We start from the raw sequence: 115,110 nt of genomic DNA, 5'->3' as shown, positions 1-115,110 counted from the left end.
TGATACTATACATGTACATGCAATCTTCATTAATATAGATCATAATTACAGTATTTAAGAAGTATGAACCCTTTAAATTCTAAGATAAAAGTCAGGGCAATATATGTATATATACGTAATACAACGTACATTTAGTGGTTAAAAGCAGGCAGCTAGAGTCGGTGGAATCTTTGAAAATCTAAAGGCTTTCACTTTTTCTTTGGAAACACGTGCATATGGTCCTCGTATTGCAGTCCTTTTTTATCACACTTAATGTTTTACTTTAAAAAAAAACAACAACGAAAACCCCAAAAACCCGCAGTACTGACATCTTTAGAAGACACGTGAATTCTACGGTGAACCGTACGCGCACAGCTTAAGCGCATGTGACAACTCATTGTGTTTTCCGTTGTTAACGCTGAGGGCAATAGGCCTAGAACGGATTATAAACTGCGTCTAAACCAATCAGATTCCAGTACGTAAAATGTAAGTTTAATGATATATATTATCATTATTACCCGAGTTCATTGAGTAAGCAGTTAAAGTGCGAGATTTACCAGATGTTGAACAGTTGAAATCGTTCTCTGCTAAGTCACTGTACGTTTATATATGAATTTTTAAGATGAACACGATATACTTTGCGTCAACTTTGAAATGACAGTGAAAACGCATGTGTTTTCTTCACTGATAAAAGTTACCTTTATTCTGTAAATTACAACGGTGGAGATTCCATCTCGTTTAAAAAGAAATGAAATTGAGTTGTTTATTTATCTGCAAGGAAAGTAATGCTTTTTAATAAATATTTATGAAGGAAGAGCCATTGCGTATGTCCGCGGGAAATCGGGTAACAGTTAAAAAAAATATTTTTTTGCCTTATTATTCTTATCGTCTCGATTTTTTTTGTACATGCTTAACAGTTGTTTTTGAAATTAGAATTAGAATTTTGAAATATACACACGAAGCTAGTATGAGTGTAAAGCTTTTATCATTCACGATACCCTTACTTTAGCATGTCTAGATAGGATAACACCCACGCGAGCTAAAAAAAATCGCCTTTAGGGAAAACACGTAGGCCTAGGTCATTGTTAAAGAGAAGTTGGCCTATATACACAATGTACATGCCCAAACGCTCGCAAAAGTGTTTTTTTTTCGCACTCCCATATTGGGCAAATTAACGCTCGACTGAAAAATTAACACCCTTTTCTTCCTGAAACTGTAACAATTATAAAGATGTTGACCTTTCTTCAATGTTTGTATGATAGTCTATAATTAGCCGTCGATATAACGTGATAGGTTGGCATTACTTCCCTGGCAGGAAATGTTTATTTTATTGTTGAAAAATTGATATCTTTGTAACGTAATCGAATTGAGCATTGTAATTAACAGTACAATGGAACCTTTTATAAGTAATCAAGCACATGCACTTTCCCCGTCATTCAAAATTACCGCAATTTATTGCGTGTATAGCTTAAAACATAACTCGTCTTCTTGTTGTTTGTAACATTGTAATTACTTCGACATTACAATTTAAATTTTCTTAGCGAAATGCATTATTTACACTAATAATCTCAGTTAACTTTTAATTAGAGATCATGATACAGCAATTGTTTTAGGAGCGTGTAAAGTTCTCTGAATATTATGAGGTGATAATTTCGGTCGGAGCGTGGTCAAATCTATCAAATCAGCAATTGTTATAATAGCGTGTAAAGTTAATCTAAGTTGGGGAGTTACATATCTTAATAGACTCCTTGTTCGATTTATTATATATCAACGATATCTTTATGAATTAATCAAATTAAAAATTACGTCAATTCATAAAGAACGACTCAGTGTTTGTATTTAGTCTGATATAATGCCATATCATTAAAACGTTTACAATGCACATTGAATAGCATAGATATATGTATTTTATATACTTTGTTATATGATACATTTCTATGATTTCAAACATTACAAAATTAAACTATATTAACATTTCCAACTATCTTTGTCTGTGATAACATTTCGAATCAATTTTGAGCCCTTAAACCTTATAACTTCATAAAACAGGAGTGACACAAAATGGGGGAGAAAGCTACTGGCTGCGCTTCGTAGTTATACATAGCATATGCTACCTAAAAAAGTGGTTTTAAATAATGTTGTTTTAAAGTGTACAAATTGGAAATAAAATAAAGTTATAAGGAATCATTCTCTGAATATTATGAGGTGATAATTTCGATCGGAGCGTGGCCAAATCTATCATACAGCCCTTCATGCTTTATTGGATTTGACCACGCCCCGACCGAAATTATCACCTCATAATACTCAAAGCCTCAAGTTTAGACATACTTTGTTATATGCTACATTTCTAAAGAATGATTTCAAACATTACAACATTAAACTATAATTATAGACATACATTTGACTACCACATTCACAGTGGTGTTTCCTGTGACTTCTTCAGTCGTGTTGTTCTCTCTCATCCTCAGACTTGTGGCTTCCACGACATACACCCCTGCTTGTTCTCTTCTTATGTTTTGGAGACTTAGCTTCAAATTCGTAGACAAGACCTTTGCACTTCCTTCTTTTCTCCAAGTAATTTTCACAGGTAATGGATTTGCATATAATATATCAGCATTAAGAGTAATATTGTCTCCTTCATTCGCTGATTTGTCTAATATATTGTAAAATTCCGGTCCGTCTATTAAAACAATTTAGATATTTTTTCATTAATATTGAATCATTTATAAATATATTTAAAGTCACGACAATATAAAATTGAATTCATAGATTTGAATTATTTCAAGAAATTTTTTAATGATACAAATAATTACAACATCTGATTAAACAAATTAAGATCAATATGTTAAGTCCCATTACTTTGACTTAAAGGGACCTGGACACGATTTCAAATGAAAATTTTATTTTTTATTTCTATGTATGAAATAGTTTACTTTTGTATTTTGAATGATTCGCCAAAATTTGAATGTTAAAAGTCGCGTTACAAGCGAGATACAGAGGTAAAAAGTTGTTGTTATGTAAACAAAGCTCGAGTCTTATAAGTTTGTTTACAAATACTGTATAGTAAAGAAATTGCCATTTCTCAATCAAAATAACTTGTGGAAACAAGATCGACTGATTCAATGGGTTCATAAATAATTTCATTACAAGAAACAGCAACATTAGATAGAAACTTATACCAATACAACAAATATGTGAACATTAACGGGACTCGAGCTTTGTTTACAAAACAAAGAATTCTGCGCCCTGTAACTCACTTGTAACTCGATACTTGACTTTTAAATTTTGTCAAAGCATTGAAAATATCTTTATTAACAATTCTAGACATATAAATTGAAAAAATAAAATTTGAAAATTTTGAGCTCAGATCGTGTCCAAGTCCCATTAATTGGTATATAAAGTATAGTTTTCAACGAATCAAGAAATGATGCATACACTGTACAACAAATCTGACACGAAGGTAGGTACTGTCCACCGAGTTTTGAGCTTTACAAATAAACATTTCAGATCCTAACCGTTTTGGAACGTTCGTAATTACTAATTGGTCAGTTCCTGAAATGAATTTAAAAAAGAATCATTATTATAAATGATATGAACTTTGAAAAGTTCATCAACACCGTTTATGAAATATTCCAATATAATATCTTGACATCCATGCAGTTGATTTCAATTTATTGCATTTAGTAAATACTTTTAAAAGGTCATTACTCATTGAGAAAACTTTATAAAAATCTTTTTTTAACCTGAACAATTTGCTTCAAACTTGCCGAAATGTGAAAGGAACAATGAATGATGAATAAATAAATAAGTTTTAGGTATATTGTACAAATTAATCCAGCTGATAACACCTGGAAAATGATTAATTTTGGTACAGACTGGTTTATGAAACTTTTTGTGTTCTAATGAGTGATTTATTTCCTTTCACCACTGTAATGAAAAAAAACCCCTGATGCTATAAAAAAAACCCCTGAGGAAACCCTGATGCAATGGCCCTGAGGTCAGGGTCCCTCAGGGCTTCCTCGACACCCTCAGTTCAAATCTCAGGGCCTTCAGGGTTTCCTCAGTGCCACTTAGGGTTTCTTCAGGGTTTTTTAGGAGTTGATTTTAATCAACTCACCTATACAGTTACTCTGGCAAACCGAAAGTGAAACAGTGTTTGGACCAAATCACAAATCATCACCGCTGACAAGACTTAGTTCTTGAAAATAATAGAAAAATTCGATGTAATGTAAGCTGAAGCATTGTTTTTCAAGAAAACTTATCTATAAACACTTGGAAAATACTCAGATTTTATATGATACCAAAAAATTAGATATTTTTGTAGTCTCATGTATTCCTACGCCAGAGTTTAATATAGTCTCGTTCAACCAAACGCTCGGCTGTCTCCGTAAATTTCCGACAAGCAGATAGTCTCTCTTGGTTTTCGGAGATTAACGTAGACAGCCGAGCGTCTGGTTGAACGAGACAAAAGTTCGATATCAATAGTGCTTGGACCCATACAATTTTTAGAATTGTTTCAATTACTAATACATAGTTTGAAATCTATCTTTAAATACTACACAACCTGATTCATATTTGGTTTCTCAAAATTCTTGTTTGAAAAGTCTAAAAATTCATATTATAAAAAAGTGCGCAATTCAAATGCAGACTAGAAACTAATTGCCACGCAAAATAAGTTGATTTTAAAATAAATGATAATCGATAAACTCAACTCCCCTCAGTACTTCAGTTCTTTGATTGATACTCTCAGGTTTTTTTTTCATTACAGTAGTGAATTTCTGATTAGATTGTTTCTCTTTTCGGAAAACGGCTTTACCCAGTATATGATTACATATTATCTGAAAACAACAAAATATATTTTTGTAAAAATGATTTGATGACTTTGAATAGAAAGCTCACAAACCAAGTTACTCCCCTAAACAACAACACGAGAAAGTCTGGTATAAGTACATAAATCCTTATTCACATTGTTCAAAATAAATTACATGTAATCAATTAAAATAACCACCATAAAATGTGTTTTTTATTTATTTATTTTTTAATTTAATAAATATTTTATCCCTATTTGTGTAACTTTCAGGGTATTTATACTATTTAATTGACGGAAAAGGCGATCATCTGAAGTTATGGTTTCCTCCCTAACGATTTTTTGTTTCTCAAAAGCGACACTTATTACAACAATTTAGCCTTACGTTGACCAAAAAAAAAAAGAGAATTAACGCATCTGTTTAGTGAGTTCAGAATAATTAACACTAATGACTCATGAAATAATGAAAAAAGAAAAGAAAATACAAAGAAGAATTATATACACAGTCAGTGAATGCTTTAATACTGAGTGAAGAAGTAAGAGTGTCTTTTTTCTCTGGGTAAACTGATTGGCAGTATGTAGTTTTAAACCTTTCTTTTAGTATTATCAAGCAGCGAGATCTTTTGTAACGTTGCAGTACCTCTTCTTTCCCACTCTGCACTGGTCATGGGACTGGCTGCCACCATCCTACAGGTCAGATTCAAAGTGGCCCCCTCATCAATATAACACCTCATTATGTTCTTATCTATGAGGTATAAGTTCTTTCCCTTGACTTCTAGCTCTGGAGCAACTGCATGTAAGGAAATTTTAGATATGTCCAACTGCTAATTACATGTATAAAATAGTGTTGATGACATCATAGACCTCTAATAAAATGATTTATCTCATACGTGTGGTGTATATTACCCGTGTGATAAACCTTTGCTATATCACACGGGTGATGCTTTATCAAATACTTCCGGTCGGAACTACTTTTGACACAGCCCCTCGCTTCAACGCTTTAGTAACCTTTTTTCGAAGATTTGCTAGTACTTTCAACATAACTATATGTACTACAAAAATGAATATAAAATTGATTTTGTCAAAGATTTGATTTACAAATATAAAGGAAAACACATAACTGCGTAGCACAGGCGTCGGAACCGGGGGGAGGGGGGGGGGGCTATTGTGAGGGGGGGGGGGGGGGGTTTGCAAAGTTATTCATAACCGTAACCAAAAGACCCTTTTTTCTTGTTTGTCAAGATTTTTGATAAATTTAGCCCACTTCAAACTTTCAATTTGCTTTGTGAAGTTTATAAAACTACAAATTACGTTAACTATCAAGGAATTCATCCTGACGACGCGATGAAAACAGAGCGCTCTGGTTGTGTTTATAGGCTATACAAGAACTTACCGAAATAATGTTTCATGAGACTTTGATTCCACCACCAGTAAGCATCCTTATTCACTATTTTCAATTTCGAATCATAAGGCTAGCCTAGTGTTTGTTTTATTAAACATCATGCATCAACAACTGTTCCTCGTTCGAGTCAATTCAAACTAACGAGCATTCGCAACTTTGTGTATGTCAACACACTTGATTGTTCAACTCTTCTAATCGGAATTTCCATTTAATCAAGTAAATAAGCTCTAAGAAAAATAATCTAGAGCTAAAAAATTATTTTAAGGTTTATTTCAGTGAAACTTTACATTAAAACAGTTAGATTTATCTCAGGAATGACGTACTAAATTGTATTGCGCAAGGTCACAATAGCCACATAACACAACGTTGCATCATCGTTTTTAATCTTTGGTAAAAAAAAAAACCAATTTGAGTCACACAAAGGACTGTCTCAAAAGCTTCATAATATAAATCAAATTTTATGAGATAAATAGAACATCTATAATTGTGTGATTTTATATTTGCTTTATCCAACTCGTTGAAATGGTTATATTCGCTCGGCAAGCCTCGCGAATATATACATCATTTCAACTCGTTGGATAAAGCAAATATAAAATCACACAATATAGATATCCTCTATTTACAAGATAACAGTTTATGCTTGTTTGGACAATATCTAGTATTTTAATAGACGTTGTATATTGGTAACTGAATTACTTCCTTCACACTACGAACCTGTGTATCAATTAAACAATAATAAAACAATGCAATGACGTTGTTGTTGATCGTTTATCGTAATGAATTTATTTTTCAATTAATTTTTAACAAGACATAACCATTTATTAATGCATCAAAGATGCGGTGGGTGATTTCACCGCTTGTATACATGTAGCTTAGTTTTGATCTTGGGAGTAAATGTCGCTGGCGTTCATTAACCAGAGAGACCAAACATTTTCAAACGCGTTTTGTTGTAATGATATTCCAAAATAATTTCAAGTGAACACTATCTCTTCATCTTAAGCATTTTACGTTTGTATACTAATTGACGCATCGATATATAATTTAATTTCATTTAAAGGAAAAGGTTGAGAAGACTTTGCTTCCACTTTAATTGGACGGTTAGTGTAAAAATATAAAATATAAAATTTCATTACAAGGAGAAGAGTATCTAAGTTTTAGAACTTGTGTCTTATCCATTTGATTTAATCAATAAAATATGTTCAATTAAAAAAAAAAAAGTGTAAACAACCTATAGAAAATCAATTTTATCTATTTCAGATTTTTAGAGGCCGCTTTGATCATGCAACATTTGCTCAAACTTTCAACTATTTTTAACAAGATCATTTAATACTTTAACCCACACCAATAAACTAAGCAAAATTGCTATTATTTATACAGAAGTACAGATAAATATCAGTATAAGTTAACTTTATAAATGTTACAGATGCAGACATGTAGTTATCTTTTGATTATCAAACAATTAAAATTATAATTGTACTTGTCGAATCATTCTACATGTACATGTATACAACTTGTTAATATCTTGAGTGTTTATTCATAACGTAACATAGTATGTTACGTTATGAATAAACACTCATATATGTTAAACATACAAACTTACAATTGACCTGTAACTGCTTAGATTTAGTGACTGTTTTATTCTTGTAGCCTGTGGCTACACAACTGACATTGGACCCAGAGTAATCTCGAGTGTAGGTGAACTTCCACTCTTGCTCGGTTTTAAAGTTACCCTGAAAATGATTACAGGACTTGAGTACAATAAATTTTTATAAAAACGATATAATTACTAAAAATTAATCATTACTCGGCAATTTGAAATTGATCACACCTGATAACAAGTAATGATTACGATTGCCGTGCCGATGTTACAGAATTACAATTTTAAAACATGCTTTTCATAAACATGTGTCGCATGGTTTTTATCAGGTGTTCGAATGGAATCAAGTCACGTGATCGAATTAAGCGATAAGTAAGACCATGCAGAAACGTCACACTTAATGGTAGCTCGCTCTTACGGAGATTGATACAGATTATGCTAATAAAACTCAATGTTTGATTTAATATTGCACAACATGCGTGTAATAAGGGAAATCAAACTGTGAATGACATTTTCAAAACTTTGAATTGAAATAACAATAAATAGAAACATTGAAATAAAAGTGTGTTTAATTATCGCTCTTAAAACCTTTAAGTAAGAATCCTTAAATTACACGAGTACTTAATTTCACGACTCAACCATTTCCCATATAATCGCGAGAATATAAAATTGCTAACGAGACATTTTTATCACAGTTCATCTGTCCGAAAAGAAAACTTAAAATTTTTAAAACCCGGAGATCTGCTTCTTTATTTTACGCGGATAATTAATCATTAATTATTAGGAATCAACAGTATTAGCTATAAGATTGATAATCTTACATCTGTACTGGTGACAACAGGTTTTGAGTCAGGAGTGAATTCCGTGGAGCCATTGTACCAAGTGAGGTTGACTGCAGGATTAGATTCGCTCACTGCACATTTCCATGAAACAGAGACTCCTTCGATTCCTGTCTCTTTGCCAGAGAGTTCCATTTTACTGTCGTCTGGGCCATCTAAATAAAAGAAAAATAGAAAAATTTACAGATTTTTAAAAATTTATCTCAAAGCAGTATTTCGTACATTAGAAATTGTTTCCTAGAGTGAAGTTTCTTAGACTTGTGAAACAGAAAATCCGTGACCTTGCTTTTGACTTTTTATGAAGAAGCACTTAAAGTGCGTTATAATCGAAATTCTATTTTTCACAGAAACCCAAACACATTAATTTAGCAGAAAAGCTTAATTTTTCTACATTCGTATATTCACTACGCAGATGTAATACAAAGCTACATCTTAAGTACATATACAAGGATACACCTAAAGCTTAATGGTGGTTTTAAATTATCAACAGTTAAGACTAATTATCACAATTATATATATTTTCAATGTCATGAATAGATTCTTAATAAATAGAGATAATTCAAAATAATTCATTCAAAATTTTGACGATTTCTATACTCTGTCCCGAAGTTTTGCTTCTACCACTTTTCGCTTGATATTTCGATAATAATAAACACCTTTGTGCTCAAACTACCGCTTCAGGTTTCAATACACATCCCAAAATAGAAAGTCTACGTAGATTTTGCATTGCATCAGCCATTAATAAGCCAGGATGATAACGTTGAAAAATTACGCGAGGCGTCCCGAGTACTTCCAAATGGAGAAAAGATGTAAACATTTCCCATTATAAATCTCCGTAAGAAATTTGTTTTCGTTCCTGTAAACTTTTATGAGTGAAAAAGGATAATTTGTTAATGAGGATATCTTGGATATTTTCCATTTCATCGATTTTAACTTTACTTCTTTCACAGGTATGTGTACTTTTATCAAAAATCATCAAAAAGTGATGAAAGCAATAACTTGGGACAGACTATACTTGTATTTTACAGACATTATAAGATCTTAATATTGATTTAGTTAGTTTGCAATTGACAATCATTCATTAAGTTGATGGTTAAAGTAACGTTTTTGAGAAACGAAACCAAGAATTTTGACTTACAATAAACCAATAATCGTTTCTGTTTGACGCTCCACAAAGAAGAGCAAAACAAATTTTTGTAATTGAATCGACGATCCATGTAGACGTTTAGCACTGTGAAAGTTGTTGTGTAGTTCTTTGTGTTGTTATTATATTCAATTACTGGATTCAAGGTTGAGTTGACGAAATATTTAGATACATCATCCGAATGAGGGTGGATCATGAAAAAAGAGCGAGTAGGTGTTGTTGTTCCAGTAAATGTACAGGTGAAGTTGACTGTGTCGCCTTCCGCTACCTCCCCAATATCAATAATTGTCACAATGAATTCTGCCTCAACTATATGATAATTCACAGACAAATCATCAGTCAAAATACATAACTTGACATTAATAAAAGTTCAACACTGTTATTGATATTTTAAGAACAAGCATTATATCTAATGCATTTCAAAATTTATTTTTAGTTTTTTTAGTAGCAGAAATAATTTATAAAAAATACTGAACGATAAAAATGGGCTAGCATTGATTGCAGTTGGTCATCTAAAACCAATAACATATCTTTAAAGGGGTTCGCATTTCGAAAAGGATTCTTCTCATTTTTTCAATTACTTTTGCTGAGGTAATGAGAGAAACAAGGGGTAATATAAATAGTTCACTTCGTGGTAGAAATCCAAACCTTTTATCTGCACAATTAACACCAACGTAATCACCACCCAGAATCCCATTTTGGAAGTTGGTTCCAAAGACCTGGTTTATACTTCCCTTACAAGAGCGGCGTGAATCTGCCTTGGTTTTGGACTTCAACTTAAACCTGAAAAAAAATTTAAAAAGATAAATTAATACATTTTAATATAAGATTAAGGTAGTGTACATATGCAACTACTATTATGTCAAACTCAACAATCTTATATATTTAACATGAGATATCACCGTCATGAATTATTAACTTATTTTCGTATTAAACTTGCCAGTAGTAAATAGAGCACACATGCAACTTTATATGCCTTGATTAATATGTCACATTTAAATCTGTTAAGCATGGCAGCTGTAACAGGTTTTTCATTTTTTTTCTTGCAATATGTATAAAAATTTGAATCTGACAAATCAAAACATTGATAAGAGAAGTTTATTTCATGAACTTCAAACTGAATATCTCATCTCTTAGTCGAGATTCATCACTTATTAGTGTTTATGCATTTTAAACAAAAGTATTTCCACTTTATATTAACATAGGGATGAGCGAAAGTCTTTGGAAATACATGTAAATAACGGTATCTGAAAAAATAATCCTCTACCTTTTTACTCTTTTCAAAGAAATAGGTACCATTTACCTTTGTTTTAAACAGCGTTGATCAATCCCTAAAGGTATTTGTTTATCCTAAGTTCTGCCAAATACAGTTACACGTACAACAGTTACATTTGCAATCTAACATACACAAATAGTTCAATATTATTAAATCAAAGGCGTTGCGGAACAAGACCGTTATGGGTTGATGAAATCTTTCTATTTTTATATATTCATATAGGAAAGGTTCTCCTGGATATGACTAGATCCTATATATTACACGGATCATATAGTTCCTTATTTCGATATATCCGTAGTTTAATACTTTCTAATCTTAAATATCTACCTGCATAATTATTACAGTACAAACTTGGTTTAAACATATTTTATTTTACATATTAAAATAATTTCAAAATCTTATGCCAGTATAATTATTATTGTTTGGAATGTTTGAAACAACACTTTCTGTATAACGATACGCATGTTAAAAGTGAAAAATACGGTGATAGTTTGTAATTGATGTACATACATGTAAAATTTATAACTAAAGTCACTAATTGATATGTGATGTTTTATTTAATACTCTTTCCGATCACGATTCACCGATAAAATCAACCCGACGTCTTGTAGAAGATATATTCATACAATGTGCGCAAAGTAACTGCTTTTCCTGAGATGTATAGTTGTTTTTATCTTATAAGTGTGGTGTATTCTATCAGTGTGATAAACTTTTGTCTTATCAAACGGGTAATACTTTATCAAATACATCCGGTCCAACTTATTTTTGACACGCCTTTTCGCGTCAACGCTTCAGTGACCTAGTTTCCAAAGATTTTTCCATATCTCTGTATTTACTACTTTAACTGATTTGAAATGGATTTGTCAAATATTTAAATAAAAAAAATAAGGGTGTGTAGTTATAAAACTGCAAACTAAAAAAGCTAACAAGGAGTGAATCCTAACGAAGCAATGAAAACAGAACGCGCTGTACAAGAAATTTACGCAATAATGCCTACCAAGACTTTTAAATACATCATTAATCAATATTCTTAACTTTAAAGCATTTGCATTTGTTTTATAGATTTTGTCTCAACTCGTTGAAATGGTTATAATTGCTCAGAAAACCTCGCAAATAGGTACATATTTCAACTTAATTGATACAGCAAATAAAAATTACACAACAAATGGTATCCTCTACACGCATTTTGCTTTATAACTACTTAGTTAACCTCCGTTTGATTGTTTTGTCAACATAAGCATATAATATGTAATTAATTTTAATCTTATTTGTTTTCTTTGAGCTCTTATAACATTTTGATCACTTTAATGTTGATATAAGTTAATATCGATAAAAAAAAATTAAATTTTTTAAAGTTTAAATTATTAATCAATAAATGAGACGTTGACATATTTGGATGTCTTTTTGGCATAAAGAGCAAATAAACATCCAGTTTATATCAATATAATAATGTTTTCATTTTATATGGGATATTTAAAAAAAACCATTGTTATCGTTGTTAGCAAATTAACATCGCTGGCGTGGAGGTGATCTTGGAATGTCTCATTAAAGGGACATAATCACTGTTTTGGTATTTTGTCAACAACACTTTATGTTAACAACTTTTTAATAATGCATTTTTAATGATTAATCAAAATTTTACTGTCGGTCCTAAAGTTTCTGTTTACATTGGTTCAATATACAAATAGACGTAAAAGGTCGTTTAAAAGCTGACGTTGTTCTTTCGTATTGAATTTAGCGTAAATAAACAGTTCTTAGCGTTTGTCACATTCATTTTAGGTCCAAAATGAACTTTTTTTTCAACCTTCAAAATATCAATAAAAAACAAAACCTGAATTTTGTTTACATCACAATGAATCGTGAAGTCTGTAACTCGCTTTTAAAGCAATATGAGCTGTATGTTTTAGAATTTTATTTTGCTTAAAAAGCTGCTAGTATGATAAGTCTGCATATAAATTGAACTTTTATGACTGATAAGGTTTGAAAAAAATCATTGATTTTTGTCAGAGAAAAGATTGATTTCTCTTCTAAGGAATAAGCAAATCAATTTTTTACAGGGCGACAATAATTCAGTTATGCTCCAATTAAGGCTTCTTTACGGCCTTTCAACACAAAACTATCGCTAAACGATATTTAAAAACCATGATATTTTTGTCAATTTAATAGAAAATAACATTTTCGTAAAAACAAATTTTAACATGAAAATTGCAGCTCATATTGCTTTAACTTATCGACCGACACTATAGTTTAGGTTGACTATACTTTCTAATGTGGAGCACATGACTCAGTGGTTATAGGCAACCGAAAGGTCGCTGGCTCAAACTCGGCTGCATATGGTCACTTGTTGTGTGTTGTTTCATTATATCTAAAATTCTATAGACGAGGAGACATATCTTTTACGGGACGTTGAAAATTGTACATCATGTTGTTATGTAGTATTCAAATCCAGTACTCTAAAACTAGTGAGTTATGAAAATGGTTCATTTCTTTCTTGAAAACCTGCCGCCACAAAATATACATGTAGTCCCTTACTAAACTCTGTAAAATTGTAATTTAAAAAAAAACCAATTTTATTAAAAAAAAAGTCTATTTGGCATTGTAAAATATAAATATACTACTAGAGTTAATATGTGTTGCAGAATTTTCAGTCTATAGGTAACCCAAAATGGCTACCCAAAACCTAAGGAGAGAGCCTCTTTAGAATATCTTTTTCGTGTATGAAAACTCTCAGTAACTTTCTCTCACAAGATGAAACATATACATTTATAATATGTCAAATTAATATGTTTAATTTGAACGCCTATATGGCTCATTGTATCCAGTACAAAGTTATGATGTTGGCTGTTTGCCAACAGATACGATTCCTCGGACAGTTCTCTGTTTCAAGATTTTCTCAATTGGGGGTAGGGGTGGGGGGGGACTATTACGGCTATCCTTGCTAAATTCACATTTTATGAATCGACAGATGTTAACCTGAAATTTAATTGACCTGATCATGTTATGAGCTTAGACATATTTGAGTTTATTGCGTGGACCCTGAGGTCCACGCAGAAAATATATAAGCGATGTTAAACCGGATGCTATGGGGAAAATTCAGTCTGCGCATGAGCTAGCCTGGTTCCTGTGCGTAATGGGTAGCTCAGAGAACCAGGCTAGCACACGTTTATCTGAATCGGGATCGGGATTCCGTGGCATATGCACACATAAGTTCAAAGGCGCTGTAATTGTAAAGTTGTCGGTAAACAGTACAGAAACAAAGTATACGTTTAAAGAAATGATTGGCATATGATATGAACTATCAGTATTATGAAATAAGTTAATGTTAAGCCGAAACTACAACATGCATCAACTAGCATAATTTGCAATGTTTTGTTGTTTTCCGAATACACATGTATAACTTAACTTTACTTTTACAGGTCGAGACCACTATATTTTGTGACGTCGGCATAAATTTGCATACTAAATTAGCCATCTGTTTACTTTTATCGACAAACCAATCAGGTGAATGAGTTGCAAGGCATTGTGGGCTACTACAAGTTTCAGTGTATACAAAGCGTATTGAAAATATATACCATTTTGAATTGTCCTTTGGAAACTCATTTTGAATGATTTTTCAGAATTTATGAAATTAATATGGACAATTATGTCTGAACTTTAATTTCTATGCTCACATTTAAAAAATATTGCATATGAGGACTTATATCAACCTATTTAAATACCCCATTTTCAATGTTCAAAAGAGAGGTACGTCCTATAGAATTAGAAGCAGCGAGTACCGTTTTTTCACGTGATATATCATATTTAAGACAACATTATTAGAATGCGCGTTGATATTTTCTTCAGGGACATTCATCAGAATGTTTAATTAACGGACAAAATACTAAATGCTGCACAGCTTGCGAATTGCGCTTCTGTGTTTGTATATTTGTGCATTTCTACTACCGTGGCTATTCACGTATGTTAAAAATGTACAGTTACCTGTATTTATTTCTAGTGCACAATGATAAAGTCACCAATACACAACTGTGCAGTTTTTTCATATCAAAACCTGTTTTACTTGTATGCGTATGTTTGTCAGTCGTTTGATACTGATCATTTTTGAAGCAACAATTGATCAACTAAAACAACAGTATTTTTCAATGTGAGCATGGAACAAAGTTAATGGTACGTAATCTTTCCTTTTTTACCTTCTAAAGTAAAAATCAAGATGTACAAACATTCCGGCAAGCAATTAAATATTGTGAATAAAACAGACAAAAACCACGTGCGTCTGTTGAATCGTAAACACGTTGTAGACCGTCATGCATTGCAACTCATTCACTGGATTGGAGAATCTGTTTGACGAAAATACTGTCACGTGTTAAATAATGCTATCCATATAAGGTAGTGTACCCGACCTGTTTTATAGTAGGCGAGGCTAGAGAACTTCCCGATTAAATTTTTTTAAGCATTTAAGTATGATTGAATAATTATGTCACTGTATAAAAGTTAGAATCTCAAGAAAAATGCATCAAAATATGAAATTTTTAATTTACACAAAGCTGTCACTGCATAATTAACAAAGTAGTGCGAATCGTAATGTGTGCGCAAATAGTAGAATTCACCGAATGCCTGATAATATACTTCATTCATAGATAGAGCATAATTATTTTAGAAGTATGAATCCTTTAAATTCTGAGATAAAAAGTCAGGGCAATACATACATACATGTTTACGTAATACAACGTACAAATTTAATGGTTAAAAGCAGAGGGCTAGAGTCGGTGGAATCTCTGATAATCTTAAGGTGTCACAGTATTAACTTTTACTATATATTCTTACCAATATTGCACAACTTTACATACAGATTAAAAATTCAAAACGAACTTCTGGAAAAAATCCTCTTGACATCTTTTTAAACAACGATTCACTTACAATTTTCTAGCAAAATACACACGTGCATCCAGCAAGGCGTGAGACTTTGTTTACCTCGAAGTTACACATGTGCTTGAAAATCAAGCCCGGGCCTTTTCATCACCTCCAGAAACAACACGCATCAACATTTCAAATGACCTCGCATTATTACAAAAATGGGATAGTTAGACCTCTTACACATTGTTTTTCATCTCATAAAAAATTCAGCTCCTGTCGCGTGCGGAAACGCCCCGAATTCAAAGGAAAATTCGGGAATTATTTTGGCTCAGCCATGTTTTGAAATACTGTTATGACATCTTAAGGCTTTCACGTTTCCGTTGGAAACACATGCAAATGGTCCACGTATTGTAGTCCTTTTTTAAAGGACAGCAACTTGTTGTAAAACAATAAAGGTATAAAAGTTGGGTCATAAAGAAAGTGGATAGGCCATGAAGTGGATGATTTCTAGATAGGCTTGAAATAGTAATGTCTTTGATTTGATTATAACCAAATAATTGTAAATCAACGTATACAACTGTTACTACTACTACTACTACTACTTCTTTTGGCTACTTTGTAAGTGTGCTAAAGCTTCTAGCACGTTTTATCAATATTAAGAGAAAAACGCGGTCTATAAAACTCTTGAAAAGACTATTATCATGTCAAATCCCTCTATGCCTGATTGTAATACTTCTCTCATACATGATGATATCATTACTTTTAAATATGATATCATGATGAAAAGACATAACAGTTTTAAAAAAATATCTAATTATATAATGTATACATAATTAAAACACAGAATACGGTTTCATAACTTTAATTCAACGCCATATAACAATTAAGCAACATTGAAGAGCATCGACCAATATATATTTTGTTTTGTTCAACAATTAATTAAATATTGTAATTATTTAAAAATACCACTTCTTACTTGTAGAACGAAATTCAAACGAAACAGCTTGTAAAGCTATAATTATGCATATCAAGTGCATATCAATGTTCTATTAATTTTGACACAATTAATTTTACAGAAAGTTGGTAAGAAACTATTATAATAGTAAGTTGTCAGAACTTGCGTTCGAATAATGTTGCATGTATATCATTATACGAGAAGTATTTTCAAACAAATATTATGATTGAACTCTGCAATACGCGAAACTAATTTAGTATACAGTATAAAGTGTCCATACATAAAAAGGAAATTCAGTTTGTTGCAGCGTTTCCTTCCTGATGCGTTCAGGGCTTCTAGATGTGTTTGTCTCTGCACCCTCGTCATGGGAATATTAGTCTTGCCAAGTTTTATTTACATTCTGTAACAGAAAATTTAAAAAAACTAACAAACAATAATCATTTTTTTTAGAAAGTTTATGCGTCTTGATTCATATAATTTTGTTTAAGAGTAAATATATGAACGTGGAGTGAAAAAGTTTGAATATAATGAATGCTGAAATTGAAAATACTAAGGTGCAAACTGTACCACGCTATGCAATGAACAGCAAAACGAATAATCCTGATCTAGAATAGTAATTCAAATACATAATTGAGTTTGAAAATTTTCATTAACATTTAGAAAATTAACTTTAAAATATATTGCTTTGGACGTAACACAATTTAAAGTATGAATATAAACGCTTATGAGAAACATTTGTGTATTTTTTTCCCATGCATATAAGGCCTAACAAAAAAAATGGTTTGTTTCCGCTTTCATGCTGAAAAAAGTAGGGTCGGTCGGTCGGAATTTTTTTTTTATTTTTTCAATTTTTTTTTCTCTTTAATATTGCAGTATCCATACATGCCGGTTAGATACTGACACTGCTGAATGGTATAATATGAGAAATACTTTTAACATCATTTCTGACTATTAAGCTGGTCTTAAGAAAACACAAAAATGATATTATATATCAGATACTTCCTCTGCCAACGATGAGAGCATTATTAAAATCTACAACACATGGAAACATACAGCTATTTTGAAACAAAACGTTTGAGTTACACTGAAATTATGCATCTTGGATATTTATCTTAGACCTTTTAGCGTTCTTTTGTTCCTCATAACAAAGATGACACATCACACTATACATATCCTCGCAACATAAGAAACGCTATCGCAGAACCCATAATGATTCCAGCTGGGCCATTCATCTTAGAGGAGGATGCGTTTGGAGGTAAGGTGGCAGCTACGGATGGGATAGGTCTTAGTGCTGTAGTTGATTCATCTATCAAAATTAATTTCTCTGAACGTTATGGTTACGTATACTTTTTTAATCATCTTATTAATAATTTTATGTATCGTTAATCTTGTGGGTGGGAGGGTTCGGTTGAATACTGCCAACAGAACAATCTTTAATACAGGACTTTAAACACTTTTAGAAATACAAAACATCCATCTGTTATGATACACACCATTAGATTTTAAAAAGTTTAACCTTTATAAAAAAAAAACCGAAAAAACTATTTCACTCATTCTATTTGATTTGTCATTTTCTAGAAATATTTTACTTGATGAGTTAGGAAAGAACAAGAAGAGTAAACTAGATCTCGTTACGAGTAACGAGTAGGTCTTCCGTCCGATTTTGTTTTCATATGATACGATGAAATATCGATATTCTCTGCCAAATCTGCGATCTTGGTGAATCTAGGTTTTTTGTCTCGAGACTATCTTCAATCGATTGTCTATCATTTATAAAAGTTTGTGTCTCAATCACTTACAGTGACTAAAATCTCGCTGGTATCAATTTTGTAAAAAAGGCTAAGTACCAAAGATATTTGAAATATTGCTTGTTTTCAAGTTATCTGTAATATAGTTTACGAGTGTCTTGGCTCCTCATTTAAGGGGCCAGCCCCTTTTTTCTTGAGTTCAATCGAAAGTTCTCACGAATACTAACATTTTTTGTTCTTACACCCATCTAAAATTGTTGTTCATTTTTGAGATACAAATGATTGAATATTTTAGGGGCCAGCCCTATAGATCCTTAATGGGGACAGACTTTGGAGTTTTGATTAGTGGAATTGATTAGAATAATCAATGCAAACATTTTCTTTTCTACATTGCCTAACAAAATATGTCTCCTTCTATAGATATATTGCATCAAAGTTTAAGTACTTTGGCCCCTTAAAATCCCTAATTACGTCATAAATGGGTGTGAAAATGATTTTACCTGATAAATATTGCTACAATCAACAACTTTGCTTCTATATTGCATTACAAAATTATGATCGTTTTTAAGTTATTTGCAATAGAGTTTACGAGTGTCTTGGCCCCTAATTTAAGGGGCCAGCCCCTTTTTCTTGATTTTGTTCGAAAGAACGTTTAATTATCTACTATTTTTGTTATATATGTCTTAACAAAATATCAACTGATAAAAAGATACAGATGAAAACGTATGAAGAATTTGAATGAAAATTCGTACCCAATTTTCGTGCCTAGGCGAGGTCCAAAAAATGGCGCCACTGGCGTAAAACAAAATAATAGTGCACAACTTCAGACTATAGACTACCTATCCTGAAAATTTCATAGTCATATCTCTGATACTTTCTGAGATCAGCTCTGCACAAAATAGGTCGTAAAAATGTACAAAATGGCCGATAAATCGGTACCGGAAGTGCCGACAGGAAAAATCTCAAAAACGTATGAAGTTTACATCAAGACTCATCTTCTCTGAAAAAATGGTCGAAATCGGTCGAATAGTTTTCGAGAAATCTCGTGCACAAAATTTGTGGAAAAAAATAATAATAATAATAATAAGAAATCGTACGAAAACTATAAGGTCTTCCGTTGGAAACGGAAGACCTTAATAACCTGAGCAAGAGGAATTCTTTAATACCCGAATGTAAGTCTTTGCAATTGATCCTCTGAAATTGTTTGCTTCAACAAGATATGTTCCAAACAGATGCCTATACATAACGGGAATGTGGTAATTTGTTTTGTAAAATACTTTTGTGTAAGTTCCGGGTCCCACCCGTCCTTCAAGGTGATGCACATATTTACGGGTATTTGGTAAAAGATACCAGGAAATAAAAGGTCCAGGAACAGACACAAATGATGCTGTCATATTCAGCTCAGCCCCCTCACAGGTTCTGTAGGTCTGATTCATCGGCGCATTGTTAGCTAGACGAGGTGTGCCTTCGGGAGAAAAAGGTTTCAGCGTACAAATTATTACAGGTATAGATACTTCTTGAAGATAATAGAACAAATAAACTGGTTATAACATATATGTTATGTAGCATGTATATTGTTGAATTAGTGTTCATGTACACTTTGTAGAGTCTGCATCATTTTAAGATTCGGGAATTTGCCCCCAGAAAATAAAGTTTAGTCTGTATTATTGATAAGATGTCATAATGTGCCAAAAGAAATCAAATATGAATTGTGATTTCAATGTATAGGATCTCAGCTTACCTTGAAAAACTGCCATCATTGATAAAAAAAGAACTTCATAAAGAAATGATACTATTAGACACTTTGCTTAGTGAAAGTTTTTTTCCATCAATATAATGCAATAATTTTGCAAAAGAAATCCAAATTATTTATGTTATAAATCAAACATCTTTGGCCTACCTTGCACAGTTTTAAATTTGCATTTTTAAGCTTTAAACTTCAATTTTAAAAAAATACAAACTTTGCTCGGTACATGAAATTTAATATTGGTTTAGAGGGTCAATGTACCTTTAGATGACTTAACTTACATGCGATGGTATTGCTGTAGTGGGTTGTTTTTATCGAGGAGTTTCCTTTCCTGTTCGTGGCATACACGGAATACTTGTTTCCTGTATCAGTACACAAGGGAGGGAACACAGTCAGAATGGCCGCGATTTCACAGTCATAAGTGCACGTCATGGTTTGGTTAGCACTGTATCTGGAGTCTTTGGTAAAATGAACAAAAATCAAGTCTTATTAATATTTTAACGCCTTACACGTTCATAATAACACTGACATCTTTTGATATCATATATCAAATTTGCATATACACGAAACTTATTTAACTTGTCTATTAGATTTTGCGAACTAAGGATCTGGATAGAATTTAGCCATTCCAGTTAAAATGTATAATCAAACCTAAGGGCAAAAACGAGTTCAAAGATTTTTCATGTGAGATGGCCCACGTGATTGTGGCATTTGGATATGTCCTTATGATACTGGTTACAGTGATGGGAAAACTTTCACTGTATGGGTTCCCAGTGTATCCATTTAAAGTCACTGACTTTATTTCTGGAGCATCTGTGAGAAAAAATTTCTAAGTTCAATGTTTTTACTTAATCTCATTCTTAAAAAAATAACAAAGATTTTTGCTATGATATGCAAGACACTATTACGTAAAAACAAATAATCAAGTATTCAATTGATTAAAGACAACTTTATTTTCTGCACTACCAATAATATGATGTAAATAAAATTAATAAAATGTTCTTCAAATAGCATCGTTTTACTAACATTTCACACGCAGCTCAAAGGTCACATTTCCTTCAAAATTATCTCCAATGACGTTGTTACTCGCTCTACACATGTAGATTCCGACATCGGAAGATGATGCATTGCCGAGGTTTAGGACGGCAGTGGACCCCCTGTATCTGTCTGTATTCGTCCTATAGTATTGATACCAAATGTATCTGCAGGCAGGTTCACATTGGGCGGAGCAAGTAATGAGCGGTAGAGGCTCTCCAGCGTCTACTTCGAACGTTGTTAAGTTTGGAGACAGCTTAACGGAGTCTCCAGGCCCATCTGTGTTACAAATAAATTTATCAACTGTACATATGAACACCCAGGTCAACTTAAGCTACAATGCACCTTAATCTATTCTATGCAGCACTATTCAAAATACGAAATTATTGGTCTCAGAGATTATAAGAATATAAAGTAAAAAATGAATTTTGTTGTCGTTATATAAGGAATAAAGTTATTTATTGCCTTGTTAAATTGATAAGAGACTAAAACACGGGGAAAAAAACACCAATGATTTGTACACATTCATACTACTATGGTGTCATTAAAATTCATGACCCAATTAAGGTTTGTAGTATTTGTGAATAAAGACGTTTATTTTTTCTACAGAAACTGTAAACCGACGCATCAATGAAATTGCATCCCCATTAATAAGCAAAAAGCCCACATTCCAAAAACATGCACCCCCTCTACGAAATTAAACGGTGCCACAGTACTTGAAACTAAAATGAAAAGTATGATTTCAAAAATTAAAACATTTAAACATGTTTAGCCATACATTTGACAACCACATTGACTGTGGTGTTTCCTGTGACTTCTGCAGTCGCGTTGTTCTCTCTCATCCTCAGACTTGTGCCTTCCACGACATACACCCCTGCTTGTTCTCTTCTTATGTTTTGGAGACTTAGCTTCAAATTCGTAGACAAGACCTTTGTACTACCCACTTTTCTCCACGATATTTTCACAGGGTGTGGATTTGCAGTAATATAGGCTTCAACAGTAAAATTCTTTCCTTCTTTTACCCACATTGTTGAGAAAGTAGAAAATTCTGGTCCATCTATTAAAACAGTTAAGCTGTTAAGCCATAATTGTTTTAATAAAAATTGAATCTTTAATTAGTACATTTCAAGTTACGACACTTGAATGTAATACTGAATTTCCAAATTTGAATTAATCTAAGAACTTTTCTTAGCGATACCAATACAAAAAAAAACAACAACATTTGACTGAAATGAAAAACTGTAGATTGATAAGTTACATGACTTTGACTATGTGTAAATATAAAACTATCCGCTTTTACTAAAATGAAATGTTAATTGTCTTCCAAATTGATATTGTACACACACACACACACACACACACACACACACACACACACACACACACACACACACACACACACACACACATATATATATATATATATATATATATATATATATATATATATATATATATATATATATATATATATATATAATCTTGAAATAATATAAATACAAACACTGTATTACAAGCTTGACTTGAATGGAACTTTTGGCAACGGAATTTTGAGCTTCACAAAAAAAGTCAGTAGAGCTTAAGTGTCTTGGCATGTTAGTTATTACTAATTGGTCACTTCCTGAAAAAAAAAAAAAAAATAAAGAATAATTAAAAACTAGACTTTGACCCGTGCGTGCACGGGTTGACATTGCATATGATATGATGCATTTACATAATTAAGCTTTCAGTCTAGAATAATGCTATTAATTTCACTACACTCTTCTAAGTTGAATAATCTAACTGAGTCTAAGGAAAGGCCTTCACAACAGTTAAAATGCCTCCCTGGTCCCATATACCCGTGATGTAGCAAAAAATGGCAGAATCGCTCCAAAATTTTGGAGAAAATTAATGAAGCTGCATTGAAAATATAGCAGTTAAATTATTCATAACAAACCAAGAATTCGAGTCTATTATTTTAATATAGAAGTATAGATGATTTGAACTAAGACAAGTTCATCAATTACTGTTTATGAAATACTCTACATAGTTGATATCTTTTTCATTCTAACTATGTTGTCAGTAGAGAGAGCACGATGAAGTCAAAAAGAAGTTTCACACACAAATTCATCCGATAACAAATGGTCTCAAAATAACTATTTCGGTGGATTTTGACATCAATACAAATTTCTGTATTGTATTGAACACCGAAAGCATAAATTAGAACACTTACTGTGGGTCATCAAACTTTTCCTGTTCTCATGAATAAATCATTCCTTTTTTTTTTTGGATAGGATTATTTTCACTTAATTTTCAAAACACACCCACACCCACCCACCTATATATATATATATATATATATATATATATATATATATATATATATATATATATATATATATATATATATATATATATATATAGCAGTGTTGATTTTATATCTTTAAATGAATAAGAAGAAAATGATAACAAGAAAACAAAACGGTTGGAAGTTTACCACAACAACGATAAAATCATGAAAAACAGCAGACATTTCGACACTAATGCTGATGTGAGCCTTTGGGTATGTTTATCCAAAATTATAAACTAGGGTCTCATTTTAAGAATTTTAGAATATATACAAATTGATAAAAATAATAATAATGATAGTTTAAAGGGACTTGGACACGATTTGACTTACAATTTCCAAATTTTATTTTTAAGTTTCAAAGTTTATAATTCTAAAGTCAAATATCAAGTTATAAGCAAGATAGAGAGTTCATAATTCTTTGTTTTGTAAACAAAGCTCGAATATTGTCATTTTTACATATGTGTTGTATTTGCGTAGGTTTCAATCAACTGTATCCTTCTATTGTTTATAATAGTATTTATGAAGATATTGAACAAGTTTAAAATGTTTTTTACATGTCATTTTGTCTAAGAAATTCTCTACATGACATTTTTTGTAAACAACTATAAGACTCGAGCTTTGTTTACATAACAATCAATTTTTACCTCTGTATCTCGCTTGTATCTTGACTTTAACAATCAATATTTTGGTCAATCATTTAAAATGCACCAGTAAACCATTTTATTTACAAAAAATAAAACTAAAATTTTTGATCTCATATCGTGTCCAAGTCCCTTTAAGCCAACAAGTTATTCCAGTTAATGTTTGTAAATCTCGCTATGTGTTTAAAACAATGAAAGTGTTCTTGTGTTCTTTAGACAAAATGATTTCTATCAATGTTTTTAAGCAGTGAGGGACTTTAAAAGTGATGGTACCTCTTCCAGACCAAACTGCACTGGCCATGGGACTGGCTGCCACCACTCCACATGTCAGATTCAAAGTGGCTCCCTTATCTACATAACACTTCATTGTGTCCTTATCTGTGACGTATAAGTACTTTCCCCTGACTTCTAGCTCTGGAGCAACTGAAACGAGATCTCAAATATATCTAATTGTTATTATAGCATATACACACAAATATACCTTGATTCGATGCCATCCTGCACATTAATTTTACCTGTATATTTATATGCTTGTTGAAATATCAATGCATTTTTTATATTGCTTGTATTGTATTTACTTAAAAATGATCCTGTACATCAATACACAATCATGCATTAAGGTAGTCCTATACTCGGCACTAAATGGGCTCAATCATTAAAACCTTAGCTTTAAATGATAAATATACATTTTAGCAATACATATACAAAAGAAAATATGTATGTTTACATGCTAGTTTGTTTGTTATCACCTCTCAGACGGGTGTACCCCCTTGCGAAAATTATTGACAATTATGAAATTTGGCAGACGTTCGTTTTTCCTAAAAATAATTACCAATTTTGGGAAAATTAGAACCGAACATACAAAATAGAGTATAAATATTTATTTAAGCCATATCGCATCAATAATTTTGCGCAAGTTTTTGTAAGTAAGTACGCTTTATGGACCTGATGTATCAAAAGGGAATACAAAAAACGCAATGCTAGTATCGCGTTTGGTAATTTTTTTTTACTATTTTATGGACTCAAACTTAAATTCATGGTGTTTATTCTATATATTGACATCTTAGAAAAAAGATTTGGTAAAATAAATCATATGTTGACGGATTACTTTTCACGCTATAAGCTCTAAACCAAGTAGACCCTGACGAAAAAATCCGTAAAAATCACATTTTGCTACAGTTTTCTGCCTAGATCTGTCAACAATGTCAGATATCATTTAAACATTAATTAGTTGACAATTGATTAAATTCGAAATAGCTTCTGTCTCTAAATTTAAACCGGTTTTAGTAAAAGAAAAATTCGGGAGGGGGGGGGGTCAAAACAAAGAAGATATAAGCATACCTGAGATCCTGGTTAATCCGAAACTTTTTTCATTTTACTTTAACAGAATCGAGTTTCTCAACATTAATCATTTCTATCTCTCATAGAATACATATATTACATGTACCTTTCTAATTGCTTATTATTGCCATTGTTTACAACAGCGATGTAGAGCATAATTAATACCGGGTATCTAAAACGCTTTGTAGAAGTCGAACCAATATTGTAAAATCCGTATTATGACGTAGTGCGATACTCGGACTACTTTAATTAAGAAACTGGTGGATAACTATCATTTGAAACAAATTTAACGCAGTTGTACCTGCTGAATTATTTAACATAACATATCCTGAGTTTTTATTCCTTACTCAGCATACAAACTTACAATTGACCTGTAACTGCTTAGATTTAGTGACTCTTTTATTCTTGTATCCTGTGGCTACACAACTGACATTAGACCCAGAGTAATCTCGAGTGTAGGTAAACTTCCACCATTGCTCGGTTTTGAAGTTACCCTAAAAAATCATGAAATACAATAGTAAACAAAAACATTAATAAAATAGTAAATCATTTTTTCACGTATAGTAAAGAAACATAACTAAAGACCCATTGACCATATCGCTCACCTGAGCAATGCTAGTCGTTAAAAATCAGCTTTATGGACTGAGTCATTTACACAATATCTGGACTATGTAGTGGAGAAGATCCTTTATAAAAAAAAAGATTTTAATATTTTTTTCTAGATATTCCTACTTAAATTATTGTAACAGTGAGATTTCATATTCATATCCTACACTGAGCATTGCAGTTCTCAAGAATATCTTAAACAACTGTTTAAATATATAATTATGTAAACATCCATCAAACTTTAAATCTTTTATTGGGTTCAAAAAATGTCTAATAATTCAGAATCAACAATATGTCAGAATACTTGCATAAACGTACATGCAATACCATATCTAATAACATTTTAATTTTTTCAGATTTTTTTTTTCACATGTAAAATTTCACCCTCAAATGTTGCCCCACCCTACTCCCGAAATATCATGACTTGAATCTACACTATTTTAGGTCGACTTCACACAAGTTACAACCTCTAGATCTCTGGCCGATTGGTTTTAAGGATGACGTTTACTCAGAATGAAAAAAAAAATCCACTGATGATAATGAAAAAACCATCAATTGTATGTTATAGACCTTTGATTGTAGTGTTATTTTTCACTTTAAAAATATAGGTCAATGACCTACTTTTCGAGTTAATGGTCATTGAATATTTTTTTTAAAAATCACGAAAAATCCCATAAAATAAAAACCATCAATTGTATGTTATAGACCTTTGATTGCAGTGTTATTTTTCACTTTTAAAAATATAAATCAATAACTGACTTATCGAGTTAATGGCCATTGAATATTTTTTGAAAAATCACGAAAAATCCCATGAAATTTTGCACTACGATTGGATTTTTCTTCATTGTAAAAATATTACAAATAATAAATAAAAACACTTTTAAAAATTAAATACAAATAATGAATGTTAGTGGCACTATATAGGTATAAAGCATTAAGATTTAAGCAACAATTTTAAAATATTCCAATCCGAATTTCCTCTACCAGTTTTCTAATCCCTACCCATTTTTGATCCAATTTTACAGAAATTTAATGATAATAATACATAAACATTTATAGTATTGAACTACGTATATTTACCTTATTCTGTTGGCATTAAGTTTATATGAGGTCAATGATCAAAATTTTGAGATATGGTGTCTTTTATTATTTTTAAGCATTTTTCAATATATTTGCAATTCGTGCCATACGATTATATTAATGAAAAAGTAAGGAAAAACCAACAGAAACTAGATGCTGTCATTAGACAGTAATACCCGCACCATGTGTTTGCCCCTAAATAACACTGTTTTATACCAGTTTAATTAAAAATGAAGGCTACATGCAAACTCCGGTAATACATTTAAAAATTATAATTTTCATAACTGAAGGATGAGATCCCTGCCCATATGATAATACACATCATGACATAAGCAGCACTTTATGTGCAATTTGGGGTAGAACTGTTTGCAGTGAATTTTCAGTTAATCAATAATCTTAACATTTTATGTCATAGGAAGTATAATGGTCTATATAATTATTACAAACAAAATTAAAAATTAAATTATGCCCCCTCCCTGTGGCGGTTGCCGGTTTTAGATTTGCTTCTGTGTGCCTACATAAACATCATCGTATGCACAGATTTAGAGAAGGGGTGGGAGTGAGGGGTCCAGACCCCCCCTCCCCATGAAAATTCGTAAATTACCAAAAATACACCTTGGACCCCAATGCTCTTACAGACATGTAAACGCTCTAACCCATTGCGCTTCAATGTTAGGTAACATTATTTGGGGGGGGGGGGGGTAAATATTTAATCAATAGTCAACATACTTTATTGTTTATCTCAATAGGAAGTATACATGTACATCACAATATGCAGGTGTCCTGCACCACCTTAAAGCTGTTATTTACCTAATAAAATAGTGCAAGTGGATTTGAAGAATAGGTCATAAAAATACATGCATGTTACAAATGACTGATCTTTGTCTGAAGTTACGTACACAACACAGGTTTGCATGTCTCATTAGCGGGTACTAGTTTTACCCAGCTCTTCGATTAGATGGGTTCACGTGTATACATACATGGGTGTTGCTAAAACGCGGAACGGAAAACGGAACGGAAGGAAAACGGAAAATCTTATCTAATGTTATTTACCTCATAGATTTGTTAAGTATGCTAAAACGATATACTTTATGTACCTTTTTAATTTTTTTTGAAAGATTAGCAATATTAGATTATTTATTCAAGAATATTTATTTCCTCAAAATTAACAGTACATGCATTGACCACTATATTCTGTCCCAAATATATTCTGTCCCAAAATATCCTCGATTCACTTTTTGCTGTATATTTATATATACCTCAGGGTTCAAGCGATTCTCTTTTAGAAGCATTAAACATTCTCATTATTCTTTCTTTAAAACGTCCTCTCTAGCTTATCAGCTGGTATAAATACACGGCTAAACTGAAATAAAGAAGTCTACGGGGTTTTGCATTTTAACAGACCCGGATGATGGTGTTGAAAAATTGTGCAAGGTCTTCTGAGTGACTTCCAAATGGAGAAAAGATGTCAACATTTTCCAATATAAATCGTCCAAATGTGCTGCATGAATATTTTGGGATCGACAGACTATAGTCCCAATATATAATCGGAAAATCAAACCAGGCAACGTCTAGAGCTCTCTATTCGGATCATATGCATATAGCTGCTGGAATAAACAACTGCATGCTTTGTAATGCAAACGTAAACAAAATTGCATTGCTAAAAATACTAGTTTCACAAATTACCGGGTACTAGTTTCACAAATTACCGGGTATTTTAATGTTTACTGTATTTTAATTTTTTAATGTCGTCAGTCATACAGTTTTTTTCTTCCATCTCAATGATACTGTATCGTCTGTATGATAAAAGATCGTCTAGAACACCGAAAATTCAATTTTGATGTAAGTATATACATGTACATCATATTTGAAAATAATATAAAAATACTCAAAACACGCATAAAACGCTTTCACTAACTGCGTACGTTACGCTAATATGCCAGCAATACCATATAAGAGAAATAAGTAAAAAGTTATAGCTAATTTGCTTGTTTAATTATGTTAATCTTTCACAATTCGTATACATTTGATTTTTCCGTTTCGTACACAACTAAAGCCGAATGAATACAATGCTATAATTGATAGACATTCATATGAATATTAATAAGATAGCAACATGTTGATAATCATTCATTAGATATAAATAAAAGATACAAAGTAAATCGTTTCTGGCCAGTCTATACCCTTTTTAAGGGATAAACGTGATGATATTTTCCATTCCGTTCCGTTTTCCGTTCCGCGTTTTAGCAACACCCATACATACATGTCTGTGTTTTCCGTATACAGAAAAGGATTACGGTAGTTAAGATCAGCTAAAGGAATTCATTATTGTGTTTTAATTGGATTATCATTATGATGTTGACCAATTTAGGTAAGCATAATACATGTAGTAGCAGTAGCACAATATAATAAGATGCCAGCATGGGATTCCTGCCAGCATACATACACATGTATATAAGTTCTACTTTCACTTTCTAAATGTAATCTCCCTTTGACAGCATACTGTATCATCATCTTTTAATATTTAAATAAGCTTATCATCGTTACCTATCCTATCGCATTTGTAAAATTTCTGTCATTTTAGTTGCAAAAGTTATTTTTTTCATTTGTCAGACTGCATGCACTGTTGAGTTGACCCCATATTGACCCTGTATAAACAATTTCTTATTAAATTTGTGTATTTCATATGTAAGTAAGTGTAGACACTTATATTTTTTATATGAGTAATAATAGGAAGGAAGGAGTATTTCTTTCTTAATGTATTATAATGCATCAAATACAATGTAGGTCATGACCTTATGGGACTGTTAATTCTGACCCCACGAAACAGGAAAATACAAAATATCTTCTAAAGTCATTATGATGCATCAACTGGTGTAAAGTACATTAATGACCCCCAGGTGTTGTCTTTAACCCCCCCCCCCCTTTATGAAATAGGAAATTATATGATACACTGTATATTTTGTTAACTTCTGAGATCTGAGATCCTCATCCCTAAACCGTTTAATTTATTTTTGCTCTTTGTGTCATTGCGCGTAAAATTGTATTGTAAGATTATGCCCCCTTGGAGACACCCTGACATTTTAGAACTAGAGATAATAATGTATTTTATCTTATTCATATGTTATACAGTAGTGTTTGATCCATGTGGGTAATTCCTAGCAAAATGATGTCACTGCTTTGTTTAGGAGACTTTACAATTGCCCCAAATAGGTGAATACACATGGCAGTGATGCATATAACATTTTGTTTATAAATCTTAAAAATTGAATTAAGCAATTTCCAAAATGTTAATGTGAATCACGAGAGAAAAAGCAATCAAGAAATGATATAAAATTTGCTACTGTACACATGTAAGAATGTATTAAGAAGACTGAATCTTTATAAGCAGGTTAGATTGGGGGGGGGGGATGAATGTGGAGTATAAACATTTATAATTTGAATCATTTATTGTTATTAATTAATTTTAACCTGTCAATGAATACTACTTATTGATCCCAAGGTAGAAATATGACCTCTGATCGTATCTCAATAGATCATTTGTCAATTATGCAAGGTGTAATGTAATTTTTTTTAAGAATAACATTTTTTACCAGTTTATAAAAGTTTTTAGACACCCAAATTATATTTTGATTTTAATAGATTATTCGACAAGGAAGGGGGGGGGGGGGGAGAGAGAGAACAGTTTATATTTGAGTTTGTTTGGGAGTGGGGGTTCCAAGTCATATATTTGACAATTTTTTAATGTAATTTAAAATAAGACTAAGCCATACTACAGTCATGAACATGAATAGTATAGAACAAAACACAAACTAATACATGTACATGTATATATACATAGGAAGTATTACAAAACAGATGATTGATCTATATCTGGGTTCTTAAATTGAATCATATATCATGTACATATTATATTATTGTTTCTTTGTTCAAGGCATTTAAGATGGTATGTAGGTCATGATCCCAAGTGCTCTTCCTGAAATTATCAAATATCATAAAAACCATTGAGATCCCCACCTTAATCCAAAGATATTATTCCTCCTTAGGTCATGCAGGCGCATCAGATCATTATGGCATGTAAGTCATGACCCTAAGGGGTCATCCTGACCCCCTTAGAATCAGAAATTGTCAATTATCTTTAAATTATTGATGTTTGATGATCCTATCTCTATTTAATCTTTATTAATTATTAAGTCTCCTGAATGAAGTTTGGAGACTTATTGTTTTTGTACGGTTCTTAATACATGTATATATTCTTCATCTTCTTTTTCTTCTTTCCCGCTCTGAACTTGTTTCTCAGAGATGGCTGAACATAATTGTACAAAACTCTAGGATATGATAGGCCTGCAAATCTAGTTGTGCACCCTGGTTTGATTTTTCTCATTTTGGGTTAGACAACCACTTTTCGGGGGAGGGGGGGGGGGAGGGGGGTGTCAAAAGGGTGTGGGGTCTAACATTGAACCTTGTAGAAAGAATCATAGACTCTATTGTAAATGGTAACTTGAAAACGGACAAAGATAATAATATAGGGTTTTCATAATCATATATTGGCTGTTACTGGCAATATATAGGGTTTATTAGATCTGACCCCTGGGGTCATCCCCACCCCCCAGGAATTTGAAATTACCATATATCTCAGAAACTGTTATAATCATGACCCCTAAACCATATATATTCATGTTTCTGGTGTCAAGGGGCATCAAATGTTATGTAGGTCTTGGGCCCTGTGGGTGGTCCTGACGCCCTCAAACAGCAAGTCCCTTAATATCTTCAAAACAGTTGAGATCCCCACCCTTAAACCATATATATTCTTGTACCTTGTGTCAAGGGGCATCAAACGGTATGTAGGTCATGGGCCCCGGGGGTTGTCAATGACCCCCCTTGAACAGGAAGTGCACGAATATCTCGAAAACGGTTGAGATCCCCACCCCTTAACCATATATATTCTTGATCCTTAAAGGGCATCAAAAGGTATGTACCGGTAGGTAATGGGCCTCAGGGTTAAATTAATTTTTCAAAACCGTAATGCACATCTATGGAACAGTTCCTTTCATATCCCAAGATATGATGTGTCTATCCATTAAATCATAAAAGGAGTTCTAGGATCTATGTTTTTTTTTAAGTGATAAACGTCAATTTTTCTGCTACATTTTGACTCCCTGGATGAAATTTAAATTTTGAAAACCTTACTGCACATCTATAGAACAGTCCCTATCATATCCCAAGATATAATTGTCTATCCATTAAATCATAAGAGGAGCTCTTGGATCAATGTTTGATTTTTTAGTGATAAACGTCAATTTTCTGCTACTATTTGACTCCCAGGATGAAATTTAAATTTTTAAAACCTTATTGCACATCTATAGGACAGCCCCAATTATATCCCAAGAGATGATGTAGCTACTCCAAAAGTTGTAAGAGGAGTTCTGGGAACCATATTTTTTTTGCCAAAAAACGTCATTTTTTGTTGCCCACTGATCCCCTTAATTAAAAAAAAAATTCTGGAACCTGATCATGCCTCAATATGACACCCCCAATCATATTCTAGAAGATCATTTGGCTACTGCTTAAAAAAAATGACGTTTTTTAAACCAGTTTTTTTGTAAAAAAACGTCATTTTTTAGCCATTAAATGACCCCCAGGACAAAATTGAAAATTCCGAAACCTTATTGCGCATCTATAGGATACCCTAAAACATATTCCAAAAGATGATTTGTCTACTTTTGAAAATGTAGGAGGAGTTCGAGGAAGAAGGTTTTTTGTGAAAAAACGTCATTTTTTACCAATTATTTGACCCCCAGGACTAACAGAGAATTTTTGAAACTTTTTTACAAAACAACATGATACCCCAAATCAAACTCCAAGAGTTCAGTTTGCTGGTTTATAAGATGTAAGAGCAGTTTGAGAAAGTAAAACGTGACAGACGGACGGACGGACGGACGGACGGACAGACGGACGGACGGACGGAACAGGGTAACAACAATATACCCGAACTTTCTTTAGAAAGTGCGGGTATAAATATACAAAATTATATAGACTAAATATAAAAATGTTTTAGCAGAAAACAAAATCTGCAAAATTTAGTCCGAAATCCCTCTGTTTGGTCAAAAGTCTATTTTCTGGGGATCATGCTTTGAAGAAAATTAAGTCTACACTATCTAAGAATGCTTCTACGCAAATTTCAGCTACTATGACAATTGATTTTTGAGAAGAAGATTTTTAAAGATACCAATAAATGTTCAATAACTCTCTAGTAAACGTGACCCTTTTATTTTAACAACCGTGAATCCCCTCTACCGAATGATGACATGTGTCAAGTTTTATAGAAATCGGCACAGTGGTTGTTTAGAAGAAGTCAAAAATTTAAAGGTTTACAGATAGACAGATAGACGGACAGACAGACAGACAGACAGACGGACAGACAGCCACACAAATGAGCGGATGCCAGACAAAAAGTGACCAGAAAAGATCACTTGAGCTCAACATGTAATTAATTTCAAATGTTGTTTATAATCATGTATTAATAGGTAAGCATGCGTGTGTATACATGTAAGACTTAGTATATATGAGTGGTCAAAATTGTGTGATCAAACAAACTTTGAGATAAGTGGTCAGAGTTAAGAATTAGTAAAACCCTGAAGTGGAGCGACACTCTTTGTTCGCTCACTGGAAATAAGTTTATTACGGATAAGACATACATGTAAAAAACCATCAAGCTCAAATGATGTATGTAAGTGTAAAATAATTTATGCGTAGAAGAAAACGAAACTCTAGCAATAACGTTTTAGTGGAAATAAATAGTTTTATTTGTTGTTTATACGATCAGCACATTTCTTGTTTGACACGTTCGTTCAAACGTAGTAGAACTGAACTATCAAGTAAGGCAAATCCAACTGAATGTTACATTCTTTATTTAAAGAATCTGGGGGAATAAGCCGAGGCAAAAAAACCAAATAGATTCATTAAAAAAAATAATATTTTATTTCTAGCAAATTTCACTTTCGTTACATTTATTAAACATATGTGATCATATACATTCAGTGCTGCCATAACCCACAAAAAGTAACTTCACATTTAATTGATATTAAGACAACAAAATAGTTATATGCTAATTTGGCAACAAAATGATATAGAAATCGGATGTTTAAATTATATTTTTTCATAGAGTTGGTCATCGTACCATTTTTTAAAGAACGAATATTATTAATACATATTAAAGTCTATCTTCTTCAATTTTCCAATAAATGGTAATTTTTAAGCTTTGTCTTTCAATGAGTAAGTCCAGTCGTTTGCGTAAAACTCATAACAATAGAATCACTATATTATAGCATCTAAACAAGCGAATCGGTGGTGTAGTGGGAAGCGAGGAGTTCTTTAAACAAATTTAACTGTAAAAGTGGGTGTTCGAATCGTAAGCGTTATGGTTTTTTGTGTTTATCTTTTTGATCTTTTTGTTTACATTGTTAGAATGTAATTTTCTTTTTTTACTTAATAATATACATTGTTAAAATGTAATTTTCCTTTTTTCATAATAATAAAAATTTGCTTATAATAACTTGAAATTATTTGATATGCGTTTTCTTCTACTTTTATAGAATATAAAATGTATTGTTATTCTCTTTGAGATTGCACGATTTCATATTGTAAACAAATGATTATTGTGCATGCAAGAAACAATTAAATGGCAAGATAAAACGTTCCATCTTTTAATCCTTGAGAGTCTTGTTAACACAAAAAGGACATACGCTGGACAAAAGCATGTAATTGTGCACAAAATGCAGAATACAAGCTAAGTCAAATGTACAGTATGCGCCTAAAGAAAATTCAACGATTAACTAGGCACGTATTTCACTTCCAATTGTATCGGCAGGAAAATCACATTACAAATGCGTGTTTTGTTGTGAAAGAAAAAGCAAAGTTCAACCAAAAGACACAAAGACCACTAGGACCAATGACCAACAGAAAGTTTGACCAGTGACTTATAACAAGCCCCCTTGTTATACGTTACTGGTTTGACTATCGCTGTCTTCCGTGTGGTATATATCCGGGGGGGGGGGGCTAAGGGGGATTTAGCCCCTCCCCCCACTTTTTTGCAAATTTATACATAGCAAAGACCTTTTTTTGCTTGTCAAGATTTTTTTAAGTCTAGCCTCCCCCCCCCCCCCCCACTTTCAATTTGCTTCCGACGCCACTGTATATTTCTTTTGGAAAATACTTGTTTTGAATACCTACAAAAGGAGTTAACTAATTTCTTTCTGTCTCTTTCTGTCTCCGAATATCGACTCCCCCATACTCTTTGTCGACTCCCCTGCGTTAGGGGTTGTATACGTCTATACGATGACTGAGGTAAATTAGTTAATAAAATATTGTTAGAAAGTAAGCAAAATTTTTGTATTTTAACTCTTTAAATGAGTATGTGATTGTCATTCTAAATTTGCCAGTTTAAAGTATATGTAAATACTACAAAACTTCAGCGCATTTACGCCTTACAAATGTCGATTGCCCCTTTCTCGCATTTTAGGACATTTTCATTTGGACAATACTGTCCACCGTTTAAATGCCCAGTTAACTCGTACGTTTATTACTTCTTATAAGACGTATGAGAGGGTCGTGGGCATTTGCAACGGCTTATTCTCCCAGATTCTTTTTATCTTCAATAAAAGAATATAGAAATAAAACAACTTTCTGTATACCGCATTTAAATATGTTGTTTTAAAAGTCAGGCTTACATTAGTACTGGTGACAACAGCTTTAGAGTCAGGAGTGAATTCAGTAGAGCCATTGTACCAAGTGAGGTTGACTGCAGGATAAGATTCGCTCACAGCACATTTCCAGTTGCCAGAAAACCCTTCCCGTCCAGTCTCACTGCCCCAGAGTGTCATTTTATTATCGTCTGGACCATCTAGATGAAAAAAAAAACTCAAATTGACCGACATATTGAGTTTCTTAGCTCGGCTGTCCCTATTTCATATTCAAAACGCTAATATAATACATGAACGCAACCATGACCGCTACATACAGTTCAGAGTTGTTGTTTTACAATGAAACGTACGACAAAGCCGTACATATTTTCAGTTGATGGGATTATCTTAAATATCCAATAAACGAAATTCAAATAAAACCACTGATACACAACATTTCTGATTTGTTCATAATTTCAATCTCATATAATAATCTTCAATGACTAACTTTTTTATGAAACTCTTCATTGACAATAATTCCAGTTTATTCAATTTTATTTTTAAAAGCATACTATTAGATTGTAATATTAATTTTTCTGCAATTAACAATTGTACACCAATTTAATCGTCAGCTGTAAGTTACAATTATTAAATAATGCATAGAATTGCGACTCACAAAGAACGGTCAATCTTTTCCCGGCGCCCACCAGACCACTGAAGCACGACAAAAACTGGTAATTGAATCGTCGATCAACGAGGACATTTGATACTTTGAAAATAGTCGTGTAATTCTGTGTACTGTTATCATACTCAATTACTGGATTCAAGGTAGAGTTCATGAAAGCACCAGATATGTCACGGTTAAAAAAGAAATAGAAATAGGTGAGCGAGGTGTTCGGTGTTGTTGATCCAATCCAAGTACAGGTAAAGTTGACCGTATCGCCCTCCTCTAACTCCCCAAAATCATTAATGGTCACAATGAATGATGCACCAACTATTGTAAAAAAAAAACAAAACAAAAACAAAAAAATGCATCTTACGTAGAAAGAATAACGTGTAAGGGTTACATCCTCAGTCAAAATGACATGAGTTGGCAACTGTCTAAACAATGTTTTTGGCATTTGGGGAACATACATTTAATTTTATTATATCAAATGAATTTCAAAATTTGTCTTTTAAGTGACAAGTTTATAAAAATTACAAAACGAAGGTTAATACAAACAACCAATATTGATAGCAATAGCTCACAGAAGTTCTTAAAAAGAACGGGGGATCTTAAAACCAGCCTCATCTCTGTGAGTTTAAATTCCGATAAGTATTTTTGTTCACTCTTAAGTCACTTTGCTGGAGTAGTCAGAAAAGCTATCTAGACCCAACATGCATGCTCATGTTTTAAGTCCAAACCTTTTATTTGCAAAGCTAACACCAAAGAAATCACCACCAAGAATCTCATTTTGGAATTTGGTTCCAAAGACCAGATTTATTCTTCTACTAAAGGTGCGAATCTTTCTTGGCTTTTGACTTTAGTTTAAACTGAAAAAAAAACTGTAAAAAAGAGGATTAATTTAAATGCAGGTTGTTTACATTTACAATACAAATTAATATGTCAAATTTTACTATAGAATACATGTTACAAACGCTTAACAATGAGAATTATCATCATTTATAATTAAATCAAGATGATTTGTCTCAAAAGGCGAATAGTTATATTTTCCAATTTATTTTCTATGGGATAACAGTCCAAATCGATTTTTATAATGTATAGTCCAATATATGTCATCAATGACAATTTTGATGTCAAATTGGATGTTATACTGATACTTATCTATACTACTTTGTTAAAATTATAGACTCGAATTTTTGGGCTTTAATACCGAGAAATCGGAAGAGTACCGTCTTTTGTTTTATATATTTTTAACATCATTGGTACTTGGAGATTACCAATTTGGTTTTGTTTTTCTCAATCAGGCTTCGCTAATTAATAATCAACGAAAATTCCTTTAAAAATCCGGAAATCGTCTGAATTTTTTCGGATTTTACAATCTTGCGCATGCGCATTACATTCACACTAAATCACGGGATGCTCTCTAGTTTGTTTCCACAATATCATATTTGCATGGATAAAATCAAAAACGATAATACAAAAACGTGTAAATTTTCATTAAGAAATTGCTATATATTCTGTTCATCAAAGGAAATACGGGAGATAATTTTAACTCAGTGCGTTTGATATCAAAAATTTCCAGAGTTCTGAATGTCAAAATGGTGTGCAAATTTGATGTATCTATTTCGTAATTAAAAATGCTCGACATAATATGCAATATCAACCTGTGCACGCACGGGTCAAAGTCTAGTACATAGATAAACCTAAGAGGGAATAATTCTTTGATTGTTATGATGAGATCAAATACGGTCAGGGGTGATCAACTCTATCATAAAGACATTCAAAGTGGTATCGGAATATGAATTTCTCTAGAACTAACTTCTGGAAGACATTGCCTATAAACGATAACCTGTATGTTAATTGTTTTGTCTCAACAACGTTCATTAATGTGTCAACTTTTAACGAATTAAGATGTACTGTCCCAGAGAACTTTATAACGTTGCTGTTTATTTATCATCTCTAAGAGTTTTTAAATATAGATTTGAACTTTTTGGAATGCACCTTACATGTAAATAGTGCAAAAGTGCCAACTTTTCCCCAGAATTTTTTTCATGTTCTAGCTGTTTTATAACCCTTTTATAAACCAAGAAAAAATTGAATGTTGCATATTGCAAATGAACACTGTTTTTTTTTTTATTTTGGGTTGGTTTTTTTTTGGGGGGGGGGTATTTAGTTTAAGAATGTGTATTCCAGTGTTCATTTGCAATATGCGGCGGCTATCAATTTACTCTTAGTTTATAAAAATTCTAATTCTTTTTAAAGTGATAAATATGATTTACCTTTGATTAAAACAGCGTTGATCAATTCCTAGGAGTATATATGTACATCCAAAATTTAAAAAAGAACAAAAAAGTATGAATGTTATATCCGCGTATTTAACATAAACAATCCATTACAGGTAGGCGAAGGCTAAGTGCATTACGGAACAAGATCGTTTAAGAGTCTGGGCACTGCATAAGATGTTCATGCACTCTCTCTGTATATACTCCTAGAAAAGATCCTTCCGGAAATGTCTTGATCCTATATAATACACGCATCAAATAGTTCCTTATTTCTACATATCCGTGGTTTTACACTCTGCTATCTTAAATATCTACCTGTATAATTAGTACAGCAAAGTGTTAGTTTGAAAATTATTTATTATATACTAATGTAAGTACTATGATTAGAAAATTAAGGAAAAAACGTGCTATATATATAATCTGATTTTTCTATCTGCCTTTTTTTTTAACATTTACATCAGTGCTAGCGTTTGTAACATTCATTTTAAGCCTGAAATAGGAATTTTCAAAATTTATACAGAAACATGAAATGAGATTTGGACATTTGGTTACATAACAAAGAACCGTAAGCTCTGTATCTCGCTTATAACTCGACGACTGACTCTCAAATGTTGGTTGACTATGAGTATATCTTTCGGAAGAATTGTACACATTATAAACGAAAAAAAAAATTCAACCAAAACTGTGACCATGCCCTTTCAACATGTTATTTAGTTCGCTTCGGGACTAAAAAAACTTTGTTGAAAAAAAACTTTTTTATTGACGAATAGATAATATATGATTTAATGATTATTTTCGATTAGATCATATCAGATTGGTTATGTAAATCTGAACGTTTCATTTAATCTTACAATAATAAATACGCTCAAAACGCGTGATGACGTTTATATTTGTGCTCATGGCGCATGAATTAGCAAAGGAAAATGAACGTCGCAGATTCCCAATGCAAATATATGGGGAAATATACACTGAATGTATTCATAGGCATTCAAAAGTTGGAGTTCTATTCGCTTTTCACTATAACTATTCGAATAGCGAATAGTTCTGATCAGTGCCATATTCATATATAATAACCTGAAGTGAAGATATTTTGTTTCGAAAGATTACACATACATGCACATCCTTGTGAATTCTGAATCTATCTCCTTACGAAATGAAGTCTCTTGATGCCCCAACCCCCCCCCCCCCCCCCCCAAAAAAAAAACAAAAAAAAACAAAAAAAAAAAACAAAAAAAAAACATAAAAAAACCCACACACACACAAAGTGGCATGCCTAGGCAAAAATATAGAAATTTAATCAAGAGTAATAATTATCCGACAACCCCTCCTCTCTGTGTCGGCGTAATTCTCTTTAACAATGTGACAAATGAAAAATGCGAACATACCTAAATATTCTTATAAAAAATGTTTTTCATAGTGTATGCACAATATAATACAAATACACAATAGCCACTGCATTTTAAGGTTCACATTCCTCAATATCTGTGATTGACAGTTGTTTTCCGTAAATAAAGGACAGGGAGATCTCGCTGACATTAGAGATGCGTCTGGTTGCTGCGGAATTCCGGCGGCTCCACCCACCATTAGAAAAAGGATTCTGACATGCCTCCTTAATAGACTTTTTCTGCAACAACATTTCGGCGTACACTTTGTCTTGTGGGTCCCGACTTTTTTTTACCATCTCTTCCAAGTAATGCCGGTCATAGTCAATGCTATACTCTGTGATTAATTAAAAAAACTCTATCAAGTATTCATTCTGTGAATGGTCTTTTGTAAACTTTGAATTTACCGGGTAGCAGAAAATACAAAATGTACAGCATGACTCTATACTAGACTAAGTATTTAATTCAGGGTAATCGTGTGTATGCATTGCGTTTCATTGTAAACTTTTAACTCCATAACCTTCGTTCTTTAGTGGACATCACAGACGTTTCTTTCAACATGTTCTTACCAATATACATGTACATAACTGTCATGTACTTTATCAAACAAAAGAGTATTTGAAAAATGAGATACACAAGATACACATAGTGGGGATGAAGAAATATATACATATAATGTTTTCTTCATGAATTCATAATGAAGTGTATACTAAATTGTATGTTCTTCAAAAATGTAGTAGGAATCGGATTTTTGAAAAGCAACTTGCAAACTTTTTTAGCATTATACTTACTAGTGCTCAGTTTATTTTTTATTGTATGCCTGATATAAACATTACTTGCATATCTCAGTGACACTTTTTATGCCGCATGAATTTTCAAGAAAGTAAAAACCACATGCATATATCACAGAAGTACGAACTGACCGAATTTTTGAAGTAGTTTGATTGCCTCAGCTTTGATGATGGAGTTAGTTTTGAAAATGGTTTTAAGGATGGTGAAGCCATGGTTGTCCCTGACGTTCGTTTTACAGCCATTCTTCAGCAGGAGCTCCATACAATTCAGACTGCTCTCCAACACTGCTATAAATAGAATTGTTCTTCCCTTAGCTCCGGACGCGTCGACGTCTGCACCTGATAATATATATACTAGTATATAGAAACAGGGCCATATACTTGTTAAATATGTATATATAAACATATAGACTAGGTCTAATTTACAACAGTTAATTCCTTATCCTTAGAATATATCTCGTTTTTAACAAAATTACTCATTTTTAAAGAATTGCTAGTAATTAATTGAAAAAAGAAATCTTCATGCATTTGTGTTCTCCCCAATTTTCTTACGATTTCTTCAGAGATTGCTATCTAATAACTTGCAGATCTGGGCAAAATAACGAATTTAAATAAATGATAAAACTTCGCTGTGACGAAACTTCAATTTCATTGTGAATATGCTTTTTGGAAAATGTTGTTCTTGTTTTTTTTTTTTTTTACCGCTGTGGGATTGTGGCTAAATCGTTTAGTTTTTTGTTTTACTTTCAAACGAGAGAGATAGATTTTGCTTCATTTTGAACTTACTCTGTATAAGTTAACGTTAACGTGGGGTTTCATAATAAACAATACATGTGTTTTTAACATGTCAATCTGTCAAATGTGAAGCAAATTCAGCATGATATTTAATTATTACTATATGAACCACTATGAACCACAAATTCCTTAGCATAATTAAAACTATAAAGGATTTAAAAATTAAAAGTTAATGTGGATGAGGGAACATGTACACTATATCCAAAATACATAAATTTTCAAAATTTGCTTAATACTTGACCAAAAATTGCATTTTGAAATTTGATAGAAATGTAAAAATTGATTATACATTTAATTCCCAGCTGGTTTCGAATTCATGACTCGTAGGTCAATATTTTACGACTTAAATTACTCTGTTATACATCATAGATATTGTGAAATATATAATTAATAAGACAGTTGCAGTCAATTTCATCGTCTATTAAAAAAAAAATACGGCTTACCATTGAGTTGTGACATAGTACATGAACTAAATTACATGTACCTGCAATGATAAGCGATTCTGCTATCTCCTCATAGTCATGGTAAACAGCAGTCATTAAAGGTGTGTATCCTTGCGGGTTTTTCAATTCCAATTTGCACAACCCTGGTTTTAAAATAAAGAAAAGTGACTTTAATGTGTCTGAATGAGATTTAACTCATCTGAAGTAAAGGCTGAAGTGGGGTTTTCTTTTCTGTTCGACCGGCGTCTGTCGTCGACGACGAAATCGTGGTTAACTGTTCACATTTTCGTGTCTGTCCAAACATGAACCACTGTGCCAACATCAACACAACTTAACAGAAAATATCCCTGGATTAAGGGATCTGAAGTAATGAAGTCTAGATCTGTTACATGTAAAATAAATGATCCGATCCCCTTTTAAAGTGAGATACATGAACATATTATTAGGAAATAATAAACCAGGAGAATTGTCTTTAAAATTGAAACCCAGAAAGCTGATGATCTCAAACCTTTTACATTAAAGCTTCTATATATATGGAAATTTCAAGTTTGTTTGTAGCATTTAATTATATACTTTTGGTCAGAGAGAGACAATACACATGTACATGTATATGTAAACCAATGGATGAGGTGGAGAGAGATAGAAAAAGAGAATGAAAGAAAGAGAAAAAGGGTACCTGTGTTCACGAGTTGTTTAACTATTTGTAAATAACCCCGTTCCACCGCCTCATGGAGAGGCGTGTTTCCATTTTTATCCGCGATATTCACATCCGGTTTCGGATCACATTCAAGCATTATTTGTACCAGTTCCGGATTTTCAAGATACACAGCAAGTCCCAACGGAGAGCGGAAGTTGCCTGTTCTTTTGCTGAGACTGGCATGTCCATTGGCTTTGATGAATTGTCGCAAACCCTCAGCATTGCCTGTAGAGACAATGGTCCATATACTGACTTCGTCCTTGTCTTTAGCCTTTGATCCCTTTGAGAAATCAGGGATCTGCAATGCCACACTTTTCCGACGAGTGTTCATGATAGATGAGAGAAAAATGCATAGATTTCATTTTGTTGTCCCTGATTTAAGTCTTTTTGGAATTGACATTTCTCCATAAATCTTCTATTCAAATATTGTTCATGAAAAATCGGAAAACTGTAATTAACATAAACGTTAAATTAATCAAATTGGTTGCGTTTCAAAGGAGAGAGAGAGAGAGAGAGAGAGAGAGAGAGAGAGAGAGAGAGAGAGAGAGAGAGAGAGAGAGAGAGAGAGAGAGTTACCTGAATGCTAGTAAAATATAATATCACATTTACATCAATTATACTAAATTATGCATTTTATATTATTTACTGCATGACCTCTGGTAAGTTCCAAATAACCACACGGAGTGGTTTCCAATTCATGTAAAAGGATTGGAATAAGAGGATTATTTAAAGCACCAGCAATTCATTGTTAAAACAACAACATGAATGACAAAGAAAGTGGGAATGCTACTAAATTTAAAAAGAAGAAAAAACAATTGGAATGAACAAGGTAACTATGTTTAATTGTTTTTGTTTTTTATACCAATTATAATTGAATTAAAATCTTAAAGTTTGAAAATTCTTATCATAATTATAAATTATTATGAAAATCACCTACAGCTCTATTACAACATAATTATACATATTCCGGATGTGTTCTAAAAACTGAATAATATTTATACCAATCGATGACCATGTACATGTAAGAAAAAGGAAAAAATGCAATTCTTGGATCCGCTCCAAAGCGAATATTTTGATGTACAAGTGCTCTAAACCCAATTTTTAAAAAAATCGTGTAGGCCGATCTCGATTTATTATTATTTTTCGCAGCTGAACAGAACCAGCCACATTGAACCAACTAAGACATTAAAGCCATAAAGGACGCCTCAGGGCCATACATTTTGGTAACTGTCAAAGAAAATAAGAAGACCATATATATGTTATTCACATGTTATTATATAATATATGAAGAGTACAAAAAACTTTTAGTCAGTACATGGTAATCGGAAGTTCAACATGTGGGGCGTACATGCTGCCACAGGAGTTTGAATTTTTATCAATAAAGCCAAAAAACTTACTTTATTGACTGACCCATGAGCTATGCGTATAGCTCATGGGTCAGTCAATAAAGTAAGTTTTTTGGCTTTGTTGATAAAAATTCAAACTCCTATGATGCTGCACATCAGCTGGTCTCTCCGGCGTGCCATATGGATTTTGGATTTAATTTTGAAATTTACTTAATATACATACTATACATGCTGCAGGAATTGTAGCCCACAGGCTCGGGAAATTCGAGTTGACGGACCGTATGCTAGATCTCTTAGCTTACAAAATTCTGAATTTTAGCAAATGTTATAACTACGCCTAATATTCTCAAGTAGTCTAATTAAAATTAGCCTTACGATTCATTATAACAAATGATAAAACGTATGGTCTATTTTACATGCATTTTGACTGTATTCTCAAGAAATCGTCTCTCAACAGGAGAAACGATCTGTAGAAATACTGGGCTGTTAGTAGAATAGACATAAAGTTCTTGTTTTTGTGAATATTGCAGGATAACCTCCTCGGTCTCGAAATGTTGTTTAAAATATAAAAGCTTCGGCTAACGCCTCGGCTTTTATATTTCAAAACAACATTTCTCAACCTCGGAGGTTATTCTGCAACATTCACGATAACTCGTACTTTATTTCTTAATTTAACAGCTGAAAGCAGTGTAACGGAATGAAAACCCGTGATTTCCGACGGTTGAAAGCAGTGTAACGGATCCATGGGTTCAGAAGACAGTATAAAAAGTTAAAAAATAAGGATCTCTTTTTTGCAGGTTCTAAAACATGCAGTTTGAAATAACGAAAACCTGGAATAGTAGAAACCTTGATCATCCACCTGTACAGCTCTCTTTCAAGGCAGACAAAGATGGACTTGAAATGAGAGTGAAAGCCCCCTTTTTCAACGACCCAGGAAATCCCGGAGGAGAGCCTGGTCAACCATTTCAAAATCTGTGGGACTATGAAGGTAAAACTTGTACATTTCATCGGTGAAGGAAACACCCTTTAAATTAGCAGTTTTAGAAAGAGTATGGAATTAGCCTTATGTGAAATCTGCTTTCAGAGAATGTTTTATTTAATTGTTTTAAATAGTATGATTCAATTGCTCGTTTACGGTTTCTTTGATATCGAGTTTTGAAGATTCATATAATTTCTTTAACTCATGCATATGAAGAATTCATAAGAAATATTTTTTTTTAATATTCAAACAGTTATGTAATCGTTAAATTCAAACATACGTTTCAGTGGTTGAGGCATTTTTTCTAAATGACGACAATCAGTATTTGGAGGTTGAGCTCTGTCCGTGAGTACTGTGTCCCATAAATACACATGTGATAAAACGTGTTTTATGTATCTGCATACATTTACATGTACACTGTTCAAGCCATTTTGATTCTTTACACTGCACTTTCATGATGCCAGGCACGTAGCAACAGGGGTGGGGGATGAGAGCGGGCAGGCCCCTCCGCTTTTCAAAAAAAAAGTACCAATACCCTTTTATAGACACATTTTTATGAAGAGAATCATAACGTATGTGTACAATTCAAATCATCCTCAACTTTGGCCACTCCACTTTCATAAAAACGATGCTACGTGCCCACATGTAGAGTTATGAGTTTATTATGATATATCAGATTCCATCATTTATTAGACATGGGCAGCACATTGTATTGCTATTGAAGGGCTACAGGCAACCCTTTGCTGTAAGTACACGTACACATATAAAATGAGAAATATCAGCTTGAATATTTTCAGTCTTATTAAGATTAGATACTAATTTAAAATATCCGCTCACACACGATCGTTACAATTGTTTAGCGTACATATCGTAGAAGAGCGGATTTACAAACATAATTTTTATTAGATTGCAATATTTTTGACATTTAACCAAAATATGTTCTCAATTGATATTTGCTTTTCTGACAACAGGACTTGCTGCCTTTGAAATATACCTCATCCATAGGCGGGGACACATGGGAAGGAACTGCTACGATTCCTTTGTCATATTTTCCGCCTAATGTTTCTAAGTTTAATGCTTACGCAATACATGGTTCAGGATCTTCAAGAACGTACGAGGCTCTATATCCAGCACCAGAAGGCAGCCACACCGATCCCGATTTGTAAGTCGCTGACATTTAACACAAGTACAAATCCTGTTTGTTAATTCACGTACATATATATACACGTATCTAATTATATAAGTTCTGTTGCAGGTTTCTATGTCCTTTTTTAAAACTATTTTCTGTTCAAACACACTTGACCTATATTTGATTAAACCATGGGCCGAAATCAAAACTGAAAACAAATAAGTTACTATCAAACTTATCGTCACCTCTTTACATGCACATTTTATATTTATATATATATATATATATATATATATATATATATATATATATATATATATATATATATATATATATATTTTGAAAATGATTCCAGATAATGATATCCATATTAATATACTTATTGGTGTTCGTAGAATTGTTATGATGTCGTTTGTAAACGACAATGTTACCGGGTGGCGGTAAATACAAAATATCATACAAATATACATCAAACAAACTTACTATTTATGTACTGCCATAAGTAAAGAAGATGGGTGGATAAACAATGTATATTTAACAGTAATGAATTTTTAACTCTTGAATATGTTCAGTGAATATAGTTAGAAAATGTGCTTTTGTTAACTTGTACACAGTATTATACCATTATCAAATAGAGTATTATATATTTTATTTAAATTATATTCATTTAAAAAAATCAAATTTGAAATTGTATTTTTCAAATAAATCAAATAGACATTTGCGCAATATCTCCCCCTTCCACCATCTTTTTCAGCAATCAACATATCGCAATATTGATGAAACTGCTGAAAATGGTTTTTATTTTATAGTCACAGACTAGAGTATTTCCAAAGGATTGACTTCCGGACTCTCCTTCCGCAAAACTGGGCACCGGATTACCAGTCTAAAGAATGGGAATCCGTCTTAAAATGAACTTTTCCGGATTTGTGCAATTTAGAATGTTCATTTAATGTTGATCTATTCTACATGTGAAATACAAACATCATTAGCTGTTGAAAAATACACGTATCATACGATCATTTAGTATTGATATTAAAGCTCATTAATGTATATTTAATGATATTTGAATTATCAAACTTTTCAATATTTAACATGTATATCATTTTGTTTTCTATTTATTTTTTTTTAAATTACCCTCACTTAGCAACACGTACATTGTTCTGATCTCAAAATCCAATTGAAATAAAAGTTAAATATCCATCAATCTTTGATATTAATTTATTAACATGCTGAACAAGCTGAAATACACAGATGATTGAAAAAAAATTGATTCGATCACAGTTTTTTGTAAGTCAAGGATCCGAATTTCACAAAATTTGAATTTTCACACTTCTGTTTCGGGAAACTTCAAGCTCATAGTAACATTTGATATATGGTTTTGGGAAAGATCCAGCAATTCCGATTCTTCTACATTATATAATACATGTACTGACTGTTCTCAATGATAAAGACCGTCCGCCTTTTTCCCTTCACACGTACATGTAGCATGTGAGTGCCACCAACCTTTTCTTTAAAATTTCCTCTTCTTGTAAAGTTTGCCAGACTTTCAATCGCCGACCACACTGCTGCTGTCGTTGGTGATAATATGAATGGAGATGATTTCTTCATTGATGTCATGCATAGTAGGTGATTCGTAGATCTCCTGTTCATTCTTATCTTTTTTGAGTCTCGAACATTTCCAGCCAATGAGACCTGCTAAAAATAAGACCAGCAGAAATCCTGCGTAAAACATATACAATCCAGAGCAACTCTCGTTCTCCTGCTGGGGCCATCTTGTTACAGTATCACCCTCTGCTGCAGGTAAAGGTGCACAGAGTGCTGTAGTAATAGTAGCTGCTATCTGAAAACACCGCTTTGCCATCTTTGCTGTCTATGAAGCTAACAACAAACGTCGTGACGTCACAGTGGATAATTGTGACGTCTTCGGTCTTTGATTCCTTCGTCACTTGGAATTGTGTTCTTAGTTGTTTTTTTAACATCGCCAGAACCATTATGATGTCATAACTGATTCGATTAATCTTTTTCCCGTTACAGGGAGATAGCTCACAGATTTTCATTATGACGCAACACCAACTTCTCATGATATCTTAGCTATGACGTCAAAATTTATATGACGGGTTTTTTATTATTTCGCGAGGTTTTGTAATTTCATTGAAAATATAACAGAACATAAGGGTAACCATTCTATCAATTTTCACAAAAAAGAAGTCTGCATAATATGGTTTTGAATAGTGTTTTAGACATTCCAAATTACACATATACTAAGGTACGTTTTCCTTGAAATCGGTGGACTTGGAAAGGTTTCAAGTAAGATGTTTTCTTTAACATAAAAGTAGTCCTAAATAAAGACTTTTGTTGCATTCTATTCTATTTTAAAATAAGGTATTAGAAATTAAAAACAAAGAATCTGATTTTTCATCGTGTTTACCAAAAGACTCAATACACCTTTTCAAACAAAGCTATTGTTGCAAAGCATTATTGAAAAAAATAGTGTATATCTAGAATTTCATAAACCAGTAGGCTCCTTTCATTTACTATTTATAGATCTTGACCTTAAAGTGTGTTTGTTTATTATAAAAAAGAATTCAGGACCCCAAAACAGATATGTCATTTACTACGTATGACCTTACGTTGTATTTTCTTACAATGTATTGTCATATTACTTAATAAGGATGAAAACATAATTATCTAAATCAGTTAAGAAAAGTATCACTTTTTGAACCTGCTTTCTTGAATTTTGCTCATTAAAACTTTGCTAGCTTTGAAAAAATAATAACCCCCCTGTGAGGTTTGTATTTACGGTGAAGCATACGACCATCCCTAAAAATCAATGTAACGTCATCTAAGCAGGCTGATTTGTTTTCGACGTAAGTTGATTTTAAGAGGATCATACAAACTAGGCCTCACGATATTTTTTAGCCAATGGAATTGCTTTACAAAAAATTAAAATTAAGATATATCGACGATAACGTCTGTCTCTGTGATGAATTCGCTGATCCCACGACCTAGTTAACCGAACATCTACTACGGTAACAAAGAGATAAGATCATCCAAATAAATATAGTAACTACATATAGTTATCTTTTTGCACTTACTAGTACAACAACTAAATTTTCTTTCATTATAGAATACTTGGATGTAGTAAAGTATAAGATCTGGTGTCAATTCAACAATTTTTGTGTCGTCTAGATAGAAAATAAAATTAAATTATAGTCTCGTGAAATAAATCAAATTTTGTACACTAGGTCTACAACAGTACATTTACATTTAAATATTTACAGACACATGTAGAATTTAATACGTATAGAATGTATATTTAAACAATAAAGTGCTTTTTGGTGATTCATTCGGGATATGAAGGTAGCGACATTGCAGAAAAAAAAACGTAACCCGCGTTAGCGGGTTTTGTAAATTTTTTCTGCAATGATCGTTACCTTCATAACCCGCATGAATCATCAAAGAAAGCATTTTATTGTTTATATTAAAGCTGAACACCGCTCGTAAATAGGCACTGTCCGCCATATTTCTCTTTAATCACTGCTGTCCCTACAACCCTTATATAAGGAACAGACCTCTAAACAGTTCAAAGTACTTCGCTGTAGAGGTCTCACGTGTGTGGACGTACATTTTGCCTCGCCGTGTTACCCGGTCGCGATGAAATTATCAAATTTTACGCACTTTTTGAAGCCAGGAGAATACTAACATCAAATAAATTGGTCAATGCATTATTTACGAACAGAAAATGAACATAAGATAAGAAAAAATGCATAAAATCTAAAGACCACGAAAAGAATACTACATGTCGGCCACGAGGTTCAGGTGTGCAATCGGGTGTAACGAAATCGAAGGGTTTATATACATATATAGGGTTTATATATATGTATATATTATGTACCAGGTATCTGTGTGACGGTGCCTATTTACGAGCGGTGTTCAGCTTTAACATCATAAACAATAAATTGAATTGATTATGAAAAGTTAGTAAAATTCACTAAATTACTGTTAACGTACATAAGTACTTTAGCTAAAAGAAACAGCCAAATCGTCTCCTGTGAGACATTGAGTCTGACATCATCATGATTATTTCGTGGTCCGTGATTTTTCTTTGGTCGCTGTAAGTTGCGACCAATCGATAAACAGGGCTTGTCAATTTCAGTCCTGTCAGTTTCAGCCGCTCTAGATTTCGACAAATCGATAAACGGGGCGTGTAGATTTCAGTCTAGCTGTTTCTATATAATTATATTTGATTTCTGCTCTTTATTTGTGCCATGTATAGTCAATGAAGAGAACGGTACCATATGTTCATAATGTATATTACAACACAAATTGAAAAAAAATCCAGGTAATCTTACTAGAACTAGTACCGACGAGGGTCTCGTACGATATTCTGATTAATTATCTTGTAAAAAATGACAATGATGTATCCTGTTGTTTTGAAAACAGTTTATGTGACATGAAGGAGTCATTACTAGGGGGAAAAGTATAATTCAACACCTTATCTAGTTTTGCTATATAAATTAAAACCGTGGTCATATCGGTAACGGAAATTAATGTGAACGTGAAACACAGGACATGTAAGTAAAATCTTTCAGTCATATCTCATAAAATTGGTCCACTGCTAATGCAGCTAAGATGAACTATAATAACCATCTATATAGTCTCCACATATAAAGTCCCTACGTCAATTAATCTTTCTGAATTGGTTTTGTATAAGTGTCCCACTGCTTGTCGGAAGATTGGCGATAAAACGAAAACAATGATGGCGACCTTTATATCAACAATGTTAAGCCTGGTATTGCTACGGATTAGCGATTCTGTAACGGCACGGACCACTCACATTCCAGGTATCCAACATTTTTTATTATACTTTCATGTTAAATACTGAAATCTGATTGGTTTAGACGCAGTTGATATTATATAAATAGTGCCTGTTTGGGAGGGTAACACTTGAAATAGTGCCTGTTTGGGAGGGTAACAGTTGAAATTGACACCCCGAGAAAACCATTGTCAACCGACGCGAAGTGGAGGTTGACAATGGTTTTCGAGGGGTGTCGATTTCAACTGTTATCCTCCCAAACAGGCACTATTTATTTTGTTATACTGAATGTCTTATTTTAAAAGAAAATTTTACTGCTTTTATATAGGAATAACGTGAATTCTACAGCGAACCGTACGTGCATAATTTTCGTGCATGTAACAATTTTTAATGTTACCCGTTGCTAAGTGTGTTGCTAACGCTGAGGGTAATAGAACGGATTATGAACTGCGTCTTAACCAATTAGATTTCAGTATTTAACATGAGAGTGTAACAATATATAAATAGTGCCTGTTTGGGAGGGTAACAGTTGAAATTGACATGCACCCCGAGAAAACCATTGTCAACCGACGCGAAGTGGAGGTTGACAATGGTTTTCGAGGGGTGTCAATTTCAACTGTTATCCTCCCAAACAGGCACTGTTTATTTTGTTATACTGAATGTCTTTTATATAGGAATAACGTGAATTCTACAGCGAACCGTACGCGCATAATTTTCGTGCAAGTAACATTTTTTAATGTTACCCGTTGCCAAGTGCGTTGCTAACGCTGAGGGTAATAGTAAATATTATTAACTGCGTCTTAACCAATCAGATTTCAGTATTTAACATGAAAGTATAACAATTATATATTATTACAAATGATGCTACCTCAACAAAAGCACTTTCGGTATGTTGTAAATGTAATGTACATACACTGTACATATATCTATAGTTCTTCTATCGCGACAAGTTAGTAAATACATCAAGTGTGAAACAATACGCATATGATTTTATGTTACTGAAACATTGCATATGACTAATTTATGTTAATAACTTGCATGTATTGAGATGACTCAAATCACATTTTTTTGCATTTCTATTAGATTATCTTATGTTGTAGTATACAATATATCGTCTTGCTTTAGATAATCCCAATATTTATTTCTTAAACTCTTAATAAATAGACATTACGCGATAGCAGTGAAAAAAAGTATGAAAATCTAAAAATTTCATATTACATGTAGTTGCCATCACCAAGACGTGGAATGGTTCGAACATTGATCACCGACCTGTTCGATTGGTCTTTGCACAGGCGACTGGTGGAATAGAAATCAGAGTGGAAGCCCCCTTTTTCAATGACCCAGGTAACCCTGGGGGTGAACCAGGACAGCCGTTCAATGGTCTGTGGGACTATGAAGGTAACTTTATGTTCTATTGGCATCATGTCATTCATAGCCATTATCAACATACATGTACAGATAAATTAAGATCATACCATCTCGTACACACAGTAGGTATCAATTCCTTGTAAGCTTTCCATGACAATTGGTCATTTCGAAGAAATGTGATAGCTGTTTTGAAGAGACTTGCATGTATTATCGAGTTCATGTTTGAAAACGGTACGTTGAATATACATCTGCAGAACTGCAGCTCTAGATCTACGAGAAAATTCGAGTCTTCATACGTCGCCCGTGAAATCGAAATTTTATGTTTTGAAGAGACTTGCATGTATTATCGAGTTCATGTTTGAAAACGGTACGTTGAATATACATCTGCAGAACTGCAGCTCTAGATCTACGAGAAAATTCGAGTCTTCATACGTCGCCCGTGAAATCGAAATTTCCTATAGAGCAGCTCTAGATCTACGAGAAAATTCGAGTCTTCATACGTCGCCCGTGAAATCGAAATTTTCTATAGAGCTGCAATGATGACCAGCCAAAAATATTCTAAATGTGTGTCTGATTTTTTTATTGCAGTTGTTGAAGCATTCTTTTTGAACGACAATAACCAGTATGTTGAAATAGAACTGTGCCCGTGAGTATTTACAGTAATAAAGGTTACTTAAATATCTGGTAAATTGAAACCACCAAAAACAAATTTAGAGACAAGTTAGAAAACGCAATACTATTTTATGCAAAGATATAGACAGTTTTGAATTTACGCCATGTGATTAAGATCTATAATTTTTTTCCAGCCACGGTCAACACCTTGTTTTACTTCTGAAAGGCTATCGAGATATGTTCACAGTAAGTTATATTATATTTCAGTATCCTACTATTGTAGTTTTTTTTTTGAAATTACAAGATAGCTGTACCTCTAGAAGTTCTATGAATAGTAAAATTTATTTTTTGATTTACCAACGCAGAGTCAACTTCCGTTGAACTTTACATCGTCCATTAACAACGGTAATTGGACAGGATGTGCTTTTGTACCCGCTTCCTATTTCCCACCCAAAGTTACCAAATTTAATGCTTACGCAATACATGGTTCTGGGCCAGGAAGAGTATACGAAGCGCTGTACCCTGCTTCTGCAGAAAAGCACACTGAACCCGATTTGTAAGTACAGAGAGTACTGTAAAAATCACAAAATCTTATCATATTGTATTTGATAATCATAAGTATGCCATCATAATATGATAGTACCTAACACGCAGTTATGTAATTTTCATTTTGCAGTCACAGATTGGAATACTTCCGAACGATTAATTTCCGAACCTTACTTCCTGAAAACTGGGCTTCTACATACAGCTCAGCATTGTGGGATTCTATCGTGCTCGGATAAAATAGAAATGATTTAACCATGTACATTTTTTATATATGTGGAAAAAATATCTAGATTAAATTTTAGATCGTTTTCAATTGAATTGAAATGTCTTGTGCTGCATAAGTCACTTTGCGATACATTTCATTTTTAAAAAAAATCTACATTTGACTTTTATTTACCAGTCTTACTGCTGCTGTAGATTTTGAGAATCTAAGTAATGAGGATTTCTTTGTGGTGAAATCCCTGTATCTCATGTTTACGTAAGCTGTTTCAAACCATCGTCAGTAAGATTATTATGCATTACTTAGTTGAATTGTACCAATGAATATACTTGAATATAATTTTAGTTAATTGATATAATTTTTTTTAAAATTTTTCAAGACAGATGCATTTGATATGATGAAAAATGTCCATGAAATCTGTGGACAGCAATGTTACATGTATCCATTTTTCAGATATATAAGAATATGCATGCATGTCGCTGAACATGCATTTCTTTTCAAATAAACCGATCATGAATAGATCCAGTTCCAAATAGGAACCAATCAGTTTGAAACAACTAATAATGAATTTATGAATGAATTAATTAATAGGCTGATTGAAAATGAAATCAGGAAATCAATAGGACTAGTAGCCGCTGAATTGTAGTATTCCTCAATCGAATAAGATCATTTATTTAACCAGTCTACAGATTTACTAAGTTTAGCATATGGGGTTGTTTTGTCTTTATTTAACGTTAACCCTCCTTCTCAAATGCGTGGCACGTATAGTCATAAATAGAAGTACATGTACAACGAACTACGGGCTAAAATTGGTGTGAGTAATCTATATGTAAGTTATTTTAAAACAAACGAAAAAATACCAACACAGTCTTATGCCAAAGAACTGGGATTTTTAGAATTATTCATTTAGCACCCCCCCCCCCTTCCTCCTTTGCAAAATTCATATTTCTTTAAATCTACATTGTAAAATCACGAAAGATATGTCTCGAACCCCCTTGGCACTGTATGTAAGTAAATAAGTGAAAGAATGTGAGGATTCTCATACTACAGTTTGTAGGTTGTATAGAAAAAAAATTAAAATACGGAAAAAACCGTACCATTTCATCCATAGACTAAAGGAATTGTATAAGACTTGGGAATGGCCATAAGATTAATGCTGATATCAATGTTGTGGTTGTGGTTAAAATGATATTAATCTTAAAGACTTTTCTAGCACAGTGTACACCGGCGATATTGACGAACGATTTTGGAATCTCATATGACGCAAATTTCTTTTGATGAAACACCAACATTTTCAGCTGAAGTTAATTCCTTGTAAAGTTTGTGCGGATGCATTCTTATGTACTCACATTTCTGCAAAGAAACATGATTTGGATACTATAGCTAGGTAACACTTAGTGGAATGCAAGATTGAAGACTGATTCATTTAACATTTGGTCACCTGAATAGTATCTTTGCATAGGCGTCGGAACGGGGAGGGGGGTTGGGGGGGGGGGGGGGGCTTAGCGCCCTCCACTTTTTTTGCAAAGTTAGACCTAACCATTAGGGATATAGCATCATAGAGGGTTCAGCCCCCCATGCACTTTTTCTCGCAGCAAAGATAATTGTTCCTGAATATACTTTGAAAGATTGAGAAGTTGGAGTCATAGGCATACTAGCCCCCCCCCCCCCCCACCACTCCCCCCCCACCCCCACCTCCCGATTAGGAATTTTATGATATGGGGGGAAAAAAAATTTTGGTAGGTAAGATATTTTTTTTGGAAGTATAGGTATACCCCCCCCCCCCCCCTACGGATTAGGATTTCCATGATTTTTGGGAAATAGGTTTTTTTCCTCAATATTTCTGAGGATTAGTCTAGCCCCCCCCCCCCCCCACTTTCAATTTGCTTCCGACGCCAGTGCTTTGTATAGTGTTTCTTAGTCCAGTAGTTTATTAATTAACAAATTATGGTAATCCCATGAACTAGTTGCATATAGTTAATATATTACGATTCATTTTGAACAGTTTTAGGACAAAAACCGTATAATAAAAATGAATAACCTTAAAAAATATACATGTATGAATTTTTAGTATTTGGTATTCGATTTTGTTGTCAAAAATATTCAGCAGGAGTTCCGATGTGCTTTAAGGCCACCATAAATAACGCTAAGCCAGATGTTGCACGTCCATATTGGCATCTAGTCTGTCTTGTAATGAGATATAGGTTAGAATTATACAAAAATATACAGATATATGTCATAGATGAATCAAGATACCTGATGTTGAAAAACCGCACTATTGACACCAATTTCTCTCAGAAAATTGTATTGTCATTGGTAATCTTTTATACGCACGCCCTTCTGCTATTTATTCATTTGTCTATTACTCAAGTGCATGTACATAAAAATATTTTTCATATTAAAAAAAACCGATCCTTTTAAAGACTGTCAGCGTCATTCCCGAAATAAGTACTGATAACATTTCCATCAAGGACTCTGATATTTCAGTAGACTGTTGTCAAAAATGTAAATAATTTTCTTCCCATGGTAAAAATAAAGTAAAGATTTGTGTTCAGAATTAACGTTTGATAAAATTTGATAAATGAGTTACAACACAATGATAGCGTACTTTAACGATTTTCAAGCAAATGGTTTCAAGTTGATAATGCAAAGCTGGTTCCGCTTGGGGGCATTCCGCCTGATGACGAATTTCCACGCAAAATTAATTATTCATACTTCTTTGTTAAAATGGCTCGTTCCCTCTTTAGTACATTGGGAAGAAACAAAAATACTTAAACAATGTTTCGGCTAGTTTATGGGACTTTTATCGTAATTGCATGCCTTGCCTTTGCCTTGACCCAAGAAGCGGAGGAATCTAGACGAAATCCAAACAGGAAGAAAGGTAAATCTATTTGAATAAAAAATAAGTCTGAAAGTATTGGGGGAAATATAGGATTTAATTTGTAAGCAACTAAAAAGGTAACAGAATCGTTCATGATGGTAACATATATTTTTTAAAAAATTGAATATTTTATTTTTGTGTTGACAATATTCTAGTATGTAAACAAAAAAAAAAATTAAGTAAATATTTATGTAACAACCTGATAATTACTTATATTTGTAGTTGTAATTCAATGAAAAAATCTAGCATCAACGTTAGAATAGCAGGACCGGACTTAAAATCATATTTATGATTAAAACGTAAAGTATATATGTAGGTTTTATTCGATTATAAGAAAGAGGTTATATAAAAATGCAATTGTTATCGCTTTAAGAAAAACGAAAATATTTTGTTCCATGTGTATATTCAAGATCTGCATCCACGTAAATAGAAGACAAATCGTCGGAATAAATTACAATTGTGTTACGCCAAGCTTAAGCCAATTAACGTAATCTGTCAAAATACTTCATTGTTATCGTTTTACGTTGGATAAAAACTTGTGGAAATTCAATGCATTTCATTACATTTTACTGAATCTCTAAGAAGATTGATTGTTTACCGGACTTGGAGCGCTTTTAAAAAATGCATACATATTCCAAATGTATATACATTTATTAATGCTGATAAATAAAAACAGTTGTATCCAGATATGTTAAACCTTCTTTTGCTTTTTTTGTAGCGGATACACAATGTATGAACTGTGTGGAAAACACATGTGATAACAGTACCGGAATTTGTGGGAAATGTATAAAAGGCTTCTATGGTGAAAAATGTCAGAAATCCTGTCCGAATACATGTCCATCATGCCTGCAGGCGACAGGGCAGTGTCTTTCCTGTAGAGACGGCTGGTTTGGTCCGCACTGTTTCTTCAAATGTGTCCTCTGCTTTTCTTGCGAAATACAAAGCGGAATTTGCACAACCTGCAAACCAACCAAATGGGGACCCCATTGCCAAGACGACTGCTCGCGCAACTGTTACATTTGTCGTATACACAATGGGCAATGCGTCCAATGTTCTCGGGGATTTTACGGTGAGAACTGTGAAAAGAGGTGTCCCAACTGCTTCAGAGGCCTTTGTCGTCCAACAACTGGAGCCTGTCATTTTGGCTGCCAAAAGGGGTATTACGGAACGCATTGTGAAAACCCTTGTCCACCCAATTGCAAAGAGTGTGATCGAAATGATGGGACTTGCAAGGTGGAGAAACCTTCTAAACAAGGCAGCATTGCGATTGACGAGAAAGAAAAATCGATAAGGAAGGACCCCATTTTTGGAATGGGAAAAAAACCAAGGAAGCTGACAATTATTTCAAACCCCAAAAGTAAAATGACGTTGGGCACGTCAAACGACGCAACTCAAACGGACGGTATGAAAAGTTTTTCTAAGAAAATGGCATCTGATGTACATGTTCTTGTGGAAGGCGGCCTGGATACATCTGTAAAAGATTCACAATCGGCTCCAAATGAGACAGAGAAGACGGGAAACAATACAAAGACCTCCGATCAATCGACAACAACACCATCAGTTGCGCCAAGTACACCGCCAAAGATAGAGGATTCTCTCAAAATATTACGGGAAGGTGGTCCTGGAACATCCAACAAAAGACCGGACTCAGTTCCTGCAAGGGAACAGAAGTTAGGGAATTTGACGATCATTTCAAATCCTTTAACAAAAATGACTTCGAACATGTCGAGCGCTGTATCCCAGGCAGAGAATTCAAGAAAACTTGCATCTGATTTGCATATACTAACAGAGGGTCATCTAGATACTTCTATCAAGCGACCGGAGGGTAAAAGCGGTGTTCAAAATTCCAATTCTGTGTCACAAACAAATACTGCACGGAAGGCCTTATCGCCGTTTAATGAAACGGGTGCAGAACCTCGAAAATGAGATTCAGATTAAAGTTTCTACTTGGCTTTATTTCAATGCTGTAGTGATGTCTGATTTCAAGAAACAACATGCATCTATTGATGTGTTCTATTTACATTTGTTAAAAGGCACCTACTAAAAAAATTGAAATGTTGAAATAAGTATTTATTGTTTTAACATAATAAATTGAATGAAATAAATATTTACAATAAGTATTTTATTACGAACGAGGAGGTATTATACAAATGTAAATAATTGTCAACGTCTTTTCAGCAATTTTATTATAATAATTACGAAAGAAAAAAAATGTTATTTAACTTTGCTTCCAACAGGATTACAACAACGATCACAATCAAACGGCAACATATGAAGACAGGATAACAATATGCAAAAGAAAAATCATTCCATCAATCATGGCATTGATTTTTAAGTTTTTGTAGTTTTTTCTAAGAGCATTGAAATGAGACAAATATTTGTTGCCAACAAGGCAACGAAACAAATCCAACCACAGACGATATTAAAAATTCTTCTGAACCTATGTATATCCACGGCGTCTCCGAATCGTTTTCTCTTGTTTTCTTTGCCCTCTCTTTCTTCATCGTCCGAATACATTGGGTCTGCCTTAACCTTTTGTTTCCTCTCCATGCATTGAAGGCAGCGGGCGAATCTTTTTAAGACGTTGGGCAGATCTTCTCCTCTCTGTTCTTTAATGTACAAGTATTGACTAAAAATGACACACATCTGAATAATGAAACTGATCAAAATGTCAGCAAAAACTTTTATGCTTATAATTGGTATCTGCGGGAGCGAGGCTTTCGGAAGTGCCTCACTTAACATGCTCTGATAGACCGCCAGTGACAACAGAACTGTAACGGAGAAACCAACACGTTCTCCGGAGTCGTCTGGAAGGAAAAATACTAACATGTGGACGAACCCCATTAATGATGTCGGAACAATAACTGTTATAACATGAATGATAGATCTCCGTTCGTACGATACACTCACAATGAACGCATCCGCCTCAGACCGTTTACCCTCTCTTGCGAATGCTTCCCCATTTTTGAATTCCCAAGCACTATTTTCTTTGTAGCCGTCCCCGACGACTTCTCTGTCAATAATATTTATTCTAATCTCGTCCGAGCTGTATCCATTGGGGGAAAATTCAAACAAGCAACTCTGTACATCCACTGGGTAGTGTGTGATCTGAATATTACATGTACTCCAGAATATACTCTGTACATCCAAATTAGCCAATCCCGTGGAAGAAAACTTTACCATAAAATTGTCTAAGCCTAAACCGGTATTTTGGGCCAAAGATGAAATGCAGTACATTTCAGGTGCCCATAGTTTTTGTTTTTGAATGAACACTTGCCTAATGCCATTATGATCGTCCGGATCCCAAGCGATTCGTTCGTCCGTCCAACTAATCTCCAGATCTCCCTTTATCGTCATTGTTCCGGCAATTTCGTCTATATCAACGAGGTTCCCGACTGTCATACGCATTGATACAATAGTCGGTTCGCTTTGGTTTTTTCCTGGTCGCAAGGTTTGGTCGTAGGTCGATGTGTTTAACAACTTCTGGTGCAGGGCCATAACATCGTCCAAAGTATGAGACAATGTGCCTTTTAAGAAAATTAGAATATATATGTTCACATACAAAGTTGCAAGTTTCATTTTAAAACTCGCCTAACTCGCCAATATACTACTTCTAATATCTGTCAACGGATAAATATCTCAGTAATATCGCCTGACTCGCAAATATATACTAATATCTGACAACGGATAAATATCTCAGTAATATTAATAATATTCGATATTGGCTATACTAATACCCGTAGGTGGATGTACCATACATATTTAATTTGTTTATAATGGCCTTGATGGGTTTCATTGATTATTTGACAAAGGTTCGGGAAATGGACAGTTATCGTGCATATATATACACGTATTTAATTTACCTATTTTTCCTTGATGTGGTTCTATATCTGTGCACTTTCAACTATTATAGAAAGTTCACACTGGATACTGAAAGAATATATAAACGAATTAATCGACACAAATGGAAAAAAAGTTTAAAATGATAGAAAATAAATACAATACTATATGATAAACAGAAAAAAGCAACGTTGATTAAGACATATACCAATAAAACACATAATTATGTAAACCATATCAAAGCTCGAGCTTTGTTTACAAAACAAACATTTTCAAACTCTGTTTCTTGCATATAACTGAATATTTGACTTTCAAAATTTTGACAAAGCATTAAAGATACCCATATTAACCATTCTAAACATTGAAATTGGAAATATAAAATTTTAAATTTTGAGCTCAAATCGTGTCCAAGTCCCTTTAAGGTTTGTTCACTGTTTACATATTTGGTACCTACATATATTTCGTTTTTTCTTCAATTCAAACTGATTTCCATATAGGCCTATAACTAAACTGACATTATATATCTCTGCGGTTATTTGTTTTATATAAAGACGAAAAGCATCATCCTAAGTACATGTCATGGCGCAAAGTTAGTCAAACATGCAGGAATGACATCTTAAAATGATTGTCAACAGAAGACAAAAAATGACATTTATTTATATAATTTTCTGTCTCTCTACATATCGCATTTCTGAAAGAATATCGTCATTTATCCACTTCTCCGAACCACTGCGGATGCGTCGTTCTTTTATTGGTATTCTAGCGATATTTTTTACAGGCATAGAAGAATTTGCAAGACGTGTAATAAAATTTTGTCTAAATTTTGATCTTTACATAAGATTCAAGTAAACTGGTAAATTGGGAGCAATTATATTAAAATTTTAAAATGTTGGACCAATACTACATGTATTCCGGGAGCGAATTATCATTTAACCTTCAAAAAGTAGGTTGTGTTACGATACTTCCGGGGAAAAAACATGAGTCGATTTGCGTTTAGAAATCGTCCTAGGAAATTATCCAAGGCCATGGGCCATAATTCTGGTCCACCTGGCAGAGAACTACGATTGCAGAAAACTATTTCAATGCTACTGCGTTTTCAGAGAATTGAGGGAAGTTGGGGAGTCATCAATGAAACTAGAGAATATACAGAAGCAGTGAGTTCGAATTTCCTCGAGAATAGGGTCAAATCAGTATAGATTTTTATTTCTATGTACATTGTAGTTCAGTATTTGTTAACCAATATGATATCGTTAAATTAATTTATTTGGAGTATATAATATTATAGGTCTTTTTCTTATAGATTTGAAAATTATATTCTTTGCTTTAGTTGCAGAACTGTCATATGACTGCAGCTCCAAGAAAATTCGGGTTGACGCCCGTTTAAGAATAATCTTACCGTGACAAAGCTACGTTCAGGTCACATGAAGAATTCGTCTCATATACTTGCAATGTAGCTGCTTTGCATCGATTTAAGTTTGTAAAAAATAATATGCAGGGGGAAAACATTTTTTATACAATTTTAGACAGAATATATTCAGTGAAAGTTTAGATGACAAAAAATCTCAGAGTGGTTGAACAAATTGTACCACTATCAGGGTGACATTCGGTCTGTCACAGTGAATGGTTCTGTCAGACAGGACAAGGTTCTGTCGTACCAGAAACACATAAAGAAACAAAAAATTTAACTGACTATACTGTGCCATCTTAATGATTTTTATTGTGTATTTGACTATTTGTACCATTGGATTTCAGAGTGTGTTTTTAAAATATGGTTAATATCCAATGAAATTGATTTTTTTTGGATTTTTAAGGGCTTTTCCTGTAAAATAGATTTCTGTAAAAAAAAAAATTACTAAAACTGGATTTTAATTATCTGACTAATTGGTCAATCTGATAGCTTTTCAGTCAATTTATATCTTTATATAAAGTCTTCATATTGCTGAAAAATCAGAAATATTTAAATATAACAAACAATGAAAAATTATCAAAATATCTTTCAAAAGAAAATTTGAGGAAGTGCAGGGTAAACAATATCAATTTAGTTAGAATGTTTACTAGTATTTCAATATAGTAGCATAAACTGATATACATTGTGATATTTTATCATTTTTTTGAAAAATAAAACTTCAAATCTTTAGAAGATGTCTACATAACTACAGATCCTTTATGTTGAGGAAAAAGATAGCATTCATTTTGACCTGACCTTGATGCGAAAATAAGATAATGTTTGACTGTAAAAATTTCATTTTTTTTTTTCAATATAAAAAGTATGCCTGATAACAAGAAGACAACTTCCTTAAATGCAAGACTAGTCAAGTTTACTTTGAATTAGCAAATATTTTTTGTTAGATTTTAATATAGAAAATTGAATTACCATGGAGTTGCCCCCCCCCCCCCCCAAACCACAACCACAATTTTTTGGGAGCTTGTAGAAATTGAAGTGAGAATAACTTAAGGACATTATCGGTGATTTTTTTTTTCTTTCCAGCTTATTGAAAGAGCTATCAAAAAGGGACCAGAAGACCCAGAAATGATGAAACTTGCAAATCATTGGCTTTTGGTAAGCAAGTGATTTTTTCGTTTGTTACATGTACATGTATACATGTATATCTATGATAATAAACCACATGCCAAAAATTGATTGTTGCCATAAAGAACTTAAGTATGAAATTTGTATTTTAAATTTTGATTTTATTATATACCTGTCCCATTTCAATTTTTGCAAAAGTTATCTGAACATTTGAATTTCTAGCATTTTGCTGACATGTACCCGATATGTAGGAAAAGTATATTATTTGCAAAATTATATATACCTACATTACATGTATATAAATAAATTCTATGGTACTGTAAAATTAGGATTGGATATCTTAAATATCAATTACTCAATATACATTGCATATTGAAGTATTTAAATTGCAGTTTACTATTCATATATCTCAAATCCTGCATGTTTTGTACATCCATGCAATATTTTTTCCTTGGTCTGAATGAGTTCGAGATAAGTTCATAAACAAATTGCATATGTGATTTTTGTCATGTTACTGTGGTATCTTAAAGGAGAAGGATCTAGTCCACATGTTGTTCAAGGAATATGTTCCCAGATTCAGTCATCCCAAGTATCAAAATCAGCCTTACCTCCAATTGTACAAGATTGAAATGCAGCCAGGCAGACAATACATGACACAGATGGGATGTCTGGAATTGAAAGGTATACTTTTGCTGTGCATGCACAGGATTCCATAGGCCAATATTGGTGTAAATATCAAACATTGTTGCAATCAGTCAAGAATTCAATTAATGGTGTTTTATTTGATAGGCTCCCTAACTATCAATTTTAAGAGACCATTCTGATAGTGAAATACATTTTTATTTATAACAATAATACTCAACACAAGAAGTTGTGAGGGATATGATATTTTTGACCTGTCTGTCGAGCAGTCCGTCAGTTCTGTTTTTTTCTGAAGCACAATGCCTCTTAAACTGTTGCCTATAGTTTCGGAATTTTTTTTTATGGTATTTAAGACTCAATGTGAAGGTGTGCATATTTCCAGGAAATCTGGATTTCATTATTTTTCAGGGGCTATCAGTCCTTTTGAATAATGAAGAATTTTTCGTCCTTTTGGCCATATACACATGTACCAGTACTGAATATACATGTAGCAATGAACACTCTGTAATCACAACCCCTCTTTCACCTGCAAGGAAATTATTGTGAAACATTGTATTTAGCATTCAGGACACAATGTGAAGATGTGCATATTACCAGGAAATTTTGATTTCGTTAGTTTTGGGGAGTTTCTTCCCTTTTGAAATTAGAGATTTTTTTTTTTGCTTCTTAAGACAAAGGAATAGATACAGGAGTTCTGAGCTATGAGTTTTTATGGCATGTTATGCTCTTTATCAAATTTATTTGTGTATTTATGTCTACAAGTACCTTCCCATTTAATAATTAAATGCATAGCATTGTCAATTACCGGTAATAGTGTAGGGTATATACGGTATATGTAAGCTAGCTTGCTCAATTTTCCTTTCATTTTTATAAAAATTTCAGATGCTCAGTATATTAGATTCAGTTATTAAGATAGGTCTGTAGATATCAGATTTCGTAGTATCAGCTTAAAATTATATTGTCAAGATGGATTTTTAAAAATGAAGTTCATTAATGTTATACACACAATTTCGAAACAGTTATTTCTGTCAGCTTCTCAGGAAGATTGATAATTCTTTGCATCGAGAACTATTTGTTTTGTGTGGAATCATTTAAATTTTGAGGAAACTAATTTTCTTTTGATAATAATCTATTTCAAAGTTTGTATGCATATAGTTTTGTCAATTTTTTTAATTATTTACTCAATACCAGTTAATATTGAATAAAGACTTTGTTTCACTTTCCATTGGAATTATCAATTTGTGGGTAAGGGGTACTCGCAAAATTCTCGAAAATTGATTCACCACAAATAAATGATGTCTGCCATGTTAGAAACCGTGTAGTCTATTTGAAGAAGTTAATTATCATTCACTTCTGCTCTTTGACATATCTTAGAAGTTAATGATCATGCCTTTATGTTAGAGGTTGTTGGGTTTGATATTCTGAATCACCATTCTATGGTTACATGTATACATGTACACACATTTTTGTTATTGCAACATTGTGGTACTGAATTGCTATAAATTTGTGAAATACCTGGATTCCATGATGAAACATTTTTGGATTTTGATAAATACATGTGTAAGTACATGTAAAGACTGAAAAATATGTTCAAGACTATTAGAAAAATAAGTAAACACTCTGAAAACTACATGCACAGTTGAAAGATAAACCTGTATAGCAAAATTTATCTGTCTCTCACAGAGAATCCTTGGCCAAAGGTTAAGCCTGACCCACCAAATACAGAGGGGCAGCTTCACAACGTTTTACTGAAGGCATTCTTTGAGGACAAAAGAAAATTCTCTGGAAATCATCGTCACCATGCAAGTACCAAGCCAGAGTTTGACAATGTGAAGGACATGGAAAATTTAACTCTGAATCAAGATGTGAGCCAAAGTGAAACTATAAAAAATATGGACAAAGACTCAGTAAGTGCTGAAAATCAGAGTGCACAGTCTTCAAAAATGGACAAGTCCGAAAATTCAAAAGAGGAAGAGGTGGTTGATGCGGTATTGCTTGATAACAAAAGTGATAGAGAACGACCCAATACAGAAAATAAATGTTGAAAAAAGTTGTTTTTTTAAAAAAATTTCTATGTTTACTGTAAGTTTGGTCGATTGTCGGATAGCTTGAATACAATGTTTGAACCTTATAGTCTATCAGAAAAAAGACAAATCTATACCCTACATAAAGTAAGACATATTAACTTGATTTTTTTATTGTTAACTATTATAAATATTGCATTTTATTAACCTGTAAGTAAACATTCTTCTATAAAATATAATACGAGGACAAGGATTTGATCAGACACAAACATAAAATGATGGAATCAAAAACATATATACTGATGATTAATTAGCTAGTCATTGTCCTGTAAATAGCTATTCATCAGGAATGTCAATGAGTAAATGAAGGAAACTAATGTGAAGAAGATGAGAAACACCCTGTCCATAATTTGGGCCATAGCCTGCCATTCCTCGACAGATTCGGCCAGTGTCCTCTTTTTGTGAAGAACGTTTTCAATATTCCCAAGAATTGATAACTGTTGTTTTACACAGTTAACGATCTCGGAAGTTGCAGAGGATGAATCCACAATGGTTTCGTCAGGAATCATCTCCTCTGCACGAAGGTTATCGTTTTCGTTTTCCGTCACTTGACGGTGGTTTAAGTGATGAAAACCGTTGTGGAAAAACATGTTGATTTTTTCATGCTTTGACGTGTCCAAGGTATTCCCATTGGTGTGTTCGAACGCTCTGTTGTCGTGATGTGTCACCTTCCGCTACAAAAAATTAGATCATTCTCTAGAAGTATATTACGCATGCGTCACAATATTAAGTATGGAAGAGTTTTCCAAAGGAAAAATCCAGTTATTGAAAGTGGTGGACGGTCAGGCAGGCATGCGGACGGCTGCCAAAAGGGTACCCTATTGTACAGATACTCCCTTTTCAGTTTTCAAGATACTAGGAAGATGATGTTTTTCTGATCAATTTGACATATATCCGAAATATGCATAATACTCTGATTTTGAATATTCATATAAAAAAACCCCTTTGTAATTATCTCGCAGAATATTGCATATACATGTACTTGTAGGGTACATTATACATGTATTTTTGAATAGGTATTGTTTATCAGTTCAGTGTTGGCAAATGGATTATGGATACAGTTCACATAAAAGAAAACCCGGTTTGCTGTCACATTGAAAGCTCTTCACTTGAATTATTTTATTATTAAATCTAAATTATTATTTGCTTTTGACAGTTAGTAAATAAGAATACAAAGTCTCCGTAAGTTTACCTCTTTTAAGGTACTCTTCAGTTCTGTTGCATCGTTTATTCTGATCTTAAAGCATACTATAGTTGCCAGGAAACTGAACACACGCTTCAGATACAGTGGGACCTTCTTGCCACTGCTGCCCTTAAAGTGAAGGTTCAGGACGACCACAGTCATGAGACAAGACATCGAAACCAACAACATGGCGCACGTGAAGTACACACCTGTTGAAAAAAACCATCACAATATATCATGCTGAAAACAATAGCATGGGACACGTGGAGTTTACATGTACTTCTGTTCACAATCGTAAAGCAATGTGAAGAAAAAAAGAAACGGGTTAATGGTGAAAAAATATAATTATTAGCCAAATACACAATGACATCAAGATGGTTTTTATGGCCAATTTTTAATTAGATATAAAGTGTTTAGACTAAGTGTCATTTATTAATGTAAAAGAAAACTTATGAAAATATTTTAGCTAAAGGGACAAAATAAATGGACCTTCATACTTACTGATTTGATACTATGATAACAAAAAAATCGGACCAAGCAGCTTAATTGTACATGCAAATTTTAAAGTTCATAGAGAAAATTAACTAAACAGCAAAACGATTGTGCACTGTTCGCCAACAAATGCGCCATTTCAAACACTGAATAATCTATCTAGAAAGAAAGCGAATATTTACCTATATATGGGAAAGTTTCGGAGGAAGGAGGCATAGTTTCTGATACGACCATCAAAAACACAGCTAAGGACAATAACACCGTGATCTCCAGAGAAACTTTTTCTCCACTGTCTGGAGGCAAGATGAACCCCAAACAGGCTACGGTTGAAATCAACATACAGGGAAACACCAAATTCATCAAATAGAACAGAGGCTTTCTTTTCATTTTTAGATAAAACGTCACATCCGGATAAGGTTCCGGGCAACATTTATAGTACAGGACATTGCGCACCATTGGAACTGACGTCACCTCCCATTCGACACTGTCCACAAACGCACTAAGGTCTGCCTCGTTGCTTATGCCAGACATGTTGAGTTCTAAACCGTTGTGTGCCCAAGATCCGAATTGCAAACGACATATTTGTTTATCAAAGGGGAAATAAGTCACATCAACTTTGCACAAGCTGTAATCATAAAAAATTCAAAAAGGTTTAATCCATATTCTCATGAGGAGAAAAATATTTTACAATGATTGAAACGTCTTGAAAGTTGTAGTCACCTTGAGATAACAGTGGGGAAGTTATAGACGACGCTGCCGTCAGAGTAGATGGCCGGCCTGTAGTCTTTAAGTCCAAGCAACTGACTGTCAACACTTTCCGCGTACCAGTAGAAAGAAAGAAGACATTATAGTACATGCTTGTAATGCGTTAACGAGTACAAAATACTAGTAGTCTGTCCCAAGATATTTATGCAGCACTTTTGGACAATTTTTGATAAAATATACCTGTGAAAGAAGTCAATAAAAATCAATGAAAAGGAAAATATTCAAGTTATTTTTATTGACATATAAATTTTCACTAGAAGAAATTTACAAGAACGAAAAAGATTTTTCACCGTTATTTAAAATGGGAAATTGTGACATCTTTTCTCCTTTCGGAAGGCAGTTATATTTTCAACGTTATCATCTGGGTACTTTCATTTCTGTTGCAATATATTTACATAAATTTAAGCAGTTTTATTATTTTAAAATTTGATTCTAAAATTTACGGCCCCTCATTTCCTCATTTCTTGTCATGTAATTCTATAATCGCATTAATTGAGACTAAAATGTAGTTGTACTTTAAAATCAACTAGAATTATATAACCTTTTGATTATTTTGAATCAATAGGATGGTGATAGGGGCCTAATATTTACAGCCACAAAGTCAAGATATGGACCTGATCTGTCTTTAATCGATTTTTGTTTAACACCATTGTTATAAAATTCACAATGTGGCAACAATGGCTGCAGCTTTGTTTTCTGTACAATCAAGAGAAAAGGCCTTGTTGACCTACTGACGGCTAGATAATATTTACAGAATGAAGTACAAATTATTCAATTCTTACTTGTCATATAGAGTTACGTCGGGTACCCAGACTTTATTGTACGGGACGACAAAATGTCCTATGCCGTATTGCGAGCTATTCCATCGCATGTGACAGTCATTCCAGCGCTAGAAGTGAAGATATTAAAACAACTACTAATTTCCGTTTAAATGTACAGAGTTTTATTTATTGTTTTTCAGGAATTAGAATTAAAAAGTTGCCAAAAGAGCAATCATGACTAAATTACCCGTTGCTTAAAAAAGTTTGAAGTTTCATAATGTACTAGACGTGGTAAAATACGTTTTAAAGTTTGTTAACTTCCCTAAGACCTTAGTGCACAAGTCCTTGCTATTGCTCAATCAAATAAACTGTTTAGTAAGACGTTTGATAAAAAAAAATATTATGAACTCAAGTGTTGCTTGTGAAATATAGATTAAATGCGTGTCATTCAGTGAAAAATTGCAAAGTTATATATGAAGTGCTTTAATAGTTTTCCTCAACAGAGTTCATTAACGAAGCTAATGAAAAATTATTAATAGGCATCATTATTTTTTGGGCATCAAACATACTGAGCAATTCATTACTTGTTATCAATATAGCTGTCGATAATTCTCGTTCTTTTGTTAACTTAGAGACATCGGTAAACAACGATTGTTTGCTAATTAACCTTAAAATCTTAACCCCCCCCCCTCCCATAATTTGGTTCTTTACACGTGCATCTGCACTTATAAAGAAAACAGCTGTTTCTTTAAACTAAATGTACACGAAAGGGGGGAGTATCAATAACACGGTGTTTTGTTTGCATATGAATTGTTTTGAGCACTCGGATACTAAATAAATTAGTAATTATCTATTTTTAAAGAATCTTTTCAAAAGGTTGGAATTGACCACGTATCTAATATGAAATGTCAAACACATCTGTGTTACTGGTGACAATGGTTTGTAATTAAGAAATTGTGTTTTAAGGATCATTATTTTACTCGCAACAGCTTGTTCATAATAGAGGATTAAGGACACGAGAGGTCGACAACAATATTATGTTAGCGTACATGTATCAATCTTTAAACTTTTTTTTAAGACCAATATTTTCAATGAATTTGCTTGTCTAACTCTTTTGATTTGCATTGTTCACATATATCTCACCCAGGCAATAAGTAAACTCCATTATTTTTTCTCTCAGCTTGAAATTTGAAAGACAGTTACTGCAGTAAAATTTCTTTTGATCTTGCAGAGCGAATTAAATATTTGCTTTGCAAAACATTATTTTAAAAACTGTATAAACAATGCTGTTGTAAATATATTTATCGTTACAAAGTATTAAAATTAAACTTTATACATACCAATCTAATCCATGCATTGATTTCTATTATCTGTTTGGGTTCATTCTAAGAAGAAAAAAGATATATCAATAGTATAATTTAATATTCAAATTGGCAAGGTATTGATTTAGTAAAAATGGAATTTCGATTTTAAGATATCTACATGTACCATAGCATACAATCTCATAGAATCGCATTCGTCATATCATACCATAGCATAGCACACAACATTATTTTAACTCGGTTTTAAATGTTTTTATTTGAATAAATAAATGTTTACATGATAGATTTGTGGTAAACTTTGGCTTCTTATTATTTCACTTCAAAATGTGTGGAACTCTTCTGTGTAAGGAAGCGTTTTTGTTCAAATCTCATAGTATACCATAGCATACCATATCATTAAGCCCTTCATTTCAATTTCTCATAGCAAAGCATACAAATCCCATAGCATAGCATACAAATCTCATAGCATATCATTAAAATCGCATACCATAGCATAGCATGAAATTGTAAAAGATATGCATGAAATGACTGTATATGATAAACTAGATTCATACCGCTGCATTGGCGGTTTTGCAGGAGCACGCTTTGACCTTAACCAAATCAGTTATTTACACAGATAATCAGTGCGGTATATTGTGGTTTCCTTAATATTCAAGGGTATCAATTTTCGTGGATAAAGTGAAAATCACAGTTTCAAGGATACTTAAATTCGTGGCCAATAACCCTATCAATACAAATTGTTAGTATAAAATGCACTTAAATTCAATAAACATTTAAATTCATGGTTAAACTTAAAAACAAAATCCACGAAAATTGGTATTCAACGAATTTTGATGAAACCACAGTATATTAACAATATTGTTTCACCTTCGAACAATTGAATGTATATTGCTGGTTTTACGAAATCTTATCTCTTAAAATTGTCAGAGGACCATTAAAAAGTTTACTATCATTTTCATCGATCAAGATTTATTCTTTATCAACTGTATGATGCTTAGAGAAATTGTAAACGCGACCGATCGAATCTAAATAATTTAAATGAAATTTTCGCCTGAAGTTTTCTTATTGTATTCGTTATCTTTACATTAAAAAATCAATTCATCGACAATCCCAATTTCACAGGGGGGTCGTCTCGAAAATGTGTGTATCTCGAAAGTAATAAATTTTACTATTGAAATATGATAATTTGTTGGACATACGAAAAATGTTTACATTTTTGGAAAAATTCTGCCCTGTCGGTTTCTTTCTTTTTAATATATTTAAAAATAATGTTAAAAAACACAAATTTTGGTCACTATACAAGCATAATGTTGGAACCATTTTAACAGGAGCTTGGACTTTGGGTAGTTGTGTCAAACAGCAATGTGACGTAGGCCTGTCTATTTCATTGCTGGCCTCTCACCGGATCTTGAGCTACATGTAAGACCACGCAATTTGTGTATATCAATTTCACCTGAAACCGGCGTCATTTTTAACTTGTTTTGACGTACGAAAAAGATGTTTACATCCTACCGTAAGTCCAAGGTCTTATTAAAATAGTTCTATAGTTGGTTAGAGGTAAGATTGATTGTTCAATTTCTCTTGACTGATTGCGATCTACGATGATTTTGCACTTTCAATGCATCAGAACGTGTTATGGTCTCCTTCTTCGTTAACACCCCCCCCCTCACCCCGCAATTGTCAGTACCGCAACGTTTTACATATACTTCGGTCTCCCATTAATGGCTATACCTTAGACAAGAATCAGACATGAACCATTCTATTCATGTGTAGGGAGAAGTGATTTTTGTTCTCATTAGAAATGACACTTCGAATTCTCTGATATGCTCAATAAAATGCAGACTATGAATCAATCAACAAAGATAGATTATAAATGCACATTATTAAAACATTAGAGCTGCAAAAATAGACACTATGTGCCTATTTCCCGCAGGGAGCAATTTCATTATCGAAACAACTGCTGAAATATTTGTAGATTGACTGCATTTGTATTTACAAGATTTATTATCTGTCGAACGGCTATTCCGAGCTTGACGTGGATTGGAGAATCTGAGTCGCACACTGGTCGAACGTGCGTGTGATAATTCTGAAACAGGTTGTCTACAAGATCTGAAAGATTCGACGCCTCAGCAAATCCTGCAATGAAGAAAATTGATTAAGTAAATATAATCAAATTCATTATTTTTTGGTAACGTCAAATATTATCTCGCGTGCATCAATACCAACTTTCATTCATACGAGTGCACATTTCATGCCAAAAAAACATGATTGCATAAATAACGTATATGTAAATTATGCCATTTATTTTGTATGGTAGAGAAAGTTACATCTATATTAGTGTGATTTTAAATGCATGAAATCTAAGCATTTACCACTTGGCAGTGCGCTTAAAAACACGGCACCAATGCATTGTGCGAGACCAAAATAAAACATAAACCCCTGGTATAACATACATATACATGTATATGTACCATTATAATGTTAATTTGCATGTATAGAATAAATTGGCATTGTTCATCATTGTGACGAAACTTTTGAATGTTTTTAGCTCACCTGAGCCAAAGGCTCTTGTGAGCTTTTCTGATCACAATTTGTCCGTTGTCTGTCGTTGTCGTCGTAGTCGTCGTTGTTGTCGTTGTTGTAAACTTTACACATTTTCATCTTCTTCTCAAGAACCACTGGGCAGATTTCAACCAAATTTGGCACAAAACACCACTAGGTAAAGGGAATTCAAGTTTGTTCAAAAATCTTCTTCTCAAAAACTATTCGGTCTGAAAAGCTTAAACTTGTGTCGAGGCATCCTCAGATAGTGTAGATTCAAGTCTGTTCAAATCATGGTCCCCGGGGGTAGGGTGGGGCCACAATAGGGGGATCAAGTTTTACATAGGAATATATAGAGAAAATCTTTAAAAATCTTCTTCTCAAAAAATATTAGGCCAGAAAAGCTCAAATTAAAATGGAAGCATCCTCAGGTAGTGTAGATTCAAGTTTGTTCCAATCATCGTCCCTAGGGGTATGGTGGGGCCACGATTGGGGGATCAAGTTTTACATAGGAACAGATAAAGAAAATCTTTAAAAATCTTCTCAAAAACTATTATGCCAGAAAAGCTCAAATTGAAATGGAAGCATCCTAAGGTAATGTAGATTCAAGTTTGTTCAAATCATAGTCCCTGGGGGTAGGGTGGGGCCACAATTGGGGGATCAATTTTTACACAGGAATATATAAAGAAAATCTTTAAAAATCTTTTTCTCAAAACTATTAGGCCAGGAAAGCTCAAATTTGAGTGGAAGTATCCTCAGATGGTGTAGATTCAAATTTGTTCAAATCAAGGTCCCCGGGGGTAGGGTGGGGCCACAATTAAGGGATAAATTTTTATACCGGATTATATAGAGAAAATCTTTAAAAAATTCTTTTAAGAACTATTAGGCCAAGAAAGCTCAAATTGGCGTGTAACCATTCTCAAATAATTTAGATTCAAGTTTGTTCAAATCATGGTCCTCAGGGGTAGGATGGTGCCGAAGTCAGGGGATCATGTTATACATAGGAATATATAAAGAAAATCTTTAAAAATTTTCTTTTCAAAACTATTAGGCCAGGGAAGCTCAAATTTGAGTGGAAGCATCCTCAGATAGTGTAGATTCAAGTTTGTTCAAATCGTAGTCCCAGGGGGTAGGGTGGGGCAATAATTGGGGGATCTATTTTTGTATAGGAATATAAAGAGAAAATCCTTAAAAATTTTCTTCTCAAAAACTATTAGGCCAGGAAACCTGAATTTGAGTGGAAGCATCCTCAGATAGTGTAGATTCAAATTTGTTCAAATCATGGTCCCCAGGGGTAGGGTGGGGCCACAATTAAGGGATAAATTTTTATACAGGAATATATAGAGAAAATCTTTAAAAAAAATCTTTTAAGAACTATTAGGCCAAGAAAGCTCCAATTGGTGTGTAACCATTCTCGAATAATGTAGATTCAAGTTTGTTCAAATCATGGTCCTCAGGGGTAGGATGGTGCCACAATTGGGGGATCATGTTATACATAGGAATATATAGAGAAAATCTTTAAAGCTGCTTGGTCCGATTTTATATCAAATTTTATGCACGCTTTTCAACGATGGCTATGCTTAGTATATGTATAATAATAGACATTGCAGTAGTTTTACCCGTCAATTATGCCAAATTTCAATGAAGAAAGATACGTACAAAATTTGCTAACAAAACAAACGACATTAAAAGGTACCGCATTATTTCGCCTCATGTTAAATTTCACCCCTGACGACGAGACGGGTATGGTTGTTTTACGAATTTGACATCGCTTTAAATAAAGGTCGAAATGATCAGAGAAATTACAAATAAACATGTGTACGTTTTGTTCGCTAATATTTCTAAAGTCCGCTTTCTTTACAATCGATGCATAGCATGCGGGTTGAATAACCCCAATCATTCAGGGGACAAAACCAAGCGGTTTCCTTTTCTAAACATTCCCGTGATGCATTTTGGTTTGTTTTTTCGTTTGCCCAAAGAGAAATTATTTTTATTTACTTTCAATATTTCTAACTTTGAAAGGAGACTGATTCTGCTGGTGTAAATAGGAGAAAGTCCATAACTTTCTAAGATAAATGATTTGTATGAAAAAAATTTTGATACTGTAATTACAAAAAAATCGGACCAAGCAGCTTTAAAAAATCTTCTTCTCCAATACTATTAGGCCAGGAAAGCTCAAATTGAAATGGAAGCATCCTCAGGGAGTGTAGATTCAAGTTTGTTCAAATCGTAGTCCCTGGGGGTAGGGTGGGGCCACAATTGATTGGGGGATCAAGTTTTACATAGGAATAGATAAAGAAAATCTTTAAAAATCTTCTTCTCAAAAACTATTATGCCAGAAAAGCTCAAATTGAAATGGGAGCATCCTCAGGTAGTGTAGTTTCAAGTTTGTTAAAATCATAGTCCCTAGGGGTAGGGTGGGGCCACAATAATTTATTGGGGAATCAAGTTTTACATAGGAATTATAAAGAAAATCTTTAAAAATCTTTTTCTCAAAACTATTAGGCCAGGAACGCTCAAATTTGAGTTGAAGCATCCTCAGATAGTGTAGATTCAAGTTTGTTCAAATCATAATCCAAGGGGGTAGGGTGGGGCCATAATTGGGGGATCTAGTTTTACATAGGAATATAAAGAGAAAATCCTTAAAAATTTTCTTCTCAAAAACTATTAGGCCAGGAAAGCTCAAATTTGAGTGGAAGCATCCTCAGATAGTGTAGATTCAAGTTTGTTCAAATCATGGTCCCCGGGGGTAGGGTGGGGCCACAATTAAGGGATAAATTTTTATACAGGAATATATAGAGAAAATCTTTAAAAAATTCTTTTAAGAACTATTAGGCCAAGAAAGCTCAAATTGGCGTGTAACCATTCTCAAATAATGTAGATTCAAGTTTGTTCAAATCATGATCCTCAGGGGTAGGATGGTGCCACAATTGGGGGATCATGTTATACATAGGAATATATAGAGAAAATCTTTAAAAAATCTTCTTTTCAAATACTATTAGGCCAGAAAAGCTCAAATTGTACTGGAAGCATCCTCAGGGAGTGTAGATTCAAGTTTGTTCAAATCGTAGTCCCTGGGGGTAGGGTGGGGCCACATTTGGGGATCAAGTTTTACATAGGAATAGATAAAGAAAATCTTTAAAAATCTTTTCTCAAAAACTATTATGCCAGAAAAGCTCAAATTGAAATGGGAGCATCCTCAGGTAGTGTAGATTCAAGTTTGTTCAAATCATAGTCCCTGGTGGTAGGGTGGGGCCACAATTTGGGGATCAATTTTTACATAGGAATATATAAAGAAAATCTTTAAAAATCTTTGTCTCAAAACTATTAGGCCAATAAAGCTCAAATTGGCGTGTAACCATTCTCAAATAATGTAGATTCAAGTTTGTTCAAATCATGGTCCTTGGGGGTAGGGCGGGGCCACAATGGGGGATAAATTTTTATATATAGAGAAAATCTTTAAGAATCTTCTTCTCAAAACTATTAGGCCAGGAAAGCCCAAATTTGAGTAGAAGCATCCCCAGATCATATAGATTCAAGTTTGTTTAAATAATAGTCCAGGGGTAGGCTGAGGCCACAATGGGGGATTAATTTTTACATAGGAATATGTATACAAATTCTTTAAAAATATTCTTTTTAAAGATTATTTGGCCAAAAAAGCTTTAACTTGTGTAGAGGCATCCTCGGAATAGTAAATTCAAGTTTGCAAAATCACAGTCCCTAGTGGTAGGATGGGGCCGTGATGGCGGTTTGAATTTTTACATAGGAATATATAGAGAAAATCTTTAAAAATATTCTGGGAATGTTTTCGGTCCAAAACTCAGTACTTAGTGTGAAAGCACAGGTTATGCAGATTTAAGTTTGATGCAACCATGATTCCATAGAGAAAAGTGGGGCCACGAAATGGGGGGGGGGGGTATATAGTAATAGAGAAAAATCTTCTTACAGGTACAACAACAAAAGGGGCTTGGTATTTACCAAAAAAAAAAGAGGTGGATAAAAATTGGCAGAATTTCAAATTTTTTAGCAAGATCTACTGTACTTAGTTGTCAAGATATTTTGATACTGTGATGCTAATTTGATCAGAATTAAGGCAATTGTTGCTCAGGTGAGCGATATGGCCCCTGGGCCTCTTGTTTTTTCTGTGTTTTTGAAATACATTACTATAGCTACTTTTAGCAGTAAACATGGATTAAAATGATGTCATTTGCATAACATGAAGATAATAATTTTAGGATTTATTACTAGAACGATACTTCAAACTTCTCATAAATTTCATGTAGTAAGTGATACAAACATGTAATCTCATATTTTTTTTATTTATTACCTTTTATCGGGTCAAATTCGCTTACAATGAGAATGGAAGATACATGTACGTTATTTAAAAAAATCGACGTGAGCTTTTTCAGGGCACTGAATAATACATTGTACTCGTAAATCGTAATCACCACTCATTCATCTTCCAGTATTACTGTATATTCTATGAGTAATGATTATTCATTTTGTTAGTCCTCTGTAAAGAATAAATGCTTGAGAATTGTTTTTAGAGTTACAAGACAAGGATAGACAGAGGATAATGAATATAGTTTTTTTTATTGACTTTGCTTGTTACCATTAGAGAAAGTTAGTAAACATCACTCAAAGATAATAGCTTTCACTTTTAACTCTAATGCACTTGGTTTAAAAAATTCCGTCTGCCGATACCTATTAAAGGACCATGCAGAGGATTTCATTTAAAGTGACGTATATGAACGAATTTATCATAACGTGTATAAAAGAATTGAAATGATGTCAATGGACAAAAAATCAGGGAACAAATTTTCCATTGATGACGATACTACCCCGGAATTGACTTTCTGTCCCACTTTTAAGTTACGCCAATTAATATAACCTCAAGGTTATACAAAAAATATATGGACATTGAATGTTAAGTATTTTTTGCCATAGTAACACTTAATTGTGCAGTGTTGTAGTAATCTAATCGTTATGTGTTCGGGGAACAATTGCATTTGTTTTGGCGTTTCTAGGTGTTGTATGAATGAAAATCGGTTTGAGATGGTAAAATATCCCATGTACAGGGCCTTGCCGTACATCGATATACTTGAATGTAGCCAAAATCATACAGAGAGAGAGAGAGAGAGAGAGAGAGAGAGAGAGAGAGAGAGAGAGAGAGAGGGGGGTAAAGGCAATATTTACAATATTTATGTTTGCCATATACCGACCGATCTCAGATTAACGTAACGGTTGTTCCTGATACATGTAGCTCTGTCCTGAACTAATAGGACAATGTATGAAATGTATGAACTCTCTTACATTGGATCTTTTTTTCCACTTTTGATCATTGTTTCCGACTAGCTTGCAGTTATTGGTCACAGATTCTAAATTGATAAAGTTAATTCATTGTTGGCTTATAACGACCGGAATTAGATGACGCAAATAACTGATTGCTTAATTGCAAGTTATTTAAAGACGATATAATTGTATGTTCAACGTTCTTGTTAACATGGAGTTCAAAGGGTACTTTTTCACTGTCTATGTAAAATTTGAGTATCGCAGAACAGAAAACGGAACTGCAAGGGGAGCGGAAAATATAAAGTATCAAGTTATTCATTTGAAAAGTGTATAATTTTGACATGAAACATACATGTATTCAAATCAATGATTTTCAAAACTTTAAGAATAATTCATGTATAAACAATTTACATTAAGTAAATCGATTATGGCTTATTCATTATTTATCAAGTAAATGATCTAATATAAAATTTTCCGTTTTCCGTTGTTCCGTTCCGTTTTGCTTTCCGTTTTATTATCCATTCTGTTCAACGTTTTAGAAACGTCCGTAAAAATGGGAGTCAAAAAGAAATCTAATACAAGATAATACCGTTAATTAGCAGACCCTTTACTATGGTGGAATATCTCTGCCCCTTGTTTGCAATTTATCTTTCTATCAAATATGTCGACATGCAAGATAAATATGTCGACATGCAAGATAATTATGTCAGCATGCAATATAACTACGCTGACATGCCAGAAAATTGCAATTAAATGAGAATTATAAAAATCCCCCAAAGTCTCAAATATTGCCCACATGTGACATCCAAAATGCTAGATGCTGCTTATTTATATCGAAATACAACTTATTTATGTTGACATGCAAGATAAATATGCTGACATGCAACTTAGTTATGTTCACATGCTAGTTATTTATGTTGACATGCAACTTAGTTATGTTGACATGCTACTTATTTATGTCAACATGCAACTTAGTTATGTTGACATGCATCTTATAAATTGCATGTCAACATAACTAAGTTGCATGTTAACATAAATAAGTTGCATGTAAATATATTTATCTTGCATGTTAAAAATGCATGGTTTCTTATTCCTTAAATTTTTTTGGGCATGCTCTTTGGTTGACGGTCCATTGCTTATGTTGCGATTTGACTTGACTTGATATTTGATTTGTATTTGTACATTGAATGCTTATTTTTGTAACAAATAAAACCGTGACCATAATATCGCTACGTTATTAAGATAAAATATCATGTCAAACTTTTGTCTTTGTTACACTCTTCTGAGATAATAAATACTATACCCTGTTTTGGGGCATTATCTTTGCTGCAAAATCAACGTAAAAATAACCAAGTATTATTTTCAAGTTCAAATATTTTTGTTTTGTTGCCAGTATTTCATTGAACACTACTGATTTTATGAATGTAATTTGTTAAATATAGAGCATTTGAATACGAAACACCCACGGACTAGACAGGCGTCTAAACCCTTAGGATAAAGACGACCTATACACAGACATATACCCCTTTTCTGCTTTCCATAAATTATTGCAAAAGTAAAACATTTTTCTTACTGTAGAAGATTTATTCGATTAGTTTTGTCCGCCCTAAATTTTTTAATTAAAAAAAATGATAAAAAATATATCAATTATGCGATTAATCTTAAAATCAGTTGCAACACATTGTCAAATGATATAAACATCTAATTCAAAAGTCTCATAGCTAAAACCATCATATTTTGATAAATAACACAATCTTAAAAATACATGTCAATTGAAAGACATAAATTTTTGGATATCTTTGCTTTCCTATTTCTATCCCTAGAAATCATATCAGGTTTTGCTTGTTAAACGGGTGACCATTTTATATCGTTATCGTTCGTGTATCATAAAAGTTCAGTGATCGTGCGTGTATCCTGCGAGAGCTCCCTCGTGAATTTGGTGAATCTTGCGTGATTGTTCGTGCATCAGGATCGTACGCGTGATTTGTCAAGAAGGATCACATGAACACTATAAAAAGTTCTACATATGTGATTATAATATCAATTTTTATATACATGCAACACAAAAAGGGACCCAAACCGGTAAGGCTATTGAGTACCGCATTAAATCGAGCAAAAAATGGGGGTGGAATGATTGAGGCGCACTCATGAGACTAATTTTCGTGACGCACAGAGTAAAGTTTAATTAATAGTTTTTTGATCAGTTGCTATGAATGCATTTACCTTAATTCTCAAATCAATTCACATTGTGCACACAATTTTTTTTAGTATTTACACATCGGAAAAGATAAACAATTAATTAACTTGAGTTCTAACAGATTATGCAAATATGTAGCTAGGTTATATTGAAATAACTCTCATTGTTAAGCTCTAATCGATCGGATTATCTCAAAACATGTCCTCTATCAGTGTAGAAAATGTTTGTAATTAATGTTTAGATTAATAAATTGGGAATACGCCTATAGAAACCACATATCTTCAGGGATCTACCAAATATTTTATCATTAAGTTTTTAAATATTTTAAATTTGTCAGTGACTAAAAACAAATATTGAAACCGATTAACTGCTTCTCAAATAGTCTTGCGATAGTCTAACGAACTATTACTAACAATCATAATAGAATGATGAATAATTTGTATTGATATCTCTGGTGTCAATCAGTCAACTAATTGATTATTTCCTTTCGTGTTTAGATATAGAAAACCCCGGGCTCAATCTCTTTATAGTACATGTCATTGTTTAAGTGTATTTCTATATTTCACTATTTTTTCCCCAATTCATACTGTTACTGATAACCCCAAATCAGCGCCTAAATTTAACTAGTCTAAAACAATATATGAATGTCCTCAAATGTCATCAGTTTCTAGCAGTAGTTTATCAAAGTTATAAGATCACTGTGATGTTTTCATTCTTAAGTGATTTCTTAATTTTTAGGGAGAAAAAATGTAAATAGCTACAACGTATAATTAGTAATTACAGCAAAACTCAGTTGTAGCGAATTTCAGAGGACGAAAAAATATGTAGCACTTCGATATTTAACTATATTCTTGTCCTTTATAATTGTAAACAAATTGAATGGGGTAATTGTTGAAAAAAGGTTTTGCTTTTGCGTATGAAATCTCAAAAACCACCTGTCAGCAATCGAAAAGTTATTTTGTATCAAATGTTCAAATTGTCGTAAAGGGTATCGATTTTAAATTAAATATATCATAAAAATATCGTTTTACGGATAAAACAACTCGAATGGAAGTGTTGAATAATAGTTAAAAGTTGAAGTTACAAAATATTCTGTATTATTTAGGTCAAAACCAACCTTACATTAACTTTGATTACATGAAAAATCATTGATTATTCTCAACATTTCGTAAAATGAATGCTTTTATGTATTACATAACATATTTGTACTAACCTGAGATATTGAAAATCTTTCGTACTTTGCTATTGCTGAAAGATCTAATATTTTCAACAAAAAACCTGTACACTCCTAATTTATTGATAACATGAGAGGAATTCAAATGGAAAATAAAAACTCCAGAGTATTTCCTTGTTGCACCACATGTACTAGTAGTATAAACATGTATGTAAAATTGATTTACACAGCGAGGGGAGTGGAGGATATGTAATCTTTCAAATATAATTGAAAAATCTTTCATCCATTAACATGCATTGATTTAATTAATGTTGTCAAAATTTTTGAGACAACAAATTCTTTCCAGAAAGATATAAATAATAACTTACTATATCTGGTGAAAAATGTCAAAATAACTCCATAGCCAAATAGTCGTAGAGTCTTTGGGGTCATCTTTGTTTTCTGGCTAAGACCTATCCGGTGGACATACAAAACAGTTGCAAATATGGTCGCAAAACAGTTTAACGACAATCAGCCGCAAATATGGTCGCATGCAAATTATACCGCCAAGCCCAGCAGCAGCACTTTCTATGTTTGACAGCGATTAAAGGATGAATGGTAATTCTACAGCTCCTATAACAGTTCGAGAATAGGTGAATCGAATGATTAATTCTTGCGCATTAGACGTAACAGCAAATCCAATCATGTTCACTGAAAAGAAATTGAGCGGAGGTCTCGATCTTTTGATCGACTGCTGCAGTCCAGTGATATTCGCGAGCAAAATCCGGTTCATCGGGTAGTACTAACATGTATGTACAATATGTGTCAACCTCTCATGGCCTCGAGAGCACATTCGTACCTTTGCATCTCTGTTAACAACCCTCTCTGAACGAAAGTTGTCAATTATTTATTGGTGTCATTATTTATAATAAGTGTAGCCATTAGAGTAAACATGCATTGGTCGTCAATAATGGAGCTTTACAAAGCACTTGGCCTGATTACTAACCGAATAAGTCGTCGCCATGTTAATTACTATGGGCACTTGTACAATATTTCAAATGAAAAGAAATTGATTAATTTCATAATAGTATAAAACTACTGATTAATGTAGTTTGCATGATAAAAAGAATGTGGGCATCAGTGTGATATCATGATATCACGTACAAATTGATGAATGAAATAATGTTTAAAGTAAACTCAACCATGAAACGCTGGATGTGCAAATTGTGCTATTTGCACATGTTAAATACCACTATATACTCATTGAAAACAATGACCGGCAAATTCGATTTCCCTCTCATTACTTAACTTTTCGGATCTTATCTTGATCGTTACAGAGTACATTTATGTACCTATAGGACTGTAGGCACAGTATGATTTAGGACCAATTCTGTATAATATACGTCTTTAACTCATATCTGTCTATGATTTATAATGATTTTTTAGAAAGGGGGGAGGGGGGGGGGTCCGAGACGTATTTTGGAGATTTTATTATATATAATTAATAAAATAAAATTTTCCGGGGGGATGGGATCCGGACCCTCTCTCCCCCTTTACTGCATGTGTGAAGTTATTAATATTGAATTTTCCGGGGGGACCCCCTCTCCCCCTCTAGATCCATACATGAGCAAGGAGTGTCGCATAATGAAATTAGAATGTTACTGTGTTTGATCCACGGTAAACAGATAGCTGGTAAGTGACAGGAGTCTGGAAGTGCATGTGTACACATGATGGAGGACATTACATTTTATGTGGAGTATATAATGATTAGGCATAGCCAGCACTGGTAAACATATATGTTACATGTACACATTAAAATATTTATGAACATTCATAGTAAGCACAATGGCCTAGCGCATGCGTACCAATAATATCATGGATTAATCGGAAAACCTTGGCGAGTACTGTGCCTGCATCAAATTCTATGTAATAGACCGAGACTTTCTGAATACAATCAAAAAGGAGAAGGCGAAGGTGCGAAGTTGCGAAGGCGAAGGAGCGATAGTAGTATCGCTCCTTCGCCTTCGCACCTGCGCACTTTCGCCATCGCATCTTCGCGCTTCGCCGTCGCATATTCGCAGTTTCGCTCCTTCGCCGTCGCATTCTCGCACTTTCGCCATCGCAACTTCGCACTCTTGCATCTTCAACCTAAAGGCGAAAGTGCGAAGGTCGAAGTGGCCCTATCGGAACACCATAGAAAAGAAATGTTTCTTTCTTCCTCAGAAACCAAGTATCAGAGGGCTAATTTAAGTTATTCAGATATGATAATACCTAATAGGTAAAAGAGTACCAATTTGTCTCCCATAGAACTCAAACTTCATGCCCTCTCAGTACTTTACTGTAATAGTCTCAGTCAAATCTTTTGTATCTTTTGAAAAGTCATTCCAAGCCCTTTACAGAAAATGACAATAAAATAAAGGGTCCCGTAAGGTTTATAGGTAAAATTTGCAGTAATTTTGAAACAACAGGGACCAGCAGTAAATGACATTCTGTATAATAATCAATCCCCACCCCTATAATCTTTCCCTAGTGTTGTTATAAAACATTCCCCTATTCCATCAATCATTTTACATGCTGACATTTTTACTTCAAAATGAGAATTGTTACATACACATACATGTACCTGAATTTAGCCAATTGCGAAACGCGTAGTTACCCATTTATTCCTTATCACAACATCCTATAACTTTTCTATGAAGGATTTGAAGCTTTCATTCAAATACAGTAATGAAACTGCAGTATCCACAATCATCAGCCAGGTCCACCTGTCGGTCGTTTTGACTCCCTCGGGTACTGAATCGGCAAAAACCTGCCAAATCATTTCCTATCTGTAGATTACTTCCAGCTCTATACTGCTCTTCTCGACCATTTCCAGCATGATGACTTTTCAACTGTTGTAGATAGTCTCTGTATCACCGCTCCTTCATTTTTCTTGGGATTCCAATGGCTGTCATCGCTTTATAGGTAGACTGGGTTGGGAATCTTATGCAGCCAGTATCCAGTTGGAATACTTATGCACTCCATCCACATGTATTGGTACGGATGTCGTTCGCCAGACCATGGCCTTTGCTTTCTTTCTCCGGTAGGCCTCTTTGGTTTAATCTTCTCATGACACAGTGTTTTCTATCAAGACGATTCTTATATTCATGGGACCGTAATACATGAATTCATGATAGGTTAAATAAAAAAAAAAAATAAAAAAAAAGATAACTTAAATGCAGTCCAAGATACCAAAATAGGTCTTGAACGACATACCCGTCCAACCATTTAATAAGGAAAATCGGGGTCGAACCAAAAAGAATTAACCATTTGTAGACAACAATGTTTTGCAAGTTTCTATAAATATGTGTATCTGTTTTCCCAATAACTAATACTAGTAAGGGCACACAAGACGTTTCTAAAATTTAGAAGAAAAAAAATTCCTTAAAATTATCTTCTTTATTTTTTTCGCATCTAAACATGTTTATGCATGTTTCAGAGTAAATTACCAGAATATTTTTTAATTTGTTTTATTATCCCATGGAAAATGCAACTGAATGCTTATAAATAGAGTTACATGTATGTTAAATATTTACCATTATAGCTACAATCATGTAGATAATTATCCAAAAAGCAAAAACTGTCGATAAATGAAAATTAGTATGATTCTAAATTTACGTAGTGGTTATTTTCATGTGGTGATTTAAAAAAAAAATGGGAGAATACGGAGGATAAGTCGCGGCTGACCTTATTATAAAATACAACAAAATTTCTTTCACACAAAGAAGACTACAAAACTATTCAGTGTATTGTTGCTGGCAATTTAAAAAAAAAACCACTTTTCAGTCATATATTTTGAACTTTCTAATTTTCTGAGTTCTTAAAATGTAAAATTCCCACTATTTAAAAAAAGAAACGATGTTTTTGTTTTACAAAATTCAAAAAACGTGTTTTTATGATTCAGTTATTGAAACTTTTAAACTTCCGTCATGTTAAAAGTCATCTTCTGCTACACTTCTCAGAAACCCTCGACTTGGGAAGATTGTTAAAACTGAAAACTCACAATTTGTATGGGAAAATATATATGAAGATGTTACATTTTCAAGAAAAAACCAAATTGTTGTTCATAGTCACTGTGATCTCACAGTTCATAAATGTCTTGTTGATTTTAGAAGTAATTATGTTTTTTCAACCAGGCTTTTGAAACCCCCTTATGTCTCACAAGTTCAAAAAATATCACAAGACTTTTGACGGAATTTATAAGGATATTAAAGTTACTTGTCTTAAAGTATCATTTGATATTTAACTCTATTTTGATATGTTGTATGATTCATTTTACCCTGTACTGGTCTTTAAAGCTTTCGTCTAGCATTTCAAATAATTCATTATTCAAACCAATGGTTAATATAAAATTTAGTATTTATAGACTGAACGTTTCGTAATTTGTTGGCCAAAATCCTCCTACCCGTAGATACATAAGAGATGCAAGGTTTGGGCGATATCATGAAATTAATACAATGTTCACGGGGTAAAAATACTGAAAATTTCTAATTAAACGCGAGGAATTAATATCCGCGTAAAATCGCGAAAAGCATCCTTCGCGGATTTTAAAATCTTGCCATTATTTTCTTAGAGTTGAAAACTAGAAGAAATAAGGAGAAAAGTTCAGCGTTCGCGATTTTATATTCTCGCGATTTGATACAAACCAGCAGGATCGCGGAATTAATTTTAAAAGTACTCGCGTAATATAAGGAGTTGTACAGTAACATTTTTGTATTTGTATTGTGTGAACTAAAGACGCTTACAAAAAAGATGCATCATAATGACATTACATCATTTAAAAATGTTCCTGTGTGTAGCAGCTATAAAAATTTAAAATGAAATGTGTGCGAAGCGGGAGCAAACCACCTAAACAATTAACAATTAAAGAGTGATTAATCTTATGAGACCATGACGCAACATATACAGTATCACCAAGATGTGTACCGGTATTTCTGTTGTTGATTCATTAAATTTTTGATTATTCAATTTTTAACTTATTTCCACCAACATTTTGTTTTTAAATGATTAAACTTCTGTTTTTTAATGAAAATCTCATTTCAAAATTATAAAAATTACATTTATATATTAATAAGTTACAAACAATTAAATTAAAGTACTTGACCAATTTTGTTTTGTTTTGTTTAATATAAACTGGTATAAATTATATTATTCGTACTACAAACATGTATTTAGGTATACATATACAACATACAGCATTTAACTTAAACTGTTTCGTGCGTATCCATCTTCGTGTTAAGGTGGTATGAGACTTGTATTATATTTTATAAACAAGATGTTTATTAAAGTGTTTGAAAGAAAAATCACATTTCAGGTTTTTTATGCAATATTACATACACCAGTGAACAGCTGAAAACATCGAACATGGTATGTACTTCTAAAGGTACCAGTGACTTAAATAATGAGTTCTCTCTCTTTGGATAGAGTACTTCGTTTCAGGCACACATTCATGAACGGTGTTTTATCGTGATAAAACATTCCGTTTTAAATATGATCTTATGAAAGTTTATCTGGTTTATAGGTTCCATAAACATATCCATATTTTGCATTGTATATTAAATAAATATAGATTTTGAATACATGAATAACAGGCGTTTTATGTTTATGTTGAAACTTTCTAAGTACTTCTGATCTGTGAAGATTAAAAAAGCTTAAATTCTTATGATTTTATTTAAAAAAAAAATACTTTCTTTTGAGAAACAAACTAATTGGGTGTAATTTTTCTTATAATAAAATCTTATATATACAGGAAAGGTGTCGTAAAAAATCTCAATCCATGAACTCCTGGTTGATTTCAAAACCCATATAACTACACTTAGATACACAGCAACAAAATAAGGCAAATATCATAATTTCTTAAATCAATGGACTGACCGGCATTTTCTCATGTACATGTAGATCCTGACCATTGACATTATATTTATATATTTGCAAGATTTATGTATACCTTGTCTGAATACAACAACTCGGCAGCAAATATTTTGATTATGCCAATTTATTTGTAAAATATTTCTGACATGAAACATGCATTCTCATGATTCCCCCACCTCTCCCCACTCTCTTACCAACTCTCCATTTCCTACTTTCCCTCTTTTTCTCTGTCTTAAAACTTTTGAAATTGATTTTGCAAACAGATCTGTTAATTGTGCTAGAAATGCTTACATATATTTATTGTATGTGCAAATGAATTTCATCAAGTTAAAAAAAAAAGCGTTTCGGCTGTTGTGCATTTGCATTAAGCAGTGATATATCAAAGCTGTGGTGATGTCAAATGTTAATGCATTAATTTGTAGCAATAGATGTTGCAATTGAAACGATTAATGCTGTTTACTGTTTATTCCTAATAACAAGTGAGAAATTAATATCCGTGTAAAATTCCAAGAAGCAGATATCGGGATTTTAAAATCTCGTTTTTAGTTTTCAGTCACCTGTAAACTATAAACATTGATGATCACAGATTACAAAGCTCACCGACACGAGGCATCACCTTTATGAGGCATTACCTTTGACACCATCTTTAGTATATCATATGAAAATCATAGTTAATGATTTTGGATATACATGGATACTGTTTTTACACAATATGGTACAACTATACCATATGTTAAAAAATTGTATGATAATCATATGTTTCAAACGGTATTATAAGATACAATGTTTATCAATACAATAATATGAAATACGATATTGCATCCTAAGATACTAACAACTTATAACATGATATAGAATACTATACATAACTTTATCATGATACAATATCATATCATAATGTACAAAAAATTGATACAATTTCATATGGTATCATTTAACTTTTATGTCATACAATAGTATTTTATAGGAATCATATTATATCATTTAACAACAAACACATCTGTGAAGCAAGTTTCAGTGAGGTAGGAAATTTTTTTTAGCATCCTTGATAATGGAGATCAGGCTCTGCATCTCAAACTAACTATGTCTTTCATTTACTCAGATTCCGCATTCAAGCCTGTCTCGTTTATCAGTATCAGAAAACGCATCATCCATGCAAGTTTGATGAAGTATGGACTAGTAATAACTAAGATATAATCATCAGAGGGCATCTACTCCAAAAACTTTAACCAACTCTAAAAATCTTAACCTCTTCCAGCATCCAAAATCTTTGTCTTAGATTCAAAATTCATGCCTGTCAGGTGCATCAGTATCATAAGACACACTATCCATGCAAGTTTGGTTAAGTTAGGACTAATTTTAACTAAGATATAATCATTAAAAGGCATACGCACCTGCTTAAAATCTCTAACCAGCTTTAAAAACTCTAACCTCATCCAGCATCCGAAACCTATGGTTCAGATTCCGCATTCAAGCCTGTCTAGTTTATCAGTATCATAAAACGCACCATCCATGCAAGTTTGGTAAAGTTAGGACCAGTAGTAACTTATAAATTGCTATCAAAGGACACCTGCACCAAAAACTTACCTGCTCCAAAAACCTTTACCTCCTCTAGCATCTAAAATTTATGGCCCAGATTCAGCATCCAAGTCTTTCAAGTCCATAAGTAGGTCCAGATGCATCATGCAAGTTTGGTAAGATAGGATGAGTAATAACTTAGATATATGACCTGCAACAAAAACCTTAACCAGGTCCGGCCGCCGACACCGACGCCGGGGATATAGCATAAGCTCCCCCCGACTTCGTCTCGGTGAGCTAAAATGTTATGATAAATATTCGGCCTTTGTGATTTAACATTCTTGCGATTTGATGAAAAACAACTGAATCGGGGAGTTAAGTACTCGCAGAAAATTAGAAATCTACAGTATATGATTTGGCGGCATTGTTTCATTAACGGCTGATACAGGTGTATCCTTCTCTCATTTTTCTCATCTAAGGATTACCTTGTATTATTTGATCGCAGATATTCAAAAAAAAGGATATACCCTAATTAAGAATTAAAATACGCCTGCCATTGTTCAAACAATAACATGTTTTATTGATCCCAATATGTATTTTAATGCAAAACTCTGAGAAAACAGATATATCTTGGTAACCTTTAAGTCCTGTATCAGAGAATGAAAGACAATTATAGATTTAGAAAAGTAGCCCAAGAACACTAAATGGCATCTGTCAATATAATTAAAATACTTAATTGCCTTCAGAAGAAACCATCTTCGTATAGAAGTGATTTATTCAAACACATTAAGAGCTTCAAATCTGGTTGTTTAAATTTTTTTCTTTTGCATTTCCTCTGCAGCCCATCATGTATTTCTTTTACAATAAAGTATAACAATGAATACGGACAGAGTTCAAAGCACACGGCGAAAATGAAGGTCTTTATCTTACTGTCTGTTCTTTCTCTTATTGCCGGGGAGTATGATTATATTGATAAAACTCTGAAGCTCAATCTTACAAAGAATCTCCAACTCCTTTCTAATAGAGGGACTTTTAATGGTTTTGATGAATAAAAGAAACATGGTATTGCGTTTACATACATGTATATGGTATTTTCAGTCTTTCCATAATAACGTAAATTAAATGAATTAATGTCCACATACATTCATGTGTTGTATACATGTATTCCCGCATAATTATCCAATTAATTTAAACAATAAAATCGTTCACATAAATAGAGGGGGCCTGAGCTTCCGGTTAGAGATCTTTGCCTTTGAATGTTGTCAATATTGGTTATCTTAATTCTCTCCATCAATGCCAAACACGCAACATTCGGTCCAATGCGTTTATTTGCAAAGTCTTTCCCAGAAGCATCTATATTTGCGTCAGCCATGTTTGTTTTAAGTGGAGATACATAGTTGCCCGTGGAGGAATTTGATTTCGATGACGAGATGGAAAACGCCCTACATACGCATCACTTAGGAAATAGGCCATTAGTACCAAATGCACAAGTTTTCGACCCTTTTCAATTAGTAGATTTATATTTTATTATTTTATTAATATTTTAATTTATTTTATATTTTATTTGTTTTATTGTCAATTTGCCCTTACAGGAACTGTGACTACAGCAATTCAGCAATATTAACAAACAAATACAAAACTTTCTTTCCTATAACAATTGTGGTTTAATTGATTGTCATTTGTTACTTAGACTGAGAATTTATATGCAAAGTTTGTTACATATTTGACTATATTCATGAAGCAAACCTTTTTCTTAATTCAGCATTTTCGTTTGACAAACTCAAACAACAGTACATTTTGTCATCAAGGGTTTATAAGGAAATACAAATACAGAAACAACTGTTCATATTTCGATAAAACAATGCAAGAAAACAAACAGTTTTCATACGGGTTTAATGTTTCTCATATAAGCAGCGTTGACTACGTGACGTCACAGTTCATCTCGTGCCAAATCGACTTGAATCAAATTAATAAAATCCGTTCATGTGTGAAATTGGGTTTTCCCCATATATATTTCGAAAAGTACTTTTGCGATTGCAGTAAAATTTTCAGGATGATGTTTTTTTAACAGAGATCTCCATAATATATATATAAAAAATAGACCGGCATTGCAGTTACCCTTAAATAAATCATTAAAAATATCGCATTCATTGATAAATCATTTGGATTTATTGTTAAACTGTAATTGCACAGTCACACAATTACTGTTAGCTCATAATTCTTAATTTGATCTGTTCTATTTATAACGACGTAAAGCGAAGGTTATCAATGATTTTCGAGGGGTGTCAATTTCAACGGTTACATTCAAAAACAGGCACTATTTATTTTATTATACTTGATGTATATATACTTCCTATAATTATCAAAAGAAAACCCCATGTGAACAAATTTCGCAACAACAAGATTAAACCATTTTGAAGCTATAGCTCTAAGTATTCTAATTTGAAATTTTAAGTTCAACAATATCTACTTTAAGATAATTGGAAACATAAACAAGTACGGTACATTTTCGTTTAAGGAAAAGCGATTAAGCAAATCATTAAATTAAAAAAAGTATTTAATCCCTCACCAAATAAATTGATAAAAAAAATATTTGACACGCGTTAATACTCTCTTCTTTTAATTTAAAAGACAATACAGCATCATTAAATTAGTTGTCTACATTAGTCAAAAAAAACTTTTTACCTAAGTTACACGTTGCTTTTTATGAAAGGCAATGATATGTAAAACACCAATAACAAGATACACGCAATAACAAGCTACATTATAAACAGATATACGAATAAATAAATTATACAGAATTATATTCACACGGCGGAATAAGGGTTAAAGGAGGGTTTATCCGAAAAAAAATTCCTTCTTCAAGTTCAGCGGCTTTCTCCTTCAGTAAATAGGTCGATAATGGTCACATTGATACAATTTTTGCTACTAAAATGTACTACGATGTTTAATTCATTTAATTTTTGCGAATTATACGTAACAGGTATTTGGTGATCCAGAAAGCTAGATGAGATTTGTCCAATGCTTACTTAGTCATGCTTTTACTTGCATAGCTTGGATAGTGCTTTGGTGGTTAACTTAATGCCATTTGGGGTTGATTTGATTGAAACATATTTTATTAAACCAAAAACATCATAAGATTACTTGTAGGTAGCAGAAATGACCTGGCTAAGCTGTTTCTGCAGACCATTTTTTTCTCCTCTTGAGGTTACCATGTATTACATATACTGATATTTGGAAGCAGATTTTCTCTGAAACATAACTGACAGTCTAGGTTAAATCATGATTAAAAGAGATTAAAATACCGTGGCCTCAGTTTAAGCAAAATTAATGATTTGTTTTATTGATCCCTATGTGTATTTATACGCAAAACTCTGAGAAAATAGATAAGTCATGGTAAAAATCATGTCGCTTCTGCAGAGAATGGAAGAAACTCAAATATTTGCAAAACTGGCCGGACAACACTAAATGGTTTCCGTCTATATAGTTACAATACTTAATTGCTTTCAGAAGAAACCATACTTAGATAGAAATGCTCATTAAGAGCCCTGGTTTCATAACAATTTTTGTTTTATACGCCTTTTCTGCAGCCAATAATCAATATTGATGCATTCCTTTACAACATAAGTATAAAAATGAATACAGACATATCTTAAAGCACACGGCGAAGATGAAGGTCTTTATTCTACTGTCTGTCCTGTCTCTTATTGCCGGGGAGTATGATTACGGTTACCGCGTGGATAACCAACTACTAAAGTCAATTAACGACGTTGGAGAGAGATCTTGTTGCAAAGAATGTATAGCTTACACAAATTGTCAGTCTGTGAATTACAACAAGAATAACTATTCTTGTGAGTTGAACTATCAGCACATTTCTGGTCCTGGTAAGGCACAGCACGCCGAATACGTCTACATGGACAGATCTCACTGTTTCTCGCTGGCTTCATGTAGTGAGGTAATCAGGGACCCTAGAATAGCATTAAAATATTACTTTTTCAATGCTACAAATAGTTTTAATTTTATATTATTTTTAAGTTTCAGTGATTGTTATTTTTTTAGATACTTTCTTTCGATAGAATGTGAAATACCTATTGGTAATTGATTTTAATTTTATTTTTCAGAGATTTTGCAATCTTTCTTGCAATGCCAACGAAAAATGTGTTTTGACCTCAACGAATCAACCTGTTTGTATTATTTCAGGTAAATTAATAACTTTTTCAGAGTCAAGAATATTTTTTGTTTTTCTTTTTATTTCCTTATGCTGCAAATAGTCACCACAGCTATGTTTGTTTAGTTAAGATATAACACGCAATGTGTTGGAGAAAAAGGATCATAAAATTATTGAATTCATACAAACACCTAATAACACAATTGAAACCAGCTAAAAAAAGTGTTACCAGGTCCGAACTCCGGGTATATCAAATTCAGACGACCCCCCCTCCCCCCTTCTTGAAGAGCTAAAAATCATTTCATTATTAAATGTTATATATAGATGAATGACATGCACCTGTTGTTATATATTAATACCGTTATGAAAATACATACAATTATAATTCATACCAAATGATGATAGCATTCTCTTATATTCAGCAAAATATTGAAGTCAGATTTCTGTGACGTTAAAGAAAAAGTAACCCCACCCAGTGCGATTTTTCGAAATGTAAGTTAACAATAGTATAACTGAAAGCTGTTTATTTTTATTACTGTAGAGTGCGACCCGACTTCTAAAATACCGGATATTACACCAAAACATGTCAGAAGAGAAGTGGGTCTTTCGTGGTGGTTATGGTGTACAGTGTCACCCATTAAAAGTATACAGTTTTTCACATGTGATACAAACGGAAAATGGGTGAACAATTACAGTAGATGCAGTAAGTAACAACACACTGATATGAAATGATTACATCAATAATAGGTGCAGAACTTTATATGTCAGTAAAATTTATTCTATTTATAAGATAAGATTTCAAAAGTGTTAAGGAAGCGCTATTAAAAGATTTTTTGAGTTTGTGAAGAAAAATTACTTAATTGTCATCTCTCACAAGTTTTAATGGCTATTTGGGTTTTGTCAAAAAAAAAAATATATCGACCTACAATTATCTGTTCATTTCAATCATTTGAAATTAAATCCTTACGGACGATTATTGTCATTTATTAATTACATATCATAAAATCAACTACAAATAACTTATTAAACCAATGATGTAAAGGGTTTTGGGGAATCTATCTAGAAATTAAGAAAACAATGTTGCATATATTGTATCTGTGAATAATTAATATGTGTACGAAATAGCCAACAACAGTTATAGGGTTTTCTCCCTTTGATTTCAACATCATTTAATATTTATTCGTTTGATGAGATATCGGCACTTCTGATTGGTTGAAAAATTTCTATGATACCTGCATCAATAAAATTTTGCCGGATCTACTTTTCTCAACTGTTCTGATCTAACACTATTTATAGAACGGGAATTTCCAAGATAAACACTGTCAACAAAATGTGAAGTTGTGTCTGTTTTATTGTCAGCAAACAAAATACAACTTTATAAACATAAAAACTTGAAAGTTAAACCTTCAAAAATAAACAAAACACATTATTTGATTCACGAAATAGAAAATTAAGCGTCTTCACACGATTTCGTCTGCTTGAGATCAATCAACATTTGCAGCGAGGCTGGCTGTTCCTTTTCCAGGAATATTATAACGAACATATAGGCCTATACACTTTCACGGTAACACTGCTGTTCAAATTTGGTAACGATAAGTTTTAAATTTACACACGTACATGATCGGTCATCAGAATAAGCGTCGTAAAGAAAAGCTTAGTTAATGAGCAATGCATCAACTCCTTCGGCGCATTCCAAGCGGCAGATATACCATTTAAGTACATCACTGGCTATCTAGTCACCACAACGTTTACAAAAGTCGCTTATACATACTATTCTTTGTCGACATATCAGCTATTTTCGTCCACGATCGCCTCTCCTTGGATGGTTATGTCCAGTTGCATATTCCAGCGATCTCACATGAAAACTAGTTTTATTACGAGTTTTTCTGCACAGTGAATAATATCACAAGCTATGGCATGTATTTTCCTTTCGTTTTCAATTCAGCCGGTTCAGATTTTAACTCACTATTTGTGTTTAATCCATTAAATTCAGCTCAATAGCTCTGCATCAGCTGAAGGCGAGTCCATTTTGAATATTGTTGCTGTTGTTGTTTTGTATTCATACGCGCCGCTTCATTTACATTATTTACATTTTTGATCAATGACACTTCACATTTTTTAATTTGAAAATGTTTTATTAAATGATAAGAAATGAAGATAATAATTTTTTCTATTGATCGACGTATCAAAGAAAAAATTGACCGGAAAACTTTTTCATCAATGCGCTACGCGCATTGATGAAGTTTTCCGGTCAATTTTTTCTTTGATACGTCGATCAATAGAAAAATTATTATCTTCAATTCTTAATAGATAAAACAAAGGGAACATATATAAAAAGTTATGCCAAAAAACTTTAAAGCACATTAAATGAAATGATCAAAGCAATATAAGCTGCAAACAGACTTTTTATGTCAGACAACTTTATTTTTAATTGATTTTTTGAAACGATAAGATTTTAAAAAAAGTTCTTTGAGGAAAACGTTTCAGGGGAAAAAAATGTGTGTCGTATTAAAATTTCTTTGATAGATGGTAGTACAAAAATCAGATGTAACGATTTTTTTTATTTTTATTTAAGAGAGCTGAATGGTTGTGGCCATTTTCACACTATAAGATATCCTTAAAGCTCTAGAAAAATATATTATAGCAAAGTTGCATGTACGATGCAGAATTCAATAACACGTTTTAAAGATAATCTGTAAACACGTTATATGGATTTCAGATTATATTGCTTCAATGCCATCATGATCAACAAGTTATCAACAGTACAATATTATAACATTTCAAAAGAAGTTTTAAACAACTCGTCACCATTCATAGTTTTTAACACTGTTACCGCATTTTTCTTACTCATTATTTCGGTTCTAAATTACTCTCCATGTTATGATAAACTAGTCTTCCGTGTAATGGTTGCCAAGAGTGTAAAACAGACGGAGAGATGCATGAATGTTATGATAGGAAATTTAGTATTTTGGTTCCGTTAAAAAATACCCAGAGTCATAGAAGTCCCGATCGTTCCCGTTTCCATCAGGTATTGTTGATTTGTCTAATGAATACACGTAAATTTGGCCAAATAACAGTTAAAAAGATGGTTCTTTCTTTGATACATCCCTCTTTTAACCTGAAAAATTGACGCAAATAAACTCAAGTTTGCTGTGATTTATAGTGGTAAAATCTGACATCACTATCGATTTGGACGTTTTGGTCTTGCACAATTTTAAAAAAAAATTATCATTCGGTTATTTTAATGTCGTTTGCAAAGCAAAATGCTCATATACTTTTTATTTTTGGCTGTATATTGAAACTTAAAGCGATAGAGGGGACATTTGAAAACAGAATAACCTGACATTATTTCCTTCCTGTATATTTATGTAGTTTGGACACATAGATATTTATGAAAATCAAAATATTAGATGTAAATGTAGTTTTAACGCCGTTAACTTGGGAGAGACAATAAGTATTCTTTTATTATTTTATCTAGTTTTTTTTCTAAATATGAATTTACATATATGCCCCGAAAAAGTACATATATGTCCCATATATATATATATATATATATATATATATATATATATATATATATATATATATATATATATATATATATATATATATATATATATATATAATGACATAATTAGCAGACCTTAATTCTGAAAAATAAAAAAACCCCCAATTTTTGGGAGTTTTTTTTAATCAACCCTCCTATGCAGTTACTCAGACAAACCGAAAGTGAAACAGTGTTTGAACCTCAGCACAAATCATTGCTGCTGACAAGACTTAGTTCTTGAAATTACTTGATAAATTCGATGTAATGTATACTAAATCATTGTTTTTCAAGGAAACTTATCTATAAATAACTTGAAAATAGTCAGATTTTAAATGGTACGAACAATTTAAATATTTTCATAGTCGTATGTATTCCTACGCCAGAGTTCAATATAGTCTCGTTCAACTCGACGCTCGGCTGTCTCCGTAAATCCTTGTCGGAGATTTACGGTGTCAGCCGAGCGTTTGGTTGAACGAGACTAGAGTTTAATATTGCTTGGATCCATACAATTTTCGAGAAATATTTCTATTACTGATACATAGTTTGACTGAATTAATTTTATCTTTAAATATTATTTAACATGATTCATATGGGGGTTTCTCGACATTCTTGTCGAAAAAGTCCAAAAATTCATATTATAAAAATGTGCGTAATTCAACTTCATAAATTAGAAACTACATGAACTTATCATGCAAAATAACATATCATTGTTTTTAAAATAAATAAACATCGACAAAATAAACTCCCGTCAGTTCTTCAGTACTTTGATTTTTCCATTAAAATGGGTAACTAACAATTATTTTCTTAAAGAGTGTAGTTACCCACAAACTGAATTGATTTCATGTTTCTATATTTCAGTATGTTGGTATGGGACATATCTGGATGGTAATTTTTGCACAAAATGTCCTGCAGGAAAGCATTTACCATACTACAACAAGGTAGGACTTAGCTCATGCATTGACTGTCGTGCAGGATATTACACACCAAGTCCAGGCTATAAATGGTGCAGTGCATGTTGGACCGGGTCTTACCAAAGCAGCCCTGGTAGATCTTCTTGTGACCTTTGTCCAGCCGGTAGTTACAGGAATGTTGAAGCAGCGACAAACTGCAGTGCGTGTCCTGCAGGGCAGCACGCACCAAATCCAGGATCCACCACCTGTATTGACTGTCCAGAAGGACACTACACACCAGCTCCAGGTCATGGCAATTGCATCCCATGTCCAGTTGGATATCGCCAAAACCACGTCGGTCGAACAGAATGTAGAGCATGTCATGCCGGAAAATATAACGATGACGTAGGCATGAGGAATTGTAAACATTGTAGAAAAGGGACCTTTAGCGACTCGGAGGGAGCAACGTCCTGCAAACCATGTCCTGCGGGGACCTTTAGCGACACGGACGGAGCGACATCCTGCAAAAAGTGTCCTGTGCGAACTTTCCAGGATGAAACTGGACAATCCTTCTGTAAACCGTGCAACAATGTGTTATATGAAGGGTATACATATTGCCCTTTCAGCTTTTTTAGTTTTTATATTTAATCTATGATATGCAACATGCACTTCGGCTGTAGATATTATTTTCAATATTGCATATAATATGGTTTAACGAAATGAAAATTCTAGCCAATGCATGCGGTTACTTTTTAAATATGTGGTTTTTTTCTATAAAAAAAAATACAAACATGTTCTCTGCCTTGCAATGAACTATTCTTATCGTTAAATGTTACGTAAAGACAATTGTTCGTCATACCAGGGCAACGATATCTAGATACGTGTATAGAATACAATTACTATAGATAAAGATAATAGAAAACTTTACCACTAAAGTAAAAAGCTGCTTGGAAAAAAACGTTTGTCCATTTGAAAAGTAAACATTTATTTAAAGTTCTAACTCACTGACATACGTACATGTATAATTTTGATCGTATGTTTAGAGCCTATGACTTTATATTTACATTTTCAACTGTCTTTGTCTGTGATAGCATTACGAATCAATTATACACCCTAAAACCCAATAACTTTATAAAACATGAGTGACAGAAAATGGGGATGTCTTATAGAATAACTGAAAATGGTATTGGAATACATAGCATATGCTACATAATAAACAGTGGTTTTAAAATAATGTTGTTTTAAAGTGTACAAATTGGAAATGATATAAAATAAGTAATAAGGAATCATTTTTTGAATATTATGACGTGATATTTCGGTCGGAACGTTGTCAAATCTATCATAAAGCCCTTCGGGCTTTATTGGTTTTGACCACGCCCTGACCAAAATTATCACCTCATAATACTCAAAGAATGATTCCATAAATAATAATGAAACATAATCTGTTTGTTATAGTACACATAACAAAATTGTATTTAAGACATTTCTGAATCAACCATATTATGGACATTTCTGAATTCTGGTTGCACTAAATTGCCCTGTTCAATCACACCAAATCATAACGTCTCTGCCCTATTGCACATAGGACAATTCTTTCATGATATTTTCATCTCTTTATTACTACATGTATTTGCACGTAAGAGAAAAAAATATAATAAATTGATTCTACAAACGACAATATTGAACAATTTTTTTTTAAATAACAGAGCATTCCTAACCTGATATTTTGTATATTAAGGAAAATATTCCTGAGTCTTTTCATATATAGTTGCCAGGTTTTCATTGTAAATTATTTTGTTCTTATTTTGTATTTTATGTGCATTTTTTTCTATGCAGCTGTGTGCTTTGTTAACTGGACTTATAACTGGATTTATGTAGGTCAAGCTTGTAACCTGGCTCATGTACTTGTGTCAATTTACTAACCCAGGCCTGTGCACCCTACAGTTTTATAAACAGTTGTGTCACTCGACAGGTGCTAGCTTTATTCTGCATTTTTCACGATCATTTTTTAACCTGATCAAATAAACCATTTTATAAATTAAAAATTGTGGAGTTGAGTCTAACAAAATATCTTAAATTTTTTTCTAATAGAAACTTAAAATGGTTTTGATGAATAAGAGTACAAAAAATTACTTGCATTATCAACCCGTTGTTATGTACATGATGTATATTCAGTTTTATCATAATAACATAAATGCAATAAATTAATGTATAGGTATGAGCATGTACCCCCGCACATCCAAATAATGTAAACATTTTAAAGAGGAAAAATGAAAAGATATTTTATTGATTGTTGCAATGTCTTTTAAGCATTTCGAGATTTTTTCAATAAACTTGACATTATTCAAAATTCAGATTTTCCGATGATAGACATGTAACACTGACATAAATCAGCGAAGTAAAAAGGTCTTTAATATTGATGTATAACCCACTTAAGGTAAACGAAACAGTATTCTTAAAAGCTTTGTTAGGATTTTTTAGACAATTATTAGCAATTTCTGTTTGGATAATCCATGCGTGTATGAAGGTAAAAAACATTAACTATAAAATACACAACATGCGTTAGCGGGTCTTCTGTTATTTGTTTTGCAATAATCGCTATCTTCATGATCAGCAGTAACCGTAAACTTAAATTAAAAAAAACTATTGTTGTTTTCTTAGCATATCTTTATCTATCCTCATAAATTGAGCCAAATATAAGTATCGTAATTCTGAATTTTAGTGCATAGCCGAGTACATCTATATGAAAAGGTCGGATTTCTGAGCAAAACGCTATATATGGAGGGTAATCGTGTTCAACAATCCAGACCTTAAAAATTGTAAATTAAATATGCAATCGTGTTGGTGTGTGAGCCTGAGTATAAATGTGTGTTATTCTGATCGTTTAACCTATACACACTCGGGTATAAACACTTAAAGTTTTGACTCAGTTCCTTCGCATATGCACATTTTGCAGCTGGCTTGGCTTTGTCAGTTTATTTAACTTTCAACTTTGCACATTTTCAGTCAATAGTTTCTGCATTTATATCTTAATCCACGGATATAGCACGGTTGACATGTTACAAATTAGCAAATGTTAAGTCTACAAGCTTGTCGAATTTTGACATGACGTTTATATATAATTATGGCAAATGCCATGCTGCGGGAAAATGCATGCCGTAATCGCCGGAATGGACTAAAATAACCATTTATAAAATTCAGTTACACTGTTCTAATGAACGATATTTTATTTGGATCAAGAAAATTATTTTGAAAAAAAAGTTATTGAGGTATGACTGAAACTCTAACAAACAATAAGAGGCGAATGTTTGTAAATATGGGTGACGGTGTGACGAATGCGCTAGTTTCTGTTATATATAATTCCCGTGGACATTGGGTCATGTATAATACGATAAGGGTTAATTTTCACTAAAAAAGAAATGCCCAATATATATTCTAATATCGCTGAAATAATTTTACATGTAATTCAAATTGGAAAATTTGAACTTTATTCGCAAAATGTTTGCGTGGGATTGCAAACATTAGGCTTTTATTCGCAAACCTTTTGCCAAAATAGGTGTAACATTTTTTTAATACATTTGTATTAACACTTAAAACACCCCTGCAAATGTGTTTGGAGTGTATCTTTATCGTTGCTAAGTATGCAATAGATCCAGAAGTGCTTGAATGAAATTTCACGAGACTTTCCCGCGATTTGTTTAGTTCCTGTGAAATTTCGAGCGAAAGTTTTTTAAGTGTTCGGATAATATTCTCAAAGTGCGTAAGTACTGATCATTTTTTAAAAATCATATCATTGTCTTTGTTTTAAAACTTGAAAATCTATTAAGATATTTTTCTTATTTCAGCATCTAGCGGTTATTAAAATTATACGATGATATTCAGAACAGAGTTATCGTTCGTGTTCAACCACTCTACCCGTGTGTGAAAATATAAACAGTGTGCTGCTTAATAAAATCATAGGCAAGTTTGCGTTTTTGGTGTGCAATACTATGCTTTAAACAAATGTGCGTCTGTTTTGTATAATAACTTAGTATATCCAGCCATTTTCAAGGAACATTCTGCATAAAATAGTATTGTCTGTTTCACTATTGATGCTATTATTACGTCAGGCGCGGATCGAAAATTAATACTTTGGGGGGACATCGCTTCTATTTTAAGCATGTTAATTGTTGCAACAGCAGAAAAACTCTTTTTTTTCTTTTCTTACATTTATTTCTAGAACTTATATTATCTACCAGTTAATGAAGATTAAGGTTTAAAATAAATAAAAGTCTAGATTTTATATTTGACTTCAAATACCTAGATTCTATAAAATAGACTATAAACACGAGACACGATTTTTACTGCGAAACTGAAAGGGTCAACTTAAACCTTTTGGTCTAAAATTTATATGACAATAACATTTCTGGAGGTGAAAACACAAGAAATCAAAGTTTATCGATTATTTTTATTCTTAAATCAACGATATGTTATTTTGATTGGCAAGTAGGTTTTTAGCTGTATATGAATAATATTGAACACATTTTTTTCTAATATGAATTTTTTGGCTTTCTTAAAAAGAATTTCGAGCTACATGTATAGTATTGTAAAACCCCAAACATAGTCATCTATTTTGACGCAGAACATTTGAAGGTATAATTTATATAAAATTTAAGGTCAGCTGAAATTTTCTAGTCTTTCATATTTTTGCGTAAATAATTCAGATGCATGTCATTTCATGATATTTTTATACCACTTTTCATATTAAAATATAATAATCACACGCACAAAGTAATTTTATTTGACGCAAAACATTAAACTACATGATTTATATACAGTTTAAAATCATTCAGGTCTTTATAGTATTTCAGGTCTTTAGTATGTTCCGATCCAAACACTTTTCACTTCCGGTTTGCCAGAGTAAGTGCATAGGAGAGTTGATTAAAATCAACTCCAAAAAAGTTAAATTCAACACTTATGACAGATTTATTCTTAAGTTTGTTATCGTTTTTGATGACTCTGCATGTGCTACGAATTTTGTCAGTCATGGCTCTCGTGGCTGACTGTAGCGTTAAAATCCGGTTTGAAGTGATTGGGATTGACGTTAGATTTGCCTTTTGTAGGTGTCCCGTATGAGATTGTTCGGAGATGAGTTGCCGCTCGCAACGTGCGATGTCCGTAGGTATAGTACTTGCGTCTCATTACTATCGTGTAACAGACGGACTTTTGAATTGCGAACGTCCTCTTTCTGTGTTTAGCGACAGCTGCACAGACAATTCCTAGTTTTTACATTTAATAAAGAATATTTTTCTTTCTTTAGAAATGCACTGAAAAAATCTACTGTAAGCAAGTAAATATTGAAACGTCAAAAAAATTCGAAAATACTTACTATTTAAGTCTGTAACCTCTGCTTTGTTGATAGGACTAGTTAAACTGTACGCCACAATCACAGGAAGAACGTTTTGAAAAAAATAACTTCTATCGCATCTGTTACCTTAAATGATTAAAATTTTCTTTGAAATCTAGAAGAAAGTCTGCACAAAAAACAAATACAGCGAAGGAATTGTTAAATAATAATTTTCCTGGCCAATGTTGATACATCTTTGAATGTTGTTACATTTTAAATTTTGTGTTAAACTTATCTTTGTGAAAGCTCTGACGAAACTTTTCATTGAAAGTAAAAATCCACATCAGCTTATTTCAATTTTGCAAATGTTATTATCTAAGGAGTGACATCATCTAAAATTCAATCATTCTAAAATCAAAATCTATAAATTCTTTTTGGCGTAATGATTTTGATTTTAAATTAAAAAAATTGAACAGGTTTTCATATTAGTAAGTGATAATAATCAATATTTTTCATTTATTATCCTAAAATCTTTAGTTATACCCTAATTAAAGAGATTCATGAAAATACTCGTGCCCCTGTTTAAACAGTAAGATAATATGTTTTATTGACCTTAATATGCATTTAAACTATAAAAAAAATATGAGCAAATAGATAAATATTAGTAATTACATGTCGTTTCTCCACCAGAGAATGAAAGAAAATCAAATATTCGCAAAAGCCCAGCAACATTAAATGTCCTCTGTCTATATAGTAAGAATATCTAATTGTTTTCAGAAGAAATCATATTTATACAGAAATGCTCTATTCAAACACATTAAGAGCTTCTGGTTTCGTAACATTTTTCTGTTCTGTACATTTGTAACCAATCGATTAATATTTTATGTATTTCTTATACAAAAAAGGTATAAAAGTGAATACGGACAGTGTTCGAAGCACACTGCAAAAATGAAGGTCTTTATCTTACTGTCTGATCTTTCTCTTATTGCCGGGGAGTATGATTACGGTTACCGCGTGGATAACCAACTACTAAAGTCATTTGACGACGTTGGAGAGAGATCATGTTGCAAAGAATGTATAGCTTACACAAATTGTCAATCTGTGAATTACAACAAGAATAACTATTCTTGTGAGTTGAACTATCAGCACATTTCTGGTCCTGGTAAGGCAATGCACGCCGAATACGTCTACATGGACAGATCTCACTGCTTTTCGCTGGCTTCATGTAGTGAGGTAATCAGTGACCCTAGTATAGCATTAAAATATTACTGTTTTTCAATTATACAAATAGTTTTAATTTTATATTGCAGTTTCAGTTATTATTTTTTGCCAATATGTATTTTTGTGAGATATTTTCTTTTGATAGAACGTTAAATACCTTTGGTAATTGATTTTATTTTTATTTTTCAGAGATTTTGCAATCTTTCTTGCAATGCTAACGAAAAATGTGTTTTGACCTCAACGAACCAACCTGTTTGTGTAATTTCAGGTACATTAATAACTTTTTCAGTTTTTTTTATTAAATGTTATAGATGAATGACAGGCACCTGTTGTTATATATTCATACTGTTATGAAAATACATACAATTATAATTTATACCAAATGATTATAGCATTCTCTTATATTCAGAAAATTATTAAGTCAGATATCTGTGACGTTAAAGAAAAAGTACGGAGTGCGATTTTTCAACATGTAAGTTAACAATAATGTAACTGAAATCTGGATTTTTTTTATTACTGTTGAGTGCGATCCGACTTCTACAATACCGGATATTACACCAAGACATTTCAGAAGAGAAATGGGTCTTTCGCGGTGGCTGTGGTGTACAGTACCACCAACTAAAAGTATACAGTTATTCAAATGTGATACAGACGGAAAATGGGTCAACCATAAGTTTAATTTTGGCTGTTTTTTAGAAACTAAAAGGGATAGAGGGAAACATTTGAAAACCGAATAATCTGACATTATTGCATTCCTGTGTATTTATTTAGTTCGAACGCAAAGATATCCATGAATAACTTAATTCTGGTTGTAACGCGCTTTTTGATTGGCTAAAAAAATTATTTTATATCGTATAAAGAAGGTTGCCTACGTCATAGTAAGACTAATGTCAAAAACGTATCAATCCGCCTGACGTTACGTTTGAATTTTGTACAATTTGATGTCATTTTATAGATCAAATGACCGTTTTTATCAACAATTGATAGCAAAAGAATTAAGTTATAAGGAATGAATTCAATATTTATTAGTTTTATACGATATATAATGATTTGGAACAGTTTTCGCTTTTTTATAATTAAACCGCTTCGCGGTTGCACTTTTTGATTAGTTAAGGAAGGAGTCTTCTCATTATCAAACATACTTCTTATAATAAGAAATTCACGAAATTTTGACACCGTCAAACGGATCATATTACCAAATGATTCTATCAGTTTAATCAAATTTGACCTTTTTGTTTTCCAATAAAGGTCAGGTCAAGGTCACTACCTGTTTCTTCAACGTAAAAGATGATAGAAATAAGGGTAGCTCTTTGTTGTTCTGTAGACATTTGTTTAAGATTTGAAGATTTTGTTCTTCAATGAAATGATAGAATATCAGAATGTCTATTAGCTTAAACTACTAAATTGGAATAATTTTTTATACTTATATTGATATTGCGTAGTCCCCATTTCCTCTAAATTTCTTAAATTTTGAAGAAATTTTGATTATTTTTTTATGCTTCTAATAATAAAATATTTCTGATTTTTATGTATAATGAAGGCTTTATACAAAGATAAAAATTGACTGAAAAAGTAATATATTGACCATTTGATAAGAGAGAAAAACTGATTTTAGTGCTTTTTTCACAAAAATCAATGTATAGAATTGGCGCTTTCAAAAGCTTATAAAATATAATTTGATAGGCAAATCATATTTTAAAAACATATCCCAAAACCCAAGAATCATAACATTAGTTCACATTAGTAAAAAAATCCAACATTAATGGTATTGTTTTTAAAATGCTAAAACAGACTCATTAATCTGCAGCAATTCTGAATTGCGAAACATGTGATATTTTCCTACGCCAATATTACGTAGTCCTTGTTAGATTCTTAACATTAATTACTTTTTCTATGCCAAGTTGTATGATAATAAATAAGAAAGAAAAATATACTATTTTAATTTCCTTTCATCTTGATTTAATGAACAATCAATTAAATTTACGTTTGACAAGTCGAAAACCAGAAAAGACTCCTTCCTTAAAAATTATTTTATATGGTATAAAGAATGTTGCCTACGTCATAGTAAAACTAACGTCACGTTACGTTTGAATTTTGTACAATTTTACGTCATTGTAAAGGTGAAAGGACCGTTTTTATCAAAGAAGTAAAAAAATTAAATTATAAGCAATGAATTCAATATTTATTAGTATACGATATAAAATGGTTTGAAACAGTTTACGTTTTACGCGTAAACTGCCCAAAACCATTTTATATATGAAATGTTGAAGCAGCGACATTTTGCTTTAAGTGTCCTGCAGGGCAGCACTCACCAAATCCAGGATCCACTTCTTGTATGTACTGTCCAGAAGGACACTACACACCAACTCCAGGTCATAGGAATTGCATCCCATGTCCAGTTGGATATCACCAAAATCACGGTGGTCTAACACAATGTAAACTATGTCATGCCGGGAAATATAACAATGATGTAGGGATGAAGGACTGTAAACATTGTAGAAAAGGGACCTTTAGCGACTCGGAGGGAGCAACGTCCTGCAAACCATGTCCTGCGGGGACCTTTAGCGACTCAGAAGGAGCAAAATACTGCATGAAGTGTCTTGTGCGAAGTTTCCAGGATGAAACTGGACAATCGTTCTGTAAACCGTGCAACACTGCCTTATTACATGAAGGGTATACCTATTGCCCTTTCAGCTCTACTTAGTTTTTATATTCAATTAATTATATGCGACACGCATTTTAACTGGACTTATTATTTTCAATATTGCTAAAAATATGTTTTAACGAAATGAAAATATTCTAGCCAATGCATGCATTTACTTTTTAAATACTTTTTTTTTCTATAAAAAAAATACAAACATGTTCTTCGCCTTGCAATGAACTATTGGTATCATCTAATGATAAAGACAATCGTTCGTCATATCAGGGAATATGTGCGTATGATACAATTACTATAGATACATGTACATGTAAAGACAATAGATAACTTTACCACTAAATTAAAAATCTGCACAAAATAAAACGTATGTCAATGTGAAAACTAAAAATTAAAATTCTAACACATTGATATACGTACATGTATATAAGTACCTGTATGTTTAGAGCAGAGGTTTTTATAGTATTGACACATATTCTACATGTGAGAACATATAACGTAAGAGCATTTAAGAAATTTCTGAATCAACCATATTAAATTATGGTTACACTAAATTGTCCTGTTCAATCACACCAAATCTTAACGTCTCTCCCCGATCGCAAACAGCACGATTCTTTCGTGATACTTTCATCATTTCATTACTACATGTATTTGCAGATAGGATAACAAAAATATAACAACCTGATTCTACAAACCACAATATTGTTTTTTTTTTAAATATCAGAGCATTCCTAACCTGATATTTTGCATATTAAGAAAAATATTCCCGAGTTTTTTCACACACATGTAGTTGCCGGGTTTTTTCATTGTAAATTATTTTGTTCTTATTTTGTATTTTATGTGCATTTTATCTATACAGCTGAGTGCTTAGTTAACTGGACGAAGGTTTATGTAGGTCAAGCTTGTAACCTAGCTCGTGTGCATGTGTCAACTGTCGCCATTTACTAACCCAGGCTTGTGATTAATTTATTTATTAATATAATCACCATTATGATACAGTTTTACAAACTGTTGTGTCACTCGACAGTGCGAGCTTTATTCTGCATTTTCACGATCTTTTTTAACCTGATCAAATAAACCATTTTACATATATAAAATTGTGGAGTTGAGTCTAACAAAATTTCTTTTAAAATTTCTTTCTAATAAAGAGACTTGTATGGTTTTGATGAATAAGAAAACAAAAAATTACTTGCATTAGAAAACCGTTGCTAATACATGTACTGTATGTTCAGTTTTAACATAATAACATAAATGCAATAAATTAATGTATAGGTATACATTTGTATACATGTACCCCCGCACATCCAAATAATGTAAACACTTTAAAGAGTAGAAATGAAAAGATATTTTATTAGTTGTTGCAATGTCTTTTAAGCATTTGAAGAATTTTATCGAAAAGCTTGTCATTTTTCAAAATTCAGATTTTCCGATGAAGGACACGTAACATTGACATGAATCAGGGAAGTAATAGGGTCTTAAAATAAATATTGATGTATAATCCACTAATAGTAAATTAAACAGTATTCTTTGTTAGGATTTTTAGACCATTATTAGCAATGCAATTGCTTGTGTTTTAGATAATCCATGCGTATATGAAGGTGTAAAACATTAACTGTAAAATACACAACCTGCGTTAGCGGGTCTTCTGTTATTTGTTCTGAAATGATCGCTATCTAAACTTAAAGAAAACTATTGTTGTTTTACATCCGTCTTCTACTTAGCATATCGTTATCTATCCTCATATATTGCGCAAAATATAAGTGAAGTATCGTGATTCTGAATTTTAGTGCATACTACGTCGATCGAGTACATGTATACGAAAAAGGTCGGATTTCTGAGGAAAAAGCTAAGGAGGGTAATCGTGTTTAAAAAATCAAGACCTGTAAAATTGTAAATTAAATATACAATTCTGATCGTTTAACCTTTACACATTCGGGTATAAACACTTTGAGGTTTGACTCAGTTCCTTCGCGTATGCACATTTTGCAGCTTCCTTGGTTTTGTTAGTTAATTTAACATTAAACTTTGCACATTTTCAATCAATAGTTTCTCAATTTATATCTTAATCCACAGATATAGCACGATTGACATGTTACAAATTAGCAAAGTAAAGTCTACAAGTTTGTCGAATTCTGACATGACTTTATATGGCAAATGCCTTGCTGCGGGAAAAGGCATGCCGTAATCGCCGGAATGGACTAAAATAACCATTCATAAAATTCAGTTGCACTGTTCCAATGAATGATAATATTTTCTTTGGGTCGAGAATATTATTTAGAAAAAAAAGTTATTGGGGTATAACTGAAACTCTAACTCACAAGAAGAGGCGAATGTTTGTAGGAATGGGTGACGGTGTGACGAATGCGCTAATTTATGTTATATATAATATCCGTGGACATTGGGTCATGTATCATACGATAAGAGTTAACTTTCACTAGAAAGGAAATGCCCAATATCCATTCTAATATCGCTGAAATAATTTGACATAATTTGAAAATATAACTTGAACACGAACCTTTTCTTGGAAATGAGACGGCTCAAGAAATTTCTTAGAGGTGGATATATGGGGGTTTGAAGACCGCCGTAAGGCCCATGTAGCTTAATTGCTTACCCCAATGCTAAGAATTTTGAGAGTGAATTTTACATCCCTCGTATATTTTGAAAAGAAATTTGGTAATTTTTCGGAAAAATGTATGTATCTATATATATTTTTTTCAAATATCAAAATGACTTCGTTGTGCAGGTGCATGATAAATAATCTGTAGCTTTTATAAAACTTTTTTATAATCATTAATTAAAGTAAAATTGTTGTCAAAAATTGAAAGGTTTTGAAGAAATAAAATTGGGATACTGGTATGTTTATGTTTTTATCATTATATTTTCTTCGAAAATCGAATTTCTAAAATTAAGGAACGGGTGGGTTAAATAGATTTAGTCATATATGAACTGATAAAGTTTTACTCTTTAATTATAAAATATATATGACAGTAATTTTACAAAAGTAAGCAGCTGCTTTATGGTAATGAATACATGTTTACAAGTGGCTGTAAAGCTGGAAAGGTTTCTGGAAAATTTTTGATTAACCAACTTCACTGAGGGTGTCTGGATTGAATCGACATTCAGGACGCCGTACTTATATCCCATAACTATTACACGAAATCAAAACATTTTTGCCAATCAATTTTTACCTTCTATTTCTATATATTACCGACGAAATGAAATATTTATGTAATAATTTTTACACATTTTAATTTTTATTTTACGACAGTTAACCTGATCTTTTGTTTCATTTTTTATTTTTATTTTTGTTTGTTCATTTTAAAGGGGGTGGCGCCACTCATATCTTATCTAAATCAAAATCTTTAAACTACTGTTTTCAGATATTAGTGTTTTTCTCTTATTGATAATCCATTTTTTAAATTAACCAGCAGGCCATTGACCCGTGGATATCTTCTTCTTGGTGGGGTGGGGGGTATGCGTTTATACATTCAAAGAGACCATTATATGTAAAATAAAATTCCAGACATAAGATTTCTTAGGTCGATTGCGTTATTTACTTGCATCTTTTCTGGATTCTCTTGATATAATGGATACCGAACTCATAATCTATTTTTAGAAAAATCGTACTTCCTAAAAACGTAAAGATAGATAAAAAAGAGATATGTAATATTTTTGTTTATTCTCTGCCCATTCCGGCGATTACGACAGGCCTTTTCCTGTAGCTATTTGTATAGTCATGTCAAAATTCGACAAACGTGTAGACTTAACATTTATTGTTTTGAAATATGTCAACTGTATGGTGTTCCGATGGGGCCACTTTGACCTTCGCACTTTCGCCTTTAGGTCGAGGTGCGAGAGTGCGAAGTTTCGAAGGCGAAAGTGCGAAGGTGCGACGGCGAAGGAGCGAAAGTGCGAAGTTGCGAAGGCGAAGAAGCGATACTACTATCGCACCTTCGCCATCGCAACTTCGCACTCTCGCCTTTGCAATTTTGCACTTTCGCCTTCGCCTTTTTTACTTGTGGAGCTCTCTATCGTTTAAAGACAATTTTAACTGTATAAAAGGACATCTGAGGCAGACGATGAACTTTTCAGAATTTATTTTCAACAGCCTGCGCAGTTCCAAAACTTTTTCAAGGGGATGGGTGGGTGGATGGATGGATAATTATATTTGTAAGGGTGGGGGAGGGGTCCGAGACATATTTTGGAGATTTTATTATATATAATTAATTAAAATTTAATTTTCCGGGGGGGGGGGGGGTGAGATCCGGACCCTCTCTCCCCCTTTACTGCATGTGTGAAGTTATTAATATTGAATTTTCCGGGGGGCGGACCCTCTCTCCCACTCTAGATCCATACATCAGCAAGGAGTGTCGCATAATGAAATTAGAATGTTACTGTGTTTGATCCACGGTAAACAGATAGGAGGTAAGTGACAGGAGTCTGGAAGTGCATATGTATACATTATGGCGGACATTACATTTTATATGGAGTATATGATGATTAGACATAGCCAGCACTGGTAAACATATATGTCACATAAACACTTTAAAATATTTATAAATATTCATAGTAAGCAAAATGGCCTAGCGCATGCGTTTCAATGATATCATGGATTAATCGGAAAACCTTGGCGAGTACGGTGCCTGCATCAAATTCTATGTAATAGACCGAGACTTTCTGAATGCAATCAAAAAAGGAGAAGGCGAAGGTGCGAAGTTGCGAAGGCGAAGGAGCGATAGTAGTACTATCGCTCCTTCGCCTTCGCACCTGCGCACTTTCGCCGTCGCATCTTCGCGTTTCGCCGTCGCATATTCGCAGTTTCGCTCCTTCGCCGTCGCATTCTCGCATTTTCGCCATCGCAACTTCGCACTCTTGCATCTTCAACCTAAAGGCGAAAGTGCGAAGGTCGAAGTGGCCTTATCGGAACACCATAGAAAAGAAATGTTTCTTTCTTCCTCAGAAACCAAGTATCAGAGCGCTAATTTAAGTTATTCAGATATATTACCTAATAGGTAAAAAAGTACCAATTTTTCTCCCATAGAACTCAAACTTCATGCCCTCTCAGTACTTTACTGTAATAGTCTCAGTCAAATCTTTTGTATCATTTGAAAAGTCATTCCAAGCCCTTTACAGAAAATGACAATAAAATAAAGGGTCCCGTAAGGTTTATAGGTAAAATTTGCAGTAATTTTGACACAACAGGGACCAGCAGTAAATGACATTCTGTTTAATAATCAATCCCCACTCCTATAATCTTTCCCTAGTGTTGTTATAAAACATTCCCCTATTCCATCAATCATTTTACATGCTGACATTTTTACTTCAAAATGAGAATTGTTACATACATATGTACCTGAATTTAGCCAATTGCGAAACGCTTGGTTACCCATATATTCCTTATCACAACATCCTAAAACTTTTCTGTGACGGATTTGAAGCTTTCATTCAAATTCAGTAATGAAACTGCAGTATCCACTATCATCAGCCAGGTCCACCTGTCGGTCGTTTTGACTCCCTCGGGTACTGAATCGGCAAAAACCTGCCAAATCATTTCCCATCTGTAGATAACTCCCAGCTCTATACTGCTCTTCTCAACCATTTCCAGCATGATGACTTCTCAACTGTTGTAGATAGTCTCTGTATCACCGCTCCTTCATTTTTCTTGGGATTCCAATGGCTGTCATCGCTTTATAGGTAGACTGGGTTTGGAATCTTATGCAGCCAGTATCCAGTTGGAATACTTATGCACTCCATCCACATGTATTGGTACGGATGTCGTCCGCCAGACCATGGCCTTTGCTTTCTTTCTCCGGTAGGCCTCCTTGGTTCAATCTTCTCATGACACAGTGTTTTCTATCAAAACGATTCTTATATTCATGGGACCGTAATACATGTATACATGATAGGTTAAATAAAAAAAAGAAAAAAAAAGATAACTTAAATGCAGTCCGAGATACCAAAATAGGTCTTGAACGGTATTCCCGTCCAACCATAAAAAAGGAAAATCGGGGGCGAACCCAAAAAAAAGAATTAACCATTTGTAGACAACAATGTATTGCAAGTTTCTATAGATATGTTTATCTGTTTTCCCAATAACTAATACTAGTAAGGGCACACAAGACGTTTCTAAAATTTAGAAGAAAAAAAATTCCTTAAAATTATCTTCTTTATTTTTTTCGCATCTAAACATGTTTATGCATGTTTCAGAGTAAATTACCAGAATATTTTTTAATTTGTTTTATTATCCCATGGAAAATGCAACTGAATGCTTATAAATAAAGTTACATGTATGTTAAATATTTACCATTATAGCTACAATCATGTAGATAATTATCCAAAAAGCAAAAACTGTCGATAAATGAAAATTAGTATGATTCTAAATTTACGTAGTGGTTATCTTCATGTGGTGATTTAAAAAAAATGGGAGAATACGGAAGATAAGTCGCGGCTGACCTTATTATAAAATACAACAAAATTTCTTTCACACAAAGAAGACTACAAAACTATTCAGTGTATTGTTGCTGGCAATTTAAAAAAAACCACTTTTCAGTCATATATTTTAAACTTTCTAATTTTCTGAGTTCTTAAAATATAAAATCCCCACTATTTAAAAAAAGAAACGATGTTTTTGTTTTACAAAATTCAAAAAACGTGTTTTTATGATTCAGTTATTGAAACTTTTAAACTTCCGTCATGTTAAAAGTCATCTTCTGCTACACTTCTCAGAAACCCTCGACTTGGGAAGATTGTTAAAACTGAAAACTCACATTTTGTATGGGAAAATATATATGAAGATGTTACATATTCAAGAAAAAACCAAATTGTTGTTCATAGTCACTGTGATCTCACAGTTCATAAATGTCTTGTTGATTTTAGAAGTAATTATGTTTTTTTCAACCAGGCTTTTGAAACCCCCTTATGTCTCACAAGTTCAAAAAATATCACAAGACTTTTGACGGAATTTATAAGGATATTAAAGTTACTTGTCTTATAGTATCATTTGATATTTAACTCTATTTTGATATGTTGTATGATTCATTTTACCCTGTACTGGTCTTTAAAGCTTTCGTCTAGCATTTCAAATAATTCATTATTCAAACCAATGGTTAATATAAAATTTAGTAATTATAGACTGAACGTTTCGTAATTTGTTGGCCAAAATCCTCCTACCCGTAGATACATAAGAGATGCAAGGTTTGGGCGATATCATGAAATTAATACAATGTTCACAGGGTAAAAATACTGAAAATTTCATGAAAATCTCATTTCAAAATTATAAAAATTACATTTAAATATTATATTAATAAACAAACAAATTAAATTAAAGTACTTGACCAATTTTGTTTCGTTTTGTTTAATACAAACTGGTATAAATTATATTATTCGTACTACAAACATGTATTTAGGTATACATATACAACATACCTCATTTAACTTAAACTGTTTCGTGCATATCCATCTTCGTGTTAAGGTGGTATGAGACTTGTATTATATCTTATAAACAAGATGTTTGAAGGTGTTTGAGAGAAAAATCACATTTCAGATTATTTATGCAATATTACATACACCAGTGAACAGCTGAATACATCGAACATGGTATGTACTCCTAACGGTTTCTTACCAGTGACTTAAATAACGAGTTCTCTCTCTTAGGATAGAGTACTTCATTTCGAGAGAACAAAATTAGGCACATAATCATGTACGGTGTTTTATCGTGATAAAACATTCCTTTTTAAATATAATCTTATGCAAGTTTATTTGGTTAAGAGGTTCCATAAACTTACATATCAATATTTTGCATTGTATATTAATATAGATTTTGAATACATGAATAACAGGCGTTTTATATGTTTATGTTGAAACTTTCAAAGTACTTCTGATTTGTGAAGATTAAAGAAACTTAAATTCTAAAGAATTTTTTCAAAGAAAACACTTTCTTTTGAGAAACACACTGATTGGGTGTAATTTTTCTCACGATAAAATCTTATATATGCCGGAAAAGATGTCTTTAAAAAACTTATCAATCCATGAAATCCTGATTGATCTCAAAACTCATACAACTA

At 32.9% G+C, this 115,110-nt stretch overlaps 6 protein-coding genes across 6 annotated transcripts; 3 read left to right on the top strand and 3 right to left on the bottom strand.

Moving 5' to 3' along the window:
- Positions 1-16,749: 16,749 nt before the first annotated feature.
- On the bottom strand, positions 16,750-37,577 carry LOC128155394 (uncharacterized). Its single transcript, XM_052817086.1, has 13 exons — positions 37,463-37,577; positions 36,735-37,052; positions 36,107-36,279; positions 26,056-26,185; positions 24,624-24,773; positions 22,885-23,001; positions 22,159-22,437; positions 21,372-21,659; positions 20,997-21,158; positions 20,627-20,803; positions 19,740-20,063; positions 17,969-18,156; positions 16,750-17,250 (listed from the first exon to the last, which is right to left on the bottom strand). The coding sequence occupies exons 1-12, from the start codon at positions 37,509-37,511 to the stop codon at positions 18,014-18,016; spliced, it is 2,310 nt and encodes a 769-aa protein (XP_052673046.1). The 5' UTR covers positions 37,512-37,577; the 3' UTR covers positions 16,750-17,250; positions 17,969-18,013.
- A 2,692-nt stretch (positions 37,578-40,269) lies between these two features.
- On the bottom strand, positions 40,270-43,802 carry LOC128155397 (ankyrin repeat domain-containing protein 7-like). The gene is made up of 5 exons (XM_052817088.1): positions 43,689-43,802; positions 43,092-43,560; positions 42,457-42,558; positions 41,310-41,516; positions 40,270-40,723 (listed from the first exon to the last, which is right to left on the bottom strand). Exons 2-5 carry the CDS (start codon positions 43,441-43,443, stop codon positions 40,464-40,466), a joined length of 921 nt encoding a protein of 306 aa, XP_052673048.1. The 5' UTR covers positions 43,444-43,560; positions 43,689-43,802; the 3' UTR covers positions 40,270-40,463.
- A 423-nt stretch (positions 43,803-44,225) lies between these two features.
- On the top strand, positions 44,226-54,221 carry LOC128191271 (uncharacterized). Its single transcript, XM_052863354.1, has 13 exons — positions 44,226-44,335; positions 45,256-45,446; positions 45,725-45,782; positions 46,131-46,182; positions 46,409-46,599; positions 47,376-47,475; positions 51,132-51,140; positions 51,281-51,410; positions 52,607-52,780; positions 53,339-53,396; positions 53,557-53,608; positions 53,728-53,918; positions 54,039-54,221. Exons 2-13 carry the CDS (start codon positions 45,266-45,268, stop codon positions 54,142-54,144), a joined length of 1,302 nt encoding a protein of 433 aa, XP_052719314.1. The 5' UTR covers positions 44,226-44,335; positions 45,256-45,265; the 3' UTR covers positions 54,145-54,221.
- A 2,605-nt stretch (positions 54,222-56,826) lies between these two features.
- Positions 56,827-58,945, top strand: LOC128191443 (laminin subunit alpha-4-like). The gene is made up of 2 exons (XM_052863507.1): positions 56,827-57,009; positions 57,728-58,945. The coding sequence occupies exons 1-2, from the start codon at positions 56,907-56,909 to the stop codon at positions 58,933-58,935; spliced, it is 1,311 nt and encodes a 436-aa protein (XP_052719467.1). The 5' UTR covers positions 56,827-56,906; the 3' UTR covers positions 58,936-58,945.
- A 2,847-nt stretch (positions 58,946-61,792) lies between these two features.
- On the top strand, positions 61,793-66,175 carry LOC128157009 (uncharacterized). The gene is made up of 4 exons (XM_052819358.1): positions 61,793-62,003; positions 63,338-63,409; positions 63,910-64,060; positions 65,705-66,175. The coding sequence occupies exons 1-4, from the start codon at positions 61,827-61,829 to the stop codon at positions 66,064-66,066; spliced, it is 762 nt and encodes a 253-aa protein (XP_052675318.1). The 5' UTR covers positions 61,793-61,826; the 3' UTR covers positions 66,067-66,175.
- On the bottom strand, positions 66,088-82,683 carry LOC128157008 (neuronal acetylcholine receptor subunit alpha-10-like). The gene is made up of 8 exons (XM_052819357.1): positions 82,201-82,683; positions 72,625-72,764; positions 70,647-70,691; positions 69,328-69,434; positions 68,501-68,593; positions 67,963-68,405; positions 67,298-67,497; positions 66,088-66,779 (listed from the first exon to the last, which is right to left on the bottom strand). The coding sequence occupies exons 1-8, from the start codon at positions 82,262-82,264 to the stop codon at positions 66,360-66,362; spliced, it is 1,512 nt and encodes a 503-aa protein (XP_052675317.1). The 5' UTR covers positions 82,265-82,683; the 3' UTR covers positions 66,088-66,359.
- Between the last annotated feature and the right edge of the window lie 32,427 nt (positions 82,684-115,110).

The sequence above is a fragment of the Crassostrea angulata genome, chromosome 7 (assembly GCF_025612915.1).
Source record: "Crassostrea angulata isolate pt1a10 chromosome 7, ASM2561291v2, whole genome shotgun sequence".
In the NCBI taxonomy this organism is placed as follows: domain Eukaryota; kingdom Metazoa; phylum Mollusca; class Bivalvia; order Ostreida; family Ostreidae; genus Magallana; species Magallana angulata.
Note: the sequence above shows the minus strand (reverse complement) of the source record. Positions and strands in the feature narration are given on the sequence as shown.

Excerpts from the sequence above, each read along its gene's own strand:
- LOC128155394 (XM_052817086.1), bottom strand. The coding sequence starts at position 37,511 with ATGAGATTCTTGGTGGTGATTTCTTTGGTGTTAGCTTTGCAAATAAAA. Across the intron at positions 23,002-24,623 it reads TGCAGTTTGGTCTGGAAGAG|GAAGTGACCAATTAGTAATA; the intron begins GTACCATCACTT and ends TTTTTTTTTCAG. Across the intron at positions 18,157-19,739 it reads AAAGAATTCCTCTTGCTCAG|ATGAATCAACTACAGCACTA; the intron begins GTTATTAAGGTC and ends TAATTTTGATAG.
- LOC128155397 (XM_052817088.1), bottom strand. The coding sequence starts at position 43,443 with ATGAACACTCGTCGGAAAAGTGTGGCATTGCAGATCCCTGATTTCTCA. Across the intron at positions 41,517-42,456 it reads AGAATCGCTTATCATTGCAG|GTGCAGACGTCGACGCGTCC; the intron begins GTACATGTAATT and ends ATATATTATCAG. Across the intron at positions 40,724-41,309 it reads CAAACTACTTCAAAAATTCG|AGTATAGCATTGACTATGAC; the intron begins GTCAGTTCGTAC and ends AATTAATCACAG.
- LOC128191271 (XM_052863354.1), top strand. The coding sequence starts at position 45,266 with ATGCAGTTTGAAATAACGAAAACCTGGAATAGTAGAAACCTTGATCAT. Across the intron at positions 46,600-47,375 it reads AGCCACACCGATCCCGATTT|TCACAGACTAGAGTATTTCC; the intron begins GTAAGTCGCTGA and ends TTTATTTTATAG. Across the intron at positions 53,919-54,038 it reads AAGCACACTGAACCCGATTT|TCACAGATTGGAATACTTCC; the intron begins GTAAGTACAGAG and ends TTCATTTTGCAG.
- LOC128191443 (XM_052863507.1), top strand. The coding sequence starts at position 56,907 with ATGTTTCGGCTAGTTTATGGGACTTTTATCGTAATTGCATGCCTTGCC. Across the intron at positions 57,010-57,727 it reads AAATCCAAACAGGAAGAAAG|CGGATACACAATGTATGAAC; the intron begins GTAAATCTATTT and ends CTTTTTTTGTAG.
- LOC128157009 (XM_052819358.1), top strand. The coding sequence starts at position 61,827 with ATGAGTCGATTTGCGTTTAGAAATCGTCCTAGGAAATTATCCAAGGCC. Across the intron at positions 62,004-63,337 it reads CTAGAGAATATACAGAAGCA|CTTATTGAAAGAGCTATCAA; the intron begins GTGAGTTCGAAT and ends TTTTCTTTCCAG. Across the intron at positions 64,061-65,704 it reads GGGATGTCTGGAATTGAAAG|AGAATCCTTGGCCAAAGGTT; the intron begins GTATACTTTTGC and ends TGTCTCTCACAG.
- LOC128157008 (XM_052819357.1), bottom strand. The coding sequence starts at position 82,264 with ATGACCCCAAAGACTCTACGACTATTTGGCTATGGAGTTATTTTGACA. Across the intron at positions 69,435-70,646 it reads TCAATGCATGGATTAGATTG|CGCTGGAATGACTGTCACAT; the intron begins GTATGTATAAAG and ends CTTCACTTCTAG. Across the intron at positions 68,406-68,500 it reads TTCCCCACTGTTATCTCAAG|CTTGTGCAAAGTTGATGTGA; the intron begins GTGACTACAACT and ends TTATGATTACAG.